Here is a 110,419-nt window from a genome sequence, read left to right as displayed (position 1 = left end):
CTATGGATTAAGAATGGGATGCCACTCACGTTTTTATGCGTGTGAAGGCAGACGAGCAAATACTTTTGTCAATACAGTGTAACTCCCCTAAAAATCTACTTTTTTCATGATGTGATGCATGTTGGATTTTTGCAAGTGTTGAGAAGGTCAGACTTTGATAGATGATTGCACTTGTTCCAAATAAAAATACTTTTGATACTAGCTCATTTGCAGCGGCTCATCAAACTACCTTAAGATTTTATTTGTTTGTTTGTTTTTTTAAAGAAAGAGAGAGAGAAATTTTTTTTTGGTGAATATGGATTTTGTTCATTTATAGCTACTTCAACATGTTTGCTGACACAGCTGAGTTTCATTTGCATTTAAATACAAGATGCTTGCTTGGTAAGAAGGGTGAAAAGTCCTCTATTCAGCAAATAAGAAATTCAGCAACTGCAAGCGTTGACTGGGACTCCAGAGCTCAAATTGCAGTAATGAGCCGACCAAGTTCTCTTCTGCAAAGCAGTTTCTAAAAAAAAAACAGTGAGGTCAAATTATGTTTAAATGGGAACACCTGAAAGAGTGGCCCCAACAGCTATCGTTAAGTAGTCATTACAAGCCTTTTGGCATTTCTCAAAAACCCGAGTGCCTCTAACATGTGATGTAACACCAGACATCCATGATCATGTCCGTTAGGTAAGAGTTTAAGCCCTTCCTCAGTAATCCACTCACATGCAGAGTAAGTGTTGAAACTGCTGCAGCATGCACCTGTTTCTGTGGTTTCACATGTTACTGATCTCTTCTGCTAAGGCAGGCCTCTTTTTCCGAACACTTTGGAAGACTAAGTGAAATTTGCATAAAATTAGAACTTGGCAGTAAAAAAAAAAAAAAAAAGCTTCTTTGAAGTATCAAGATAAGCAATGACACCGACCTGCGTAATCCCTGCGAGTGAGTTAAAGACAGAAAGAGAAAACGGAGGGAAGATTAGAAGCTGAGGCAGGGAGGTAATAAAAAACTTGTGAGGTTAGGAGGGACTCGGTGGCTCAGATGTTATCACTCATTCTGCTCATCGCTTTGCTGCTGCAGCGCTCAAAGCTGTTTGTAGCATTTAAACTGAAATAGGCATAAAGTGACCATTACATTCTGCAGCAACTGCAGGATAAAAACAGCTGGAGGTGATGAAAGGGAAACAATGAATAAAGGCTCGGCCCTGCGCTCTCATGCTTGAAACACACCAATTATGATAACATTCAAGAAATGTACATGAAAATACGAGAGTTGCTACCAGACTTGAACTTTTACCAGTGGGATATTTTCAAAAAATATTTAATAACTCCTGCAGTCTACATAAATGACTGCAAAAGTTTGTTTGCTTGGTTTTAGGTAGATGCACAGAATAACATGACTTTCAGCTGTACACAGAAGAAGCTGTTACACAGGACCGAGAGCCTGCAGCCTTGCTAGTGGCTTTGAGGTTGCACTGCTTCATCAGTTTTAATGTTTACTCTTCGACTTATTTTGCTAGTGGGAGAAGTTTGGTTTTAGGGCTTTCTGACAGAATGCTGTCTTTTCTTCAGTTTTTAGTCACACCATCATTTGATTTAGTAAATGATCCTTATTTGGGTTTAAAAACGTCCCTTTCAGCAACATTAACCGTGTCTTGTTGAGCCCGTCTGGCTTAAAGACTTAAAGGCAAGCTTGTTCCATGTACAAATAGAGTTTTATTACCTTCAGACATTTAGTCACAGACTAAGGTTTTATACACTCACTGGCCACTCCATTAGGTACATGAGGTTTTGTTAGTGCTAGGCTGGGTCCCTTTTTACATTCAGAAAGGCCTTAGTTATTCAAGGCACTGATTCAACAAGGTGCTTGTCATGATAACATCAAGTAGATTTGTCAGGTGAATATCCATGTTGCAAATCTCCCATTCCTCCACATCCCAAAGGTGCTCTATTAGACTGAGATCTGGTGACTGTTTTGGGAACGTGATGAGTTCCCGCTACAGTTTGAGATGATTTGAGTACACAGATGAGAACATAAAGGCATGGTCAGCAACATTACAGCATTTAAATGATGCTGAATTGGTACTAAAATGCCCAAAGTTTCATATTGTTTACTGAACCATCAGAATGTTGCAGCAGAAATTGAGACTTATCACACCAGTGAATGTTTCTCCTTCTATTGCCTTGTGGAGCCAGTGCAAATTGCAGTCTCAATTTCCTGTTTTTAGCTGAGAGGAGTGGCACCTGGTGTGGTCTTCTGCTGCTTTAACCCATCTGCTTGAAGGTTTGATGTGTTGTGCATTCAGAGGTGCTCTTCTGGTTGTAACAAGCCTTTATTTGAATTACCGTTAGCTTCCTATCAGCTCAAAGCAGTCTGGCCATTCTGACCTCTGGCACCAGCAAGGCAGTTTCACACAGAGATATGAGAGATAAGACATTACACTTAAATACACTGATTTCTCTTGAATTCATAAATGTCTCTACAAAATCTCACACTAATCTACAAATTAGAATTTCCACCTCGCTGGTGGCACATCAGAAAATGTCAAGGAATCCCTGCAGTTGATTGGAACTAATCTTTAATGAATCATTAATATCAGCACCTCGCTTTCTGATTGTTCACTTAAGAGTTGTTGAGATTTTTTAGTGTGGAACAAAATGGAAGACTAACACACCGACACTGTGATCCCTTGGTGATAGCCATTATAGACAGATGCCCTTTAAGGGAAAACAACAAATACAGTCCAAGTGGTCTTAGTCTTTTTTTTTAAATCTCATCAGAGCTGCAAAAAGCACACTGTTAAACACTGAAATATCTGCACCACTTAATAGTCATCCCCTTCTATTTTTTTTTAAGCATTCAGCAATTTCACAAAAACATGGTTATAGAAGGAAATCCATCATGCACCACTAAGTGAGCACAGCACGCAGAAGGCAGGAGAAATAGGAAGTGAGGTCTCTGCTGTCTGTTAGTGGATTATTGGATTATCTGCAGAAACACAATTACCCATTAGGGCACATTGTGCATTCTCCTTCAGCAGAACTGCTGATCACAAAAGCTTTGGTTAACACTAACCTCACACAAAAGGGAGACTCAAACAGGCTAGCTGCTACAATATGCACAGCTTGGGATACTTAAGTGACCAGAATCAGCAGCATTTACCACAGCAGTAGCACCCTGTTCAAAGAGCTGCCTAAAGACTCACTGAGGAGTGCAGTGGTTCATGCAGCGATGATGAATATGTGCTCAGGAGCTGCTAATCATCACTGAATGGGGGTTGGGCTGGGAGAAAAGAGTATGAGGGTGGGGCTGGGTGGGTGGGTTTGGTTTGGACTAAACTATTTTTATCCAGATTCCATAAAGACAGCTGCCAACCTCCTGAGTGTGAGACTCTCCTGCACTTCTTATCCCCAGGAACAATAACATGAGACCCCAGAAGACCCATTACTTCTCAGTATTTCTGTAAGACATGTGGTAAAATAATAATAAATGTTCTGCTTTTAATGCTTTCATTGAGGCCAGTTGTGGAGTGGGTGCTGAAAATCTCATAAGCTCATCCACTTTAGCTGAAAGCATTAGACTTCAGGCTCTGCAACCGCCCGTGTGCTTAGTCTGTAATCTGCCAGTGTCCAACTATCAATCTTTACCTGAGATGTGTTGATCACACATCACTGTGAGCATGTATGTAATGCTGCCAATTGGATTCTTTTTCATGATAAAATTCAAATCAATGAATATTTTGTTTGGGTCATTAACCAAGAAAAAAAAAAAAAAAGATTCACATATACAATTCATTTATAGCCAACTATTCTTCACTTGTGGACACCAAAGACCTCGAGCCTGCGGTTTTTATCTCCTGAAGACCTAATGTGGATTTTTCTTTTTTAGCAGGTGTCAATTACAGGCCACATGCCATGACCCTGACATTCCCATGCCACTTCAGACCCACCAGGACTTTTGCCACCCGTTTGCCGAGAGATGCAAGATAAGGGCTGACAGAGTGACAGTGACAGTCCACAGCCATAAGCTAACAATGAAACTGTGCTTCCGGTGGCAACATGCCACAAACATCAAGGCTCTGATACAAGCCACAGACTTTCATCAGCTTTCTCCCACACACAACTTTAGCTCCTGGGTGAGAAGATGGAATCCCTTCTGAAGGAGAAAATAAGTGCTGTTAAATGCATCTAAATGAACTATGCTGTTCTTCATGCCACCTCACATTAAACTGTAGCTTTGGAAAATATTCAGATTTTACTTTTTTTGTTCTCTCACAAATGTTTTTGGTCAGTCTACTTCGGTGAACCTCACTGACCAGTGATTGTTGCTTAACTAAAGACTGCTTTCATATTTATGGCATGAAAGTGGAAAGTTTCTCTAAGCATGAAATACATTTACATATATTATAATTTATGGACAAAAGTACAGGGCCACCTGCACATTACACCTACAGGAGCTGCTCAGCCATAAAGCTCCTGGTGCACAGTTTTTGTGCTGATGATGATGCCAGAGGAGCTTTGGAATGCAGTTTGCATTAATACCACTTGAAGTTGATTGCAGAATATCTAGGAGAGATCAAGTTTCACAAACTGACTACAAGGGTGGCATCCTATTAAAGTACCACGCTCTTTAGAACCACCCATTCTTTCCTAAGTGTTTGTAAAGGCAGACTGCATGACTAGGCGCTTAATTTTACACACCTGTGACAATGGCCCTAAAAACACGTGAATTCAAAGATTTCATTTTATTTTTTTTCAGAATTTCTAACCAGGCAGCTATAATTGTTTTTGTGTGAAAATGGTATGAGAGAAATTATTGCAAGAGTTCACATTAAATAGAGACAAATAATTTGAGAAATTTGGTTTATTCTTAGTTTTCCATGTAAAAATACACATCCAGGGGATGAATTTACTGGGGGAAAAACAAACATTTCTTATTTCTATGACTCAAATTTAAAATTCCTTTATCTTTCATTAATATACACCTTCAAGTTTTGCATTTTTCACATGTATCTCTTGAAGTCTGCATTGGCATCAACATAAAAGTTGGCTGAATGTTGTTTTACTTAGTTTAACCAGCTTTACAAAGTTAAAGAGTGAAAACCTTAAAAGCATTAAAGTATTTTTTTTTAGTCAAGTCATCATGTTTTCAAAGTGCAAATAATGTACTTGTAAGGCAAGATAACCCCCTGATGTATGCATAATGAAAAAAACGGAACTACATTGTGTTCACTCTTTACTTGTATGTCAAAAATGTCAAAACTTGATTTAACAGTGTCCAAAAAAAGCATTAAGATCACACAAAATAGTAGTAATGAATATATGTCTGCTATACGAGCAGCTAACCCCAAAGCAATGCAGTCTCTCTCTTCTCCCACTGTATGGCACAGAGAGCTTCAAGCGCAGGAAGAAATGTCGCAGTGGCATCTACAGTAGCTCACCGAGGTTTAATAAAACTAGCTTCTCCAACCAGAAAATGTCTGAGAACTTGATCTGTAAAAAGAAATCACAGAGAAAGGGGAGACGCATTACTGAGACAGCATTTTGAATGTTTAAAAAGTCAGGAGCAGGCCCATTAAAATTACCTCTAACGAGCAAATCAAAACCAAGACACTCTGTCCACCCACCACCCACCACCCACCACCCACCCAGTGTTCTTATAGATTTGACATAATGTTGTCCTAATTGCTTTCCCCAGCATTTTTCAGGCATCTTGTAGAATACATCAAATGGAAAATGCAGTGAATTCAGTAAAAGCGTCTGATTTTGTAGTGCTGCATTTGCTTTTCGTTTTGGAAGTGATGACAAGTGTACATGATGAGTGGTTTTCACATTGGAGAGAGTTGGACAGATATGCATTGTTTTATAGTCGAGGGGACTTTTTCTTCTAGGGTTCTCAGTAGAGATGTTCAGGTTTTGTAGCAAAGAGTAATAATAATAAGTATATATTTTTATATAAATAAGCGTATATTCCTTTTTTTTTTTAAATCTCTGAACACAATTCCATGTTTCTACAAACAATTCTTAGATAGTCATCAAGGGATTTCATTTTAATTCAGTGTCTTTGTCCCCCAGTGTGATTGTGGCAGGATTTTTCTTTTTTATTATTAAAATCATAAGTTTTAAAGCTTGCATGAGAGATTTGAAGAAAAAAAAAAAAAAATAACAGTAGTTTTGATGTGGCTGCAATCCTGTCTGTACAGAAGAACATAATGCGCATGCAATTTTGAAGGCAGACACAAGAGAAAAGCAAAAAAGATTGAAAGAGAAGGATTATTAACAGCATGTGAATGCATCCAATAAGCTAAGCCTTGTCTTCACACACTCCTGCACACTTCAGAGTGCATTCCACTGGAACACACCCCGGGGAAACACTGCCTGCCATGTGACACATAGAAAATGAAGCGAGAAGCAGTATAAAAAAGGTAGAAAGTGAAACAGGAGGATGACAAGACAGAAGAGGAGATGCAGTAGGAGGAGAATAAAAAACAAAACAAAACTAATCACTCAGGTTTAATTAGTAAGAATGCATTTCTCAAACATTTAAACCATGCACGCCCAAGTAGGGAGCACCAGCTTCTCACAGGAGCTGAGAATGAAAAGCTGCACCTACATTCATTTCATGTCTATACATTTAGCAAGTGCAGCATCACACAGTTATTGGATTATCTTCTAAAAATAATTTAAAACAATATTATCTTTTTAATTGCAGTCAACATTCAATGTATGATAATGCAGTGAAATAATAGCAAATATGAGCAACTGTGATGAATAAAAAGGGAAAAAAGATGGAAAAGAGAAAAAAAAAAAAAAAAAAAAAGGAGGTTGGATGAGGTAGCATTAAATCTGAAAGGTTCTATAGGGAGCACTGCAGTGGAAGATGGAAGCTTCAGCAGAGTTCAAACACCACAGGCACAATGCACTGCTGCCAGGGAGGAACAGAGAAATCTGGGTCTGTCTACTCATCAGTTCATACACACGCACGCACACACACACTAATTAAAATTAGATGTAGCAACCGCACTTACTGGTTTGCAGACCCAAAGGTGCTTCCAGAGAATCCTAAAAATATTTTAAAAATGATAATAAAATTATTAATTTGGTAATTGTTATAATAAAAATCTTGTTACTGCAAGTGAGCAAACAACTCTAATGGGAGTCTCATTTCAGAGCATGAGTCATAGTCACAAACAGATCTGTGTGCCTATCTGTGGGGGGCTCGGGTACTGGACAGTCCTACGTACAGTATGCATATTGTGTAAGCACTCACACAGCCATGAAAGCTTAAGGGGGAAAAAAACAAGCAGAAGAATGAAAAAGGAGAGGAAAAAAAAAAAAAAATCAGACATAAGTGGAAGGAAGACAGCACTCCAACTAATTTGGGTCATGCATGCATGAAAACTCAGAGGCATGCATGCCAATCATCCCTGCAAACAAAACAGTAACTGCTGTAATGCAGTGAAAGTTTACAGAAGTGTGGATGGGGGGGTTCGCCATTCAGTGCTTTACAGTGAAACCATTTCTGTCTCAGTAGCTCCTGAAACATCCCAAAAAGTGTTCATCCATCCATTTATCCTTTATCTGGGTGATACCTGTCTCCAGACTTTTGTTTTTTTTTTTTAAAAACAGATGGCTGTTTATCTGCAGTATGGATGTGATGATAAAATTCGATCAAGTTGACTTGATGATGTTTGAGAGGGAAATACTCCTTGGATATGTTTTGTTCAAACTTGTGTTGCCAAATGAGGAAATTGACTTTTTTTTGTGATCCTTCATCTTGTCCAACCTCAAAGTGTAATCACTGCAACAAAGCACCTGTTTGGTAGCAATCAGGAACATTCTACTGTACAACAATGTTGCCCTCCATTTAAGGTTTTAAAGAAAGTTAAGTACAGAGACATGGGATAAACACAGTGTAATGGCAAAAATTGTAAAGATATTGGAAAAACAGCAGTCTCAAGTCACTGATTGCGCCATTTAACTAAATGCTAGCAGACAAGAGGGCTATTGGAGATGACGAGAAAGGAAAAAAAAAAAAAAAATGCAGTTAAAGTGGTAGTCTCACCTCCTGCCTGTGGCGGTTGTCCAAAGCCCGAGAAGCTGTTTGGCTGACTTCCAAACCCAGGTCCTTGCTGGGCCAGGCTCCCGAATGATGGTGCGCTCTGATTGGCTAGAGTGCCAAAGGACGGCGCACTGGGAGGTGAGGCAAACCTGAAAACAGGAGCAGGTGCTGAGGTTGTGATACTGTAAAACTAAAAGTTACAAGTGAAAAAACAAACAGACACACTGCAGTGGGGTTGGTGAGAGTAAATGATTGACACGTTAAGTCATGGGGCTGAAAGTCATAACCTCATAGCTACATACACTGCTCAAAAAAAAAATTAAAGGAACAACTGGATATCTACGCTGATATGGATGGGGTAATGTGTTAGGAATGAAAGGTTGTCACATTGTTTGATGGAAATGAAAATTATCAACCTACAGAGGGCTGAATTCAAAGACACTCTGAAAAGTGAAAAAGTGAAAAAAATTATGCAGCATGCTGGTTCATTGTGCCGAAATTTCATTGCAGTAATTCAAAAATGGTACTCAGTAGTTTGTATGGTCACCACATGCTCATATGCATGCCTGACAATGTCAGGGCACGGTCCTAATGAGATGACAGATGGTGTCCTGGGGAATCTCCTCCCAGATCTGAACCAGGGCATCACTGAGCTCCTCGGCAGTCTCAGGTGCAACCTGGCGATGGAGCGAAACGTCCCAAAGGTGTTCTGTTAGAATTAGGTCAGCTGAATGTGGGGGCCAATTAATAGTATCAATCCTTCATCCTCTAGGAACTGCCTGCATACTCTTGCCACATGAGGTCGGGCATTGTCGTGCACCAGGAGAAACCCAGAACCCACTGCACCAGCGTGAGGTTCTGACAATGGGCCCAAAGATTTTATCCTGATACTTAATGGAAGGGAAGGTGCCGCTGCCTAGCCTGTAGAGGTCTGGGAGTCCCTCCATGGATATGCCTCACCAGACCATCACTCACTCACCACCAAAACGGTCATGTTGAACAGTGTTACAGGCAGCATAACGTTCTCCACAGCTTCTCCAGACCCTTTCACATCTGTGCTCAGGGTGATCCTGGTCTCATCTGTGAAAAGCACAGGGGGCAGTGGTGGACCTGCCAATTCTGGTAATCTATGGCAAGTGCTAATCGGGCTATATGGTGCCAGTCAGTGAGTACAGGGCTCAGTGAAGGACATCGGGCCTTCACGCCACCCTCATGAAGTCTGTTTCTGATTGTTTGGCCTGCTGAAGGTCATTATGTAGGACTCTGCCAGGACTTATCCTGTTACTCTTTGCATAAAGGAACAGATACCAATCCTGCTGTTGGGATAAACACTTTCTACAACCCTGTCCAGCTCTCCTAGAGTAACTGCCTGTTTCTTGAAATCTCCTCTTTGCTCTTGAGACTCTGCTGGGAGATACAGCAAACCTTCTGATAACGGCATGTATTGACGTGCCATCCTGGAGGAGTTGGACTACCTGTGCAACCTCTGTAGGGTCCTGGTATTGCCTCATGCTACCAGTAGTGACAGTGACCCTAGCCAAATGCAAAACTAGTGCAAAAACATTCAGAAAGTATGAGGGGGGGAAAAAAAACATTCCTGTTTTGGGAGTTGCCTCATTATTGTCCCTCTAGTGCACCTGTTATTAATTTCATTAACACCAAAGCAGCTGAAACTGATTAACAACCCCCTCTGCTACTTAACTGACCAGACCAATAACCCAGAAGTTTAACCCTTTAATAGCCAGCTGTCAAGGGAGACACGCCCTAAACCGCCTTCAATGCCCATCTTATTGTTGTTGCCGACACATTGGGCAAGCACATTTTGCATTACCGTAATTCCAGGACAATTCGTCTCCTTGGAAAAATCCAAATGGTTTCTGAAAGCTGAGATGTTGCGCCCCCAGCCATCATAGGGTTATTACGGTAGTATCATTTGCGCTGTTGCAGAAAGCCCATGCACTTTTGAAGTTATAAAGGGTTAACTTACCTGATGCTATACTTTGATTAAAAAGTATTCCTTTAATTTTTTTGAGCAGTGGAAATACGGACAAATAAAGTTTTGTTGCCCAGGATGTTTTCATTGTTCAGCTCCAGTTTAACATGCAAACAAAACAGAAGATTCAAGTGCATGTGGGTTTTTTTTGTTTTTTGTTTTTTTTTGCATATGAGGACTGAAAGGCTGGGATTTAAACATTAATCCTCCCATGGGAGAGAAAAGAGAATAAGCAAAACAGAGAACGAGAGAGATAACGAGAGCATGTCAGTTTAATCTGCAGGCACCATGACCCCAGATTGAGATTATCTGGAGGGAATAATCTAGTCCAGCATAGACCTCCATTTGTTTTGCGACAACAACCACAGTTGCTGGTACCAAAACTCATGCACATAGTGAACACACCAGAAGTTAATAAAAAATAATTTGTGTATGAATGATGAGGGGTGGATTTAAAAAAGAATTTAAAAAATAAATCAAGAAATCCTGCCTGAAGTCAGAGAGCTGCTGGAATTAGATTAGATACAAAGTGTGTATTTAACAGTAATAAAATAAACCTCACTTCCTGAATTTGCTTCATTTAACTCTATAGACCAATATAAATTGTTTATTTCATTTCTTCACGTAAATGTTAATGGAGTTTTTAATAGTGTCTGCAAATGCTTCTTTCAGTCGGGTTGTCTTATGGTTCTGAGCACACAGCAGTTCCAAAAAAGCTGCTGCACACTGAAAGGCACCTTTTATTACAATAATAGCCTGTGACACTGACATTTTCAAATACTCACTGTCTGCAACAATGCTGTGACAAAAAAAAAAAAAAAGTTTACACTTCTTTGTCACACTACTTAGTCAATTGGAGTTTGTGCCACAGAAAATATTTGCAGCTTTACATCTTGAATGTCAGAGAATCAGTGTTGGCTTCCAGTGTTTTTAACAGCTCAACTCTCAGTTCAGCCTCAATGGTTTTATATGAAAGAAAAAAAAAAAAAGAAAGCAAGAAGAAAGATCTATAAATTTAACTGGCTGAACCTTTAGGTTGCTCTAAAGCCAGCATTAACTATTTCATTACAGATTTTTCTTTTTCATATCAAACCTTTCATAGATCGTTTAACGTTCCTTACCCAAATCCTCCCATGTTGGAAGCTGCCGTCCCCTCTCCGAACACTTTGCCAGCCGAGGAACCCATGGGGTTACTGAATGAAGGGCTTGAGCCAAATGATGCTCCACCACCAAATGCTGGGGAACCACCAAAAGATGGAGGACTCCCAAACACTGGAGCACTGCCAAAACCACCTGTAGAAAAGAAATAAGACGATAACACAGTGAATACATAGTTACTTGGTATCTAGCATTCTTTCTAAAGAAAAGATAAGAGTTGAGTCATGAAGCAGTTTCTGTAGCTTTTATAAAACCATGTGAGAACTGGATTACTTGCATCAGATACTTCATCCATGTAGATGTTTCTTCCTTGAGAAACATTTCTACAGTAACTAGAAAAGCTTACTGTAGAGTCCTGCCTGGACTCCAATTTAGGGATGGCACTTCGCACAAGCAAAGAAACAAATAAAAGCATTTTAACTGTGTTTTGAATAAAAATTGACATGTTCCCCGACTGCATTTCAGTATTTGCAGTTTCAATATTGTTGCGTAGAGCCTCTGAAGCAGTAAACTGTGGCAGGATGAGTACTTCACACCAACTCAAAGCCTCCGATTGGCAGGTGGAGAAAGAGTGTACTGAAATTACAGCCTGGCTAGCAGCATGCCCCAGTAAATAATTGATTGAGCTAATGTAACAAGATTACATTCCCCCTGCATGGCCAGTGATGGAGAATTAGTGTGCTGAGTGGTACCAATATCCCAGAGGAGCTGAAGTACAGCTTGAATGGCTCCTACTACTGCAACTACTCATGACCATGAGTAGCAAAGTATCTGCATATCAGTTCTCCATTATTAAATTTACATGATGTTTTCAGATAAACTACAACTCTTATTGAAGCACGCCAAAGCAAATCAGCAATGACAAACCACAATGTGATGTAGCCAGGATTTCCTCCTGGCTTACAATGGACCTCTGGGGATATCTATGAATTTAACCATGACTGGTCTGCATGTAACTAAGGTCAAGTGCTCCGGCTTCCTCAACATATCTGTGTTTGTTTATCTTGTGAGTCTGCATCTACATCTTTGGGGTCTTCAGGGCTTTCAAATTGTTTTGGAGTAGCAAGAGGGGCATGCCAAAGTAGCAGGCACCTTATGACCGAGACCAAAGCCATGACGGCAGCAGACGATATGAATAGTCACATGGCAGTCGTGAACCAATCAAATGGTTCAGATTGAAAGAATGTAAATATTGCGATGTGCGTCCACATGGCACTGGAAATCGAGACGGCGGACGGCACAAAAATTTTTTTTTTAGGAAAATTAAAAAGACGGCGCAGAGTGGTGGAATAGGTGGAAAATATGCCTGGCGCCGGAATAATTTGAAAGCCCTGGGTCTTGCACTGTGGCTTGTCAAGGGTGAAGTCTAGGACTGTATCAGTAATATTCTGCAGGCAACAATGAAGCTTATGACAACCTCACAGTCTATTCTGTCTTCAGGGGTGAGGAGATAAGAGCTGCAGCTCAAATGATAAAGGTGAGAGCAATGTCAAGAGTTGGCTGCCAAGTAAAATGGGATTATAATTGTTTCTATCACAGTCATCCTATTATCACTGAACCTCACATCAATAAACCAGAGTCCTTACGCTGGAGCCTGGAAAGAAATGCAAAAGAACTAACGGGTGCCCCCCCCCCCTTCCCCCCAAAAAACACACACACACACACACACACACTTTGGAGTGTGTATACTGTTGCACACACATTGTCACAGTAGTTTGCTGAGTGTGACTAACGTTTGCAGTACTAGAATCAGTAGCCTTTTTTTCTCGTCCATATGCTTGTGCTCTATGTGGTTACGCATCTCTTCAGCTGAGTGGTTATATGGCTGCTGCCTTTGACACAGCTCACATACGACAACTCATTTTCTACATCAAAGTTGCAGAGATGCACTGGTTCACACTTCTGTCTGCATAGTTTCCACCTCACTTGTTTACAAGTTCCTATCACAGAAAAAGAAAGACGCAGCCGTTAGTCGGGGCTGCTGCTTTGAATCAACAGGCAGCCGCTGTCCTACATAATAAAACAGGCGTCCTGAGTTTAACCACTTGTTTTTCTGGTGCAACTAATAAGAACATCAACATTTAAACAACTAGTTGATTAGTTGCACACATAGCTAATGTAGACATGTCTTCTTTCAGCTGCTTCCTTTAGCATCCTCTGTCACACATCAACCCTCTGCATGTCTTCCTTCACTACATCAATCAGTCTTCTCTGTGGCCTTCCTCTTTTCCTCCTGCCTGGCAGCTCCAAATTCAACCTCCTTTGTCCAATATACCCACTATCCCTCCTTTGCACATGTCCAAACCATCTCAACCTTGCCAACAACCTGCTCAACCTGAGAAATGTACTCATTTCTAATCCTGTCCCTCCTGGTCACTCTCAACAAAAATTTACCACCTTCAGTCTTTTTGTTAGCAGCATTATCTCCAAATGATACATTGTACAGTATACACCTACTATATACTATACATTGTATAGTATATAGTAGGTGTCACGAAGTCTTTCCTTTTACACTTGTATGTATGTATAAATACACCCACCAGCCGGAGAGCACCAAATTACACTTGAACTTAACAACGAGCACTGAATGATTTAGCCTACCTTAATAAGTAGACAGATATCACCTAGACAGAAAAAACTGCATCATGTCATAACATTTATCTGGTTCTTTACTTATTTACACTAATAACACAAGAAAACATACAGACAATGAGTGTGAGGAGATGAAAATAATGTGTAAAAACTAGGGGTGGGACTCGATTAAAAAAATTAATCGAATTAATTACAAGCTTTGTAATTAATTAATCGAAATTAATCGCATTTTAATCGCATTTCAATATTTGACATGAGAAATATTAATTTAAGTTTAGTTGATGAATGAATCAATAGACATAAGCTTAAACTTCAAAATGTTGTTTATTTTCCCACCAGTCTGTTACACAGACCAATGAAGGGTGGAAGTGCTCCTGTGATAAGCAAACATCTGAAATTAAAGTTAAGCATCATAACTGGGTAGTTTTATTCAACATTAATGTCTCACTTGTTATAGTTGGAAATTAATCATTCTCTCAGCTGTATTCCTTGATGTTGAAATGTGTTATGCTTGTTTTAACAGCTTATTTTGAATAAAGAATTAAAATTAAACCACAAAAAGGAGAAAAAGTTCGTTCTCCATTTAACCAGCTGCTCTTACACAGCTGTGCTTCGCACTCACGGTTGCTAGGCGACATGAGCTACGCAGAGGTGATGGCAGCTGATATGAAGGCTAGCCGCTCACTTCCGGCCTTTGTGGTGTTCGTGGGCTGCGAAAGACGTGGACCGGGTCCTTCGCAGGATGCGGCCCCTAATTTGGACATTGTGCGTCGATATAATCTGTATGCCGGGAACTCGTGCACTGAGAAACGTTCCACGGTGCAAAGTGCGATTAAAATGCGTTAAATTTTTAACGCGTTAATTTCCCCATAATTAATTAATCGAAATTAACGCGTTAAAGTCCCAGCCCTAGTAAAAACATATCTAGGCTTTCTGAACAGGTGATTTGTATTTATATATATTTGTATGTATCCTAAATACGGCTTAAAGTTGACATATATATATTTTTGTAAATGCAAAATTAAATCTTTGCACTTTCAAACTCTGCTTTCATGTCCTGTGTTCATGTGTATTAAACATTTTTTTAATTAACATAACACAAACATTTACAATTGTTTGGTCACTGACTGAGTTTTAATTAAAAAAAAAAAAAAATTAACCTCTTTCCCAAGAAGGGGGAACAGCACACAGAAATAAGTCTGGTTTTAAAATGTCAACAGTAGAATTCTTATAAAAAGTTAACTGTGACGTGCACCTAGCTAGGCACAGCTTTCAGAATTTGTGAACGTATATCAAGACTAAAAAGTAAGGAGTGAAGTACAAATGCACCGATATTAAAAATACAATTAAACTTTACTTGTTTTTGATGGTGTAGAGAATGAGCCAAAGCCCTGGGATGCGACACTCCCTCCACCAGTGGTGAAGGTCCCAGCAGGTTTCTGCTCCCCAAAGGCGGACTGTCCAAAACTGAAGTTCTTGGCACCACTATTACCAAAGAGACTGTTGGTACCTAGAAAACAGATAGGGAGGCAAATCTAACTGAACAATTATAAAGTGGTCTGGTTGTATTTGGCTTGTTCTAGGGTAAAGTAGAGTTGTAACTGGCTCAACACCATGTAAACATGACAAGTCTTGAATGAAAATGAAAATATTTCTGAATCTGAGATAAATCAGTAGCCAGCATTCAGACACAGACTTTACTAATCAGTCTGCGGTTTTATTCCATCTTGCCACAGGTTCAGAAAACATTTTCATAGAACTAAGTTAGCCTACCGGTCTGATTAGACTGTCCGAACCCTCCAGTGGAGGAAGTGGTGCCGAACGGGTTCTTGTTTGCAGCATCCTCGCTTGGCTTCCCTCCCAAGCCACTGAAGAATCCTCCACCACCAGATGAGACTGCTGTATTGGCTGAACTTGAACCAAAGAGACCCCCAACAGATGACGGCTGCTGCTGGGAGATAAACATTAATTCCACAATTTGTCTAGAAGAATGAGAAATTTCTTGAATTCTATGATAAATTGGTGTATCAGAAAAGGGGCGGGTGATACCTGTCCAAATACACTGCCACTGTTAGACTGTTGGCCAAACACAGAGGTGGCAGGAGAGCAGCCAAAAGCTGTTTAAGAACAAAAGACAAAATCCAATCAAGACAGACATGATTAGATCAATGCATTTGGCTGGTGATGCCAGACATATTTTATAGTCATCACTGGTGCGCACTCACCTGATGGTTGTCCGAAGCTGAATCCTGACGAGGAGGACGTGGTTGTGTTACTCCCAAACACAGATCCTTGCCCAAAGCCAGAGCTCTGGCCAAATGCCGGGCCTGTGCTTTGTCCAAACAGCCCTGTGCCAGTGCTACTGACTGTGTTGGCGCTGCTCGTTCCAAAGGAGAAAGAACTTGCATTAGTAGCCGTAGGAGCACCGAAAAGACCTCCAACAGTAGTCGCACTACTAGAACTTGCTCCAAATGCAGACTGGCCAAAACTAAATCCACTCGATGTTCCAGTGTTGCCTGCAGGCTGCCCGAAGCCACTAACCTGGCCAAATACAGATTTGCCAAAACCAGTTGCTGCACCAAACCCAGTTGAGCTGAATCCTGTTGATGCAGGGGCTGAAGAAGCTGGAGGTGCAGCAGGTTGCCCAAATACGGTATTTGCAGCAGTCACCGTTCCACTATTAACAATGGTAGGGGTTTGAGTGGTTGCAGCTGGAACAGCTGTGTTGATAACTGGTGTGACTCCAAGAGAACTACTGTCTGTTGTTGCAGGAGCAGGCTGAGTAAAAATGGAACCTGGCTTGTCAGAACTGGGGATCTGGAATGCTGCTAGAGCTGCCTGGGATACAGGTGCTGCAGTGGCATCAGTTGAAGTGGGTACAGAAGCAGTGGTAGAAGGCTCTGGGGTGGCTTCTGCTGTGGACGGAGCACTGACTGGTACTGGAGGAGCTGCTTCATTTGGAGCGGTGACAGTGGAGGGAGGGTCTTGAGTACGGGCAGTTGTAACCAAAGCAGGTGCAGGCGTTGATGCTGTGGGGGGTTGTGTGGTTGCTGTGGTGGCTGCAGCAGGCTCAGATATTACAGGACGACTGATGCTCTCTACATCAGGTTCTGTGGTGGTAGGTTCTTTTTCAGGGGGCGAAGTAGGTTCTGAAGATTGAGGGACAGCTTTTGGTTCTTCCGGTGTCTCTGGAGTGGCTGCAAGAAGACTACTAAAAGATGTAGGGAAAGCTGAGGCAGATGAAGTGGACTGTGGAACAGAGAAGGCTGGCTTGGCGTTTGATTCGGGAGGCTTAAACAGACTGCCTGACGGTGGACTCTTGGACAAGTCTGCTGCTGCAGAATCTTCTCCAGATTTTGGGAGACCTGCTCCGCAGCTAAACTGCGTTGCTCCCTTACCCTTGCCAAGTCCAGCATCCCCAAAGGTAAATGCAGCAGCAGCAGCAGCAGCAACAGCAGCAGGTTTGGCGGAGGAATCTTTAGCTTCTTCTCCTTGGCCCACACGTAGTCCTGAAAAAATGCCCAGAGTCTCTCCACCAACTGTTTTTGGGGGCTGTGGCTCTATTCTCAGAGCAGCTGTGGTTGAAGTGGGTTTAGCACCTTCACCTGATATGTTTGGAGCCAAAGTAGGAGACCCGGTTCCAAGACCAGGGGAGCTGGACTTTGAGGTAAAGGAGAATGGCTCTTCTCCACTCTGGCCAAACATCATCTTACCATTTCCAAAGGAAAATTTACTTGCATCTTTCACTGGAGAAACATGAGAAAGAAAAACAGAATTAACACACGTGAAATCCCACAGCTCCTACATCTGATCTAACGAGCTGCTGTATCATTTTTACCTTGTGACATTCCAGCTCCTGGTGTAACTGAAGTAAAACTGAAGCCTGAGGACCTGCAAAAACCACCATTTAAGTTTAAATGCAGCAACAGTGAGATGCTCATTACCTTTTGTAACAAGACATATTTATGTGTGAAAATTGCTGGATTAACCAGACAATCATAGAAATATAGAGCTGTAAATACTTGCTAACCCCCCACCTACTGTTTCTTCTCCTATTTGGCTAGATTTGGGTAACATTAGACAACTCCTTCAGTACACAATCCATGATTTTGCCCCAGGAGCTATTACCATCCAGTCAAGCATAGCTTTAAGCTGATGGAAGGCTTTTGTGAGCTGCCCCAAACTTATTTAATTTATTTTTTTTTATTATACTATGCCTTTATGATGAAAATAATCAAAAACATAGTGTATAAAATACTGCCAGGCCATCAAAAACATTCTTACATTTCTATATGTTAACTCACATTGACGTGAAGGAAAAACCTTTGCTGGTGCTTTGCTCTGCTGAGCTAGCAGGAGTGACAGAAACATCCGTTTTGGATGGCTGACCTGAAGGAAAAAAAATGTATTAAGTCAAAAAACATTGTTATGACATAAAGCCCTGAGCAAATTAAAATGTCAAGATTTTACAGGGTAACATGAGTAATGTTCTTTAATGTTATTTTACTATTGTGTGAACAGACCAGGGAAATAAATAAAAGAGCAAATTACACACACACACAAAAAATAAACAGTACTCACCAAAAACAAAACTGCCCTGTGGGACGGTTGTGGCTGTAGTTTCAGCAGGCATCTTTTGGACACCTTGGACAGGATTCTGCAGAGACAGTTTTAAATACATGTTTGGAAATGAATATTATGGCTTTATTGTATACCTTACAGAAGAACAAAAAAAAACTATGGTGCATTTTTGATTAAAAATTATTATGTAGAATCGCTACAGGTAAAAGCTCAAGCACACTAAGGTATAAGCTTAGGGCCGATACAGAGAAACAAAACAAGTGTCTATAGACAAGAGAGCAGTATGCTTTCGTCTATTAGTGTGAACTTGAGGCTGTACAAGAACAGGATTTCTATGAGGGGCACCCCTGTCACCCAACTGCAATTTGTAACATCAACATGGGAAGGAGGTGGGACATTTCTCACCCTTCTTGATAATAGTCTTTGCAGGAAAAACTGTCAGCAAACTGTGAATTCTCACATGCTGAATGTTCTTGAAAGTTGTGAGAAGACAAACATAATGCTATGAATATACCTAACTTTTACTATTTAGTGTGTGAATATATAATGAAGACATTTGTTTGTGGCAGCATCATGGAACAACTCTTTGGAAAAGTCAAACACTATACAAAGTCAATATGCCAACATTAGTAAATGTACATGAAGGTAAATTTTTTATTTGTTATGGTTTCAAATATTTCATGTGTGAGTCATTTGAGATTTATTTTATGAGGATCATTCAATTTGAGGATTAATATATTACCCAAGTAACAATAAAACAGCAACACACAAATACACAAAAGGACAAAATGACAGCTCGATGGGTAATGGACACACAACACTCACTCGTTTGGCCTGGTTGGAAGAAACTGTTGCAAAGACCTGAGATGCTGGATCTGGCACCAAGGAGCTGGGAAGAGGAAGAGGAGAGAATTTGCATATGGAGCAAATGTAAACTGTTCAGAGTAAAATTACACGCCCACATTCTACAGACAACGAAAACCTGGCCTGTGCTATCATAATGTGATGTTATTAAGAAATATTAGTTTTTTATCTTTTTTTTTTTTTTTTTTTTAAGATTTATCATTGCCATTTTCAGCCTTTATTTGATAGTATGGCATGGGGGATGGAAAGTAGGGGTGGGGAGTCCGGGCAGGCTCGAACCTGCCCCCCCCATGTGGAGTCACGTGATAAATGTAGGTAAAGAATTTTGCTCATTGAAGGAAATTTAAGGTTTTACCTGATGTTGGAAGAAACTGCCACAGGAGGCCCTTTGTCCTTAAATTCTTGAACATTGACCACCTGAGGAACATTCTTCAAGGTGGACTCTGTCAACGAAGTATTGATGACAGCTGGAATATAAATAAATGCACATGAGAGCAATTCACAGCTGGAAATGTGCATATTGTGTCTGTACAAAAAGAAAAAACAAAAAAAAAAAAGGGAACAGACCAGGCAGATGTAATTAGACTAAATTTCTCCAGGTTAATTTAAGCCTGGTTTGTTTACATGGAAACATTTTAACAAATTACTCTCAAATATGATGGGGTAATGAGCTGAGACATAAAGCTGACAGCTACACATTGTTTGGTCTCTAAGTCTTTGTCTCCCCCTGGTGAATTACTAAGGGCATAACAATGTGATATTTAAAAGCTACCTATATGCCCAAGCTAGCTAAAATTACATTTGTAAATCTTCCCCACTGTGTAAATATAATTAAATAACATTTGATTGCTCCACATTCTACCTACCCGACTTCTGAGTGGCCATCTGCCTGCGTAGAGCCGCAGTGGCTGCAGCCTGTTGGGCAGAGATAGTGACAGGTACGGTCCTCTCAGTTGGGGGAGCTCCATGCTTGACTGTCTTTGTTGCGAGAGCAGTGCTCTCAGCCCCGCTGAGGTTGATCTTATTTGTTGGAACTGGAATATTAATACAGTAATCAATATCTATTAAAAAAAAAAATCCTCATCCAGGAGAAGCTACATTCTTACTTTGGACAAAATTAGATATTAAAAAAAGGAAGCAATTTATTATTTATGAAAGTCAAAAACTATGCCAAAAACTGCATTCTAGTAATTCTTGATGAACACAGACAGTTATATAAGTATAATTTACTTACTGGGGCTGGCAATAGGACTGAGTCCAAAGCCCATACCCTGTCCTGAGTGAAGTTTAGATAAAGGGGTGGACTGGATGGCTCCAAAGCCCGGCTGGATAGAGGGGGTCCTCACAACTGTAGGGTGGCGGGGGTTGGACAATGCTGGAGGTATGGCAGACATGGGAGGGAGTCGTGGCTGCAGCTCCTCTTCTTCCTGCTCCAAGTGAGGTGGGTGAGGCTCCAGGGACTGGGACAGGGAAGATGTTGAACTCGCATCATCCAAATCCTCATAGTACTTAGGTGAAAGGAAGGCTGAGCGAGACAGGTTGGCTAAAAACAGAAAAATAAATAAATTTAGCTTGTGAGGTGCTGCTGCATTTAACACTACCAGCAGCAGCATTGGGATTTCGTGTAAACATAAATTTCTAGTACCTGGTGCAGTTGAGCGGACAGGAGGCATCTGTCCCTTTGAGAGAAAGTTGCGCAGCTGGGACTGCTTAACTGGTGATATCTTGACTGCTGCAGAAACATCACACATACTGAAATATACTGAACACCACACTGAAAAGATTAAACACAATATCCTTTGCTGTTTGTATGCAGATAATAGATAAAAAAATCGATACCTGGAGATTTGGCCTTAGAAGGGGCAGGGTCCAGCCTTGTTTTCAAGAGTGCATCCCTTAAAGTCTCAAGCTCACTTTCCAAACTAACAAAACAGACACATGGTATTTTTTATCTGACAGGAGCAAATGGAAGCATGTGAACCACCCATACACTCTGGGGGATAGTGCTTGGATACAGTCTTTATCGTCAATGTTTAGCAGAATAAAATCCTTTTTAATCATTCAAAAACTGCTGCAGATGAAAAATTGTATCTCATAATTAACTTAAAGTCTTTCCCTAAACTACCCCCACAGGCTCCCCATTCACATAAACTCCTAATCTCCTCTTAAATCCCTGATTTTTTCCACATTCTCCAGCCAGTCCTTACCCAGCTGTTGTTGCTATTGCAGGACTTGGGTTTATAGCAGGAGTGGTTGTTTTGCTGTAGAGGCGTAGTGAAGTGAGCTCCTTAACCAGCTGGTCCAGTCTGTTCTTCTGTTGGTTGATGATGTACAGGTTGTTGGACAGTGTAGTGAACAGACCCTCGCGCCCGGGCACAACCATGTGCCTGTGAAGAGATTTATTTAATAACAAATGATATGAAGTCCAATTTTTTTTCCTCTATCCAACACACAAACTGCCATTTTTTAAACTCACTTCTGCTTTTTCTTCTTCTCCAAGTGTTTCTCCCATTCCACGTCCAAGACATCATTAACATCCTCCACAGCAAACATAACGTACTGGTATAGCCTGCGAATCTCCTGAATATAAAATATCAATATACATGATGACGGTGATACTTTAGCTATAATTTGCAATACCATAAAGATATCAACTCATCTCTATTTCTCACCTTGAGCTGTTCCTCGCTGCGTGGGTCCAGAGGCTTCTTGTAAAGCAGCTGTCTGTAATTTCTGTCTTTGCTGAGCTCACTCTGGGTCTTGCCTTCTTCTGCCCCAGCAAAGCCTTCCAGTAATGAAGTTTTCAGTGTGCCAATGTCACCATGGAGTGACTGAAGATCACAGACAGGCACACAAAAAGGTTTGAAGGGAGGTTTTAAAAGATTTATCAACCTAGAACAACACCTTCTTCCACACACTGCTTAAAAAACTCCTTAAAAGACTATGACTTAAAAGTCATTGTCTTTGATGTTCTATGATTACAAAATTTAGGGTTGTTTGAAATACTTTCTGGTGCTCTTGTCAACATCAAATCTAAAAATGGAAAAGAGCAGTTTGTGAACAGGTTTCCATGTTTCTATCATTGTCTTACCTCTGTAGTTTCCTTGATTTCCAGGGTGAAAATATGGAGGTCTTCTGACTCTTTCCTCAACTCCTTCATCTCGTCATCAGTGCCAACCTTAAAGTCAGCTTTTGTGCTCCGTGTCTTAAGGTCATCCAACTCCTTCTGGAAGTGTGCAATCTGGTGGCAAGTCAAAGACATGCTTAGTCAGAAACTATACAAGTAATGTTCTCCCAGACACCAGGTATAAATAACATGTCATCTTAATGATGTCCTGAGTAAACAGGACTAGCTTATTTTGTAAATCCTATAATAATTTTGTTTTAAATCCTTAGAACTAGCTATTAACTAAATGCCAGCACTATTAAAGCCAGTGATGGAATTTCTTTGTTAATGCAACTATATCTAGTTCTCTTTCTATTTATCTAAATGCATTATTGCCCATAAATGGGTGTTTAAGGCACTAAAGTGAGGATGTTTCCAAAAATAATTGCATTAATATTTATTTTGTAACATACAAAGTGCAGTGCATCAAAAAAACAAAACCTCATTAAATCTCATTAACTGCTGTAGATAGACTCGCACACCTTACTACACGGTACTTGGCATACTTTGCACCTGAGTTCAGTTAATGCTGTTTCTCAAGATAACATTATTAATGAGAATAAGTAGTAGTACTTTAATTATCCCAAATGTTAGGAAATTATAGTGTTACAGCAGCTAAAACACAATAAATAACTTAGCTCAATAAAACAAATGAAATATTTATTCTAATTCCTATATTTATTTATGTATATCTCTTTTTCTTCTGGCTGCTACCTTTAGGGGTCGCCACAGTGGATCATCTGCCTCCATCTCAACCCATCCCTCTGTCACATCAACCCTCTTCATGTCCTTCTTTTTTACTACCAGGGTTATAGCCAGAAAAAACATTCACATGCCCAGCAGAACCAGAGGATCACACAACCACCTCACTACCTCAGGCCGGTACATCACTGCTATAACCCTGGCTACACCCACGAACCTCCTCTGAGGACATTCTCTTTTCCTCTTGCCTGGAAGCTCCATCTTCAACATCCTTTGTCCACCACTATCCCTCCTCTGCACATGTCCAAATCAACTCAGCCTTGCCTCAACTGCTCAACCTGAACTGTCCCTCTGATAGACCCATTTCTAATCCTGTCCATCCTGGTCACTCACAGTGAAAATCTTTGCATCTTCAACTCTATGCATGGTCTTCAATGTGTTTTATATATAGTTGTTAGTTTACATAATTAAAGGCATTCTGATTAACTTTCAGACTAGATATGGTATCTTGACCCATTTTATTACCTTTTTTAATTCTTCAGTCTAAAGAACTCATATTAGAGACTTACAGCATCCATGCTACAAAACTAGCATTTTTCTTCCACCAGCCACAGCTACACAAGTACTCCAGTACATGAGATGTCTCACCTCCTCCAATATGCCAGCCATGATGGGATCAGAGTCTTTCTTTTGCTGTAACTGTTTCTCCAGGGCCTTCACACTGACACCAGCCTGTTTTTTCATGAAAAGTATATCAAAATCTACTTTTCACTGTTAGCAACAAACACACAAAAAAACAACACATCTAAAAAAATAAAAAAAAAAAAATCTATCAATACTTCTGTCATGTGATATTACTTTTAATCGTTCTGTAGCGGTTCGTTTCAGTTGGAATCTGTTGCTAGTAGCGACCACTAATAGCACAGTTAAAGAGCAGTTTGTTTTGTGTTACCTTATGTGAGACTTGAGAATTTATTTTTTGCTGCTATGAATTAATTGCTTACATAGCTAGGTCTGTATCTGACATCACCTTTTTCACTCATTCAGATTTAATCATCATTTTATGCCATTAGTGAATCATCATTACATAGTTGTCAACTATCTATTGAAAAGTTTATCATATAACTGAAAGAAACTCATGTAATATATGAACAGTAAACTTTCTTCACAGTAAACAGATCAGACCTGTGGAGCTTGTGCACGGCCCTGAGCAGCAGGAGGAGGTTTCTGGACAACTGCGGGAGATGCACTTGTTTGAACTGGATGCACTGGGCCTGACACACAAGTGACACATTTAGAACAACACTGTGCCATTAGCAATTAAGATTTACATTTGACTTTATAAGAAAAAAAAAAATTCTTACCCAAAACAGCTGGCGGCTTATTGGTTGAAGACAGAGGGGCAGCTAAACTACTGGAACTGGAGGCAACTGTTTTGGGGAGTGAGGAATTAAAGGAGAAAGCAGGTTGTGGAGTCTCCACTGTTGAAAACCTTAGGAAAAAGCAGACCAATATGTAAACAAAGATACAAATGTCAACATTTTAGTAACAATATTATGAAGAATATGTGATAGCGCAGTACCTCTCATTTAGATTCAGTTTAACTGTAGGTTGGGAAGTGGTGGCAGCAAGGCTCTGAGGAGTTAGACCTGGTGGTGCTGATGGTTTGACAGAAAGGTTGTTGAAAGTAAAAGCTGAAGGTGCAGTGGGTGTGTCAGAGGGAGGCTTAGAAGCAAAAGGGAAGCCTGAAGATCCTACGCCAAAAGATGCAGACCCCCCCAGGGAGAAAGCTGAAGGAGCTGAAGTGGAGCAGGTAGTTGGTACCGAGAAAATGAAGCCTGATGCTGATGATGACACAGGAGCTTTTGGAACGACGCTGAATGGTGTGATAGTAGATGAGATTGCAGGGGCTGGAGAACTGGAAGCAGCTGTTGGAGTAAGACCAAGGCTTGGGAATGCTGCTGAGGCAGATGGAATGGAGGCAGCAAGTTTGGGTGGTTGGGTTGCTAAAGAGCCTGTGAACAGAAAGAAAAAAAAAAAAAAAAAAAAAAAAAGAAAAAATTGCTTTCATTTGATATCATCGCATACTGAGCAAGTTTTGTCAACAAGCACGAATTTCTAATTGTACAAGAAAGTGTATTTTATTACATTTCTGACAGATTTTAAAGGTATTTGCACAAATGTTGTCACACCCCTTTATGAGTGACCTTAACTGGGAGGGAAAAAAAATGCTGTTAATTGTAGAGAAGGCACTTGATAGTCTAGTAAATGCTCACTGCGTGATAAAAACAGTTGGTCACATTTAACAAATGTCAGTGGACAAAATGTGAAAAAACAAAAATACAAATTATTAGATAAATAAACTCTTTACTAAATAATACTAGAATCAATAATCAACAAGCCGCTCTATTAGGTACAGCTTGCTAATACTGGGTAGGACCCCCTTTTGTCTTCAGAACTGCCTTAATTTTTGTGGCAACAAATCCACTACATCCCAAAGGTGCTCTACTGGACTGATATCTGGTGCAGTCCATTTGAATACAGTGAGCTCATTGTTATGTTCAAGAAACCAGTGTCACATGATCTGAGGTTTGTGTCATGGTCCGTTATACTGCTGGAAGCAGGAAGCAGATGATGGGCACTTTGTGGTCATACAGGGATGGATATGGTCAGCAACTACTCAAATTCCGACCCTACCATCTGAATGTTGCAGCAGAAATCGAGACTCATCAGAACCAGGAAACATTTTTCTAATCTTCTATTGTCCAATTTTAGCAAGCCTGTATGAACTGCAGCCTTAGTTTCCTGATTCAAAGAGTGTCTTCAAAATGTGGTCTTCTGCTGCTGTAGCCCATCTCCTTCAAGGTTCAACATGTTGTGCATTCAGACATGCTCTTTTGTATATCTTGGTTGTAATGAGTGGTTATTTGAGTTGCTTTCCTATCAGCTCAAAGCAGTTTGGTCATTGTCCTCTGATCTCTAGTATCAACAAGTAATTTTCACCCAGAAAACTGCCACTCACTGGATAGTTTCTCGTTTTTTGTACTATTCTCTACAAACCCTAGAGATGGTTGTGTGAAAATCTCAATAGATCAGCAGTACCAACAACCATACTACTTTTAAAGCCACTAAAAATCAAGGTTAAAGGTTATTTAATTGGGGGGGGGGGGTTGTAAATCACTTAGCATGTAATTACATCTTCAAACAAACAGATGCATTCTCAGAAACTTAGAATCCATTAACAATACATATGAGTTTGTGGAAGCCACCATGTTGCTCCACCATCTTGATTACAGAAGCCAAGATGGACATCGCCATTCTGCCTAATCACATTTTATGTATGTGGCTACAGACCGCCCACATACGCAGTATGACTTATCAATCACTTTTAATTTAAAGATCACAAATAAATCAAACTTTATACCATTTAACATTTGCACATTTATATTTTCATTGTCTTGTTCTCATGTTTTTCTCCTCCTCCACAACTGCTCTCTCCCTCTTCTTCCTTCATTTCCACCTCATCCTCTTCCTCCTCACCTTAAACCTCAAACATGCATAAACATGCTTAGTTATTCCTAATATTGTCGCAATTACTTACTGTCAACAGATTACATGCGACCCTCCCATTTCTGGGCAGCTGACAACGAGCTGGCTAAACAACAACAGCTGACTATAAACTAACGTTATGCCAGCTAATGCTAGGCTAAAAATCACATTTTCCCTCTGACAAAGAGTTTGATTAGATTCTCACATTGTATGAGAGTTCATTCACTACATATCAGAATCCAACAATGTTAGACCCATTTCAAAAAAGTTTGACTAATGGGTGCCTGGGTGGCTTAGTGGTGAAGCCAGCGACCACATTCATATGGCGCGTTGTGGTGCGGGTTCAACTCTCGGCCTGTCGCCAATTTGCCTGTGTGTCTTCCCTGTATCTTCCCCCCATTTCCTGTCTCTCTCCACTGCTGATAAAAGCCGCTGTGGCCAAAAATGCAAAAAGTTTCACTAACGCTGGCTAAAAGACGCTAACAGCAGCAAAAACAGCAGCATTCACTGAGAGAAAAGTTTGGGATATCCTCAACAACTCACCTCTATCGCAGTCATTGGACAGAAGTGAGCTTCATTGACTCACCAACTTATATCAAACTCCTTTCATAAAGTTTTACAGTGTCATCCAGAGTAAACGGACGTGCACGCTTCACACCTGGCATATTGTCAGCTGAGATAAACAGTGGACTACACTGACTACAAATGAATGGCAGCCAGAGTTTTTGAGGTAACCTGGAGGTAAAAATGTAAAATACAGCAAAATATTTAATTGAAACATAACAATAAATCAGGAATAAAAAATAGATAAGTGTTGGGATTATTCAAATATTCAAATATAGTGTGTACAAAAAAGGTTTTTATATACAAACAATAGTAGAAACATGCTGGTTGCAGCCATTATGGGCAAAAGTGGCTGGCCACAGATGTTACCCATGTTCTAGTCTAAAATTAATGTTTTTGATTTCTTTTGGCTGACTAAAACACGTCTTTCCTACAGCGACCACCATTGCTACAATTATGCACTTGAATTGTGAGGTGTAAGAATCTGCAATCTACTGACACCTAGTGGTAAGATTTTATACATGGTACCTTTAAGTGACAGGACTTCAACGTTGAACTGTGTTGTGGAGTTAGCTACTTAGGAAATGTAACTTAACTCGGAAAAGAGATTAAAAAGAAAATTCACACCTAAAAGTGTTCATTTGAAACTAACTAGTGATTTTAAAATGTCGACTCTTGCCAGTAACCTACAATGGCACTACAGGAGTAGCTGTAACATCTCAAACACTATGAAATAAATGCATTATATGATTATACCTTGGTGAAATATTTTAAACAAAACATCTTTCCAATTCAGTGGCTTTCTTACCTGGTTTGGGCAGTCTCTCCCCTTCCAAAGACAGGTTAGAAGGAGGCAAGACTAACTGCTTAACTCCTGGATTGAGGTTGAGCAGAGCAAACGGGCAGAGTAATCCCTCTGTGGAAAGCATTAGCATTGTGGGTGCTGGGGGCAAGGTCTTCTCATCAGCTTTGTGAGGGTAGGAAGATTGGAGACAAACAAAGTTAGACATTGAACAATTTTCCACAATATATTAAAAATAATGTTTTAAGAATACTTGAACACAAAGACAGTAGGTTAGCACTATAGTCAGCTCACTGTTATTGAAGCTTTACACCCTCTAGTGGTTAAAAGTAGGGTTTAATCCCGGGATCCGGGATTCCCGGGAAATGCGATCAGAACAATTTCCCGTTTCCCGGGAAACGTTAGACGGGAAACCGGGAAAAAAGTCGCGCGCGTCGATTTGACTTTCAGAAAGAAAAGAAAGCTTCAGAATGTTAAATTTAAGGAAATATTGAGAGAAGGGTTCGTTTAATGCGAAAAGCATTACTCTTCATTTCAGGCACGTTCAGCCTCCGTTTAAGGCTTCAGCCTTCATCTCAAGCGTTTTAATAGAGGTATTACACAGTTGTACTTTTTTCCTCTTTAATTTGTTAAAATCGTAGGCAATGTGTTTACCCTAAGGTATTTTGTATTATATAATTTCATATTATTATATATTGTTATATTGCATTATATAGCCTATAAAATATGCCTGCCCTGAACAATAAAGAAATATCTGTTTAACTTCGAGTGTTTCTTTTCCTCGTTTGCAGCCGCTTACTAACAATCATGAATTAGGATACGGGCCTAATGGGTGAAGAAATTATCATGAAATAGATTGCTTTAACATATTTCGCTTTTAAAATGGAGTTGAGTAAAATGTATATTTTTTAGGCTATAATGATTGGCCAGTTTTTCAATAGACGATTCACAGCGAACCTACTTTAACCCTCAGACACGGTGTTATAAATTTGCTGTTGCCAGAATGGCAATGACCAAGTCGTAGTGCATTACTCAAGGCCCTGTGTTATGCCATATTATAGTGTAGTACGGTAGTTAACTTTTCAATGACTATTACAGCGTTCCACTGGTGGAGATATAGCGTAACAGATGTCGCCACGACAGCGTGGCTGAGCCTTTATCAATGCTGTGGAGATGAACCGTATTGTTTTGCACCAGCAGTTGTAAAATATCTTGGTATAATTCCATGTACAATGGAGGAATATTCGAATTATATTTGTTAAGGGAGTGTTGAGGAACGATACAACACCGCATAGCTCGAGCACTCGAATGTCGAGATGTAGGTTTTATTGCGTTAATCAAGCCAACGTTGCCCCCTACTGGGCATAATAGGACATAGCTGGAAAGCTACCTCTACAATATCAGAATAGGTTAAGGCCGACACAGGCTACAGAAGGCCTAATTAAAATAAAAAAATAAATAAACTTTTTCCCGGGATTCCCGGGAAATGGCTCGTCATTTCCCGGGATTTGATTCATGTCATTTTCGGGAAAAATATTAAACCCTAGTTAAAAGAAGTAACCAGTCTCACTTTCAAAAATATATTGTAGTCAGTTACAGAAACGACTGTTCCAAGATGCACAATTTTGTAAAACACAGTTGGATGGCTTTCTCTTCTCGCCAAACCCTGAAACATTCTCTGCTCCTCACACCCACTTTCTTTGCACTTTCCAAACCTTGCAGTGTGCTGTGGGCTGCAGACAAAATGGCAAATCATGTCTAAACCACCATTCAAATGATGAAACTGATTATTCACGACACAAATTAAAGATGCATTAGTCAGAGTTGATACTAGTCATTTTAGAAATGCCAGAAAATTACACTGAACACACAGTCCTCTTTGTTTTCTCTATGGCTATGTCTCATACCTAAAACTACTGTATTCCTTAAGTGTAACTGCCTGTCATCAGGGGATGACAAAAGTGGTTGCTTCTTTCTATGTGTGATTAATATCCAATATGCTTTTCTACTGTCCTGTATTTTGCACCTATATTACCCTTGTTCTCTATGCATGATAATCAATGTCATTGTACATACACAAATGCACACTTAAACTGACAAAATGCCACGCAATGTAACTTCAAGAAGTGGTGTGATTTAAAGTTTTCTACAAAAAGAAAGTGCACGCACACATGCACACACGCGCACACACACACACACACACACACACACACACACACACACACACACACGCACACACACACACACACACACACACACACACACACACACACACACACACACACACACACACACACACACACACACAAAAAGAACAACAGTATCTAATGCTTTTCAGTTATGAAACTAAAGTTTGAAAGCTTTGGAGAAGCACAGAGAAAGAGGGTGAGAGAGAGGGAACAGACGGGAGAGGCACACGGTAAACCTCATCAGCATTCTGCAACAGGATTGTCTGGGCTTTGTTGTTTGTTATGGTCCTCTAGCTTGTGTGAGCCATTTTAATGAGTGCATTTTTCCCTACAGATAACTCCCTCCTACTCTCCCTTTGCTTTTCCAACCTAATGTCTAACTTTAGATCAAGGTTTTGATCAGACTACAATCATGTCATAATGTTGCTCAAATTGCAGGGTTTTTTTTCCCTTAATGGGGAGGGAGGGAGGGAGGGAATCATAGAGCGAACAGGAAAAGATGTGACTAGACAGCAACAGCAGCTCTACGTGAATGTCTGGCAGACTGGGCCAGTTAAGATAAAACAGTGTGCTGAGACGATAGCTTATCACTATTCTTTACACATGCTGCAATACAGCACTGCGGTGAATGCTGTATGCACACAGAAACCTGACGGATTTGAGCTTCATTGGCTCATTAGGGGACTGCTCAACAGAAAAGCATTTTAAAGTTGAAACAAAGGCAAGGGAATGCGGTGCAAGAGATAACACCAACTATATTGAAATTAAACTTAACTTAAAAATGACCGAAACTAAATTAACTTCTGTCTGGTAGCAGAGGAGACGTGCACTGTCGCATATCTCCAGAGTGTGGTAAGAGAGAGCTGAATGATGTTTTGTACACTGCAGTTGTGTAATTCTTTAATAAGAGACTGGCACTATGTGTCTTTGTGATGAAAAGAAAAAAAAAGGCAATGACATGCCCACTACAGTCAGCCATATTGTGTCTATATCTGCTAAACACCAACCAAACCAAAACTAACATGGGTCTCTGCATTTTGCTGACTTTATGGTGCAATAAAGTCATGAAATCGTCTCCATCCATTTCCACATTTTCTGCTGACACACAAGTCAGAAGACAGCTCACTACTGATCACCAGACCCACAGCGTAAACACAATAAATCCATGGTGAGCCCTAACACAGGACTGCTTCTCCAGTATTCAAAATGCTGCATTACTCTTTCCCCCACACAATACACATTTTTTCCCCAACAGTGCTGATCTAAATACTTAAAAACTTTGACTAGTGCCATGGTAAAAGATGTCTAAATCATGATTTAAATATTTTGTTTTTTATATTAATCTTATCACAAAAACAATTAAATAAACAGCAATCCATGATTATTCATTATACCTAAATGTTATTTCTAATGATATACGTAGTGTATCAGCTCTAATCCAACATTTCCAGCACAGATGCCAGCTGAGGTCAATTTTTTTCAAAGTGGTTTTAACCAGAGGCAAATGGAAATCACCGAGATTATTGATTTTTCTATTGGGGTTCCATTTACTCGAGCATTATAGCTGTCATAACTGTGTCCATTTGACCAATTCAATATTCAGAAATAACAGGAAGATTCATATATTTCTGTCAAAAACTGTAACACAGATTGATCACCTTTCCTGTACGCAGACTGGCCGAGCTTACTTTACATAGTCAGACCCCCAAATTCATTCTGAACCAGGAGAAGCTCTGATATATTCTGAAATAACATGAACCCTAACCCTAGCCTAAAAGCCAAGTCCAGATAATGAGCTTGGAGAAATGATGTAATACATGAATGATAGCTCAGGGATAATTGTTAAAGCATCTGTTCCTTCTTTCATCATCTCTCACAGTGAGAGTGAGAATAACTCAGTAAGCCAACTGTTCTGTAGTTACAGCAATTAGTCCAAAAAAACAAGGTTGATTAAATTCAAATTAAGTGTGACAAAAGACATTTATCAACTGGTTACGAGACCTTTTTTTTTTTTTTTAAATCCATACTAAGAAAAGTATAGTTTTTGTTGTACTTTACTGGGCTCCTGAATATGGAGTAACTGATGACCATCTTTGAGCTCTGACTTTACAGAAGAGAAATTAATTTCTGCTCAGAGAAGTGAAGAGAGGAAATATATATACAAGGTCAAATTCACTCACTGATGTGGATTTCCTGCTGGCTGGTGTAGTCTATAGCTAAGCCAAGGGGCAAAGTGTCTTCATTTGTATCAGTCACGGGAAGCTCAGCCCTGCTTGAATCTTCCAGGAGCCAAAGTTCCCACATCTAAAAAGGGGTAAGAAACAGGCATGGTCATCACCATCTACAGACAGCAAGTTTTCAAACAAAATCTAATCAAAATCATGAGAATAAAATTGGTTTGTTTTTTTGTTCCCACTCATAATAATGAGCGTCAGAACTGAATGTCATCAGCTGCAGTTTTATTAACATTGTCTAACTCACTAAAATGCTGAAGCACTAATATAAATTTATTTACAAGGAAAATGTTCTGACTGAGCAGAAGTTGCTATAACAGTTATGTAATCCTCGATTTTTTTTGGAGCATTTCAAAATGGCATTTTACTTTTACTGAGTCGAAAAGCAGATGTAAAGAAAAACTCAATGAAAATACAGCCAGGACAACTTTCATTTATTAAAACATATGATATCTTCACACATAACACTTTCTGCTTTTTACTTGATCGGTTACCTTGTCGTCTTGTCTGGCGATGACGCTGACCTCAATGGAAGCTGCTGATGCTGCAAACACAAGGTCCCTGGATAAAAAGAAAGAATCAATGAGACAAAGCAAAGCTTTGCATTAATCTAACATGACCTTAACATTAAACAAAGACCAAAACTTTCAGAGCATAAACAATGCATTTTAGTTCAAAAGTAATCAGGCTTTTGGGTCACTGTTGTAGCAAACATTATAAATTACTTACCAGTCCTCTACATGACTGAGGAAGTAGTGGTGCTGACGCTCTGTGCAGCTGCCAAAAACAACCTCACCAAAGCTCAGAAACTTTGGCTCCACTTTCTCATCCTTTTTCTATAAAAAATAAAATGCATAGCTGAAAAGAGGCATACTTTAGGAACACTATAATTTATGTCAAAAATTCAAACTTCAGAAAAAGAACCCCACGATGCATATTATAATTTATGTGCATTAACTGCCAGCCAGTGACATCAAACTGTGCCTCAGAAGTTTTTTTGTTTTGTTTTTTTGGCTGAATCTGCTTTCTGTTAAATAGATTTGAGGGGGGGGGGGGGGGGGGGGGGGGGGGGGTTTCTGTATAAGCATACAGTATCCTTAGTACACAGACTGTAAAGCTGGATGATAAACGTACAGGTTTGAACTTTATAAATAAAACTGATTTGTCATTACAGTTTATACAGTACTGTGCAAGTCTTGAGGCACCCATGGAAATCTGCTGCAGCAATTTTTTGAAATCTCTGCAAATACAGCACATAAAATAAAAAACTTTTCCCTAGTCTTTGTGATCTAGTAATTTAATGACAAGATTGGGTGGTATCTATAGCAGGATAGCATTGGCACATAGAAAATTTGGGGTGGGGGAGGTATGTGCACTACTGAGTGCCCTTCTTTAAGCAGTCACTTGAAGGACATTCAAAGCTCTTCTTTGGATGTTGGTTGTCTTTTGTTACAATCTCTGTTAAGATGTCCCCACAGTGCCTCAATAATGCTGAGGTCCAGGGTCTGGAGAGGTCAATCCATGACTGATAGTGCTCTATAGGTGCCTTTTTTTCAATTCACACATCAGTATTTAGTGGCTTTACACACAAACAAAAAAAACATTCCTCTTAAAATGGTCAGATACGAGGACTGGACCAAAATGGCTGCTTGCTTGGAAGCAAAATATAAAGGAAATGAGGGGTGACTCAAGACTTTTGCACAGTAGTGTACGTATTAAAACAAAGCACAAATGCCCAGTTATGGTTAAAGCATTGGTCACTGTGCACACAGCTGTGATGTCATCAGAGCACCAGAACTATTTATAATCATACCTGAGGCAAGCCTAACTCCTAAACGACAATTGCCACTGCTCATTTGAAAAATAAATAATTATAATAATAAAAATCACAGAATTTTATTGGATTCTATGAATCCTAAACAGATTCATAGAAATAAACTTTTTTTTTCCCCCAATCTCTGTGTGTGTGCCATCTGGGAATCTATGCTCCTGCACAGATGCGTCATAAAAATGCCTCCACTGACCAAACTGCTTGCACTCTCATGCCTCCAACTTTGTTGCGCCAGATTACATAATTTGAGAGGTGCACGACGTGTGAACCACCACCAAAGCACTTCTCATGCCAGCAGTTGTGAAGTTTCTTTTGGTACTTGTTGCCAACAACGGCAAGCATGAGATATCTGTTAAATGTCAAAGCTTGGAAGAAAATATCTGAATTGTTGTTTTTTTTTTACTTTTCCTCTGTGGTCATTATCTCTGCACTGGAACATTTCTTCATGAATCCCTAAAAACCTGTATGAAGCTTTGGAGCCATAAAACATTAATAATGAACATTATCAATTTGCCACATCAAGTTGTGACAGAGTTCCCTGGATCATTTTGTTTCACTGTTGCTTCACATCATTCTGGGATGATGTGAATATTTCTGAGCAAACACACATTGAAAACAATCTTTAAAACCTGCCGAGCAATATTTTTATACATCAAATTAAAAAATATAAATTATTTCTAAATAGCAATAGGACTAAATCTTTACAATCTGAACCTTGACATCTTTTCCACTGACTTCACAATCATAGGTCTATAATTAATGTGCTGGATCCATGTGTTCAACTACGGTTGCTGTGACTTGCAGTTTGTCACAGCCAGGTTAAGATAAATAAATATATTTTAAAATTTATGTGACACAAGTTAGAAAGCCAAGAAAGAAAAAATTCAAGTAGGGTAAAAGATGACTGAGTGGACAATAAATGAATAAAATGTAACAGTGTTAACATTTTAACTCCTTTCTCCATATCTGAGCTCCCGTGATGATTTTTTTCCCCAGTACCCGTGAACGTTCCTAATTCAGAGTGAACGTACTTTGAGCTGACTGATTTAACTCTGATCAGCTGTTTTCTGAAACACCAAACTCTCAGCTTCACCATCTCTAGTTTAATCAACTCGGAGTTTAAGGTTTGACTCAGAGTCTGTTAAACCTGCTTTTGGGATCAGACCCCAGACAAAAATCCATATTTGTTTAAGTTGACTACCGATGTCTGGCATACTTACAGGGAGTGAGATCAACACTAGCTCAGGAGGGGTCTCAAGTGAGCCATCTCCAGCAGCATATGCCACTGCAAACACATAGGTTTTCAGCCACAGTACATCCAGAGCTGTGAGACACAATGGGAAATAGAGATATTGGCCACAGATGAAATTTGAACATCGTCAAGACAGCAGGACTCAGGTCCTCCTATTCCCATAGGTGTCATTTTAATATTTCATTCCCATGAAATATTTTTATGACTCACTGCAGTCTCTTACTAATCTATCACCAACAGCATGATTAACTTAGTGTACGGACAGTCTTCAGATTTATTTTTTATATACACAGGCGTGGTTCACCTTACCTTTGACGGGATCACCAATGGTGAAGAACTGTGGGCATGGGATGACTTTCTTTTCCTCTAGTCCCTTTTGAAGAGAAAAATCAGTTCCTGTAGCTTTCAAAGACTGTTGAGCATTTTAGCTTCAATTCAAAAATAATTTATGCTCACTTACTGGTGTATACTGTGTGACTGTGCCATCCATTTTTCCAGCAGCAACTTGCTTTCCTTTTGGGCTCCAGCAAACTGTGGCAAACAAAGCAAGCAAACTGAGCCACATCAGAGATATGAGCTGCAGGTAAGTTCAGCAATCATGTTAACAGAGTCACTCACTGCAGGTGATTCCACTTGAAGGAGGCAGCATGGCCTGCACCTTGGCACTGTCAGTAACATCCAAAATCAGCATACTGCCATCAGAAAGGCAAGCAGACAACACGGATGCCTGAGCAGGATTCCACTTCAGGTCCTGCACTAAGACGTCAGATGCTACAGCTGGCTGGTGGGATGCAAACGGTAGCTTCTGTGGTCTTCCCTGGAACAGCAAAGGAATACAAATGAAAACAAAAATCAGAGCGCAATCACGAAATTTAGCAGACAAGGTGAAATTTGTTAGCAGGACACCCGAGCAAGACACATTATGATGTTTGTTTGTGTTAGCACATTAAGTGGACTGACTGAAATAACTACCTTGTTCATGAATGTACGGACATCATAGAATGTGAGCGACAAACCAGCCTCATCAGACATGCCACACACTGACAGTGTGAGCTCATCACAACTGAGAGCCAAATGGTGCAGAACCAGTTCCACGGTCACCTCAGCCAGTGCTGGTATCCCTTTGACTAGAACAGAAAGTAAGATTATAGTCGAAAGTGAAATAGTAAAATTATTTATTATACAAAAAAAGGTGGGTCACCAGTCACTAATATGACAATATGGTGCAACAATGAAAGGATAAAAACACACTCCAAACATCTACAGTCATATTCATACCTATTTCGTTGGAGTTGCCATCTGCTTTGTCAGCAGCCAAAATATCTCGAGTTAAGTACACCTTGAATGTTCTGTCAAGCCCCACAAAAGTTAAACCATATTTATTTGAGACGGTAAGAAGGCTGGATCTGTCTTTTGGCAAATCTTCAGCAGGCTCAAACACTCTGGTTTTCTTCATCTGACGAAACTGAAAATCCTGAAATACATAAATAAATACAAAACACTTTTACTTCATAGTGGCCGTTTATGAACCACTAACAATCTGTGGTTCTGGTTAGGTAGACGCAAACACTACGTCTTCAAGACAGAATAATATACTGTAAATAAACACGGTTAACAACATATTTGGTGAGCCTGAGGCGTGAAACATAAAAGAAATGCTTGTTTTCAGCTCGACGCGTGACAATACAGATAGCTAAAAATCCATCTAACACAGTTGAAATACTGATTTTATGATTAGCAATATGCTAACATGCTATCATGTCATGTTAGCTATCGATGCAGGACATTTAGTGATATTATAGCACTAAATAAAATTAAAAAAACAAAACAAAACAAAACAACAGCAACACCAACATGTATCACATAATTTTACAAATACAAGATGAGCTGGTCTAAGCCATCTAACATGGGGTGTTTAACTTATCTATCTACGGTGCTAGCGTAGCGTGCTAGAAAGTGGCATCAATACAAGTGCTGTAATAACTTTGAATTACAGGCCTTTTAAACCGTTTTAAAAGTCTTTGCTGTTTTATTGTATCAAAGCAGTTATTACACTTCAGTAAATACCTTAGGGATAAGGTTACCTAAAGCAAAAAACATAACCCACGACCAGCTAGCCAGCTAGCTAAGCTAGCCACAACATTGAAGATGAATTGAAAAGGTAACTTAGACATGCTAACCTGCCAAGTAAATTTAACAGAAACATACCTTCATTTCCCTCTCAGGAGGGTTGTCCGCGTCGTCACTCATAGTGAATTTAAATTTTTTTTTTCTACAGAGCTCTTGTATTCGTTTATTCCTTGCTCGTGTGTACCTGAGACAAAGTTTTGTTTAGCTACATCAGGACCGCTAAACACACGCCGCGGAAATAAAAAACTACCAGGACGACGAGTAGATACCAGAGCAGCATGAGAAGGCAGCTCGATGCGGTATTCTCAGCTCATAGTGTCGAGCATGTTCCAGAGTTTATATATATATATATATATATATATATATATATATAGAGAGAGAGAGAGAGAGATAGATATAGGTATAGATATAGATATAGATATACAGATATAGATATGGACACACACACACACTGACACATATTTGAAAAGCACACAAATGTGTCCCATCCCAGTTTGCCTGATCTGATCCGAGCTTCTTGAATCGATCAAGGAGTTAGGAATCACGATTTTTTCATGCATCATATCTTCAAAAAGAAATGTTGCAAATATTCAAACTCTGTTAAATCTGCTCCTCCATGAAATAAAATTGGCTGTATAATGTGTGTTCATCTTTGAAGGAATTCCAGTGCCTCATCCAGCAAAATTTAACACCATTTTTAATGACACAAGCATTTCACAGCTCAGTGGCACAGACAGTGAGAATTATTATTTTCACTATCTGGTCTTCTTTCTGCTGGAATCTCATTACTTACATGTTTGCAGTTATGCAGATCTACAATACACTGCAAGTTGCAAGAATATTTCAAGTGTATCCTCAACACTAGTTGGATTTCTAGAGGCAGCCAAGCAAATGCAAAGAGAGACAAAAGACGGTATAAGGTGAAGTAAGGACTTTTATTAGAAAGCAGATTTTTCTGTATTGCATTTAAAGAAATTGGGTACTCTTGGTGATGGCAAATATGATGGGAATGAAAGGTAGATTACATCAAAAGTGGCAACTTGCATTTCTGTTGTATATATTATTGATGCTTGAGTAAGAAGGCGCATAAACATTGAAACATTTTTTTTTTCATTTGAAACATAAAGCAGTATTGACACTGAAAATGTCCCATCCCAGTTTGTCTGATCCAAGCCCTGCTGATAGTGAAGAACATTACCATGATCAGTGAAGGGTTGTTGTCCATCAAAGGGTTATCAATAAACCCAGGCTTAGGACCACATTCGGACCATGCTTACCAGAGCATGACAGATATGGTCCATGTCAACATGGGGACAGCTCTGTTTGCAAAGCACCAAAGTATGACTCAGTCCTTGTTGTAAAGACATACACTTATAACCAAGAAGGCTGGAGTTCACATCACCGTGTCCCTCCACTCTGGAAAGGAAGCTAGCACAGACCGAAGCAAGCTGGAGAAAGACAAAGCAAACAGCAAGAGCACATAGCAAGTCATATCATATCTCCCATAGTGCACTTTGGGTCTCATCCCTATTCTGATTGTCAGCGCTCTGAACACATGGCTTTAAAAGTTGCATTTACCCCCTCATTTGCCTAACCCCTGGTTCCTCTCTGTATTTTTCCTCTCACTTTTCTAAGTAGTTCTAAAGTGCTGGCGTCGTGTACACATAAATACACATACAAACCTTCAGTGCATTTTCTGTGTGCTGAACTGTGAACACACTAAACTGTGTACTTGGTCTCTGTATTCCACTTTTCATCACTACTTTGCTGTCATTACTACAAGAAATGTAACTTTATGCAAACATTCAAAGAAAGGCCAGGTTGTATAATAAAAATACAGCCCTGCTCACCACAGGACACCTCAATCTTTGTTTACTAACAGTGACAACAGTTATTCAGCATAAAATACACGGTGCATAAAGATCAGAGGTTTCATTGGGTTACTGTGAGTGTCTGAATGGCATGCATTTTATGATACAAGTATCTCTTTGCATATAAATGTATTGTTTTTAATAGATGAACCAGTTACTGCAACAAAAACTACTGTGTCCGTGTATGTGAGTGTGTGTGTGGGGGTGGGGCAAAGCTAGATGCAAAGTAAGGAGGAATTTATTTGCAACAAAATATTTTTCCAAAATACCCTCTTTTCAATAATCATCCAAGGAAACAAGTTTGACACAAGTGAGAAACATGTCAAATACATAACATAGACATAATAGGACTTTCTCTTTTAGCCACTTCAAATAGAGCTCATCTTCCCAAGGGTTAGCCATGACATTCTCTGGAAACTTCTCCGTTTATAGTGCAACATCGTTCATTTACCCTGCACAAGAAAAAGAACAGACCCTAAGCAGTCTTGAAGGATTAATATTTTTTTGATGGCTTTGTTTTGCAGTGGAGCAGAAAAAGGGAACAAGCTGGTCAAAACAGATACTTAATGAGGAAATTGTGTTTAAAGAAAGAAAAGGAAAAAAAAGCCTCACCATAAATGCGTAAATCAATTGTTGAGCAGCTTTGACTAGAATCAGTATTATATATTATTTCATTTTTTTAAGGCTGTACCACCAAATTCTTTAAGAGCTGTGCTGTAACTATGTAATACTGGGCTGGTGATCTAACATGATGCAAAACATAAAGTAAGAAAAAAGGTGAATAGATTATTATATTACTAAATGTGATATTAATGTAATTTACAATATGAAATTATTATAAAAATTAAATAATTCGGATTTTTTAAACTTGAAAATGGGAAAAACATGCTGTTATCTGTATTCCATGACATACACACACACACACACACACACACACACACATATATATATATATATATATATATATATATATATATATATATATATATATATATATATATATATATATATATATATATATATATATATATATATATAAACTTTTTTTTTTTTTAGGTCTGATTTGCTTCTGAACACAAAGTAATGGCACGCATCCACACCCACACATTCACAGTCTAAGGCACTGCTCCACCACCCCTTTAATACTACAGTGGAACATATCCATGTTTCCCACCCATTATTATTTACTGCTTTATTTTAACTGCAGCTGAGCTCGTATTCCCCATATATTTTTAGTAGCTATGCGAGAGTCAGCCTCTATTCAAAAAGATCAAAAGCAAAGATTTATTTTATATGAAAATACAAAGAAATATTAAATACAATGTATCTTACACTCACTGTTCAGTTTAGCAACTGAGTACAAAGGTTTTATTCTTTTTTTCTTTAAGCTATAACAGATATTTTGTATATTTTCCAAAATATAGGCTACACATATCCATTTTTCAAATCTGTTACTTTGATTGGCGTAACCAGAAGTGATCAGACATTAAGTGGCTCATGTAGACAACTGAATATTTTCATTTTCCTGCAAGAAAACCTTCAGAAAAAAAAAGAAAAAAAAAGAAAAATGATATTAAGATACAGTTTGTTAAATCTCAAGTTAAAAAAGCTAAAATAAAGAACAGAGTAAAAAAAAAGCCTGCACTGTATTTGAACGTTGCTCTGTTTTGCACATAACAGGGAAAAAAGCTCCCTGATGTTCACTACACTGGAAGACCTATTCGCAGTTTTTTTTTTCTTTTTTTTAAAAATCACTACATCAATAAAGCTTTAGGTTGGAACATCACCCAGCCTCACAGTCATATTAATTTTATATTATGGCCTATTTTGAAGAATGCAATTGAATCATATAACAAAGAGAGAGATTCAATATTTTACTATACTCAGTCAAAGCTTGGACCCTCACCAAAGCAGTGCTACAGATTACATTCATCCAGCCATCATGTCAGCCATTCTGTCACAGTCCTGTTTCATCTATGGCAGATCGCATTTATTCCTAAAGAAAATAAACACGCTGCAAATCTCAATAATACGACCTAGTGCAATTATAACCCTGTTTCTTGTGCAGGGCCATCTTAAAGCTTCCCCTAAAGACCCCGAAACAAGAGCACAGACAGAGAATAATCTGGCCCAGCCTTTGAAGTGGCACAGCATATATTCAGAGAATATATAAGTTCTTAATTTAAGCTACAACATTGTATAGCAGAAAACCACTTTACACAAAGTTTCCCAAATGTCGGTGGCTTAAAAATAACGCTCCGCTCGCTCAGTTAAACGAATGGTCTCTTCTGTGCTTTCATTGCTGATAGGGAAATGCAATCAGATAAAGGGAAGAGCTGTATGCATGAAACAATAAAGAAAGGCTGCTCGGCCTGCGTAGGCATCGAGCGTGAAAACAGATATTAAAAATAAGAAAACGGGTATGACGAATGCAGGTTAAAAGTCCCTGTCTGACTTTGCTTCTCTCGCCCCTTTCCAAAATGTCGAAACAGTCGTTGTCAGAAAGACTCGTTTCAGGTGCTGTTGTTGTTACAGTCTCTCATGAAAGGTCCACTTTACCTCCTCAGCTTCTCGGCCTTTTACCTTCTTGAGTGCAAATGCAAATAAGCCAGCATAAATTGCTCTTATAAGTTTGATTCAATAATTTACCCACCCGCCCCCAAAAAACAAACAAACAGTAAAACAAACAAACACACACACAGGTAGGAAGCAGGACTGTGTAGTATTGGTGCATATCACACCACCACCACCACCACCACCACATCAAGGTGGAACAGTGCTTCTCTCTCACATGCTTTCTTTTACCGCCCAGTGTAGTGCACTTCTTACTACTCCATATATCCAGTCTCCTCTGCTCATGGGCACGGCACACTCCTTAGTTTAAAAAAAAAATAAAATAAAATAAAACAAAACAAAAAAAACAGAAAGTCCATCTGATATTGTGTAAATCCTGGGTCACACCCTGATCAGTTCTAACATGTGTCAGACTGAGGTCAGATCCAGTGAGAAACGGAGAAAGTCCTTTTGCGCATTAACAGCATATCTCGAGGCAACAGTAGCTGTTATCTTATTTAGATGCAGGTTTGTGGCTTTGTTGCTGTTTTTCAGTAATTCTTTGTATCCACTGTTTGTATTAACGCATGCAAGCTTGGATTTTTAGTGCATGTTCTTCGTCCAAGTCTCTCTCTGTATCTCCAGAACAGAATGGCGTGATCTAAAAGGTCTTTGTTTTTTTTTTTGTTTTTTTCTTCTTCCAAAGTTAAAAAGCACTGTTTTTAGACCATGTATTTTGAATACACTGGTGCAGATATTCAAGGCTATTATCCATAGTTTAGGAAATATGCGTATCTGTATGCATGTGTGGTTGGGAGGAGTGGTCTGGAGCAGACACAGGCATCACATTGACAATCTAATTCAATATGTCATGGGCAAATATGCGTGAAAAAACAACTCCATGTGATAGAGTTGTTTTCAGATTGCGGACCCTGGACATGACTGTTTTATCTTTCTTTTTCAAATCACACAAACTGATTTAACAGGGAGGAAAATAGTTTTGTTTAATGTTGCTAATACAGTGCATGGCCTTAAATTGCAAAACCATCAAGGTTATACATTCATACATATTTATTATACAGTAATGTAACATGAAGTGGTCAACATTGCTCTTTCCAGATTTGTTTTCCCCAAGGTTACATGGGTTAGTTTCTGATGCAGCTTTCCAAGAAAATGGAATCAGTTTGCAAATCAGTGTACACACCAGCAAAGCAGCTGTTGCTTTAGTATTGCGCTTGAATGATGAATCATTACAGCCATTTGTTCTGCTACCAGGCCTTTGTAATAATGTTGCGGATGCCAAAACACTGAGTACATACTGAGTATACTAAGAAAGGGGTGGAGCAGAAAGGGTTGACTTTTTCAAAGTGCTAATGCCATGCCTGTGTCTACTTCTAAGAACACTGTTCTACTTCCACTAGCAGTAATTATGGGAACACACAAGCACACGTGTGCGCATGCATGTGCGACAAATTCCTGTATTATAAGATCAGTGAGTGTAGCTTCTTGTGCTGAAAAATTCCCGTTGAGGAAGCACAGAGGAGAAGGAAGAGTGGTGGATGAGATGGTGAAAAAGAGCAAGCAAAAGAAAATGCTGTGATTTCACAATGTAAGAGACAGCCTAAAAGGACATTCACTGTCCGTTCACCCTCACACCTTGTCCAAAATTTTCCACTTCCTGCTCAGGCGGTGTGTCGCCACAGTTGCCTGCCTCAGCTCCTGGGATCAAAGCTGGAGGCCTCAGTGACCCATCTACACTCTCTAACCTAGCTTCATCCTCATCTTCTTCCTGTTCCTCTTGTACTACTCCTTCACCTTCATCTTCAGCTTCTGCTCCAGCCACCCCAGACCCGGGGCTGCCTTCTGCCAGGGGTGGGTGAGTCCTGAGAGGGTCCTTACGATCAGGATACAACCTTTGCTCTAAGGTCTTGAAGTCGGCCTCGAAAGGGAGGGGTAACCCTGACTGAGGGGCACCCAGTGCCAGACCCAGACCCATAGCAGCACTCATGCCCATTCCTGCACGGTACACATCCATGCCATCAGGCAACATGGACTTAATCTTGGGCAACCATCGCTTGCGGACCCGCCTCGCGTTTGTGCACATGTCAGCAGCAATCACATTCATTTCACTCTCCTTGAAGTTAGGGTTGAAATTTTGACAGTAGACTGGAAAAAAGAAAGAATACAGCAAAGGTCAGTGAAACTTCCATCACTTCTATCAAGTATAAGATAATCTGGACAAAAAAACCTACGTTTGACAGCGTTGAGGACCCTGCTGTCCAGGGGTTTCCTACTGGGATCACTAGTAGAAGAACGGATACCTGTCCCACAGCTATTGGCTAAAGTGTTTCTGCAGGGATACAAAGTCAACACCAGGGGGCAGAGTCAGCAACATGCACATACAGTAGATAAACATGGGAGCACACACAACCGCATTGCACAACATGGCCACAGATGGAGTGTGAAAGTTGGTTTGTGACAACAGCAGTAGTGTTGAAATCATACACAGAAGTCAAATCTAAGAGTCTAATCCTTAAACAGTTTATTTCTTATTTGTGCGTTTTCATACTCACCTGTCAAAGAATGTGGCTAAGAGACGGCGGAGCAAGACTTTGTGTTTGATACCAGCACACAGATGACAATTCATCAGTTGGCCTCGAGTCATAAATACTTGTGTGCCTGTGTTGGAAAAAAAAAAAACCCCAAAACAAAACAAAAAGAATCTGTGAAACATGCTCACACTAGAGCCAACTTCTTTGTCTTAGAAGGCCCTCCTCTCTTTGTCCCAATTACCGGTTCACTTTGTAGTCTTTTCTACATTTGAAGTCCACATTCAAGGAGATCTTTAATGACTTAACCAAAATGGAATCAGAAATTAGGAGAGGAACAGAAGGTGACAAAAGCAGCACGCGATTAAATTGTTTGATTTCGCTTTCTTTCCAACATCATCTCTTCCACATTCATACATGAACTCTTATACCACTCAAGTTTTAGATTATTCACCGCGACTTGCACGTACTCCTGTTATTGTGTTCAGCTGTCTGTAAATTACGCTGGGAAGCACTCAGACTTTAGTCTTTTGTCAGGAAAGATTCGGTACCGAATTGATATAACATTTTCTGCCATGTTCTATTGTGGAATTTGTATTACCTACATGGTGAGTTGTACCTGTTCTCTTTGAAAGTCTCTGGTCTGATTGCCAAAAGCGTAATGTGGCAGCCAGACCAAAGAGTTCAATTTTTGTCTTATCATACCAAAAAAGTATTTTCCCTCATACTCTCAGAGCTCTGTAAGGGCCATTTGGCAAACTCCCGGCAGGCAGTCATATGCTTTTTACTCCAGAGTGACTTCTGTCTAGCTACTCTTCCATAAGGATTGATGATAACTGCAGAGATGGTTGGATGGGTGCAGAGATGGTCCTTCTGTCTCAGCCTTAAATCTCTGTAAAGAAACTTGCAGCTTTATTTTATTACTTTCAGCTAGACTGACAGAGATGTGGCGCTGGCCTCCTGACCGTCTCTTGACCTGGGTTTAACATGGGTCAGACAATGCTTTTGTGAAAAGCCTTTTAATTAGGAATATGAATTCAATTAAATGGTACTGAGTTGTAAACATAATTTAACCAAACTGCCTTAATCAAATTCTTTAGCACTTACGTATAGTCAAGTCGCTGTGAATGAGCAGTAATTCTCTGGCAGTAGTCTCATATTGGACAAAGAGGACTGATTACATGCAGTTGATCATTATTTTCACTATGAATAAAGGTCACACGGCTGGGGGGGTAAATTATCTAATGGATGGTGTTCTTTGCCCAGCTCCATGAAAAATTTTGGGAACTGTAAACTTGACAATGAGCCCTCTATTGAATTTATGACTTTAAATTCATGTAGTTAAATGTATTTTTAAATTGAATTTTAACACCTTCCAAACTCATCGCCTATGTAAGTGAATCTCTGGGAATTACTGCATGGCGAAATGTTGGCTTCTAAATGTGTTGTGAGTGGACTCGTTATTGCTTTGTGTGTGCCTACCAGCTACTAGTTCCAGCTTCTCTCCAGGGTCCCCCTCAGTGTAGAGCTTAGGATGGCACCGGTAGCCTATCTGGCTTATGAGGCTTGCAGGCAACGCCACAAGGTCCCTGCGGATCAGCACGCAGTTGCGGTTCTCCAAGGACAAGGGCAATGATGCCATCTCCGGCTTGTCTTGGACTAATGAAAGAGACGAAGAACAGAAAGATTTTAGGATAAGAAAAAGAAGTTTATTTAAAAACAGACATATAAAAATGCACACATATCCATCAATTTATCGGAATAAAAGAATCCTAAACAAAATGATTGTCCATGCCTACCCTTGTGTATCCTCACCAAAATAGAAGCTATAATTAGTAAAGCAGGTTGGGGTAATCTCATAGAAGTTTGTTGTGTTTCATAAATGTTTTAGAGCATTGCAGATGCATCCTAGATAAGTCATGGTGCAGCATCAGCATCTTTAGTTTTGGAGGGGGGGACATATCCAAAGCTGAGTATTGGGTTCTAACTCACAAAATGTTTTCCTCTAAACCTCTAAGATAACTTGTGAGTGTGCACACATGCACGCTTCTCCTGCACACGCACGCACAGAATAGAAGAAATTTATCCATTAATTGCCAGACACACATGCACATGGCGAAAGGTGTAGATTAATCCATTTGTATGTGCACAGCTACACACACACACACACACACACACACACACACACACACACACACACACACACACACACACACACACACACACACACACACACACACAGAGGAAAGATGTGCATGGTTCTCAAATATCCTACAATGTCACCCTGGGGTGCTCTGACTGATTGCAGATAGAGTGGATTTTATAAATATGTGAAACCCTAGAATTTGACAAACCTGCCTTTGAGCTGCAGGATGTGAAGAATGAAGGAGCGTGGAGTGTGTGTGTGTATACATTTATGAGTTTATGACTATCCATAGGTACCCTGTCTGTGTGTTTATGTGAATGCAAACCATTTACGCCTGCATGAAAATCTACACCAGTGCAAAACTGTGGCAGAAAGCCATAATAGAAAAGCAGTATGGTCTGGCTGGTGTAGCTGTGATAAGGAACATGTTGTTGGTCACGATGCACTTCAATCATAACTCCATAAAGCTATCTTTAAGCTGAGAGAACCCCCACACACACACAGACTGGAGGCACAACATCCTGCTTTTGAAAGATGCGCAGGACACATGATGCATAAAAGATTAAATAAGGTAACTGGGATGAAATGAATGTGCATCCGGTTTTTTTTTTGGGGGGGGGTTTTTTGGCACAACACGTAACACATAAGAGCTCTGGATAAACCCTACATTTATAGTTTCTCCAAGTCACCCTGAGTTTTACTTTTAGATTGATATCAAATGAGTTTCTTCCACGTGAGCCAAGGGCAGTTGAGAAAGTAATGCACCAAATCAGATTTTACATGACTAGAAATTTAAAGTTTCCATTGAAACTTTATCAAAGTCCTGAACTTGGAAAGTACTTGCTTTAAGCGTGAAGTGCTGTGAAATCCTTGACTCTGCTTTAAGCTAAAAATTTTGCATTTGTTACTGACTTTTACAGACAAATTTTTAATAGCATAGCTACGTATGGCAGGCCACTGGTGTTTCATACACTCCTAAGCATTGTCAATACCTCACAAGGACATTAAAGAAACATATAACACAATACTCACTCCCATAGGGGTTGGCTGAACGTCCATAGAGATGACTATAGGCCTCCTCTGCAATCCCATCGTAGGGTTCTTCTTCAAACTCCTCATCCTCGTTCTGGTAGGATGTGGGACTGTCAGTGGTGGGCAGACTGGATGCTCCAGGACTAGACCTGTCACCTCCTGCTCCTCCTCCTCCAGCTCCACCACTAGACCCCTGAAGGTTGAAAGGAGGCATACCAGGGATAGGGGTCCCTCCAGCTGTTGTGTAGAACAGTGAGCCGGCCCTCGCCAGTCGACTCCCCAACTCTGAAGATGAAGTCTTACTTGGTGTTGAAGGTACTGTCAGGGGTGTTGGCTCACCCCCTTCTAGTTTGATCTTACGTTGCGGTATGAGCAGAGACGAAGACCAGCCCGGGGTTCCCAAAAGGGCAGCCACTGCTAGGCCGTTACCATTATTACAAGGACTCTGTGGCTCAGATCCCGTTTCTTCTAAGGACCCTGTTGTCTGTGAGTCACAGTGAGGTGAGTTTGCCTTAAACATTAGGTCCATGCCTCTTTCAACTATATGTTGAATTTGGAGGTAGCCAGCTGTGTACATGACCACCAGCTGTTCACTAGCTGCCATTGTTAGCTTCCCTGTGTAGCAGAAAGTGAGGATCTGCTCAAAGCAAGCAGGTGTGACTGAGGAAGGCAACTCAAACTGGGTCTTGGTGGAGCTGCTGAAGAGGTCACGAAAGTAGAGGCTGCTGGCGGCCAAAACAGCCCGGTGGGCTTTGAAAGCCTGACCTGGTTGAGAAAAACAAGTCAAGAATATTGGTGAAAATGTTAGTGCTGTGTTAAAGTTCTGTGATTAATATAGCAATAATAAGATATTTTCTGCTAACCAACCTTTAACCAGTATGGATACATCACAGTAGTGTCCCAGCAGGCGCTGCTCATTAAGGGAGCCCAGAACTGTAGCTCCAAAGTTTGGGATCTCCACATGGAGCAGCTGGGACATGATGGCCACAGAGTGGAAGGAAGATGGGGCTTCAGATATTCACTGCAGACTCTGCCACTGAGAGAGGCATCTGTAATAACAAAGTGAAACAAAAAAAATGTATGGCAAATGCGCCGAAGAAGGAAAACACACTGACAAATGGAAGAGCAAAAAAGAAAACGTGTGAAAGATGAAAAGACATGCCAGAGGGAGGTAGAGGGGTGAGAACAGAAAAACTGAGAGGGTCTTAGAAAAAGCAAAGAGTAAGAATGAAAATAGAGTTGAGATGAAGTGAGAAAGCGAATGCAGTTGAGGGAGAAGTGAGAGGTGTGCGAAAGAAAGATGGATATGCAGAGATAGTGGGTGAGAGAGTTGAGGCAGGAGAGAAAAAGGAGGAGTCAAGTCACTCCACAGAGAAAGAAAAAAAAAACCAACACAATGCTGTGCCTACAGTGCATAGAAGGTTGTGAAATACCTTAAGGCTATGTTGTTTTACATTACTTAAATTCCAAGAATCTTGTACCCATTCCACTTATCACACTTAATGCATCCAGACCAATTTACCCACAGCACGGACTTTGACAGCCTGTATGGCTTAACTTTTCTCAGAAAAAAACCCCGACACTGAATACAACCTGTTTTTCATGCCATAGATTTTCCAGGATTTTGCTGACACTGTGGCATTTGTCCTCTGTCGGAGCTCTAGCTAGACAACAACCCACTGAAAGACACAACTTAACATTAACTTTGACAGTTTTGTTAAGTCCTTTTCAGTAAAACTCTCCCAGCATATCTGCACCTTCATTCCAGCCCTGAACCTTCTATAATTGCCTTTGTCTTCCCACCAACCCACACATACGTACATATACGCACTAGTTTCACTATTGAGCAATGCTGCAGAACAGTTTCCAGGAATACAAACTGAAAAAGATGTCACCGCCTCTCTCTCTCTTTCTTTCTCTCTCTCACACACACTCTCTCTCTCTCTCTCTCCCACTTCATGCACTCCATACAGACAGGCAAGCACTGTGGCTTACTTACATAAAAGCGTGCATGCATGAAGACACACGCGCACATGCAGTACAAGCTGCATAGGGAAATTACTGTGTACTCTGGCACGCAAGCACTCACCTGGAGAAACCAGTACATGCCTTTTCCTCTGCTAACAGTCTCTCACACATGCACAAATGCACAAAAAGAGTGCTCACTGTTATCCCAGACAGTTCTGACCTGTGTAAGCCAGTCTTCTGGTTAAAGCACACCATGGAGCCTTGACACACACAACACACCAGCAGCAGTCAGGACCAGGACAGGAGAGGAGTAGTTAGAGACAGAAGGAGAGCACTCAGATGTACTCCGTCTGGTCGACTCTTTCTTTCACTTAAAGTGTCATTCCTACTGTCTCAAAGATGATTCTCTCTGCTGACTGACTTTTCTCTGTCTGTTTTCCCTCAGCCTATCTTCAATCTCTATACCCTCCAAAGCCCTATTCTCTCTGCTAACTGTCTGCTCTAGCACCGTCTCAAAGCCTCCCTCTGCCTCCTTGTCATTATCTCTCTCTGTTTCTCTCCCCTCTCCCTGTTCTCCAAGGGTTGAATTCAACAAGTGCCGCTGTAGATAGGGGGAGTGTGTGAGAGCGAGAGAGTGAGAGAGAGAGAGAGAAAGACAATGGGGGGGAGAGAAAGAGAGGCCAGAGCAGAGCAGAACAGAGCAGAGCGAATCAATGATGAAAGGAGTGGGAGGCTCGGTGTGTGTGCGCGCGCACGTGTGTGCGCATGTGTCTGCGCGCGTGTGTCTGATCAATGCAGTATCTATACGTCGCAGGGAGTGGGAGGGAGAGAAAAACACAGGCTACAGTTACAGACGGAGACAGAGACTGGGCAGAGCTAGAGAGAATCAAGGGAGGGAGGGCGGGAGGGGAGAGTTGAGACAGAGAGAAAGTCATTTGAGGACAGTACGAGTAGAGAAAGACAATTAGGTTGAAGCAACTTCTGCTTCTTGGACACAGACATGTATATATGGTCTAACAGAAAGAGGGGGGGAATGACTAAGACAAAAAAAAAAAAGAGAAACGAGAAACACATACAGAGGTCACATCCACCATTAATTGAGGAGACATCGAATAGTGAAACTTCTGATAGCCCAGTTTGACGCAAGTCTGGAAAAAATGCGTCACATCTTGGTAGAGCAAAGCTTTATTAAACTGGAACTGTAACGTACACAATGCAGTAAATCCTCAAATCCTTCTAAATGTGGAATCGAAAAGGTTGAAAAAAAAAAAAAAAAAAAACAGTCACCCATGTCAAGGTATTTCCCATTTTTCTTACCATCTTTGTAAGACAATAGTTAAAAAAAAAAAAAAAGAGGTTTTACTTTTGAGTAAGTGTTGTGTATTTTCTCTGAATCATGCAAGGACATCTCTGCCAAACACCTACACAGAAACAGAGAGAAGCGCAGTCTTCATGCAAGACTATTTTGTATTTCTACATGAATTGATGAATTAAATGATTAATTTACGCCTCTGCTTCAGTGGCTCAGCTTGTTCAGGTGACATTTCTGTGTTTTCTGTTGTTACTTTTTTGGCCAGCCCATAGAAAGCTTCTCTAAATGTTACTTGATCTGGATGAGGGAGGACAGGAGCCAGATGTCGCTGCCTGCGACAGGACAACCGCTAAAAGAAGGACAACAGCTACCAGAGTGGATAAGTTCCAGAAAGCTGTGTGTGGGAGGATATAAATGCATAACGGATGAGTAAGAGAAATTTTTTTTACAGTATGTGTGTGCATATAAACACGCATACACACAAATGTTGTGTAATTTTTTTTTTGCATGTCAAGAGTAAAAACCAAATAACATTATGGAGATAGCTCTCCCAGGTGCCATGCTGTGTTATATTTGACGAGATATGAAGACCTCCTATCATCTCAGGATACGCAATCTTAAAAAAAAAAAAATTGTATATATATATATATATATATATATATATATATATATATATATATATATATATATATATATATATATCAAGCTGAGCTTTTCTGAAAGTGAGCACGTCCCCAAAAAGTATCAAGGCACATTGCGCTCAATTCTTTGCCAAAGAAACCTCAAGTGGAGAAAGTTGTGCTAAACTGAGCAAACTTTTACTCTTCAGTTGCAGCGGAAATATGAAAGGGAGGATATCACAAAGCGTTGAATGCAGTGAGTCAGAATTTGGTTTAGGCAGCTTTGGCCCAGCAGTGTGATATCTGCACAGCACATATAGGCACACATGAGCGAGCACACACAAAAAGCACAGTGAAACGCAGGAGAAACAAATCTGCAAACACTCTCCTGCTCTCTTACACACACAGGTAATCTCCCTGTGCACACTCAGCAATACACATTCTGTTTGTTTGTCTGTCAGTCTGTCCCTCTGTGAACCTGCCAGACTGCTTGTCCATTGGTCAAGCCACCGGTTATTGTAACTACTGTGTCCTTACATCGCCTCGTGCCTTCCCCTTTCTTTTCTCTATCCTTCCCGCCCTGCATACCACGTACCCACTGTCTCTCTGCCAATTAATGCACACAGGGCTGCATTGCAGTGAGGTTGGCGCGTGCCACGGCAGCAAGCACAGTACAGAGTCTACAGACATGCATGTACGTGCCAGCCAGGCAGAGCGGGATGGAGAGGAGGGGGTGAGAGTGAGGGAAAAGAGGAAGGGGGTGGGGGGGTGGGAGAAAAGGAGAGTGAGCGGAGAATATGTTGAGTCAGGCAGACAGGACGGTGGAGTGCCACACTGCACATACACACAGCCGCATGTCTGTGAAAATGTATGCACGAATGAATATGAAACAAAAGGCACATGCACATGTACATTATGACAAGTCCAAAAGTGTGGAGAAATATAACAGCACACATATACATACACAAACACGCATGCAAATTCCAACCTCCTGACGGCTGCATTAAATATAGACTTTGCACATCACTGATGAAAAAATGTAAGGCACCAACTCCTTCAACTTGTTTGCCAAACGAGCGACTGTATGTGTGTGTGTGTCTGTGCGCGCGCATGCCTCTCCGTACATTGTGTCCTCATTTGCTACCGTATGTTTGCATTTCCATGTCAAAGTTTCCTGCATACCAAGGCGTGTTTTTATAATCATCGTAATATACCCGACTGTGACTTTTGGCACTTCATATCAGGCATGTGTGCATCTATGTTTGTGTGCATGTGCAGGCATAGTTTGTGAGTTCAGATATGAGATTCGAACGCTGTTCTAATGGCTCTCGTCTATTTTGTTGGAATGTGTTACATCCATTTTAATCAAGAATTCATACCTACGCACAGTGTTATTAACTGTAGCAGCAGGTCCAGGCATATTTGAATAATATGAAGAAATGAGATGATTCGCCAGATGGCAAACAAACACACGCACACACACACACAGATTTTAACTACTACTTATACTAGAACCGTCTACCAGATGACAATGGTGTAAGATTCAAACATAAAACCATAAAAGTCAGAAACAATCTTGACTGCACTAACCATTTATTACTTTGTGGAACAGTTTAAGTTCAATCTCAAAGTAAAGTTGGGGGGGGTCACATGATGCAAGTCACAAAATTTTTAAGTAAACACATTAACAGGCATCATCTTGAAGGCACATGAACATAATAACATTACTAAATATTTTATTGGAAGTAAAGAAATTCATTAAAAAAAGGAAACTCAATCAAAATTTTGAAACGAGCTGAGGCGGAGCACATCCTTCCTCCTTTCCTTATGTCACCTCTATACAATCTCAATATGAACAGTCCCTTCGTTATAAATATTCAGATCCTGCAGTTGTTCTCATGTTTAAAGTGTACCAGACAACAGATTCTATCCACGTTGAGACAGCAACGCTCCCTGGCAACAGTTCTACCAATCGGGAATGAGCGGGTGTCTGCCTGAGTCTGTCTGAGTATCATTATGGGATGTCGAGAGAAAGAGAGAGAGGAAGAGAGAGGCTGCTTATCACTGCTTATAATGCAACATCATTCTCTGTGTACAGACCCCGCTGGGTGAAGTTGTCTGCACATAGTCAGGATCAAAATCATCTTTTCTTAAAAAGAAAAAAAAAAAAGAAGATCTCCCCATGATTCATGTCGTTATGTAACAAAGAGACAAATATGAAATGATTTGTTGTGGGCTGAATATTGTCTGGTATCTTTCCACTTGTATTCACTCAATATGCACTAATAATGTAACTTGTGGTCTGACAAAGAAAAAAAATTAAAATGAAAAGTCACACAGAACAATGCATATGAGGCTGGGATGATGCAACCAAATATCTGTCTGTCACAGTTCTTTAGTAACATTAAATATAAAAATGACTTTTTTTTTTTAACACGCTGGATTTTGATAATTGTTTTTTTGTTAGCTGATTACATTTACTTCCCTTTTGCACTGAAACTGATTTTACTGAACACTACCTTGTTGGGGAGAATTTGAAGTACAGACAGTTGGTCACTTAAAGCAACTATGGGCTACTGTGTCAAAAAAGAAATACAAACTCTAATAACTGCATACATGAAAATATATGACAATTAGCACCAGATCATGCAGTTCCCCTCAGCTCTACAGAGTGCTGAAGCTTCTTTTAACATATTGCTTTGTTCTTCTAGCCTTAATTAATTTGATTTACGCTTAATACTCAGAACATTGCTTTGACAAAAGCAGGTAGCTGCTTTCAGGTCTGCTAAAGCTCCTGTCACACAGGCCTAGAGACTAGTTGGCAACCATCTGCCAACTGGCTGCAAGAGAAAAATGTGTATTCCCCAACCGGTTGGTGAGTGGTTGGTGGAAGTTGATGGTAGTCACTGTGAAATTGACTACTAAAACCCCAGCGACACAAAGAGACTTGTCAGTGGGGAAAATGTGTATTCCTTGACCAGTTGACAAATGGTTGCTGGTAGTTGCGAGGTGGTGAAATTGGTCACAACAAGGTATATGTTGCTCAGGACACACACGACCCTGAAAAGTGGAAGAAGATGGATGGATGGATGGATGGATGGATGGATGGATGGATGGATAATTGCTCCTTGCAATTGCTTTGTTTGCTAGCACACTGCTACAGATGCACATAAAAGATGTTGACTTGTCTGCAAACACTTGCCAACTACTCTCCAAACGGTAGTGAAACTGTGAAAAGTGTGATGCAAACCAGAAACGTTGAACATTTGCCTTCAAATTAAAAGTTGCACCTTTTTTGAAATGTGTTGTCTACAGCGGTGAGGTACAACTTTTTTTCTGAAAGTGACTGTTCTCCATTTCTGGTTTGAATCACACCATTGCAAGCTTTACTGCCGCTCATCTAGTAGTTAGTGAGTGCTTGCAGACAAGTCTTTTATGTAAACTGCGGTGACTGCGGCAATCTGCTAGTGGCCAAAACAATCCTGGAGGCAGCCAGAGGGTTGCCAACTGTTCTCTAGGCCTGTGCTTTAATTGGCTAAAATCTTACCACCAAAAGGCAGACAATTTCAAGGTTTTTTTTGTTTTTTTTTTTGACGTGAGACACGATGGTGGAGACCAATATCAGAGCAAAAATGTGAGACTATTTCAAATCTTCAGGAGTTTTGGAAACACAAATGCATGCTAAAAACAAATGCATGCTACTGTATAAAAGATCAGAGCTAGTGCAAAGCAGTTGGACTGAACAACAGTTCTAGTCATGAGGTGGTGCTCATAATTATTTGAACAAATATGGCTATAAATGTCAGTTGTTCATACTTGAGGTTTTAGAAAAAAATATATAGCCAAAGGGTTGTTTGTTGTGGTTAGCATTTATTGAAAAATTATATATGAGCTAAATGGGTAAGAGAGAGACAACATCTGAATAAAGCATCTACTGGAAAGGCCTTCCAAAATTATTGCCACTGTATTTAGTGGATACTGTTTATTCCCTTCCAGAATCAAACAGCTAAATTATGGGTAAGACTCCATCCATTATAATCGACTCTCATCAAGGGGGTAAACACTAAGATGGACACACCTTCACGCAAATGTACATATCATAATCACATGCACCACTTCTGGAGAGGATGCCAGCAATGAATAAACTTAACTCTTACATTTCCCAGTGGTTGAGTACAGTATCAAACAAAAAGCTTTGACAAATAACTCCTGTAACAGGGGGGATACCTGTAAGTTTAGCTTGTAGTCGCAGTGAAAACCAAACATACTGAGGGAAAGAAAGACAGAGTGCATATACAGTGTGTGTGTGTAATCCTCCTGAGGCAAAGGCATTGCTAATGGACTCCAAGTGGCTGTGGGAGGTAAACAAACAAAGAGTAGCAGTGGCTACTACATCACACCAAACTCTGGTGACTAGCACACTAGACTGGCTGCGCACACCAAACATCAACCCACATACCCTTGAATATACATGACTGCTATGACTGCTTATAGGTATATAAAGGAGAGCTCAAAAGATAGAGATGGAAGACTGATGGGTACATAACACAGTTTTAAATTAAGAGAAGTGAAAGAGGGTTGGGGGGTGGTGGAAACAGTGAGATAAATGAATAAAAGGAGAGGAAATGGGAAAGGGAGTGTGTGTGTGTGTGTGGAAGATGCAAATAGAAAAGAACAAGAGAGAAGTTGACAAAGCACAGTCACAGGGATAGGGAGGAATAGGGAAATGAGCTAAACTGACAGAGAAATGTAAAGCTTGCAAAGAGAATGTGTCTGAGTTGGCAACAAAACTGCAGAAGGCTGAAAAAGGTAAAGGAAAAGTTAAAAAAAAAGAAAAGGAAAATAACAGACTTGATTAGCTGTAATATTAATATTTCTATTCAAACTGTGACCACCATAAAGTACATCTTAGTATACTGTGCAATTTCATTTCACACAGTCTGATCCCTAATTTTTCAAGCAGAGCAACAGACGAAGCCAGGTCATATGGATAAACTGACACTCTGTTCTAATCAAAAGAGATCCCACCTCCGTTCCGCATTACTGACTCTAAAATGTCAGCGCCGCCGTATAAGCTTCCCATGCTGTTATTTTGTAGCAAGGTAAATCCTTAGATGAGAAAGAAAGGGAAGAAAAACAGGCAGGTTGGATTTTTGAGTAATAACAAACACATACTGGAGAACCACAGGGGCCCGTGGGCCGTTCCAGTTTAAAGCAACACATAAATGTGACGTTCGAGTACTAAGGAAACTCGGGCTTCTATTCACGCAAGACGGAGATATTTTGAACAAATACTGACACAAGACCAAAAATTCCCCTGTTTTCCAAATTAAAGGGAAGCTACGTAAGCAGCGCAGGAAGAAAGGAGGGAAGAGAGAGCGTGACAAAGCAAGAAATGATTCAGTGTTTGTATATTTAAGCCACATCATTTGTATGTGGAGACACACGGCTAGAGTATACTGTACTTATGACTGTCATGTGATATTTCTGTCTTTGGGACATTTTCTAACCAATAAACCCTTTACACTGGGAGTGGCTTGCAGCTACAGTGTGACTGTTGGGCCATTTTCTATGAGCCTGAGGGACATTATTTCACACTGGCACACACTGATCTTCTGCCAACAAAGTGTCTGTTTTGACAAGCTCAGGCAGATTTTTTTTTCTCCTGTCTTTACCTGTTTGGTGATTTCGTCGATTGCCATGACATTACAGAAAAATGTCAAGGGACAGAGAACAAACTGACTTTGGCGTCAAATGCGGAATGGCGAGGCATCTTCAATTACAGTTTTAAAGCACCATTAGAGATGATAGGACAATTACTGTTCAGAAAAATTGAGTTGACCGAAGGAAGGGTAATCTGACTTTTTGGGAGAAAAATTCATATTTGCCACAAAGTTGAATTACTGTTCTTTCTATAACTCTAAAGCTAGTTACCACACTTGTTGGGAGGCAGCTAACACACAAAGGTTCACAAAGGTGTAGAACTGAGTAAAACTATAATTACTTGTAGCTAAGCGTTCCTAAAAACTGGCAATATCTGTGGACAGCTTAATCTAGCTTTATCAGTAAAGCAGCAGAGAAAGCAATGCATTTTTTTTTTTCAGGGTTTCAAGTTAGGTGCACATGTTGCACAAAAGTTAACACAAATTAAAAGAAACACAATTTGTCCTTGGCCTCACAGTAGGGATGTTATAGTCCTGCCATGTGACTGCTTTGACAAGGACATCAGTTCACTCTTGGGACAAGCGTTTGTGGCATCTCTAATGTGCTCATTTACAAACCGTAACTGTGCCATGGCAGGGAGTGTACTGACTGAAGGGGCTAATTGGTTTTATAGTTGATCCCTACATCTGGAGCACTTTGATCATTTATTCTTACAAGTACAAATCAGGTTTGTCATCGTTGCTGTGCTAGCACTTCTGGGGACAGGCCACCAAATAATCAAGTACACTGGATTTATGCAATTGTCCCCAAGTTAGTTAAAACTGGGGCCCCACAGTGTGTGTTATTGATCCTTTTCTTTTGTTGTCCAGCTGACATAAAGCCTTGTGGTTATCTTCATACCTCCTGAGAGGCCCCGAGCTTTATTATTTCCTCACAAATCCAACAAGTACTCTAGAACTGGCATGAGAACAATTTTTATAGGTCAACACGCATTTATTATTAAATCATCAATACCAAAAATATCTCGTTTCAACATCTCAAATGTGAACATTTGTTTTTTACTTGCCATGCAGAAAAAAACTGAAGCAGTCTGTTAAAACTCAAAATCAAAAATCAAAATCAACTACAAGAAAAAGCTCTTACTATAAATGACATCTTCTGGACTCTTTAAAAGGGAATCAATTGCAGAGCGGCCAATTTGTATATAAAAAAACAACATAATCCACTTTTACCCACCTGCCCAGTTGTCCTGCCTTGGATACTCTTTGGATATTCTCTTAAACGTGACCATTGTCTGGGGATACACTGGCCATAAGATGTCCTGCTGAGCGTCATCATCTGTCATGCAAGCTCTATTATTAGGTTAGATTTCACAGGAAGTCTGTATGTTTATGAGTGTATGTGTATCTGCCCTATGCATTTGTTCCAGGCATGATTTGATTTTCATGCTGCATGAGATAGTGAAATGAATCAGCAGGGCATGGAGAATCATCACTAATGATTCTGAACATTTTTATATATATGCTATATAAAGAATATAAAAAACATACAGAATGAAAGGGTGAAAGATTATTTTATTTTACTTGTGGTTTGATTCCACATATTAAATATATTTAATGTCTGACTTGAAATTAAAGTAATGATTTTTATTTATTTATAACTACAAATGTGAGATTGTCCCTTAACTGTCTCAGAAGGGTCTGATTGGAGCTCCGTTACATTATCATCATTTATACTGTAAACAAAATTAGAAAATATGTGCAACTCTGATGTACACTCACTGGTCACTTTATTAGGTACAACATTTCAACCACTCATTAATGTAAATATCAAATCAACAGCAACTCAATCCATTACACATGGTCAAGATGACCTGCTAAAGAATAAACTGAGGATCAGAATGGGGAAGAAAAAGTGACTCTGAACATGGCATGGTTGTTGGCATGGTTCAGTTCAATTCAATTCAGAGAAATTTAGAGAAAAATCACAACAAAAGTCACCTCAAAATGGGTTATGCTGTAAGATAAATACCCTACAGTAAATATAAAACCCCAACAGGTTGATCCTCCTCCACTAGGCGATGGTGGGAAGAAAAAACTTCCTTTAAACAGGAAGAAACTTCCAGCAGAATAAGACTCAGTGAGCACCAGCAAGCTGTTGCAACCAGTTGGGGGTGAGGGGAAAGGAAAAACAAAAAGGAGAACAAAAGGAGACAGAACAGAACACATAACTATCTCTAAGCTTTATAGAGAAGCATCCGAAAAAGAGAAAATATCCAGTGAGCGGCAGTTCTCTGGGTGAAAATGTCTTCTTGATGCAAGAGGTCAGAGGAGAGTGGCCAGACTGCTTTGAGCTGATAGGAAGGCAACACTAACTCAAATAACCACTCGTTACAGCCAAGGTAGGCAGAAGAGCATATCTTGAAACAGATGCGAAACAGCAGTAGAAAAACCACACCGGATGGCTCTCCTGTCAGCTAAGAAAAGGAAATTGAGGCGATAAAGAGAAGCTTGGAAAAATGTTGCCTGGTCTGATGAGTCTCGTGTTCTGCTGCAGCATTCAGATGGTAGGGTCAGAATTTGGAGTAAACAAATGGCCAGACTGCTTTGAGCTGATAAGAAGGCAACAGTAACTCAAATAAACACTTACAACTAAGGTATGCAGAAGAGCACCTCTTAACACACAACACATCAGATCTTGAAGCAAGGGGGCTACAGCAGCAGCAGCAGAAGAGCACACTGTGTGCCACTCCTTCTAGGTAAAAACAAGAAATTGAGGCTACAATTTGCATGGCTCACCAAAATTGGACAATAGAAGATTGGAAAAATGTTGCCTGGTCTGACGAGTCTTGGTTTCTGCTGTGATATTTAGATGGTAGGGTCAGAATTTGGTGTAAATGAATCAATGGTTCAGGCAGGTGGTGGTGTAATGGTGTAGGGGATAGCTTCCTGGCACACTTTGAGCCCCTTAGTACCAATTGTGCATCATTTAACACCAGACATTATCACAAATCTTAAAGAAGTTTCTTGAACATCACAATAAGTTTACTGTACTCAAACAGCCTCCACAGTCCTCAGATTTCAATCCAATAGAGCACCTTCGCGATGTGGTGAACAGGAAATGCTATCATGTCATATGGACCAAAATCTCTTGAGGAATGTTTCCAGCACTATGGTGAATCTATGTCACGAAGAATTAAGGCAGAATTAAGGCAGAAGGCAAAAGGGGATCCAGCCTGGTACTAGGAAGGTGTATACCAACTCGCAGATATTATTTTTCTGTCTGTTCATATTTAATCTGCAGGTGTTTATCTTGTTTTCTAATGCAACTAAATAAATAATAAAAACAAACAAACACATTTATATCAGTACTGTGATCTTCGTCTACACATATTCTTAGTCAGCAGGGCCAAATGGTATAAAAAAGGAGCTGTATTTGTTGTTTTAGACTCATCCTATGAAGTCCTTTGGTTCTATTGACTACGGCCTTTATTTTTTTGCCCTGATTTTTGCTAATTGAAGTTCGGCACAATAACAAAAACAAATACAGTGTTTGAATTGATGCAACAGAATCAATAAATCTTTGATCCAAGCCTTGCTGACCACCAAGATCATCTGAAAATAAATCAGAAACAACATGGGCATATTTAGGGTCTGCTACTGACAGAATTACCTGCTATCCAATTGGAAATTGGAAAATTGCAGGTAATGTTGCAAGGACTCACACTAAGTTCTTCTACAAGCACTCATTTTTGGATACATTTAGATGAATACATTCAGATGAATGATGCTAATGACCCTAATTTAAGGGTCAGGGACCATTTCAGGATTTCAAATATGAATGTGTCTACATAGGTCCAAGTAAGTATGTGCTATTCAGGGTTATAGCAGGCAGGTTTTTACTTGCTGGAAACAAATGACATATTGCATAAGACAATTTCAGTGAAAAGGTTCTGCACATATTAAAAAAAAAATTGTGGATAACAGCTGCATCAAGAGTGTCAATCAAACAGGGGCATGGTAAGTGAGAGAAATTTAAAACACATGCGATTAGGTCTCTGGAAGGCTCTTCACACCTTCAAGTGTAAAAGTGTTTTTTTAACTCCTACCTAGTAAAACAGTTTTTTTTTTTTTTTTGCATAAAAAACTATCTAGTAGAGACGTTCAATGACAAAAAAAGAAAAACAGTTAAAGTGGCAAATTGTATGTTAAAAGTTCCCAGCAAAACAGCGAGTAACAGAGCGACGGCAAGAGAGTGACACAAAGTTCGACAAAGGGTTGGAGAAATGGAGAGAATAAACACGGCGTCTTGATCACCACGCGCTGTTGTGTCTGAGCTGAATGTTTTACAGTGGCACACATGTGACATCAGAGCAGCCCAACATGGCTGCCAGAGGAGCCCAGTGTAATGCAAAAATGAGGACACATCTTTCAGCATCAGTGCCCCACTGTCTACACACAGGAATATACAAACACATACACACAAACACACCCACATAGACAAGAGGCACACAGAGAAAGCTGTGCCTGCAACGAGTGAGTGCCCCAAGTATATTTTTCAATTAGAGCAGACAGAATGATAAACGAATAAAAAACAGCAGGGGACTGAAATGCATTTGATATCATAATCAGGAAAGCCCACCAAAGACCACAGGTCATGTCAAAAAAAAAAAGTGTATGACAAAAGATGGTTTGGTCTAACAGCAGCACACATTTATTTTGAGATCTTTTAACCCCCCCGACCCCAATCCACACCTCTCACACACACTTTACTGTGACCTAAGAACCTTCCAGTGAGCACCACACCAAGATGGCATACATGTGCTCAAATAGCATGTAACCTTGGATAACCTCATTGCACTGGTGAAGCACTGAAGTGGGCTGTGGCTGATCCCACGCTCGTTCATCTCGTCTCAAGTTCGAAATGAGTAAAAAAACCATCACACATCATGAAAATCCCCTGGAGTTTACATAATGTGTGTAGAGGTATAGGTGTTGGCCGCACAGATATAGGAAATGTGCTTACATCACACACTTCTTTAGGGTTTCCAGAAACTTGATTAGTTTTATGTGCCTGTTGTTGCATGCTCCTTTGCCGTGCTATTATATAATTCCTTGAGATTGCATTAAGAAAAGACACGCTTGGATTTTTCTTTAATTACTTTTCTCTGTCTGTCAGGTTGTTCATATTGCTAATGGACATGGGGCTTGTTCATGAGACTATGATTTTTTTTTTAAAGCAAAAATAATTATTCTCCTCCTAGATATGCTTAGAGCAGCTTTTCTCAAACGTAAGAATAATGCAGCCCAATTAGAAATCTGAAAATCTTCTGCAGCCTGCTGAATCCTTAAATTGCAACCCCAAATAAACCCTCCAGACTAGTTGTGTTCTAACAGTTTTATTTTGATCTTTTACTGACTTGCTTGTTGTGGCTGATTCTTCATTAACAATCCTATTTCCCTTCTGATAGCTATCATTTTTAGCTCTTTCATTGCCAATGCACACACACACACACACACACACACACACACACACACACACACACACACACACACACACACACACACACACACACACACACACACACAAGTGTGTTTTGCTATCTTTGTGGGGAATTTCCATTGACTTCCATTCATGTCTACAGCCTAAACCTTACCTTTACCCTTTTCCTAACCCTAACCATCACATACCTAACCCTAACCCTAACCTAAACTCAATTCATACCTTAGCCCTAACTCTGACCCCTGACCCAAAAACAGGGTTTCCCCTTGTGGGGACAAGGTTCCAGTCCCCACAAGGAGCAATTGGTCCCCACAACGTAGTATATGTCAGGAAAATTGTCCCCACAAGGTATTATAAACATACACACACACACACACACACACACTTCTAGATTACGTGACAGCAGATAAATGAAGGCTAATGTGTAATATCTAAACACCATGGTGTTGCTTTATTGATTGTTTTTTTTCTCTTCTTCTTCTTTTTAATAGTAACAGTTTTATCTGTAATATTTGGTTTAAACTTCAAACTTGAACCATTTTATGTATTTACTGTAAATGATGTCTCGCGGCCGACCTGCAGCAGCTTTGAGAGAGCCCGCTGTGAGAACCAGTGGGCTTCGAGTATTTGCTTTTCGCTGAGAGTTAGATAAGAAGATTGATACCACTCTCATAAGTTAAAGCTATATGTGCCAGTCTCAGATGGCTAGGCTGAAGACAGGGAAATAGTCACCTTGTCTCTGGGAACATTTGGAAAAAAATATATATATCTGGCTTTCAAACATATCTTGAATTTTGTGCTGGACCTTCTTTTTATTTTTTGGACAAGTGCAATATTTTTCAGTTGTTTTTTGATGTCATCATGTTTTACATGAGTAGAAAACAAGCTAAATATAATAATGAGTGGGCCTTATAGGCGCAAGGGGATGGATTTCTTTTTTACTTTTGAAAAGAAGCCGGCTATTTCTATCACTCTGCTTCCTGATGCTGGCTAATTATTACGGTCATTGTGACCACAGGCCAAAAGGAATTTCTAGCACTGAACCAAAACCCCAAAAAGTCAAGACAAAAATATGAAATCAAAGCGGCTCTTACATTTTGCAAGGAGCCCAAAGGTCAGGAAATCATCAGGTAAGTCAAGTTGTGATTTAACAGTAATTGCTAGCACATGTTATCTCTGGGAAAAAAAAGAAGGGGGGGGGGGGGGGGGGGGGGGGTAAAAGGGTGGGCAGTGTTGTGAAAACTACCCGCCTCAGATTGCTGTCTTTTTCCACTGGCCCCTCCCAGCATTCTGCCCAGCTGTTAAGACATGAAGAGCACATACAGGACAGGTCATCACCACAGAGGAGGGGTCAGCTTATTTGCGTTCCCTCACTTATTACCTTGTGCGCTAATTAGTGAGCTTTGTTTACAGGCAGGAGTCTTGAGAGAGGCTTGAAGATTGCAGCAATTTAATTATGTACAGCACACAGTGAAAGAGCATGGAAAATTGTGGTGGGCTGCGAGGATAAATGCCATCCATGGTGCGCTCTCTGGCTCTCCCTCTCTTAGGTCTGTCTACTTCTGTGCGAGTGTGCGAATCGACATGATTCTATTGGGTGTATGCATGCAACTGTGTATGCGCGTCATCCTCTGAATTACAGGTTCAACTTTCACAGTAAGTCTAATGTACCCTCAGTGGGAGTCTAAGGATCTGACAAAATTGCTCTAATCCTTTTCAATCCTTTTGCTACTGTCTCCAGTTATAATCAGGCATTTGCAAAGACAGCGGGGGGGAGGGGGGGTAACAAAGTTTGAGATACTGCGAATGAAACATACAAGTGGTCTCGCGACATAAGCCTCCTTACAAGGTTACACAGCTTTAATTAATTTTTAACGGCCCGGTGCCACAAATGCCCTCAAATGAAGTGAAAAAAGTGCATCCACTATGAAGTATCGTTAAGCAAAAAAAATCCAATTCTCCATCCTGTTTGAGAATGCGATCCCATGACCATTTCAGAAACACATCCTCGTCATACTTCTCGGTACTCTGTAATTCTCTGCCATGGCTACGTGCTTCTATTCATGCTGAAAATACTTGGAACAATCAAATGTGCACATGCTCCCTTTCTTTTTTTTTTTTCTACTCAAGAACAAATGCACACACATGCACAATCTCACACACACACACACACACACTCACAACACAGGCACGACATTCATGCCATGTGATCTCGCTAGGCATTATGCCAACGGCCAAACATGTCACTTACAAGAAATCTCTGAGACAGAGAAGAGAGAGAGAGAGAAAGAGAGTGAGAGAGAGGGAGAAATTGTGCACATTTGTCGGTTTGTGAGAGCTCCTTGTCAAGTGTAAGTACAGTACATACACAGGGAACAGGAGATTTAGCTGCTACAGTTATCTGCAATGTAGTGTGGTGTGGGGGCAGTCAATTCTGAGAAAAAAAGAGACACGTGATCTCTGAGATCTAATGTGGAATTGTTCTAAGGAACATGCCATGTTTACTGTTCATTGTCTAAATTCTTGGAAGGCTTCCTGAAAAGCAGTTAGTGAGCCAAAGCGGCCCAAATCAGTTACATTTCAAGATTCCTAATGGCTTTCGCTGATCCTCTCCTGCACTCCTGCACTCATTTGCTCCCTCATTATTTCACCCTGTGCTACATGAATGTTGTGTAAGTTCACAGGAAATGACAATAGGTGTGGGAAAATGTGCTCAGCTGCATTATTATTTCTCTGTGTGCTTTAATCCGCAGTGGGAATAAGAAATAAAATGAAAGCGCACAAAAAAAGGGGAAAAAAAGAACAAACATACCTCCAGAAGACACAGCTTATCCTCAAATCTATTTTCCTCGAGAGAGAGAGAGAGAGAGAGAGAGAGAGACAGACAGAGAGAGAGACAGAGAGAGAGAGAGGCAGAAAGGGTGCCAAACCCACTAGTGTTTTCCAAGAAAAAAAAAACTCGGCCTCATTACATATGAAATGAGCAGCGGATTCAAGGAACTGCCCAACCCTGTTTAGTGGGTTTGGCAAATACCTTTTATGCTGCAAACGTGCGGCACTCTGACTGTAAAACAACAGTGATGAAGCAACACAAGAAATGTGAACCTTCTTGTGCCAACTGTAGGAATGAAGTCTAAAGGTCTTCATATGCACCGAACGCGAATTTAACACCTAAACAGCAAACATCTGTTTTACTTAGCAAAGCTGCTCAGACACTGTAATGTATGTAATTCCCAACATCCATTTGTCATTGATAAGGAAGTATCCGGACAAACCCAGGTCACTGGGGCCACCGAATTTGCTTAAAATTCACCTGCTTTTCATGAGCTGGAAATGTAAACGTATAGTATTTTTTTTAATCACTGCGCTGACTGTGAATGTGCGGCATATTGTCACTGCAGGCGCTAGCTTTGCACATCTACACATTACACGAGCTCGGTTTCCATTGCCTTGTTGCCATTCTGTTTAATCCCTTATAAATAGGAACGTAATCCGCTTTCTTTTTAACAAAAATGGTTGTCACATACACATGCGTTTACATACCTACAAAATCTGAGAAAATCCAGTCTCCTGTGTTTCTTTCCTTTAGATTAGGAGCATCTCTGAATGAGCTGTGTTGTTTTGTAGCCAGCAGTGATGTCAAAACAGGCTAGGCTGTTACAAGTTCTTAATGCATATGCAAAATTTCACATCTTGTGGTGCCATCCAATCCAGAGTGCGGATGCAATCGACGCCTCTGGGTGATCCCCCCCAGAGGACTTGAACAAATGTCCTGTTAATGTTCATACTATGTAAACACAAAGGTTTAAAAATGATAAATTTTTCAGAATTGTATTTTCAGAATTCCTACATCTTTCGCTAATTCCTCTGTTTATATCCTTGCTTTTTCTTTATTTTTATTTAGTCACCCATGCCACTTTTGATAGCTCTAATCGAGCGGAGCTAAAAACCAGAGGGATGGCAGATCGAATGATCGGTACGGTATCCTGCGTGAGTTATTACGTGGCAGTTGCCTGTGCAGAAGTCAGAAGTCAGAGACGAGAAGTTTTCTCCACTGTATTTAAATTGTTTAGTTGTACGGCACATTTTATGCCGTCATTCAAGCTGAGGTATCATTTTTTGCAATGTGCAAAAAATAATTGGGGCTTTACACTTGAAAGCAGAGGTCTGCTAAGATCTGGTAGTATCAAGGGTGAAATCTTAAGTTAGACATTGAGGAAGGGATGGGTGGAGACTCACATAAGATTCATCTAATTACAAGCAATTTCATAGGCAATTCTTTTCCCTGGGCAAGTAAAGATACTACTTTCCAACTGGATAGGGAATTTGAGAAAAAAAGGAGGCTTAAACTGACCACTGCTTTCCCATACTGAATCAGTATGAGACACTGCTTATTTTTATGCACATACTATTAGTATAAGGACAACATTTGCCTCACTTACACCCTACATGCACATCTAGTTGGCAGCGCTTTGACAAGGAACACAAAGTCAATTTTACAGTATTAGCAACACTGGAGGGCTGGAGTCATAGTACAGAACAAGATCTTTTAACCGTGTGACATTTTACTCCAAGTATTTTGCAGAAATGCCACAAGAAGAGAAACTGCATGACAAACCATTTGCACGTTGGCCAGAAAAGTCCAAATACATGCATAAATGGTAATGTTTGAGCATAACTGAGCCTACCTACACATTTAATTTGAAATTGTTGCGTACTGGCATATGTAGATAAATTCAGATCAAGGAAAATATATATTTTGTGACCTCCCGATGAATATCTTTACTGGAATTCCTTAACTCAACATTTAGTGGAAAGATATGGCTTCACTGTTACTCATAACTGTTTGGATTTCAGTTCTAAGAAGAACAACCTACATGCTTCAACATACCAGTAGGAGCAGGTTTTTCATCCATCAAGGTTTAACTCAAACAAGTAGCATGTGTTCTACCAAGAAAGCCCAAAACTAACATATGAGAACACAATGTATGACTGTTGGTATCGCATACCATCAGTAGTGACTCATGCTTGTCTCAGGAAAGGAAAATCATAGACACATAAACACACTCCCCACACAAGTTTACACGCATATACAGAGAAAAGTGCGCCAAGCATGAGGGCGAAGACACACACACACACACACACACACACACACACACACACACACACACACACACCCACACACACACACACACACACACACACGCAGCAAATGAAGCAGCACTAGAGATGGTTGCTGATTTTATATGTAGTCTGCAGTGCCTTTTTTTTTTTCAATAAAGCAAGGGTGCAAATCTGCAGTTAAGATGATCTTTAAATCCAGCAGTTGCAGGTTTTGATACCAAGTGTGCTACTGTAAATTACATTTGGGATTAACCCTACTCAGATATTTGCTGTGTAAGAAATAACAGTGGAAATCACCTTCAGGTGGCTTTCTATAACTGCTTGACACACTGATCAAGTAATGATTAATGCCACCTCAAATCTTTTGCAAATCTATAGAGGAATTTACCAGAAACCTTTTTAATTTATAGGTCTAACGAGCAATGAGGAAAGAATCCCACAGTTTCCTCTCTCCTTGAGCCTTTTTTTTCTGTCGGTGTCCACATCAGTTTTGTTTACTGAATCTGCGTTGCCGCTCTCTCTCCTTGACACTCCCTACTCTCTCAGCCCCCGGCCCCCTTGTGGAATGCTGTATAGTGAGAGGCCTATGGAGGAAGGGCATCCCGGGACACAGCTAGAGCACACACATGCGCGCACACACACACACACACATACATATACTAACCCACTAACTGACACTTGCAAATACATACACATTCACACACACACTCACACACACAGGCAAATACAGCTGTTGAGAGCCATCAGAACCCTTTGGCAGACATCCAAGTCAAAGACCACTGGTGTTGGAGGGCCTCCGTTTGGAGAGAAAAAGAAAAAAAAAGTCCCCCCATTTTCCATGTATGTTGTCTTAAACGGTGAATATAAAAACCTGGCAGCACAAGCTAACAGTACCATGATCTGATTTCCTTTCAATGAAGGGAGGGTTATGATAAACTGCCTTCATAAAATCTGTCTCTGTGTTGTCTTAGGGCAAGCAGGTATACCTATGGACACAATGATTTAAAAGAGCTGCTTAAAAGTAAAGTGTAATAAACCATCTTATATCCACAGGAATATTATATACACACACACACACACACACACTTATGCTTATATATACACACACACATATATGTGTGTGTATATATAAGCATAAGCAGATGGGTATTAAAACATAAAGTTACTGCAAATTTGAAAGGATTAGTTTAACATCCCACCCGTGTGACACCTGTTGAGGACAAGGAAGCTTAAAATAATGTAGACTGCATACTTAACTTGTTACAGTATGACAAAAGACGACAGAATGTAAATACAATTTTTAAAAATACGCAAAAAACCCATCAACAAACAGACAATCTCCACAGTGGACTAGACAATAATAATTACAGCGACAGAGAGAAAGAGTGTGAGCTGGGGGAGGAAAAGTGACAGGAAATGAAGAAAACTACCACAAGCTACATGCCGGGTAGCCACACACTGCACCCATGTACACAGGGGCGGGGGGGGGGGGGGGGGTTGTGTTGTATGTATAGCCAGATGGCTCCCGTGGGGGTTCAAGTAAGGTAAACAGAGCAACAACTGACAGATATGACTCAACAGCATGCACGACTAAAGTGCAGAGATACATTTTTTTTTCCTTTTAATTTTCTAGTCCTTGTATGTCAAATATCAGCTTTCCTCAACAGCCTCACAGCCCTCACACACCCCCTTTTTGTAGTAGCCATGCAATTTTCTAAGCAAGCCTGCAAAAGAGCTGAAGTGTTAAAACTAAAATGTAACCGAAAAAAAAAATGAAAAAATTGAAATAACAGCAATGAAAATTTCAGTTGAAATTCTAGGATTATTTTTAGCAACTACAACCACTACAAACAATAAAATTAAGCCTACAACCAAAGTACCTTCTATTGTGTTGTGTTTCTGAAACCAGCAGTGTTACAATAGATGCATTATGGGTGGAGGTTTTCTTTTTTTTTTTTTTTTTTTTTTTTTTTAAACCCCATCATGACGCAAGACCGATAATAGCTCGCCACTTTCACCACTCATACAGTTGAAACTAATGACAACACTAGTTCCTGTGGTTAAAGCACTGGCCAACATTATCATTAGGCTGCAAATTTTGGGGAGGGGGGGTTAGGGCGAGAATCTACAACTACTATCAGCTTGATTAAATTCCTTTAGAGGCGCGTGGTGCAGTTAACCTAGATGCCTTCCCTCCCGGTAAACTCTCCACATTTTCTGACCTGCCTTCATAAAGTTTAAGGCGCTAACTTAGTTTTAGGTGGCAGTAATGTCTGTAGTGCCAGCTGGCAAAATGTACCTAAAAAGAAAGAGACACAGAGAGAGAGAGAGAAGCGAGGGAGTACTGCATGGTAAAACCTATGCGTCATACAAATCAAGCTCAGTAAATATTAAGCCAAGAGCGAGACAGAGGGGGATATATTTACCCGATGCGTCGCTATTCCATAAAATCAGCTGCCCCAGATGTGGTAGGCTTTCTCCTCTGATAACCTATAAAGTTTGCGAGACGTTTAAAAAAAAAAAAAGAAAGAAAGGAAAGAAAGAAAAAAGAAGCAGGCCCCGCTTTCCCCTCGTCCGCTGGCTCACTCTTTCACTTTATCTCTGGCCGCTCGTTCCCCATCTCTATCCCACTCTCTCTTTCTCTGCCCGCTTCTGTCCCTTTGCAGGAAGTAAACGCTGCTCACATGAACAGTATACGGACTGCATGCAGCCTGACATCATGCACCACTCGGTAAAGAGTTCTTTTTAAAGACACAGACATTTTTGGACCCGCCAGGTTACTGTAGGTACACTGTCCTACTGTAGTCTACGCGGCAAGCGGACTGTGAGCGGTCGGTCATATCATGCGCCTTTACGGACACATGAACTCGCTGCACTCTGCAGACTTAAAGGTGTAGGCTGCTGTGCTGTACTTTTAACGAGCTCACCGGACAGGTTCGCCCGCCTCCACCGTTTCTAACGCGTTCTTTAAAAGACAACACATGGGAGCACATTTGGAACTATAAGTAGGGCGGGGGGGGGGGGGGGGTGCATGGCTGAGACCCCCAATATCGTCTACATGTGTGGTTACTTCACGTGTCATTATGTGATGACAGTCCGGGCTACATGATGCGCATGTGTGCCGTTCTGCTAAATTATAAGCGCCAACTGCTGGCGGTGTGACCTCAAGTCAACTTTTCCTTACTGCAGGCATGTATCACAGTGCCACAGCACAATAAATCACTGCAGGAGGCTCCACTCTACTATGCGCAATAAGTATATGATCTGTTTAGATTTTTCTTTATATTATACTATATTTACCACATTACCTTAAGTTATTTTAGGATTATTCAATCACGTTTTACCTTTCACAAGTAAATTTCAATACTCCTATAGCAATATGTATAATTAGAGGTGGGAACTGAATTAAAATCAGTTCCCATCTCTAAAATGTCCATTTTCTATAGCTGAAAATGCCAGAGGTCAGAGTAGAACGGTCAAACTACTTTCAGCTGATAGTAACTCAAATAACCACTTGATAGAACTAAGGTATGCAGAAGAGCATCTGAAAACATCAGACCTTGAAGCAGAGGGGCTAAAGCTGCAGAAAAGCACACTGTGTGCCACTCTTCTTTGCTAAAAGCAAGAAACTGAGGCTACAATTTGCACAGGCTCATCATAATCAGACAATAGAAAATTGGAAAAATGCCGCCTGGTCTGATGAGTCTCGTTTTCTGCTGTGATATTCGGATGGTGGGGTCAGAATTAGGTGTAAACAACATGAAAGCATGGATCTATCCTGCCTTGTATCAATGGTTCAAGCTGCTGCTGGTGGTGTAATGGTGTGGGGGGGGTTTTCTCAGCACACTTTGGACCCCTTAGTACCATTTGAGCACCATTTAAATGACACAGCCTACCTGAATATTGTTGCTGACCATGTCCATCCACATAAACTGCTTCCAGCAGGAAGCAGCTTCCAGTGTTGCCACAACGCTCAAATAATCCCAAAGTGGTTTCTTGTACATGACAATGAATTCACTGTACTCATTGTCATGAGTACAATACAGCAGTATTCGTGACTGCTGTATTATATTCATGAAAAGCTGAGGAATGTTTCTTGCACCTTGTTGAATCTATGCCACAAAGAATTAAGGCATTTCTGAAGGCAAAAGGGGATCCAAGCCGTTACTAGCAAGGTATTACTAATAAAAGGGACAGTGAGCGTAAGTATGTAAAGGCATTTTTATTAGTTTCCTCAACAATCATTACTCCATATTAACCTGTTCCATAATGAGAAAAGACTTTTGGTCCTGTGCTATTTCTGTGTAAGCTTATATAAGGATAATGACATTTATCTGGCCCTTATAAAAGTCTGTGGTAGCACTTTAATATTCCTGGGGTTATAAAGTAGCTGTCTGTGGTTCTCCAAAGTGAGTTTATAATGATCTTTCATTATTTAAGCATATGCCTATTGTCATTAATTTTTACAAGGATTTTTTTTTTCCCCGATTGCAGCTTATTGCCCAGCCAAACCAGTAAACGCTTGAAGTGTAGCCTAATTAAATGACACCTCGTGCTGTTTCGCTCCAGTAAACTGTCATCTCACGAAACTTAATGCTGGCACGCACTACTGTACTTTCTGTCCCAATAATATCTAATACTGTGTTTCGTATGCATTTCCATATTTTCGTTTCTCATAAAAACTGGGTTAAAAGTTCAAGGTAAGAGCTGGGATAAGGGAAATAAATGCAAATGCCTATCTGTGAAACTGGCAAGTCATTCAGACTAGGCAAACAACTTCAGCTTTTCATATAAAATGAAGAAATGAAACTGGGCAGTGCATAACTTAACCATCAGGCCTACCTAAAGAGCTGTATTGGCATCACAAGACAATTCATGTTCTCTAGTTCACTGGGCAATTCAGGCTGTCAGATTGATCTGGCTCAGAACATGAGGCATATGATGTGTTGATCCACCGAACAAAAGCTTATTGTTTGCTCCGATTAGCCATTTATAGCCCGAGGCCTTGCGGGTCTCAAGCATGTCTCAGTCAGCCCACCAGCCACTGTGCTGAAAGTTCGCATCTAAAGTTGGTGCTCTGTACTTCCAAGCCTCTTTTGCTTTTCCTGTCACAGATTGCCAACCTGATGCTCGTACAGAACCATAAGAAAAAAAAAAAAAAGTTCAAATCTTTAAAATGATCCCAGGTTTAGAATTAAAGGCTTATTTCTGTGCGTTCAGTAGTTCCAGTAAGTATACTGCATGCCATGTGAAAATGAGGCTATATAAGGTGATTGGGACACAGCCATCTCCATTGTTATGCTTGGCAGAAAGAGCAGGATCTAGTTGTGGTTGGTGTTTGCGTGCTGGAGGAAGCTAAACAGAGAAGTCTGTCAGAGCAGCTCTGAGACCATGTGAAGAGCGACTGACGGAACACTTGACCCAAAGCCGTTCTCAGTTTGAACTGTCACACACTCTTATGACACAGCTCGAGGCATGCCGTCATGAGTGTTAGACTACACAGTAAACACATTCATTTGGCCATGCATTGTAAAGCACAAACCAACTCATGGACAAAAAAACCCAAATAATTTATTAAATAGTGTTACAAAAAAATGTTTGTGACTCAGGGTACAGCCTGTCCCCTATTTTGCTCAAAACATATAAACACACAACAAAAAGTATTTTGACGCCACACATTCAAGGCAAAAACCTTACCTGATTTTAATTTGGCCACCTCCTTGTTCACCTCTGCAACACTTCCAGGGCTCCTGCTATTTTTGGATTGCCCTCTGGAAGTCCCCGTTCTGACCGCTTGCACGTACCTTTCCACGACAACATCTGACATCTAGCTAGAACCAAGCATGAAGTCTGGTTGCAACCAGGAACATGGATGTTGTTTATTTCCTGGCATTCACAAGGTTGTGTACCATGAGTTCGCCACCCCCCCCCCCCATCTCCCCTGGGGTCAGACTGCCAAAACTGATTTGTACTGTAACATCTTAAGGTGTCTAAGCGAGGACATTCAGCAAAAGCAACCTCCACATCGAAAAGCAGGAGTGCCTTTTTTTGGTCACAGCAGTACAGTTGGTGGCTTTCCACCTGCCCTGCTCACCAGATCTGGATCTTTACGAATTCGAACTCTTCCTTTAAATGTAACTCGGGCTAAAGACTCACTGTTTTGACACAGTGAAGAAGATCCAGGGTTGGAACAGGACTTCCGAGCATTCCGAAAACAGCAGGAGTCTGCGAAATGTTAAAGCACGAAGATGACGGACAGCGACCACATTTCAATCCAGGAAAACTTTTTGTGTTTCAATGGGTGGAGTTGCTGAACTTTTTTTAAACTGTGCTTTAAACTGTGCCTATCTTGCATGATATTTTGTTTACACACAACATAGTTTCAATACACTGAAAAGCAGTTATGTGGCACCCCCTTTGTGCTCCATCATGAGTTGTTTTGGCACAAATCACTGACCTGCATCTCACAGTCACAGTGCACATCAGTCATATGTTAAGTCACTTTTCCATGCAACAAACTGTAAACAAATGCATGTCTAGATGAGACGCCCTTTAAAATCCAAGAAGATGGTTTACAAATGGCATGAAATACAAGAACAACTTAATATAAAGACTCGAGTCTGAACATAATGTTCAGACTGACTTTCAGCAACATTTTTTTATATTCATAACTTCTCTGAGTTATGCAGGGCTGATTTTTTTTTTTTTAAAGTTTGTTTAAGCCACACAAATTGGTTTAAAGGTCACATAGTTACTTCTGGTTAGATTTTATCTGCAATAAACCAAAGAAGATTTGGGCCTTTTTGACTAGAGCTGACTCAAATATAAAACACAGTTTTGAGTGTAAAACATTCACATCATACACCACATCTGTCATGTTTCTCGTGAAACAGCTACATATCCACGAACACCATTAAGCACCAGCCAAGTCCCCCCACCAGAAACATGGTGATTTGCATGCTGTATATAATCAGGTCATTAAGCACACCCAAGTCCAGGCGCCGGTGCCCCAGCAAAAGCAGAATGACAGACAGTTTGTACTGCAGGCGCAGGAGCACACGCACGCTGACGTACTGCAGGAAGAAGAGAGCAGAGAGGGACACCCAGAGCAGAGAGGTCAGCAGGCTGCAGCCGAAGTAGAGGAGGAAGCGGAGGAAGCTGTACATGCAGCGTGAGCGCAGGTACAGGTCAAAGTTATTGTACTTGGTGCGCACTAGCTTGGAGGTGTGTGCCGACCCGCAGGCCGAGTGCATGCAGGTGGTGTGGGGGCCATGGAAACTGCGCACCCGCCGTGGGATGGGGATCACAGGCATGGGTGGGCTACAGGAGCCCAGCGCAGTGCACAGAAGTCCTTGTTCCAGGTGTGAGAGCTGCTTCTGGGGAGGCAGTCAGCTTCATTAGACTGGCTCTCAGAGGAGAGGGGGTTAAGGACGCTTGCTTCTCTCTCTGCTGTTATTTCCAGTGGAACAAAGCTCTGTAAAGAAATTGCACTGTGCTTTTAAATACACATTCAAAACGCGCGCACACACACACACACACGCTTACAAGAAAGGCTGGCTTGTGCAAACAATACCCATAGATACGCACTTTATAAAAAAGCCTATGTATAAAAATGAAGCTAATGATCATTTTTGAATTAATAAACCACAGCTACAGCGCCGTATCTTCTACCCCAGAGGATCGTTTTCTCCATATTGTGGTCTAGAAATAAGTATTCGTGCAGAATCTTACATGTAATGCTGAGACGTCTCCCTTCACATTAAAAAAAAAAAATATTACAGCTGTTTGGCTCTCGGGCGTCCGGAGGGTTGCATCACATTATTTAAATTTGACTGCAACAAATCACGGGAGTTTTATATTTCTTCTTCTTCTTTTTTTTTTGAACCCCCACAACCTCACGATAAACCCGTGAAGGCGACAGTAAGCCGGTGCGTTTACGTCCTGTCGCAAAATATACGAGTCATCCTGCTGTGACGGCAGAAGCCGAGTTAAAGGGGAAGTGCTCCTTAAGAAAAGATGCTTTGTTTGGAGTTCAGCCTTTATTGGCCCGTGGTTACCACTCAGCTGCTTAACAAATCTTTCAGCAACCGCGTACTAAGTAAATATTACGCATGGTTTGCGCAGTATGTTGCACTGTAAGTATGTAGGCCGGTGTACCACAACTTTTGTACCACAAAAGTCGAACGGTATTATTTTATGGCAACTTCTAGGTTCAGTATTTCACAACTATTTGGCTTTTAGGCTACAATTCTTCACCATTAATGGCATTTAGAAAAGAAGCGTGCAGTGCCTCAGTATGTCCTTGCAGTGTGAGAGAAATATGACTAGAACAAACAGCCTCCACAGGATCCAGGAGATAACACACCACCACTATTTGATTTGATTTTATTGCTGGACAAAGACACAATTTCTTGTAGTTTTGCCTCTCTACACCATCACAGTGGATTATAAATCAAACTATCAACATGTGATTGAAGTGCCTTTTTTCAGCTTTAATTCAAGGTATTTTTTTAACGCAAATTTTTGCATTAACTTTTAGGAACTGCAGCCAATTTTATGCACAGTCCCCCATTTTCAGAGACTCAAAAGTAGAGGTAAAATTGATATAACAATATATAAAATTGAGATAGCAAAAACCTTTGAAGTGTAGGAGTCACCAAGTCAAAAAAAAAGAATGCACTGGCCAGCTGAGCAACAACAAAAAACCTGAAAGACCACAGAAGACAACTACAGTGCATGATGACATAATTATTTCCGTGGTTAAGTAAAACAACTCTCGAGGAGGCAGGCGTATGATCAAGGTCTGCAATCAAAAGACGCCTTCATGAATGGAAATACAGAGGGTTTACAACAAGGTGCAAACCACTGCTTACACTCAAGAACAGGAAGTTCATATTAGACTAGAAACCATCTAAAAGAGCTGCACAGTGCTGAACTGCTGTAATTCCTAAACAGTTAATACAGAATTTGTGTAATTAAAAATAAAAGTCCACACTTGAGTCACACATTCAAATAAAAACCACAAAGTCAAAAGCAACTGTTTTCAAACGATGAAAAGCGAAAAACTGAAACAATCAGAACCGCACACTAGAACCAAAACTAAAAATTTAAAAGAAAACTCAGTGAAAATAAAAAATTATAAGAACTCTGCCAATACATAAAAAAAAAAAATCTTTAAATGCATTTTCAGCCTTTCTAAATAATGCTAAGTAATCTTAAATAATGTGTATAGATTTAAAAAGAAAATCAAATCACACAGTATCTGGTTGGTGTGTTGTTTATCACACCATACTGCAATACAAGCTACCATTTAATGCAGGACTGTTGCATTAGATTGCACTAGTTTACCTTGACTGATTAAACCTGTGTGTTAGAGAAGCCAGCAAACTGGAGTCCTAAGACTTGCAGCCGCTTTAGTAAAACGATGCTGCAAAGGGCATGTGTGAATGTGTCTGTAAACCGAACACAATGTTGCCGCGCGTGTCCATTTGCACGTCCTCATAAGCGTGCCTATGTGTGCCACATAAACGTGGTCAAGTCTCACTCTGTATATCATGTAACCTTCACTGGGCAGATTTATTGGTCAGTCCAAGGATTACTTCTCTGGTATCTGTCAGCAAGCCAGATGGCAGCAGGTGATCATAAGTCATAATAAATGCAGGCATTTTTTTTTTTTTTTAAGGAGTTTATTACAGTTGTTAATAGGGTGCTGGGTCACTTTGCTGAGAATTTAAAGGTGTATTATGCAAAATTAGAAAAACAAACCCATAATATTTAATCAAACAAACATAAAGCTGTCACTGAGGCTGAATATATGAATCTGTGTACTTTTCTTTCGCATTATGATTGAGTTTAGTAATGAAATCCATAGCATAATAATTTGAGTGGTAGCCAAAGTCTGAAGTCAGCTCTGGCCTTACAAATTAAATGGCTGTATATTTATTAAAATGGAGAGCATTTTCTGTGCTCACTGGCACAGAATGTCTTCAGAGTGCTTTTCATTATAAGTTTGTAGTGGTCCGCTTCACTACTTAAATCAAAAACTGGCTCTCAGCAGTCTCCCGTTTTCCTAAATTTGCCCTGCATTACTTAATAAATCTACAATGGCACAATACACTTTGTGCTACACTCTTCAGGGTGCCACGGTGCTTCTATTTGACAAAACTTGCACTATAATTATCATAAAATCTATTCTCATTAAAACCCAGATTTCAAGTGTTGCATATAATCTGTCTGCATCACAGCTGTGGTAAAAAAGTGTGTGCTAGGCAGAGACAACTGAGTGCAGCCTTTAAACCCACTCACCAGCATCAGCCATCTACATTCTATATGTTGCAGACAGTATTGTTGAGTGCATACAGTTACTTATATTGCTTCCTTTAGTGAGGTATTTACTTTGAAAGCTCAGGGTCATTACAGAGCATTTATTTGCAGTGCTGCTTTGAATGCTGTATTTCATTATCATTTGCTCATGTAATCATTTTGCTAATGTATGAACCTGATCTTTGGGTTTTCAACTTTTGTCAGGTTCAGGAGAAAAATGGGGTTAATTCTAATTTTTAATAGAAAAATGTTACCTCAGAATGTTTCTTGCAGGAAAGCTGAACTTTAAGTCTACATGTTATTGGCGGTAGGGGTAGAGGACAAATCCATATTTACCTTCATGGACAGTTTCATCACAACCCAGCGATGCACCAGTATCCAAGAGTTCACCTGTAGCTATACATGTTCTGTTTTAAATTTCACACTCACAATGTTCAACTAAGAGATGGTGAAAACATTGAAACTTTTAATCTTACAGCCATCTAAAGAATGTGTCTTTTTGGGCAACTCTTTGGACCCAAGTGCAGAACCACCACAAACACAAAAGGTTGTTTTATTCTACTCGACGGGTTCAAGGGGTAACCATGGGGCATGGAAGGAACAGAGGGGTTCTTTCCAGGCCAGGTAGCATGTGTCCACTGAAAAGGAGATAAGAGAGGTTAGTCCAGTTTCTAGTCTTATGTGGTATGCAGGTAAGCTTACTTGTGTTCCATGAAAAGGCGTACGGGAAGAAGTAGCAGTACACAGGTTGTATCCAGGAGAGATTCACCATTGGAGGGTGAGCAGGAAACAGCAATTAACAGAGGGAATCTATGTTACCACATGGAGCCAAGGGTGAACCTGATTACCACACTTGGAAGGCAGACTCTCTCTGGCAGAGAGTGGTTGCAGGAGATGATCTCTTTATACGGTAACTGATGAGGCTAACGACACACAGGTGGTCTGGCTGAAGAGTGGAAGACTGGTATTCCACCCCAAAGGGGCTTGGCGGCCTGCTCAACCCAACGGGCTTGAAGGAAGGAAGATCAACGACCATGCACACTGACGTTTAAAACTGATAAAATACTCAGAAGAAACCTTTTTTTTTTTTTTTTAATGTTCCGGCTCTCAATTTGATCTCTTTGTGAGCAAAACCTGCAGCACAGGTTGTTGTACTGATTCTACTTGGCAAGAAACTTTCCTGCTTATCTTTCTCCGTAACTCCTCTTGAGACATAAACTTTTAATGTGCTGCGGTACTCTGGTTCTGGTTAGAAGATAAATTGTGAACCCTTAGGAAAATGTCTTGAAAGCAAGGAGACAGATCCCATTGTCAGGGATAAATAATACTGGCACAGTAGAAAGGGACACATGTGAATGGTAAGGGGCAGGATGTTAGGATGAGCCAAATGAGATAAAAACGGGTGTGTTGAAATATGAAAAGATAAAATTCTTCTGTTGGTGGAAAACCAAGAATACAGCATTTTAAGCAGATTCAGATGTTTTCAAAATCTCATTCACCTTGCTCTTGTACTTGGAGGTGAGCAGAAGAAGGAAAGCATTTTGATTACCCACCACTTGAGGGAGCTGTTTGTCCAGGTTTCACCTCCAACGGCTCACTAAAGGGCACAGCACCAAACTGTGCCTCTCTTTTTTTTTCCCCTATAGGCTCCTCTGAACAAAATTCACCCCTATGTTATTGCCTTCTTTCATAAATTAGTACATTTAGTGCCATTACAGTTTCAAATGCCCCCAAATGGTGCCAAGTTCAGATGTTGGCTCCCCTTACATCTGGTTAATAACTGCTCGTGTGCTGAGGAGGCTCCGATGTATCTTACCATTACCAAGAAAAATGATGTCAATAAAGTAGATGCTAGTGATTTAGGCATCCAAGAGCCCCCTGTAATGGATGTTTGCTGATTCTAATCATGCATTATGGCAATATTACTGACTACTATTTTTCTCTTCCAAAACATGAAGACCTTTAGATCATTACCTCATCTTCAGGAAGGTGAAGGCTAGTCAGGAGAAATATACTCTTCTTGCCTTTTTATTTTTTTTTCCAAGTTTGAAAGTACCTGAAGGATGGTGCTTTTAAAATGTCCTCGCTAGGGCTACTCCTTCATTCACTGACAAACTGCAGAAGGCCCAGTCTACTCTGTAATTGCATCCTGGTGGAGTGGAAATTGTAATCCACAGCTGAAGCTATCCACCCTCCACCTCCCATCCTCAAAAACCTTTGCCAATACACTGCCTCTATGACCCAAAGAGTGTCTAGAGTAAGCAAGATTAAAGGGGCAACATGTCAAAATCCTCTTTGACTCCTTGGTTTAAATCAATTAATTCATTAACTAAGTAGAGGTCACAGCCAATAGTTTGGGCTAAGACAAATTAAATCAATTAGTTGGGCTTATAAGATGAGGAAGACTTTAATTAGTGAAAGTTTAATCAAAGCCATTTTTTTTGCACTGTGCTGCATTATGAAGCAACTTGGTGGATCTTCTATAGAAAGATCTATTAGGCCTGTCAGATGGAGCTTTGGCCACATATAATAAAAAAAAAAATAAAAATGTGTGTGTGTGGTTGCTCCTTGGTCTGAGCATCTGTTTCTGTAGCGTAATCATTTGGGTCTTGAAAAATGCAAATCATAAATAAATAAATAATTAAAAATTAAAAAGTGATAAAAGGCCCTAATGACCAACTTCCAGGACAGTGGAGGATGCTAAGCCTCAGAGAGACTACCCAATTAAACCAATTAAAATAAAACATGACATATGCAGCTGGGGGTCACATGATAGCTTCCAAATTCTTTTGGTGTATAAAGATGAATCATTATTATTAAGGAAGTAGCTACAGGCTCATTCAGTGTTTCATTGTCTTTTGTGCATGTGCCTCTCTTATTAAGTGCATGCATCCTTTGTGTCTTTCATAATCCTTTCAAAACGTCTGTTATCATTAAAACCTGCTCCTGTTGTGCTATTGGGTTGTTGGGGTTATTGAACTTTCCTTTTAGTTTATATCCATGTTGTGTCTGTCCTGCTGTCCTGTTCCCTTCTCTGTCTTCAGACACATGTGGCTGGATTGGTCCAGGCTAGTGTTAATCCTTGGCATAAGGGTGCTAGGCTGGATTATCAGCTGATGTGGAAACATCTGTATGGGTGACTGAGAGGGCTGTAAAGCTCTAGAAAAAAAGGGCTCTCTTGGATGTATGGTGACCTGCAGGGGGCATGGTGAAACAGCAGCAGAAGTTAGGTCAGGCTGAAAGGTAAGGCATGGAGGGAAAGTGAGCGTCAGACCGTAGAATCACTTCTGTTTTTAAATATTTTTATTCCCTCAGGCACAAAAAGGCCAGCATGAAGGTAAATTTTGTGAGATTTTGAATGTAAAGTATGCCATTTCTGCTGCTATTAAACTTTCTCAATCAACACAATGACAAGCTTTAGTTTAAAGATATTATGAAGTACCATGTGATCAGGGGAGTTTTTGACCACCTGATAAAAAATAAATAAATAAAAAATTCCTAAGCCTAAGCAGTCTCCTCCAGGGTAAACATCTGCAATTTATTAAATGACCACTTGAGACTAGGTTCAGAGCCCATGTTATTACCCATCCATCCATTTTCCTATCCAACTTGGGGTAGTGGAGGAGTTGGAGGGTTAAGGCTTCATAGTGCAAATGTTGACATCACGGTGGCTCTGTTCAAACTTTATATATAGTCTGACCAAGGCAATGAGAATGTGAAATCTATGAATTGCCACTTTATTGTGGTGGAGGGGGTCCCAGTGAGCACAGGGGCTATGCTTTCTGGGGGCTTTTGCCCCCCTGGTAGGGTCTCTCAAGAAAAACTGGTCCAGGGTGAGAGGCCAGACAAAGAGCAATTCCAATGACCCTCACGGCAGACACACCAAGGGAATAGTTTACCTGTCTGGGATAGGGTTACTGGGGCCCCACCCTGGAGCCAGGCCTGGCAAGGGAGCTTGTGGGAGGGCTCCTGGTGGCCGGGCCTTAGCCGGTGGGGCCCGAACAGGTGCAATATGAATAGCAAATATGGGCCAGCCCTCCTGTAGGCCCACCGCTAACAGGAGGCGCTGTAGGGGTTGGGTGCAATGTATGTTGGGTAGTGGCCAAGGGTGGAGCAATCCTTGGACATGGAGACTGGCTTTTGGGGCATGGAATGTCACCTTACTGGTGGGGAAGGAGCATGAGCTAGTGTGGGAGGTTGAGTGATACCAGCTAGATATAGTCGGGCTCACCTGAATTGGGGTCTGGACCATGATGACCAAGATGTTTCGATGTAGAAATGTTGCATATTACGCGTTAAACTATAGTGCCACCATACACATCTATTAAAAAAAAAAAAATCAGTTTTCATTCTGGCTCATCACAAGCCTCCAATGAGACTGTGTCCTTGGGGTTTACATTTTGCATATAGACACATTTCTATCTAGCTCCTGGCGCACAGAGACATTAATATGCAAGGTTGATTTAGAGAGCAGGGGAGACTGGGGGGGATTAGGTCCGCTTCACTTCTTACTGGAGAGTTTGAGGAGGAGGAGGTTTACATCAACAAGCCCTGATTTACGTTGCAGAACAGATGGCAGAGAAATTGCTCTGTTTGGAAAAGATGTGCAACTCATTTCAGTTGATATGAGAGAGAGAGAGAGAGAGAGAGAGAGTTAATTGGTGTGGACAATGAGGACTGGGATGTGGTTACTCTAGAACTGGTAGGGTGAACTTTACTTTTACTTAAAAGCAGATGAGAACAGTGCAGTTTAAGCACAAGGCTTTTAGGTTCACTTAGTTAACTTATGTAGGAGAACTCATACTTTTGTGATGACCATAATTTTACAGAAATTTTACTTGCATCCTTTTTTAATAGCTAAAGACTGACTGCGAAATGGTTGTGTGAACCCTCTTTTGGCTTCTGAAGGGGGACAAGAAAATAGTCACTGATTTAATTGAAGAACTTGCTGATTTCACCATAATTTGAAGCTGGGACATGAAAAGACAGCTAAGTTCCATTTGCTTACATTATGTTTTATTTTTAGGTGGCAGATCAGATTCAAACAAGAAAGAAAGGAAGATAATAAGTTAATTAAACTAATTAGACAGCGATGCAGGTAAACCGCACTGTGTTTGAACCTCCCACATGCATCTGCAGCACTTTGTGGTATGTGACTGCAGATGTTCATTTTTGCCCAGGGGTTGAGGGTGCTACACCCAGGGCAACCACTTTTGATTGTATGGCGAATCCACAGGTCACCTGGTGGGGGGCAACCTGTCTTCAAACAATCGTGGTCAGACTTGGACTGACTGCAGTTGCTCTCAACAGATTGGTGAAAGTTTGCAAATAATTGTTATCTAATTTATAAACACAGACGACCAACACACTGGAATCAGGCTGAGTCAGTCTGCACTGATGAGCAAAACTTGTCTGCAACATCTCTTTGCAGTAGGAGACTTGATGTAACTGGTTGCCAGCTGCTTGTATTCTAGTTACATTCCTATATAAAAGCAATTTCTCTTTGGAATCTCTGAGGTTTCCGGCTGGACTAATGTGACTGTAGTATAGTTGTCACATGTCTCCTACTGTACCTTGTCTGTCACTTAACTCTGTTTACTGTGTGCTTTTTAATCCGTGTGGATTGCACTTCAAGGATGATGTTTTACTGGCAGCAGAATAAAGGGGAGACGTATTCAATAAAGATAAGTGTCAAAAAAATTGTGATATAGTGACAGCCATGTTAAACCCTTGCTACAGGCCATCTGTATAGACTCTTTAGAACTGTCTCTATTTGTTATCCTTGAATCAACAAGCCTGTCCACCACACAGTGGCACCTCTGATGGAAATACTGTTGTCAATTAAGAATCCATACACCATCATTACATCAAATAATTGGAAACCTGATACAGTGACCACATACTAGATCAGATCAATGCAGCCCCCACTTCCAATCAGCACATTTGGACACACCCAGTCTAAGAATTTTACTATATAATTGATTTATGGAGATTCAGTCTACAGGGACACATTGATCCAGATGAGGTAGCTTGGATGGTATATGGTGAGTCATTATTATTGTTATGATTAATATGAACAAGTGACCACATGTGCATTTTGCACATTTTACACAAGCCCAGGACTTGTTAAAAAGACCCCCAAAAAACATTATGATTGCAAATCAGAGGATCAGTCTTTTTGCATTGTGTCATAAAGCAAACTGCCCTAAGGCATCTTGATTTTAACAATCTTGCAAACAGAAAAAGGTCAGCGCTAATGAGAGCCCCTGAGTTAAGGCTGTGCCAATATAGACAAATTGAAATGGGTTAGAAACCCAGGATGTGAGATTTGACTGGATGTCAGTCTGTGTTTACTTGTGTTTGTGTACACAGACTCACAAATATACGGTTCAAATGAAAGGATACTAGTAAAGCAAAGCTCAGACCACTAGCCACCATTAGCTTGATTGGCCTGAGAGGTCAGCGGGGTCAATTGATGGGTCAATCACATTGTCGATTTGATGACCCAACCACACTGGCTTGGCAAACGGAGGGCTGGATGCTGGATATACTCGCTCCTTCTCCCTTCGTCTGAGTTATTGTGCATGCCAAGGCTACGATACATTACAGCAGAAAAATCTATCCGATCACTTATGCTGATTTACGTTTGGACTGCGCCGCCTTGTCAACCCTCTTGACCAGCTCGTGTAAACATTTTAATGCAAGAAGATTTATGCTGCAAATCATTTCACAGTGGAAAAATATGCGAGCATGCGATGTGACATCTGAATGGTGTGTTTGTGGTGGATTTTTGAAACCAGGCTCAGAAAGTAAAATAAATATGATATTTAAAAAAAAAAAAAATTCACTTCCCTTTGTTAAAAAAAACAAAAACAAAACAAAACAAAAAAACTGTCTCTAACCATTGTCACTGATGTATCAGTTACTGCCAGGCCCACATGTGAATTAGACCAAAACGTAGCCTAGATAGAAAGGACAAGATAAACGCATCAGTTTTCTAAGACTGTCTCCTAACCTGTAGCAAAGTGCCAGGAGTCCTGCGTATCTTTAGCGGTGGCCCATTAATGATACAGCAAGTACAAAAGCACCCCAGCTCGGATACCACTCTTCCTTTAACTTGCCAAATCCGGAAAGCCTGGGCTACCAGAAAGAAAAACCTCCACCTTTTCCTGGTGACATGATGCCAGGGTCAAAAAGTTAAGGGTCATGAAAGCAGGTGACCTAACCTTAACCTAACTTCAACCTAACACTGCAGGTTAGAACTACATATTGTCTCCACCCACTCTTAAATATCTAATTCGCTGGCTATGAAAAGTCAGTTTTCTGTCTGTGGTTAGGCATATGTTGTGGGTATACTGTGGAATTTCTAATAGGCTGATGGTCTTGAAACTATGCTGAGTAGAAACTCATCTGAGCAATGAAGATCTAGCTCATAAAACAAATCCAGGGAAGTAAAAGAAATACATAGAGGGATGGACTATATCACCTTTAAGTTCTTATAGATTTGGCATTAAAAATCAAACACTGCAATTCCACACATCCCCCCTCGCCATCTTTTGTTCCAGATGTCAGACAGTGCTCTAAGCAGTACCTCATATTTCTTCACTTGCTGACCCATAAAGTCACTTAGTGTTTATGGGATTCCCGCAGATGTGTTTAACAGAATGCTGTTTATTGAATGAAAGGTCCAGAGTTGCATTTTATTCCTTAGCATGCATTTCTAATTTTTTGCTTTTTCCTGATACACAGTAAGAGCAGTACTCACTGTTGATGGAAATACGCACACACATAAAAAAGTATAAATAAAACCAGGTTAAGGATATCAGTCCTCAAGGCTGCCGTTTTTTACAATAGCTGTTCAGCAGTGCCGCAGATCAGGTGTCCAGCCTCACACACGGTGACCCCAGGTTTGCGGTTACCTCAAACTCTTCCAATATTAAACACAGACATCTATTATCTGTAACTGGTATCCATTTACACAGGAACACACACAGAGACTCGCATGCAAGCGCACACACAAGTATTTGCCTTTCCGTGCGCTTGTGCGTTCTGTTTGGTCATGTAGTGTGCATGTGTGTACATGTGAAGGAAAGACAATGAATGGGCTCAAAATAAAATATTTAAGGAAGAGAAACGCATAGCCAGTAAGGTGACTGTGGTAAACATCATCATGAGGAAGAGGAGGAGGAAAAAAGACGAGACAGGTAACGTGGAACTTTGTGGTTGCGTGAGCTTAGAAGAGAAAGCATTTTGGTTTGACATGTATGTTATGCAATAAATTTTTTTTCTTTTTTTTGGGGGGGGGCAAACAATTCCAGAGCTTGACAAAAACAAGACATCACTGCACTATCCAGTTGGTCATATCATGGAATCCAACGTGGCAATGCAGAGCTGTAGTGAAGTCACACAAAATCTTTATTAGATTATTCACATTTGTTTCTTTAATACCATTAAGTTAAAAATTCTAAACTGTTTTTAAAATTGAACATTCTTTACAAAAAAAAAGTGCAGCCAAACTGAATAGTGCATGCATGACTCTAATAGTACACGCACTAGCCTGACTAATCATGCAGCTTACTCCTGCACAGCACTTGATATCTTCTGATTGCCACAGCCTGACTGAACATGTGGTGTCCTGTTTGGCCAAGCGTTTGAATTGTTTGGCCTGCCTTATATTTTTTGCCACATGAGGGCAGCTGATACAAAAATACAAACACTGGGACATCATCATTGTTTGCACTCATTTTGTTAACTTGTTGACAGCCAGTTGTATGCAGTTTGTTGGCAGTTATTGAGCAGCATTGGAATTGATTTAAACCAGACAACACCCTCGTGTGCTAAAAATAAAGCCAGTGTTGATTATTAGGGGCTTGACCACTTTGAGTGAAAGGTGGGGGTCATTTTGAGCTATTACATACACCGATGAGGCATAACATTATGACCACTGACGGATGAAGTGAATAACACTGATTATCTCTTCATCATGGCACCTGTTAGTTGGTGGGATATATTAGGGAGCAAGTGACCATTTTGTGTTCAATGCTGATGTGCTAGAAGCAGGAAAAATGGGCAAGCATAAGGATTTGAGCGAGGGACAAATTGTGATTGCTAGATGACTGAGCCAGTGCATCTCTAAAACTGCAGCTCTTGTGGGGTGTTTCCAGTCTGCAGTGGTCAGTAGCTATCAAAAGTGGTGCAAGGAAGGAACAGCGGTGAACCAGCGACAGGGTCATGAGTGGCCAAGGCTCAATGATGCACATGGGGAGCGAAAGCTGGCCCGTGTGGGCCAATTCAACAGACGAGCTACTGTGGCTCAAAATGCAGAAAAAGTTAATGCTGGTTCTAATAGAAAGGTGTCAAAGTACACAGTGCATCGCAGTATATTGTGTAGCCTCAGACCTGTCAGGGTGGTATGCTGACCCCTGTACACTGGTGAAAGCACCAATAATGGGCATGTGAACATCAGAATGGGACCACGCAGCAATGGAAGAAGGTGGCCTGGTCTGATGAATCGCATTTTGGATCGTTGCTTATCTGGGGAACACCTTGCACCAGGATGCACTATGGTAAGAAGGCAAGTCGGTGGAGACAGTGTGATGCTTTGGGCAATATTCTGCTTGAATACCTTGGTTTCTGCCATCCATTTAGATGTTACTTTGACACGTACCACCTACCTAAGCATTGTTGCACACCCTTTCATGGAAACTGCATTCCCTGATGGCTGTGGCCTATTCAGCAGTATAATGAGCCCTGCCACAAAGTAAAAATGGTCCAGGAATGATTTGAGGAGCATAACAACAAGTTTGAGGTGTTGACTTGCCCCCTGAATTCTCAGACCTCAATCCAATTGCGCATGCGTGGGATATGCTGGACAAACAGTTCGATCCATGGAGGCCCCACCTCGCAACTTACAGGACTTAAAGAATCTGTTGCTGAACATTGGTGCCAGATACCACAGCGCATCTAGTAGAGTTCATACCTCAGCAGGTCAGGACCTTTTTTGGCAGCTAAAGGAGAACCAACACAATACTGGGCAGGTGGTTATAATGTTAAAAGTTTGTGTCTCATTTAATGTCACAATAAATTAAGGCTGCACCTTGGTAACCAAGCTAGCTGGCAATTGTTAAGTGACAAATGCCCAAGTCTACCCTCTCATCCAAAATATTTACCAACTCCTGTGTGAAACCACTTGGTCTTTGGCTTTCAAATCACATTGTTTACCAGCTACTGGTATACAGTAAGTTTTTAGAGATGAATCCCAGAAAATACCTGCTTGTTGCATTTTAAAACAATGCTATGATGCTATAATACAGCAGCAATAACTTGAAGTAATCGTTTTCTGTATGACTTTTTCAGTCTTTCAGATCATTGTGGAGGAATTTTGACCTACCCTTCTTTACAACATTGCTTCAGTTCATTGAGGTTTACAGGCATTGGTTTATGTACAGCTCTCTTAAGGTCCCACCACAGCATTTCAATCAGGTTGAGGTCTGGACTGACTGGGAGATAACACATTGATTCTTTTCTTTTTCAGCTATTCAGTTGTAGATTTTGCAGCTGTTCTTGGGATCATCGTCCTATTGCATAATCCAATTTTGGCCAAGCTTTAGCTGTCAGACTCTAGAATACTTTGGTATACAGAGGAGCTGATGGTTGACTCAATGACTGCAAGGTGTCCAGGTCCTGTGCATGCAAAACAAGCCCAAATCATCACCCCTCCACTACCGTGTTTGACATTTAGTTTGAGGTGTTTGTGGTGATATGTTGTGTTTGGTTTTCACCAAGTATGGCACTGTGGATTATGGCCAACCATCTCCACTTTTGCTCCCATCTGTCTTGCTTGTTTAAATTGAAAATAATATACTGTTGTTTTGTCTGTTTTGTTGTAATTAAGATATTGTAATGTGAAAAGAACAGCAATTTTCTACTTTTATTTTTTCAGTAGCTTAGGACTTGTACTTAGAGTAATGTGAGCACTGACCACTTAAAAAAAATGGCAGACTCTCAGTCTTTCACTGTGATAAATGTTAAAACTGCAAATTTTTACCCCCAGAAGCCACATTTTTAGAGATGTTTACAAACATGACAATTAGGTCTTTCTTCTTGTATGTTTACATGCAACTATAGTGCACTTTGCTTCAGAGCTTGTGGTGGCTTATCCTACCCAGGTGGGGTTTTGTCTCAGTCAGCTTGGTACAAAGAGCGTTTAGCCTCTCCTGAATAATCCAATGAGAGCATCCGGCAGATGGGGACCTAGGGATCGAAACCTGAGAGTGACATTCGACGCATGCACACACAGAGGGGACTCGAGGACTGAATGACTTCGGGTGGTTGGTGGCTGTGGTGTGGCTTCTGGACATGTCACCTAACCCACAGCTCTCCCTGACCCTTGCTGTGTTTCCATGTTGATGGCTAGATGGAGCAGCAGTAGCGGTTGGAATAAACATATGCTTCCACCTGGCCTGGAAGGGAGAATCTCTGTTCTGGTTTGGATGTTTTGATATTTTTCTTAAGCGGTGTTTGATTTGTATTTGCAAATAAGTAATAAGTAAATGCCAACAGACATCCAAAATTACTTCATGTAAAACTTTGAGGACTTTTAAGTTCTTGAAAACAGCAGAATGCTAAATGCAACCTCTTTTGAACATTTTACACCCAAGTATGACACGTTGTAGTTTAGCATTCACAGAGGTTCACGTCCCAGCTGTCAAACAATCAGAATTACTGTATATTTGTTGGCCACATCTACGACTTGCTCTGAATGCAGCGCTCAGTAACTTATTGCCCTGTCCCTAACCTTTCTGAGCAGAGGGAGCATCCATCATCTTAAAATGCGATCTATTCCGGTCCACCTTCAGCCGAGGTGAAGGGGTGGGAGGGCTGAGCCAACATGTGTGCCGGCACAACTTATGGGCTGTCAGCACAAAGTGCAGAGCCTTGCCGGAAAGTGACAACCACTGAATGACTGACAGTGACATTGCACCATCATACTCGCTCCGTATAAGCATGTGTGTGCACGTTTGTGTGCTTATATTCTAATAATTAAAGTTATATTTCTTCCTTTGCCCTAGAGGATCTTTTACATTTTTTTTCAGGCAGTTTTCATGGAGCAAAGAGATGCACTACAGAGTCACAACTCATCATTATGATGGCTTCATTACTGTCACCTGAAAATGTGACTGTGTTAGACAAACCTTCATTGCTACAGTGATGACTCTCATCTTTTCTCACGACTCCATTTTTATTTTTACATTTCAGTGTGGCTCTATATTTTTAGATCTTATTCATCCAAACATGTTCATGTTTTTCCTGTTGAGACCACAAAATTCTGTTGCCATCTTGGTGCTATAAGAGTCTATGTCTGTCTCTTTGCTTATTGCTGTAGCTTCTATTCTCAAATTTTCTTCTGCGTGACTCCTCCTCCTGTGTTTCTCATTTTTTTACTCAGTTTATCTCACTTTCAGGTATTCTCGCCTCTCCTTTATGCCATGTGCTCTCTCACTACATCTCTCCCCCCCGCCGACCCTCCTCTTTCCCATCAGCACCCAGGGACTGATGAATGCGTGGCCTCCTATTGATCGCAATGGGTGATGGATGATGGCTGGGAGATGAGTGATGGGGTGCAGGCAAAGGTGCCAATAAGGGGGCAGCCAGAGGGTGGGGTCTCCCCTACTGGTGTTAATGGGAGAAGACTAGGAGAGACGGCCGCTGTGGCACCCACCCAACTCCGCCTTCTCAGCCCCAGCTACAGCGAGGTGCTGTGTTTTAGTGCTACTTTGCATTTTCTTTTCTGTGGGTCACGCTTTTATGCACATTGCAATGCATCCACATGCACTGGTGCATGAGTGTTTCGTGCAACCACGAGTTTGCAGAAAGTGTGCTAAAATGTGGGCTGGAGGTAGATGGAGGGTAAGGCTGTTTAAGTGTGCATGTGCGTGGGTGGAGGGCGGTGTGTAGGTGGGGTGGCGTGCCCAAGTGGTGGTTAGCACGAAAAGATGATGGATGGCAGGGCAGGAGGGGAAGACTGCTTTGCAGCTCCAAATTGATATCCCAGCAAATGTTTTTGTCTGCTGTGAAAAATGGTGCCGCAACTCTCATCTCCACTCCACTCTCCCACCCCCACCACCTCTCTCCCCCCACCCCCACCGCCCTGCTCCCTCTCTCTTCTGGGCTTCTCCCTCTGCAGTGAATCATGCCCTGCAATCCATTTCTAACACCCCAAGCTTCACTTCTTGCTTCCAAGTATTCTGACAGCACCTGATCACAGGCCTGACTTCCCGGCTTTCTGCTCACATTGTATACCTGGCCTTCATCTCTGTGTTGCCATAGAAACCATGCCTTGGATTATTGTTTAACACCTCTCATTCTTTATCCCTTTCTTTGCCGTGCCCCTCCTGGCTCAGAATTTAGAGAAAACTACCGATCAGAGTGAACTATCAGTTGTAAGCTATTACTATAGCTGTTGGGAGGGAATGAAAGAAAAAGTAAAAATCCTCCAGGGAGAGGGAGGATGAGTATCTAATTGAGCTGGGGAAAGAAGCACAGAGTTTAGGAAAGCAGAGTCCTTGAATGCAAACTTCTTAAAATATGACTTAAGGCAATTGCTTCACATGGTTTGGAAATATGACACATTTGTGAATAAATTAATTTTATGTAATCTATAAAAACATGCTGTAGGGACAAGATTATAGTTCCTGTGGGCTTAAAAAATGTGAGAAATACCTCAGAAATTCCCACAGTCAGTTGGTGTTGTTTGAAAGTGCTCTAAACTTTATGGTTCTTTGGTAAAATTGAGTGCCTGGGTTGAGAAATGAGAGAGTAATGTTGGGAGAAAGGGACGAGAGAGTTGAGCTATAATGGGGGAATAACAGGAGAGATGGGGATGAGCTCACTTATTTTTCAGTGCTTAAGGAGCGAACCATCTGCAGGAGAGATTGTGCCTCAGATTAGGAGCGAGGCGAGGCTTCAGCGGAGAGGATTACGGCTGCGAAACAGAAGCAGCACTAATAGAGGACAGTCCAGCTGCCTGGAACGAGTTCTGCCACCCACCCAGGGAGACACAAGTGGAAAACAGGAAAGAGAAAAAGACAGATAGATATAGAGAGATACAAGCTCCACACAAGAATAACAAATAAAACATCTTTATAATGATATTATAACGATATTATAAATAAGCTTTATTTTTCTTGGCATGACTGGTCTGTACTTGGAACACCTTTTTGTGGTTGTTTTACCTTCAATAACAAATTATAGAAACAAATGAAAACAGTTGCACATCAGAAAAGAACAGAACACATTTATCTATATATTTACCTTTTTTATCCAGTTAAATTAAAGAACAGTGGAGTTTTACTTATACTTATGTACTCTAAATCCGAGGTTAGAGTTCAACTATCTTTGGCTCCAAGATAACTCTAATCCTAGTTCACTAACTGGGCTGCCCAGTGAAGGGGCCAAGAAGCCTACTCCCATAAGACCAATCTCTCTGACATCTGGGCCTCTGCCTTTCTCTGGGCTCCAGACAGATGTTGGATGACTGTTAAGCTCCCAGGGTTCTTAGGAGAGAAGCGAAAGCTGACTGTGGTTTAGCAGTACTTACCAAATAGCCCTGTGCCAGTCAAGCATGCGAGGATGACAAAAGGTTAGAAAGGCTAACAATGTCTAAATTGATATTTCGGTATTCCTGCATAGGTATTAGGTTTTGGGCTGTACCTTCTAAACAGATACTGAGATAATGTTCTCTGTATTTTTACTTGGAACTTAGTATTATGTTGAGAAACGATTGTTGATCTTAAGGTGACTCTACCACTTTGACCCTAACAGAAATACGTCAGAATCTGCACCATAAATTGTCACATTTTGAACAGACATTCATGGTAACCAAATAATGAAATGAGACTTTGATGATCCCCCAACTTTTCCTCTAATGGGGCTGCATTTATTAAATGGAGAGACATTAAGTTGTGCATTTGTATTGTTAGTGTTCGGAGAATTAAGACTACTTACTTTATATTGGCTCAAATGCTACCAACAGTTCAAAGTTTTTACTTATCCAGTGAAATTTCTTGGGTTTTTTTTGTTTTTTTGATTTTTTACATGGACTGACTCAGATCAGACCACACATTTTTACATTTTGGATTTTGTATCCTGATGTTTTTCCTTTTTGCTTTTTCCTTTTCTTGAGATCAGATATAACTAATAGTATTCCCATCAGCTGCACTTTGTTTGCCACGATAAACTAAATTATGATGGAAACCCTTTGCTAAATATCAGTGTGTAAGCATACTAATGTTAGCATAGTCACTGGAAAAAAAAAATCATATTTAGCACCTCTGTAAGTGGCAGAACAGACAGACATATGACATTCAGTTTATCAGCTTGGCTGTTTGCTAAGCCACAGAATGATCTACTGTGTTAAAACATTTAGTCAATGTAAACGTGCTAAACCTCCTATCAGGATTGTTTCCCTGTCTCTGCTAACTTTAGCACTCTTCTGCAGATTTACAGTTGGGGGGTTGAGATGCACATGTAGACTCTAACATTCTTAAACACACCTGTATGTAAACGTTTGAATGAAAACTCAGATTTAGAGGTGCAAGTGTGTACAGTGGTTTATCAGCATTTTTTTTTCACTGTGCATTTTCAGAATGGTGTCATTGCAATGCAGCAAACTGTAGATAACAGTGTTTTGTTCTTGATCCCCTACTGAAAGAATAGGAGGCTACTTTCAGCTGCTCCCTTGCCACAAGGGGTTGCCACAGCGGGTCGTTCCGCATGTTTGATTTGGCAGAATTTTATGCCGATACCCTTCCTGGCAACCCCCAAAGGGGATCCTCTACTGAAAGGATGCACTCTAATATTGGTGCTTGTTTTAATGCACTAGTAGTAGTAATAGTGCCCCCCCCCCCCCCCCCCCCCCATTTTAACAATTACTAAATCAAATATTTCTGCTGTAAATCTGCATGAACACATACTTAGTTGTCTGGCATTTGTTGTGTCCAAGATGGACCTATGATTATGTAGCCGGATGGCTGCCTCCACCACTTTCAGACCATGCACCAAGCATGTCCTTTAATTTTTGGTCAAAGTCTGGCCCCTTGTAATCTTGTTTTCATTATGTGCTCAGCAGGCACTTCAGGTTAGAAATTTTTAGATTGCCTTTAAACTTTAACAAGTTTTTTTTTTTTAAAATAATGAATGCAGCTTTCAAGCTTAAATGTTCTATTTGACAAGTCCTTTTACCTGCCCCAACCCAGTATAACATAGCAGGCTAAAAGATGTTTAAAGATTGCAAACCCACCCTGTTCACCCTATAATGTCCAGTTGTCTCTCTATAATGGCCGTGATATAGTTTGATTGTTGGATTAAACACTTATCCCTCCCCTCAGTCTGCCTTATTGATTTTCCCTGTCCCTCTATCCCCCCTACTTTCCTCTACCCCCCTCTTAAAGGTGAAGTGGACATACGGCCTGATAAATGGCAGAGAATTGATTTGTATTTAATTAACAATTTGCTGGAGACTCTCTCTCCCTCCTCGCTCGACTCCCCATCCCACCCCTCTCTTTTTCTCTCTATAAGGCTTCAGACGGCTTGTGAGACATGCAATGAGGAGAGGAGAGGTGATGCATGGATAATTTATAGTCTGATCGATAAGTCCTGGCCTAACATCTCCACTACCTGGATATGAGGGCCGGAAGGGGTGTCAGGGTCCACAAATGGGGAAGAAGGTGAATGCTAAAAAAAAAAAGAAAGAAAGAAAGACTGGCAGAAAAGGAGAACATAGAGAGAGAGAGCAGAATAGACTTTTTTTAAAGACTAAAAATATAAAGGAAATGACAAGCTAAAACATGTTGCAAAGGAGAAATAAAAATAGAGAATTAAGGACTGCAAGCTCAAACAACTGTCTGGTGTATCTGAAAGGAAATGCCAGAGGAAAACTGGCCCAAACATTAACACAGATGGAAGAGGCGTGACGACGTGGTCAAGATCTGTCATACCAATAAATACCAGTATTTGCACAAATCATTGTGTATACATATAAAACTACTGAAGATTACTTGATGACTATAATGACTATTATTATTATTATTATAGTCAGTTCATAGGTATATTTAAAAAAAAAAAAACTGCTGGAGCAATTTATAATGACTTGCAAAGAAAGATTTTTAATCTAATACACCAAATATATAACACATTGTTTTAGTTTAGAGATGAAATAAATCATGAAACTGTTTTCTGAGTCCAGTTTGTTTCCATTCTTTGTCTTTTTGATAGTAAATTTGATATCTGTAGCTTCTGGTGTGCTGGTTAAATATAAAAATGTTTCCGTTGGTGTCACAAACAGTCTATTGTGTGTTGTGGTAATTTATCTTTTTTTTTTTTTTTTTTTTTAAAATACCCTTTTATCGACCCAATGAATAACTAAACAGTTTAAACATCTTCAGTTTATGCCAAATCCATGGGTGCTGTTGTTCTGTAATGCATCCATTAGGGGGCGATGCTGAGTGCATATTTTTTTTGCTTCTCATCAGGTCTCCATCGACAGTCCTGAAAAGAAACGACAAAAAACACTCCTTACACTAACTTTAAAACCCATCTTTGTGATAAAACCTTCAGTATAAAGCAGACAGACTCATAAAAGTAATGACACTCAGCTGTCTTCCAGCAGTAGAGAAAATCCATATACGGCAGCTGTGTTTGCATGACTTACGAGAGGGAACAAAATCATTTACCAAAAAAAAAAAAAAAAATGAACGAAAGAAAGAAACCACCACCAAGGTGAAAACAAAGGCAGTTAGTTAGTGCTGCTGCCCCCACACTTTGGATGACTGGTTCTGGCACTGGACGCCAACCCCTCTCCAGTACCACACACACACACACACACACACACATGCACTCACAGAAACACAAAATGGGCCGCTGAGTGGGCACCATGTGTGATGAGACCACAGCATTTACAGCCCCCCACATAAAAGTGTTTTATCACATATCTTGTAATGCAACACATTAAGGGCTGCTGTTGTTATTCCCAGCAAGGTCATTTTTACCCCCACTCCCCGCCTGCAACCCTCCATCTTGCAGTCTATCCCACAGTCTCTCTCCCACTCTGTCTCCTTGTTGTTGTTCTTAACATGGTAACTGCGAGGAATGATGGTGTTATTATACTCATAAAGGTGTGAACATGGGGAAAATATACACATGGATCAATGGCAGAGGGCTGCGCACTGACAAGGTTATCTGCAGCAGCGGTTTGTGTACTGTCTGTATCCTTTTTCTCTCCTTCGACTCAGCTGATATGCACAGTCCTGCGACATGTGTGTGCAAAATCTGCACTCTGTGTGTGTAATCATTTGTGGTTGCCGTCTTCTGTGTCACAGCTGAACTGCTTTTGAGCTTATCTTTGGATTATTATTGTGCCAGACCTACTTTTACCTTCTATCACAATTTCTGATCTTTCTTTTGTTCAGATTTTTCATGCAGTCATCATCTTAATGAATGCGTATATGTATTTTTATTTTTATTATTATTATTATTCCTCCCTTTAAATTTAAGTCCACTGGCTTTTCTGGTAATCCCATCAGTTCGGCCTCAGCCCCCCTAACTCCTAACCCCGCAACTCTCCTTCAGCTTCAGCAGTAATAAAAGAAAAAGCATAATCCAGTGTTTAGAAATATGAGATTTACTTGTTGGAATCTGGCGAGCCATGTTGGATTAAGAATGGCCTGGGTTGTGCCCCCTGGTGATCATGGCTCTGGATGGATGGAGAAGGTGTTGTGAAACATGTATAGTGTAGATAATGTAATATTTATAGTTGGTGAGGACTTCAATTTTAAAGTCTTTTAAGTATTTCTTCAATTTTAGATTAATTAAAAAAAATGCAAAAAATTTTGGTTAAGAAATACAAATGCAGTTACCACACACTGGACAGATGTGTCTTTGCTTTCTTTTCCTGTTCAAGTGTGTATGTTTGGGGGTGTTTAAAAAAGAAAGTGGGTTTGTGTTCATGTTATTTATGGCTGCCTGGATTTGAGATGATAGAACAGGAAATTGGGGCACTTTTTTTTATTTTTTTCTACCCTAGCCCATTTTTTTCTTTACTGCACACTTCTCATTTATTTAATACCCTCTAAAATGTAAATCCGTATGCACACATGCATCCCGGACAATACCCCCGATGTGAATTTTATGTAAAACGTATCCATAACTCTCGCTTACGATGTAACGTATGGCTCTGTGTAATTTCATTACGTAAAAGGGTTTTTTTTTTTGGTTGTTGGAGAACAAGATGTGTGTGTGTGTGTGTGTGTGTGTGTGTGTGTGTGGATGAGGTTTGGGGTTAAGACGATAGAAGGAGTGATTATTAGTAAAGTCGTATGTTTGTTTGCGCCCTGCCTGTGCATATTGTACGGGGTCAAAGGTGAATGTGTGTCAACATCAAGATCTCAGAAATGCAAAGTGGACAGAGGCATTAAATAAAGAGGAGAGCCTTTCATTGACATTAGAATAATCCAAGCAGTGTTTTGTTTGGAGATTTTACCTTCAACTCCATTTACATATGAGGCTGAATCATAAAGGTCAAACACCAATGATTTCTAATACCCTAAGTAATATGAAATATGTGGTGTGACCTCAGCTGCGATAAACCTTCAGAGGAACATAAGTGAAGATTAGAAATGTGCTTTATTTTGCTAAGTATGTTTTATTATGGGATTTAAAAATACTATTTCTAAATGCCGAGGATCCCATGCAATCATACCCTGTTCTGTGTTTTGCAGAGCAACATGTTTTTTAGTCTTGTTTAACATAACTGTGTTCCCTTTAATAATGACTCCATAGACCGTATACACGTGTTTTGTGTGTTTAATCCAGTATATTTGTTTTTATCTGTCATGTACATGCATTTGTTATACCAAAGCAAAGATGAAAAAAAGCATCTCAAAAAGAATATGCTTTCTAGAAATCTGCATGAGATGAAAGCATTTGTAAGGTCATTAATAAAAATTAGGAAATGTCACGTGTAGATGCATTCGATTAACGAGTCTCAGAATTTACCAGTGTGTTTATCATTCCTGCCCTTGTGGGTGCATTTTATTATTTCTTAATGATATTCTGCTAATGCCATGCTTCTCATATATGTGTCTTTTCTTCAATTAGTGTAATTAGAGTACAAAGGGGAACAAGCAGTTTAACCTTTGCATTGATTAAAACCGGCTTAGCTTTTGCTAAAAAAATAAAATAAAATAAACCCTGCCTCTGTTCCCTGTTTGGATTTTTTAAAAACATATTTTCTTGCAGGCTCAAAAATCTTTGTAATAAAACTGGAGTTGTTAAAACCCGTTTAAACCAATTAAAAACCATGTGAGCGGTTTGTGTAAGACGAGCACTGCACAAGCACGTAAACATCAGGGCTCAGACGTGAACCTTTTCTTTTATTAATAAACAGCCAATCTATGATGTGGAAATCATGCTCTGCTGGTATTGATCGAGGTTGCCGGGTTAGTGCGCTGTGTGACAGTGAGACCAAGAGTGTATTTGTACATAAATATTTGTGGTGTGTGTGTGTGTGTGTGTGTGTGTGTGTGTGTGCTTGTGTGTGTGTGTTTTTTTTATGTGTCTCTCACTGTGTGTGTAGCCTGTACCAGACACTTCAGTCCATTGGATTGAGATTCATTTGCTATTTAAGGGTCAGGGTTTAGGCCATGTGCACGTTGCATGCCTCACTGATCAATACCATTGCCACACATCTTGCTTGACCTCGGCATTTTGTCACAGTAAATCCCCAAGCTCCCTTTTTTCTCCTGTTTGCCCCCCCCCCCCCCCCCCCCCCCCCCCCATCCTTCTTTTTTTTTGCTTCTTAAGTCATTTAAAGAAGTGATGGAGTCAAGGGGGAGCACTTTGAAAGATCTAAATACATTTAATGTAGCAGGGGATGGCTGTTTGATGGGTAACGCTCAAGATTCAAGCGATGGTCTCGTCTCTGGAGGGATGCACTGTCGAAGAGATTTTTGAGTACCTCATCTGGTGATGACTTGATTTATTTGAGGTGAAAGCTTGGAGGAGGTCTGATGTTGGAATCGCTTCCACAATGAGCAGCATTTCGAGTTTTAGTGTTTTGTTATTTTTAACTGATATGCACAAAAATCCTTGGCTAAAATCACAAAGGCCTTTGCTAATAAAATGTGCCCATATCGAGTCCACAGAGTGAGCAAAATCAGCTGAAAATACTAAAATGGAGCTTTAATTTTACAAAGAATACTAACCTCAAATATGAATGACATCCTGAGAAAGTACTGTTAGTATTTTCACTCTTTTTTCCCCCCTTTCAATATATGCATAAAACCATCATAGAAATTCATGCATATGTGTACACACACAAACAAACACAAGCAAGTGCCCTTCACACATCCTTCAACCGCCTTCTTATTCCATATAAAATGCAAACAAGATGCCCCTTCACCTCTCATCCCACTGCTCTGCATACTTTCCTCCTTCCCTCTCCCTTTTCTTCCTTCCCTACATCCTACCACGGTGGCAGCCGTCACACTGCAGACGTGTCTGCCTGTCTGCTTTGATATAGTGGCATAAGGTTTGCCTGATGACCAAGGTCAGGGACAAACAATCTATTCAATCCACTCATTATTATTAGGGGTATAAATAAATTTGGTTGGAAGACTGCTCCTTGAACTTTGAACCTTTACCCTCGGCTGAAATTTATCTTTCCACCATTTTTCCCCGTTGCTTGGTGATGAAAGGTGTCTTTTCCTCAGCCTCTTTATCTCCCAGTCTTCTGCGGTCTCTGCTCCACATTGGCAACAAATCCATTAGTTGAATGAGATGAATGCCGCAACTCTACATATGCAATATTCAAAGATACTGTTTAGACTAAAAAACAAACAATATATATAGAGAGAGATTAGATTATTATAGATTATGAACATGAGCTAACACTCACTCTTCCCTACTGCATTCCAGTAACTTTCCCCAAACACCTGCAGTACAGAATACTACAAAGTGTGATTAAAAAAAAGGCCCTCTACAATGATAGAATCTTACTTGTTTCAAATTTGGCTAATTTCAGGTCAGCATCATCTTCTCATGTGCCTCTGTACCAGTTTCAACACGACTGCCATACAGCCCTCCATCCTTGTCCCGTCATGCATCCCCTCATGCCTCCTTCTCCTTCAGTGTGTTCAAAAATCAGCCTTCAATTTGATTTTTTTTTTTCACTAAGTCACAGTAAATCAGTCACAAGTGAAAACTGTGTTGGTACAGCCAAAAAAAATCCTGCACCCTTGCTGGCAGATGATGGCACTCTGGCACGTACCACAATCCCAGTCAATTTTGCTGAATTTTCTCTCCCAGAAAACTCAGGACCACATGATAAATCTCCATGCTGACAGTTTCACCCTAGTGCACAGCCTGTGAATGTTGAAAAAAATGATGAGCACCTCACCTGACTTCCTTTCCTGAAAAAACTGCTTAGTTGTAGCAGGAGACCAAGCTCTCATCGCCCCTGATAGTCCTTCACATGAAATTTGGTTGAGTTTGAAAGACCATTGTGAAATCACAGAGCAGCAGTACAAGTAGCCAGAACAGGACTTACAGAGCGCTATCTTGCTATAAAAACAGAATGCCTGAAACTGTCTGAAAATGCCCAGGAAGATGACCTTAAATGGGAGATCAGCCAAATTTAAATCAAGTAAGCTTTTTGATTTTTATGGGCCTGTTCATGGAATTTTTTTTTTTTTTTAACACCTCATGTTAAGTAAGCTCCAACTAAAAGTGTACTTTTTTTTTTCTATTGAGCATGTGTCTGCTATAAAATAATAAACTGTATATAAAAGATGGGTTCCATGTCTACACAGTGGCCAACAGGGGGAAACTCTTCTGGTTGCAAATAAAAATCAAACCGTACCGACAGCCCAGTCTCATGGCAGTTTGTGAAATATTCAGCAGTCTATTTTTTTTTGTGTGTGTGTTCATGAACACAATTTGCGAAAACAAATTTACAATACATTTCAATAGGAAAAATATTTTGTATCAGGAGTATTTTTTTTATTTATTTATTTTTTTGCAGGGAGGTGTTACCATGGCAAACAGGAAAACAAAGTTTTCCTTCCCTTTATCTGTCCTTCCTGGTCTTTGGGTCTGTTCGCCGTCCCTCAGGTCGTGCAGTGTTCTGGGCTCCTCTTTCTTGGTGCCCGTGCTGCCTGGGTGGGACCGGGTTGTGCTCTCGGCGAGTGCCCCAGGCACTGGTGGAGATCTTCCTGCATGTTTCTGCCTTGGCACAAAGGTGTCCACTGCTTCTTGGCCTTTGATGTAGGCTGCAACCACTTGGGTTCTTATCACCATCCTGTGTTGTGATGTTTGGACTCACCACACTGCCTGGTTTGGTTTCTGCTAGTCTCTTTATCCTTATTTAGCGGTCTGGATGCTGGTTTACACTGAGGTGCATTTTGCTGGTGACTTTTTTTCTAAAAAAAAAAAAAAAAAAACTCACATATGATGAGTCAAGTTCACCACTTTTGATTTAGGAAAGATCACATGCATGTCCTCACATATGCATGGATATGGGCACGTATGCAAAAAAAAAAGGGGGCTAATGATGTATTAAAAAAATACCAGCCGACAGGTATCTCAACCTGTAGCTGACTGCACAAATGGTATTTCAGTTTCCTACCTGTTCCAGCTACATGACCAGGGTACCTGTCAATATTTTTTTCCTTAGGCCCTTAAAAAAAAAGGGGAAAAAAAGGAAAACAAAGTTTTAAAAGACATGGTAATTGCTGTATTTTAACCCAAAACAGGATTTCGCTCTAAACCTGAGTAAGCAGCTTTTAATGCTTAAACCTAACCAAATGACATAATTGCCATTAATAAGGTATTAAAAATTAATACAAAACTTGGCACACTGGACTTCACTGAGAAGTCAGAAATTATTATTATTATTATTATTTATTATTTTTTGGTTAACTGGTATATTTGAAAATTCACTGATGACAACAATAATTATATTTTAGCATTAAAATATCATTTTGATTAAAGAGCTTACATATACTGGCAGATTAACCATTACAAAAACATAAAACAATTATTCTGGTAATTACCAGTCTCGTTAATGTAGGGCAGCTGTAGCATAAACCTTATACTGGGTGGTGGTCTAATAAATTTGTTTAGCACTGTATATCACAAACTGCCATGAGACTGGGTTGGTATAGAGGTGCCATTGAGCTTGATGAACACTGTCCTGATGACGGGCTCATCAAATCTCTTTTCAAAACACTAAGATGGCAAAGGCTTAAATGCTCAGCTTGAGGCTTCAAGATGGGACTCGACTATTGGGTGACATCACAGTGGCTGCATCCATCTTTTATATAGAGTCCATAAAGAAAATGTCACAGAAACACAAAATATTTGTAGTGAAAATTTGCAACACGTTATGTACTTAATTACTTTGAGCATTTGAATTTCCAGTGTACAATTATAGTTTTGTTCTAATAAATGTTAATGATTCCAATAACATTATAAAATGGCAAATTACTACACAATGTATTAAAATATAAAAACTCAACACACGTATGCACTTCCATAGTTCCCTTGCACATCGCTCACTGTGCTTTTCATTCTTTTCCAACTTTCACCCTGTAAAACATAAACCTCGATGGTTCAGAAAGGATGACATATAGAGTTGTACACCATACTGTATTCTGCTCCTGTATTAACAATAGTTCTCTCTCTTGTCTTTGTCCCTGATCTCTCCCCTCCCTCCCCACCCCCAGAAACCAAATTATAAAATCATCGAGAGCATGATGAGATTGCTGCTCGGTTATTAATCTTCAATAAATACATCTTGACCCAAGGATTAAGTGTATGCCCTCTCCACCCCCTTGTCCGCTCCACCCACCCACCCACCCACCATCATCCCACGCCACCCCCCCCTTCACCCCAGCACACACCACCCTCACTCATCTCTCCAGAGATCCTTTGACATGAATTATGAAAAAAAAAGGGAAAAAAAAAAAAAAAACAACAGACAAGGGTTGGGAGAGAGAGGAGCTGGAACAAATGTTCCCAACTGGATTGAGCATTGGGCGAATGATGGCAGCGACCTTGGGGGGGTTGCCAGGCTCAAGTGGGATTACTTCCTCTCACTGGGAAAGACAAATAGCATGGCTGGAGACACACTCAAATAGAAACCTTGGCACTTATGCTCAAGACAGCTGCAATAAGAATTCTCAGGTGGTTACAACATGCATGCATGCATCATATCTCAGACATAAAAGGGACCGTTACCGCTAACGTGTAAAATCACCACTAAATTGTTTTACCTAGAGTAGTTATGAGCCTATAATTGTATAAAAGCACTGATAAAAACAGCCTGTTATTGCTTTATCATGTGATGAATATTTCTTATTAGTTACGCTTAATGAGGGAAGACTCGACTTCTGCCTTGTAATTCTGGCCACTTCGATTAAGTGATGCAGCAGTGAAGCATGAGCATGGTGAGGAAGGTGAGTTTTAATTGTAGTTAGGATTGGGATGTGCCAAAAAAGAGAAAAAAAAAAATAACATTGATTTTGAAAATACTGGTAAACTTGCTCTCAATTTGCTCTGCAACTGTCAACTGTGGTGACATTAAAAGAATCAACTTTCTTCAGAGAGTTAGATGAGAAGGTCGATACTAGTCTGTCTGTAAACAATAATAATGAAGGAATTGGGTTTTATTTTGTAGCAGGAAAAAAATACTGATTTATAAAAAAAAAAAAAAAAAGGCAGGTTGCATTTCAGTGTAATCAGTTTCTTGTTTAAAGCAAGTTTCAAAAGAGGAGTTTTTAGTTTTTTTTTAGAAGTTGCAAGTAAGGGGCATTCCACACACAATCAGTAGGAGTATAAGCAAATGTGAAGAAGTCTTGAACCACCCCTCATTTCTCTATATTTTGTTTCCAAGAAGTCAGACTTCTGTGTCCTTTTTAAAAAGTGGTCTTAAGCAGCAGTTCTCCAGGCTCTCTAAAGGTCTTTCAAAGTTTCTCTTTGGAAATTGGCTACTTTTCACTTATTTTCAGTCCAGTCCATTTTGAGAGGAAGTTGTTTTGTTTCTTTGATTGTTTGATTGGTCGGTATTCTTTGATTAACACCGACCAATGAATCATTCAAGCATAAAAAAGGCACCCAGCTCAAGGCATGAATCTGTGTTGTGTGACACACAACTTAGCAAAGAACCCATTTTAAATTGTAAACACATAATTTGTTCTCTTTTTTATAGCTAAAGCTACATAAAATGTCAATGATAACACAGTTTAAGAGGCATAAAATAGTGTTTTTGTACGAGCAAGGTGATTCCCAGAAAGCTATTAGCTGAAAACTTGGCATATCTCAGCATGGTGTGCAGCGTGTCCTTAAGACAACTGAGGAAACTGGACAAGTGGAAGACAAAACAAGATGCAGCTGGCTTTAAAAAAGCTATTTACAGCACATGAATAGCATCTGAAAAACATGTCCTTAAAAATTAGGAAAAATCAAAGACCTGATAGAGCCTGAGAGATGCATCTGGCCCTCCATCCAACTACTGTTTGCTAAAACATCATCAAAAATAGTTTCAGTGGAAGGGTGGCTGTCAGGAAACCATTCTTAAGGAAGGGAAACAGGGAGACAAAGCTGAGGTCTTTTCTACCAGTTTGAGGTAAAGTTTGAAGCAGTGTGGGATCATCTTGCGAGATAATAGAACAAAAGGCAGCGAATATCCAAAGAAGAGATTTGAATGTCCTTCAAGAAGCCTGGAGAACTATTCCTGAAAACTAACGGTAGCGCCGGTCTCTGGCTGCATGACTGCAGATGCTCGTCTCTGGATGAGTGATCTGGAACCATCATTTCGTTGTGTGCCTTGTGCGCACAATGACAATGAGTTGAATCTAAGAATCTAACATCTAATATCTACTCAAAGAAATATTACACTTTGAGTGATGAATCAAGTCATGAATCAAATAAATTATATCAAATCTTAATTAGTGACATGTGGAGGTGCTGACATTGGTGGATTTTACCTTTAGACAGAAACAGGGAAGTTCTTTCTTACTGTCTCCAGCTATGTAAACCTGAGGACCCATCTCCTGGTTGTAGCTTTAAGACAGGGGACTACTGTTTCTGTTTGAATGCATAAGTGTATATTTTTATTTTGGGTCAAATAAATCATAATATTTTCTATCTTGTTCCTATTTCCCCCCCTTGCAGGACAATATTTAAACACTAAAGAGCAAACATTCAGCGCTTGCCCTCCTTATCTCTCCAGCCCTCCTTCCTTTTCATGCAAGCAACAAAAGCTTGCGAGGCTTGAGTGGTTCAGCTACCCTCGCTTTCATTTGCCACTTTAAACGCTGGCTTCAAAATCAACAATTATACTAAGTGATTTATCACCTCCTTCACTGAGAGAGCAGACTCTGAAGAATCTGTGCCTGAAAGACCCTCTTTGATGGTCACAGCAGACACGTTGCAGCTGTTTTTCTGTCCTCTTTGGGTTTCCCGTGTTTTGGATGTAGGAATTCTACATTTTCCCATCCCTCGCTGACTCCTCTCTTACTCTCCTCTCCACCAAGAGGTGACAGCTGAGCAATGGCCTTTCCCGGGCGTAGCAATAATTGAAAAGTGTGATGACTAGGCTGCTGGTATAGCGGCCATCTGCGAGTCTGAGTGGTTTTGGTGTGTGTTGTGCTCGTGGGTGGGGAGGTCGAGGGTTATGTGAGAGCCAGACAGCCTCCCCTAGGGAGCTGTTAACACCTCATAGAAGCCAAAAGGCCCAGAGAATGCCCTTTGCAGAGCCAAGGCTCCTAATGAGAAAGAGGGTGATTATCTCACTGTGATAATCATATAAGCACGTGCTGCTATGAATCCTGACAACAGCAATAATGAGACAAAACCCAGCAGAAATATGCTTGAAGCAACACTATTTAAAATTATGAACAAATGTTTGCCAGTTTACAAACATAGGTTTTTCAAGGCCTAAATTATCACTGTTGAACTGGGGGAATTTTTTGGGGGGTTAATTGCAGACGGAAAATTTATTACCCGTGAAAACAATTAATGCTGAAATGATTACTCAATTACACAGCTGATGCACGGAAAATTAATTCCATCTACATTTGATAATTATTTATGTAGTTCATAAATCAAAACAGCTTCAAAAATCAGTTGCCTTTCTTTGTCTTTTTAAATACTTGAGCTGCAGACTTCATTAAACTATTTCTTACTCATTTTGACATTTTGTCCCCTCTGTGTTGTAACTGAATAACTGAAAAGAAATGAAAATAAAATAAAGACAGACTTGTAATAATATTTTGAAACAAGACAGCTTTTTATAGGGTTTGTTAAATATCACTGCATTCATATGCAGCTGTAAAGCTGGCGTGAAGGATGATACGTTATCAAACACAACACATAAAAATCAGTATGTGTCTCATGCACACACTCCCGGGTTAATGCCTGTATGAAGTGCTTTGATGATTGCATTAAAGATGACAAATATCTCTATGCCAGCACTGAGAGGAAGAGCTGAGTGATACATTAGCCAATACATTTCTAATATGAACACTCCTGAAAGCATTTCAGTCAGCCATTGCAGACAGATTACTAGATATTGCATTCCTGTCTAATAATAAAATGAAGAAATAATTATGCAGCTTGCGGGTAATGGGGAGGTGGAGCAGTGATGGATTTGATTAAAGTTGTCAGAGAAAACACACGCTAATGACCATGTTGATTAGTTACATTGCTCTTATGCGGCCGCTGGTGCCATTAATCTGCAGCACAAACAAAAGCATCATGCTGGTCAGTGCTGTGCTTGCAGTTTGTTTGCTTGTGTGTGTCCACGTTTTTTTGTACTTTCCAGTCAAACGCAAAATTTTAAGTTTTTTTTTTTTTTTTTGGTACGCACATTATTTGGGAATACTGTATGTTGTAATTTAATAAATATAGCTAAAAATTTATAGTTTTGCAAAAATATTTCCATTGTAATATCTTGAACTAATCTTCATTCCATACCTTCCTTTTAATTCCCGACACTTTTTCCTATCCCATTTCTGCCTCTTCAAAACTACAAAACCCTACCCACTGCAGGACCTTATTCAATTAACACATTGCCTTAATTGATTGATATCTGTACCACCGATAATCCACTGTGCTCTTCCTCATCCCTTCATCCCCCCACCCCACCCCCCCAAGATCCCAAAATGAAAAAGAGCACACTGTTTCTTCCATGCGCACACACACACACACACACACACACACACACACACACACACACACACACACACACACACACACACACACACACACACACGCTAAGCAGCCAGCCAGCCCTCCGTTGCTGCTCCATTAGGTCTGAATTGTAGTTGTGATGTGTGGGACCCAGGGGAGGTGTTATTGTCAGCCCTGATTTACTCAGCACCATCTGACATGGGCCTGGGGGGCCTGTGTGTGTGTGTGTGTGTGTGTGTGTGTGTGTGTGTGTGTGTGTGTGTGTGTGTGTGTGTGTGTGTGTGTGTGTGTGTGTGTGTGCATGTGTGCTTTTGCGTGTGTGAATTCATATATGAGAGACAACAGGCATTCTGCCAGGCTTAGAGTCCTTTACAGAAAGGACTGTTAAAAGCAACAGTTTAACAGTGAGCACAACGCAATAGGCAGCCTTAAACCTCATCAGGATTTCATATTCTACACCTTGTAATTTATATTTTACGAGTGTTACGCTGCCAACACTGGTGGCTTCATGAGGAATATGTACTATATTTATGAATTTATTGTCTTCTTGTGATTTAAAAAAACTTAAAAATTGCTGGTCAAAAAATATCTTTTGTATGTATTCATACAAAGACGTTTAAATATAAATGTTGTGGTTCCCGTGTAATTCAATAAATTTTAATATGAAAACGTATTATTTTTATGTGAATTGAGATATCTGCTCTTAAAACATTTAAGATTAAATATTTTAAATTAAAGGTTCTGAACTTGGTAGAAATATTGCTCATCCAATCACAAACTGTTTTCATATTATATAATACTATATGCAGCAGAATGTAACATTTTTATTGTCATATTTTTTTTTTGTCAGGTTAAAAAATTGTTTCATACTTCTGATTTGCTATACTAGCCAAGTACTATGTTCTCATAAAAAATAAAGTAACTAAATTTCATTTGTAAAGACAAACATGACTCAGTGTAATAGAAAAAAAATAATTAAATGTTGTTATGTATAAAACACTTTAGAACTGGAAAAAGAGACTGTATGAAAATGACAATTAAAATTTACTAAATTTACTTAGGTCATGGTTTTATAATTGCTATGAGTTTATTTGATAAAAAAATATATTATTAAAAGATTTCATTGGCATATTTGCTGTCATATCAGGAATTAGATTAAAAAAATAAAATTTTATTGTCAGTCTCCTAAATGTTGCATGAAGCTACAGCCGGAAGATGGCTAATGTAGCATCAGAAAAAAAAAGATGTAAACAGAGGAAACTGGCTAAGGCAGAGTCCACCATAAAACTCACATTAGACAATAATTTTATTTTTATTTTGTATGATGATAAAACAGAAAAAAACCCCTGAGAAATATAAATGCAACACTGCAATGGTAAGCTTTAGAAAAAGGTGAATCACAGATAATTTAAAACCAATTTAATGGTTTCCTCTTGTTTTCATTAGACTTAGTGTAGCCTTGTTTGTTGCTTCATATGTAACAGACAGATATCAGAGGGGCATTCATTTTTTCATCCACGCTCAGCTAAAAAATAAAAAAGTAACTTTGTAAATAATTGTGATTATTTACATTTTATAAGGACTTTAAGCTAAAATAATCCTTTGTGAGATTCAGGTTGTTTCCAGTCATGAAGTAAACATATTTTTAAAGATGTCAAGTCTTTCATTCATAATCTGCTTTTTACAGAAATCCTATACACATATCAAAAATCATGCAGCCTTCAATTGCTTTTAATTGTGTACAATACATCAACTATCATATTGATCCACACAGGGAGGTAAAGGTTGGTTTACTGTTCTTTACTTGTGACTTCTGTCTCAATCATATTCTTTTAAAATTGCAGGCTACCTTTATGCATTCCATCGTCTTACATTACATTTTTTCTCCATCTCCTTCTCTTTTCTTAGAATTTTCCCACCATTTACTTTCAAATTATGCTCTTCATTCAATTTAAATAGTTGACTCCTAACACCTCCTTAGAATACCCTTTTCTCAGCAAGTCCTATACAACCCATTTGACAAATTGCATACACAACGTAATCTAATTTTTCACTCAGAAAACAGTGGATTTCCAACTCAATCTGAAAGAGTGGGGTGACATAATCCCAGTTATTTGCTTAGAGGAGTTCACCTCATGGTCACCAAAATCTCACATCTGCTGAGTGAGACCTGAGAAGTGAAGGTAAAATAAAAGGAAGAAAATGCCATGGGGCCAATAAATTCAGTGACTTTTTAGAGATCTAGAAATGCATGAAACTGCAGCACAGGTGCTGTGTTACTGCACTCAGATAAGGACGTCTTGATGATCTAAACAAAACCCCCATTAACACCTTTATTTTAAGCAAAGTCTGCAACAAATAAACCTTTCTAACCCAAATACAAACAGCCCAGTAAACTGACCGAGCCTTTGACTCTTCACTCTCACCGCCTTACTCCAAACACTCTTTGGGTCAGGTTACACACCTGCGATGCAACAATGATACCTGTCTCTCATCTGGAAGGATTCAGCTCTGGTGTTCCTTCCCTTGTTGTTGGAACCTGAGGAGCAGAGCAGGCAGCCATTAGTGGCGGAGGAAGTTGGAGGTTACACTCCAAAACAAAAGGGGGGGATGAGGACAGCTGGCTGTTGTCCTCATGCATGTCATATTTTACAAATCCACATACAAACACACACAAGGCTGCACGATCACGTAGACTCAGACTCAGACTCAGACTCTTTGCATGCAGCAGTGTTTACTTTGAGTGCATTCTCCAAAACCTGACAGAATGCAGGGATAATTTCAAATATGCTGTGGATAGTCTTTTCCAATTCATCTTTTAAGCAAAACTACATGAGGTAACATAAAATAGAAAAAAG

At 40.2% G+C, this 110,419-nt stretch overlaps 3 protein-coding genes across 9 annotated transcripts; all 3 read right to left on the bottom strand.

The window, feature by feature from the left end:
• Positions 1 to 4,849: 4,849 nt before the first annotated feature.
• On the bottom strand, positions 4,850 to 37,891 carry nup214 (nucleoporin 214). Of its 4 annotated transcripts, none has more exons than XM_030742537.1 (36): positions 37,729 to 37,891; positions 36,799 to 36,994; positions 36,493 to 36,647; positions 36,139 to 36,337; positions 35,981 to 36,051; positions 35,830 to 35,893; positions 35,489 to 35,592; positions 33,167 to 33,273; positions 32,932 to 32,998; positions 32,384 to 32,507; positions 28,021 to 28,179; positions 24,682 to 25,114; positions 24,464 to 24,591; positions 24,285 to 24,373; positions 23,748 to 23,831; positions 22,323 to 22,472; positions 21,904 to 22,062; positions 21,708 to 21,811; positions 21,439 to 21,618; positions 21,071 to 21,153; positions 20,877 to 20,963; positions 20,466 to 20,774; positions 20,098 to 20,265; positions 19,587 to 19,698; positions 19,193 to 19,256; positions 18,368 to 18,443; positions 18,091 to 18,175; positions 17,625 to 17,677; positions 16,012 to 17,532; positions 15,836 to 15,903; positions 15,560 to 15,737; positions 15,144 to 15,296; positions 11,158 to 11,329; positions 8,047 to 8,192; positions 7,010 to 7,043; positions 4,850 to 5,474 (listed from the first exon to the last, which is right to left on the bottom strand). In XM_030742537.1, the coding sequence occupies exons 1-36, from the start codon at positions 37,768 to 37,770 to the stop codon at positions 5,438 to 5,440; spliced, it is 5,961 nt and encodes a 1,986-aa protein (XP_030598397.1). In that variant the 5' UTR covers positions 37,771 to 37,891; the 3' UTR covers positions 4,850 to 5,437. The 4 variants fall into 4 exon arrangements, with proteins under 4 accessions (XP_030598397.1, XP_030598398.1, XP_030598399.1 ...); XM_030742538.1 differs by having other exon boundaries at positions 15,560 to 15,734; XM_030742539.1 differs by having other exon boundaries at positions 20,877 to 20,960.
• A 2,685-nt stretch (positions 37,892 to 40,576) lies between these two features.
• nacc2 (NACC family member 2) lies at positions 40,577 to 70,783 on the bottom strand. 4 transcript variants are annotated; one of them, XM_030742678.1, is made up of 7 exons: positions 48,669 to 49,048; positions 47,802 to 48,566; positions 46,106 to 46,282; positions 44,648 to 44,753; positions 44,327 to 44,424; positions 44,153 to 44,240; positions 40,577 to 42,672 (listed from the first exon to the last, which is right to left on the bottom strand). In XM_030742678.1, the coding sequence occupies exons 1-7, from the start codon at positions 48,778 to 48,780 to the stop codon at positions 42,504 to 42,506; spliced, it is 1,515 nt and encodes a 504-aa protein (XP_030598538.1). In that variant the 5' UTR covers positions 48,781 to 49,048; the 3' UTR covers positions 40,577 to 42,503. The 4 variants fall into 4 exon arrangements, with proteins under 4 accessions (XP_030598538.1, XP_030598534.1, XP_030598535.1 ...); XM_030742674.1 differs by lacking the exon at positions 40,577 to 42,672 and adding an exon at positions 70,418 to 70,783 and having other exon boundaries at positions 43,638 to 44,240; positions 48,669 to 48,850; XM_030742675.1 differs by lacking the exon at positions 40,577 to 42,672 and adding an exon at positions 49,990 to 50,124 and having other exon boundaries at positions 43,638 to 44,240; positions 48,669 to 48,850.
• Positions 70,784 to 73,569: 2,786 nt separating this feature from the next.
• On the bottom strand, positions 73,570 to 75,918 carry tmem250 (transmembrane protein 250). Its single transcript, XM_030742921.1, has 2 exons — positions 75,723 to 75,918; positions 73,570 to 75,465 (listed from the first exon to the last, which is right to left on the bottom strand). Exon 2 carries the CDS (start codon positions 75,302 to 75,304, stop codon positions 74,885 to 74,887), a length of 420 nt encoding a protein of 139 aa, XP_030598781.1. The 5' UTR covers positions 75,305 to 75,465; positions 75,723 to 75,918; the 3' UTR covers positions 73,570 to 74,884.
• Positions 75,919 to 110,419: the final 34,501 nt, after the last annotated feature.

Source organism: Archocentrus centrarchus, chromosome 12, assembly GCF_007364275.1.
Source record: "Archocentrus centrarchus isolate MPI-CPG fArcCen1 chromosome 12, fArcCen1, whole genome shotgun sequence".
Taxonomy (NCBI): Eukaryota; Metazoa; Chordata; class Actinopteri; order Cichliformes; family Cichlidae; genus Archocentrus; species Archocentrus centrarchus.
The sequence above is the reverse complement of the archived record's forward strand: the minus strand, read 5'-3'. Positions and strand labels throughout refer to the sequence as shown.

Bases quoted from the DNA above. Each gene is read 5' to 3' on its own strand.
- nacc2 (XM_030742674.1), bottom strand. From the start codon at position 48,780: ATGTCCCAGCTGCTCCATGTGGAGATCCCAAACTTTGGAGCTACAGTT. The intron at 46,283-47,801 runs GTGAGTATTGTG...CTCTTTCATTAG, and splicing joins TTCAGCCAACCCCTATGGGA to TCCAAGACAAGCCGGAGATG. The intron at 44,241-44,326 runs GTAGGTTTTTTT...TCTTTTTTCCAG, and splicing joins GGTCCTCAACGCTGTCAAAC to TCTACTGTCAAAATTTCAAC.
- nup214 (XM_030742537.1), bottom strand. From the start codon at position 37,770: ATGAGTGACGACGCGGACAACCCTCCTGAGAGGGAAATGAAG. The intron at 24,592-24,681 runs GTACTGCGCTAT...CTTTTTCCTAAG, and splicing joins AAACTGAATCTAAATGAGAG to GTTTTCAACAGTGGAGACTC. The intron at 18,444-19,192 runs GTGAGTGTTGTG...CTGTCTCTGCAG, and splicing joins CTTCCAACCAGGCCAAACGA to AATCCTGTCCAAGGTGTCCA.
- tmem250 (XM_030742921.1), bottom strand. From the start codon at position 75,304: ATGCCTGTGATCCCCATCCCACGGCGGGTGCGCAGTTTCCATGGCCCC.